The sequence below is a fragment of the Gadus chalcogrammus genome, chromosome 16 (genome assembly GCF_026213295.1).
Source record: "Gadus chalcogrammus isolate NIFS_2021 chromosome 16, NIFS_Gcha_1.0, whole genome shotgun sequence".
Classification (NCBI taxonomy): domain Eukaryota; kingdom Metazoa; phylum Chordata; class Actinopteri; order Gadiformes; family Gadidae; genus Gadus; species Gadus chalcogrammus.
In genome coordinates this window covers 28,208,954-28,353,132 of record NC_079427.1, presented here as the reverse complement: position 1 = coordinate 28,353,132, position 144,179 = coordinate 28,208,954, and the positions used below count along the sequence as shown (strand labels likewise).

At 43.5% G+C, this 144,179-nt stretch overlaps 2 protein-coding genes and 1 pseudogene across 2 annotated transcripts; all 3 read right to left on the bottom strand.

The window, feature by feature from the left end:
- Positions 1 to 22,506: 22,506 nt before the first annotated feature.
- Positions 22,507 to 26,270, bottom strand: LOC130406445 (transmembrane protein 199-like). The gene is made up of 6 exons (XM_056612029.1): positions 25,835 to 26,270; positions 25,374 to 25,447; positions 25,049 to 25,138; positions 24,471 to 24,513; positions 23,954 to 24,066; positions 22,507 to 23,552 (listed from the first exon to the last, which is right to left on the bottom strand). Exons 1-6 carry the CDS (start codon positions 26,016 to 26,018, stop codon positions 23,457 to 23,459), a joined length of 600 nt encoding a protein of 199 aa, XP_056468004.1. The 5' UTR covers positions 26,019 to 26,270; the 3' UTR covers positions 22,507 to 23,456.
- A 17,917-nt stretch (positions 26,271 to 44,187) lies between these two features.
- On the bottom strand, positions 44,188 to 100,080 carry LOC130405692 (smoothelin-like protein 2; annotated as a pseudogene).
- Positions 66,244 to 76,977, bottom strand: LOC130405504 (zinc finger MYM-type protein 1-like). Its single transcript, XM_056610619.1, has 2 exons — positions 70,515 to 76,977; positions 66,244 to 70,322 (listed from the first exon to the last, which is right to left on the bottom strand). The coding sequence occupies exon 1, from the start codon at positions 74,151 to 74,153 to the stop codon at positions 71,733 to 71,735; it is 2,421 nt and encodes an 806-aa protein (XP_056466594.1). The 5' UTR covers positions 74,154 to 76,977; the 3' UTR covers positions 66,244 to 70,322; positions 70,515 to 71,732.
- Positions 100,081 to 144,179: the final 44,099 nt, after the last annotated feature.

The following is a 144,179-nucleotide window of genomic DNA, read 5'->3' as shown; positions in this document are numbered from 1 at the left end:
ATGTTTCAAGTGATTTGTGGTGATTTCTTTCCTGAAACAATTCCATGGAAACGTTTCTGCCACCAGTCTGTGGGGTGTAATTTGTAGACGGTCCCTAAAACAGACAGCAGCCAGGACGTTGATTTAAGAGCTTTTCTCGCACAGATATCGATAGGAGCAACATGTCACTATGATTTTTGTTGATACGGTGTCCTATGCTGTCCTCAACAAACTACAGCCGTAATGAAATGCAATTGGGTTGATTAAGCTGATTGCGGGGTAAATGAAAACCGAATATCCAGCGAATATCGAACCTGCGGCTGACATTTACCCGCTCCAAAATTCCGAACTACCCCTTTAAGAAAGACCTGTGAGCCGAATTCAACATGTCGCGGTGGGCACAATTAAAAACCAAACGGCCTACCTTGACGCTGTCTTGATTGCGGGGCTTCTTGCAAGTTGCAATTATTCCACATTAATCCACACGGTTTAACATACCCGGACAGTCCTGCTAGCAAGCAATGGATTATGTTAGGTTGTAGCAGCAGGGACGTCGGGGGCACTAGCAGCAACGGTTGAAGCACTGGCCACAGCAAACAAGCGATCTATTTTAAAACATCCAGACGCCTCAGCTTGTAGAGATTTCTGCCTTTTGTCCCGAATCTTCTCCGCTCCCCCTTTCTTCTTTTTGCCAACTCTTTCCATGATTTTTAGCCCATCCACTGAAATTAAAATATAAGCGAAGCAACATCCGCAGCATCCATGGACCGTTAACGTTCGCTGTTAGATGTATAATCCCATCGTGCACCGCAACATATTTTTGAAAAATATTCGAACATAAATTCGCCAAATATAAGAAGAAAATCGTAGTTTAGTTTAAAGAAAGCATTTTAGTTTTATTTTAATTTAGTTTGTTGCAATGATTGTACAGTTTGAAGAAACAGGATTTTACAGTTTGAAGAAATAGAAAATTATACCATATACCAACCGTCACATAGATGTGCATGACAAGGAAGCGCTATATATACTGGATGCACCATTGCAACAATTTGACGTTAGGTTCTTTCTTGGGCTCTTTGAGTTATCCGTATTGTCAGGTAAGTAAGGCGGTCGTATAATCAGTATTGGGGCCGTTATGATTGAAGGAGGGCCGGCCCTCGCACGCCGAAATGTGGACCGGCCCTTCTGGCAAATGCCCGGTATCACAGATTACCAGTCCGAGCCTGCCTGATAATATGATAGGTACTTTACTTTTACATTTTTTTAAAGGTCCCATGACATGCTATTTAATGTATTCTTTAATATAGGTATTAGTGGGCAACTAACACAGTATTCAAAGTTGTTCCCGAAATTCAGCCGTGGTGCAGAGTTACAGCTACTCCGAGCCAGTCCCACATTGAGCTTACCCCAAATGCGCTGTTTTGGTGTCTGTAGCTATAATGCAAATGAGGAAGAGCGAGGCGGGTCAAGGAGGAGGGTGGGGGTGTGGCCCTGAGCAGCTTGCAGCCACGGTACCATGCGCTCTGTTTACAGTGGATGTATCGCAATGGCGAGGCGCACACAGCCTTTAGCCGTGTTATGTAAATATTCTACAACACACGGGAGTCCTGGAGCTCTATATCTAAATATTATCATATAGCCTACATAGATATCTATATCGTATAATATATATTATCACGGCCAAAAGCTGTGTGAGCCGATATTTTGAATCTCAAACGACCGCGTTGGGTTCTCCGACGTTCCTGGTTCTTCAACGTCCACATCGATGTGAAGTAGACTGAACTGCGACAAGGAGGAGAAAGGGATCATTGCCGGGCAGCGCTTAGGCACCTCCGCCTCCGGCGGTGGTCCCTCAGCGGGGCTCAAGCGGGAGACATTCACCGCCAACAATCCCTTTCTCCTCCATGTCGGGGTTCATGTTCTTGAGGGAGTCAAAGCCAAAGTTCCTTACCCCCAATTCATTCTCAACCTTGGCTGAGATAACCCCCAATACGAGTCTCGTTGTAGAAATACCAGAGACGAGAATCCGACATGTTATGCGCCATAACACCAAAAGCAGAACGGTTATCCAAATAACAATGAAGTGTACAACACTTGCGTTACAGTCCTGGAGCTCTATATCTAAATAATATCATATAATACATAGATATCTATATCATATAATACATATTATCACGGCAAAAAGCTGTGTGCGCCTCCAGACGATATTATGAATCACAAACGACTTTGTCAGGTTCTGCGACGTCTCTGGTTCTTCCACTTTCACAACCTGAAGTCGACTGAACCGCACGCTGCCTGCTGCCGGCTGCCCGCTGCCGGGCGATGGTGCCTCGCGGCAACCGGCGGCATGTCGCAGTTCATGTACTTCAGCGAGTCAAAGCCAAAGTTCCTTTCCCCCAATTCCTTCTCAACCATGGCTCAGATAACCCCCACAACAGTCTCGTTGTGGAAATACAAGACACGTCAAAGAACCGACAAGAAACACTTGCGTTACAGTGTGTGTATTCTAGGGCTGCCACTAACGACAATTTTTCTATCGATTAATCTATAGACTATTTTATCGATTAGTCGATTAATCTAAACAATTAATTTTCCTCCCAAAAAAAAAAATAATTCACCATTTCAGCTCAGTTAATTCATTTTATTTTTACATAATGCAGCACAAAACAAAATCTAAACAAAGGCTGACATATTAAAGTGCAAAACTGCAGGTTTAAACTAGGAACTCCCAACATGATAAAAAAAAATAAAAAAAGAGGACTTGTTATAAGTCAGTATTGCAACTCCAAAATAAATTTTCTTGCTATTAAACTCCTTTCTATTATTTCTATTAAACCCCTTATTAAAGTAAAAGTGCAACATGTTTAAAGTAAGTGTAAGTGTCCAGCTCAAAATCCAACTCAAATATTAATCAATATCATGTCAGTCAGACATGTGTATTGTAGTGTAAGAACGTCAACATGTCCACATGTTCTGGGCTCAGGCTAGCTCTTTTCTTGGAAGCTATGTTACCAGCTATGGAGAAAAGACGTTCTGAAGGGGTTGATGTTGCAGGTACACACAAATATGACTTTGCCAGAACAGCCAGAGAGGGAAACCTTGCCTCATTTGTTTTCCACCACTGCAGAGGATCTGAACTTTTAGGCAGAGGCTGTTCCCCAAAATACTTGAGAATCTCTTCTCTCACAGAATGACTGACGACATCTGCCTCGTCCCCACTGTCATTCTGGCTGGATGTTTCCAAAGAGTCCGACCCAAGCAATGTGTCCAGCAAAGACAAAGACCTCTTCTCTGTAACACCTGCTGATGTTTGGCCCTCTATGGTATGCTTTGGTTGCTGACTCTCCATCACCCTCCTCTTTGCTTCTAGTGCAAGGGCTTGCACTTTCAACTGCAGTTGCAGGCTTTCATCTGGGGACAGGAACTTCAGTCTGCAAAACCTGGGATCCAAGGCAGCTGCGATTACAGTGGTGTTTGTATTGATACCAGCATCTTTGTAGGCCATCTCAACCTCCCATCTTGTTGAGATTTCGTTCGCTGCAACAGCCTGAAATGCCAGCACATGGGTGTTGTCAAAGGCTGCATTCTGTGTAGACTTCAGCAGTCCTTTAATGAGTGCAGGTAGAGAGGAGAGGGTCACATATGACCCCCCATTAAGATAAACAGTTGCACACTCAAATGGCTTGAGAGCTTGTTCTAGCTCTTCCAGCAGGCTCCACTGTTCAGCTTTGAGGTCAAGGAAATGTTTTGCTCTGTGTGTAACCTCTGGGTCTGACAGAGTTGCTGTAACAGGCCACCTCTGCTCTAGCAGGCGGCTGATCATATAGTACGAGCTGTTCCATCTTACACTAACGTCTTGAATCAGCTTGTGTTCAGGTTTGCCCATTTGTTTTTGTTTCGTTTTCAGCTTGGAACTGGCCATTTCACTCTTTTTGAAATGTTCCACCAAGCATCTTGCCGCTCCAATTGCTGTTAATTTGTGGATTCTTCAGTGCTTGATTCACCACTAGTTGCAATGTGTGGCCAGCACAGCGGATTGAAGATATCCCATGCCTCTCTTCCAACAACTTGAGGGCTGCTACAACATTAGCTGCATTGTCATGCACCACAGCTTTGATCCTGCTTGTAGGAATCCCAAACCTCTCAATTGCCGTCTCAATCCAGGATGCAATATTCACTGCAGTGTGTCGCTCTTCAAGAGGCATAGTAGTCAAACTATAGCTTATGAGTTCCCAGTCATTGTTGATATAATGGCACGTTATGCCCAAGTATGCCTCCATGGCAATACTTGTCCATGCATCTGTTGTTAGACTGACCATGGAACTGGATGACGAGAGGGCAAGTTTGACTTTCAGGAATTCATCCTCATATCTCCTCTCCATCATTTTGGTGAAGCATGTTCTTTTAGGGAGACAGTAGCCTGGTTGGAAAGTGTTAACCATAGCACGGAAACCCTCATCTTCCACCATTGACAGGGGTGTCATGTCTTTGATAATCATGTTGAGAACACTGTCAGTAAGAGCAGCTGCAAATGTTGGTGAGCAATCCTTCTTTTGCAGGAATTCGTTCATGTTGCTTTGCCTTTTCCTGAGAGCAAGAGAGAAAGAGAGGAGAAAAACAAATGCATCATAATTATTTAACATGTAATAATGAAGACAGTAATATTTCCTATGTTCCTTTGACTTACACCTTTTAACTTTATTGATCACAATTATTCAAATGTTATCTATTGTATTAAAGGCATCCCCCTCACAAATGAACTTCAAATAATGTCAGAAATAAAATATTTCGATACGGTACATTCTCAACAAGCACGAACAAACACTGGCACCGTCAATCAACGTAGAATAAGCCCAGATCTAGCCTACACATTTTCTGTTATTTTAAACGTAAAAACGTATTCAATGGAAATTCTAAGGTCGCAGGTAGACAACTTTATGGCTTAAATAATGCGTGTATTTAGCAGCTACAATGACAAAAGATATTTAAACTTACGGCAATTTAATAAACATGAATAGACAATACTTACGGTGGCTTTTCTGGCGGTCCATCGTCCACAACGGCGCCTGTATGCTTTTTTTTTAGGTGTTTGTGCATAGCGGTGGTGCTGCTATGATACGCCATCGACACTTTGCAGAGTGCACAAACCACCCTTTTGTTAGGCGCTAGTTTAAAAAACTCCCATACTTTTGACGCCTTTGGTCTTGACGCCGTCTCTTTCCCCACCAAGTCGGACTCGACTGCTGCTGCCGCCATGATTTTTTAAAACTGAAGCGTTGACTGAAGGCGACTGAAGGCGACCAATGACTGGTGCCAAAAAAGACTGACGTCAGGCACGCAGCACGTAGTGATACGGAAGACGCACATTCGTTATACTGAACTGAAGCGTTTTAGAAATTGAAAAGGTAAATTTATAAAATTAAAAAAAGATGCATCGACTTAAATTATTGATGCCGACGCATTTTTACCGTCGACTTCGTCGACCACATCGACTAATCGCGGCAGCCCTATTCACACACACACATGTGGCGCTCGCACGGTCGAGTCTTATTGGCGGGCCAACGTCTCTGGGCGGGCCAGGCAGAGTAAGGGGAGGAGCATGATGACGTTTAGGACGTCATCATGCTTGATGATGTCCTAAACACAGACATTCCAAATCAGCGCACTTGAGCTTCCGTTTTTTCAAAGGCGAGCAGAACAGCTAGTGCTCGTTTAACACCAAACGCAAGTTTTAGCCACTGGGGGACCATAGGCAGGCTAGGGGAACTCATATTTATGTTAGAAAACCTCATAAAGTGAGATTTTCATGTCATGGGACCTTTAAAGGTGGTTGTCATCATTGGATGAGAGGCCGGGCCTGAATACAATGATGCTAAACATGTTGGGGCGTAAATTTGAAGAAGACCCTGACAAGCATGGCCATGTGACATTGATGCTGGATGCCATGTCCATAAAGAAGCATCTGCAGTACAATCCTCGGACTAAACGAATGTCAGGATATGTGGACCTAGGCAACGGCTGTAATGAAACGGATCCTGCCACAGAGGCTCTAGTGTTGATGGTTGTTGGCCTTAAAGGCCATTGGAAGGCACCGATAGGCTACTTCTTTACTTCAACACTCACAGCAGACACACAAAAAGAGCTTGTTGTCCAAGCTTTGGAGGCACTACATGACCGTTCCATCAAAGTAGTGAATATTACCATGGATGGACATGCCACCAACCTGGGTATGTGCAACTTGCTTGGAACTAATCTTAAGGGAAACCCGAAAGACCCCCTGAAGACCAGCTTTTCTCATCCCTCTTCAGGTGATGAGGTATTTGTCATAATGGATGCATGCCACATGCTCAAGCTTGCACGCAATATGCTTGAGGTAATACATTTCTCTTGGTATTTGTGGTGGTCTTTATATTCCCATCCTCTGTATGCACTATCATCATATATCATATACTATTATTTCGCATATCTTCATGCAGTTGCTGATGAGCGTAACCCTCTGTAGCTGCCAAAAACCACGTTTACATCGTGGTTGTACTTGTGCGACTAATGACAAATAATAATTCTGATTCAATTTCTTTAGTCATACCGGACTATCAACACTGGCAGTGGCAGGATCGAGTGGAAGCACATTGTTGAGCTCAACAATGTGCAAAAAAAGGCAGGGCTGCATGCAGCCAAAAAACTGACAGATACTCATGTCAGTTTCAACAACCAAAAAATGAAGGATTGTTTGTGTTTGTGTTTGTGTGTGTATTGGGGGGGGGGGGGGGGGGGGTTAATACACTGAGATTTGTTTGAAATGTAATATGCAATACAAATTCAAATACATTTCTTATTATTAAGGTTTCCCTGGCGGCACAGACATGAAGCAACGCGGTTGCAGTGGCCCTCCGGACACTGAAAGATCTTGGCTACGAACAATTGAATGACTGTGAAGCCACAGTGGAATTCCTTCAGGTACTGCAACACTATGAATCCCTTGAACCCAATTGTCACCCCGTGCTATACTTGCATGGCAGTATAGCATGTCAATGTTTTTTCAGTATACAAAACGTAATTAGTGTATTGACAAGCAGGCCTCTCTCACTCACTTCCTACTTTCAGCCTCTTCACCACATTTAAGCCAATATGTATTGAATTTTGACTGAAAGGCAATTAAGTTGGATATCTCTATGGATCATCTGATTTTTCCCTCTAGTTGCTAAAGCTCTAGCATCGAATAACTTGTTACAGTGATTAAGATATATGAATAAACCCAAACATTTCTGTAGATGATTGACAGGCTCTTTGACACCCTCATGCTAGAGCAGGGGTGCCCAACCAGTCGATCGCGGTCTACCAGTAGATCGCCGACAGATCCCAAGTCGATCGCGAGGGGTGAAGAAAAAAAAAAAAAAAAAAGGTTTTTTTTTTTTTTTTTTTTTTAATGAAATTAAATTTGCGCGGGACATATACGCGCGGTAGCCCATGTGCTGTTAACAGCAGTTGAAAGCCGTCAACAGTAGTTACACACTCCTAAACGTTGGCATGGCTGAGGGGAAACAAGCTAAGACCTACCATTTTCACCCTGAGTGGGAGCAGTGGCGGCGCCAGAGATTTTTTTCTGGTGGTGCTATGGGGGTGCTCGGCGTTTTACTGAGGGTGCTATGAAATTAGGGTGATAGCATACGAGTCTCATTTTTCTCTACTACAACACCTCCCCACCATATCGTCACATATGTTTACACGTTTGCTCTCTAACGGGTCTTTGGGGTACAAAAAAAGCGCCATTCAAATCGATCGTATTATTATTGTCATTAGGCTACTTCTGACGGACGCGCACAAAGCCGCGTTCATCTCCGACGGTTAAAATGGAGATGTTATAGATAACGTAATCCCAAGTACTGTGTGGATTAAAGTTTGCGCAAGATGACTACCAGGTCACCACTACCATGAGCGACAAATTAAACTAAACATACCAAGTTCAATACACTTCTAACTAAAGATGGCAGATTAGAATGTCAGACAGAATTAACTTAAACAGGCAAAGAGTCAGAAATGCTTTCAAAAAGAGTATATTATTTTAGGTCACAATCAAAACATGAATGAAACCAAACAGTAGGCACTCAAAACCACAATAATAAGAGATCAAAAAGTGTATGATTTTGTGAACGCTTGATTTAAAATTGACCGATCGCCAGGATTACTGTTACTTAGCCTACTACTCATTGAACAATCACGTTCACGCACGCAACGTGTCTGTGTCGTGCTACGTGAACAATCTGTTTATTTCAATCTGTTATTTTCTTTTGTGATTAAAATATTATTATCACACAATACATTTTATTAAGAACTCAGAATGAAATTAAATAACAATAATAAATAAACCACTATTTTCTTGGGGGTGCTATGGGGGTGCTATGTCCAATCTAGGGGGTGCTCTAGCGCCCCCTAGCCCCCCCCTGGCGCCGCCACTGAGTGGGAGGAAGATTATTGATTATCGTTGAGAAGGTGCCGTGCGCAGACGGAATGAAACCCCCACTGAAGTCCGTAGGTTCACGATACAACCCCCCCCCCCGTCAACAATTGTTCTCTACCCCCCCCCCCCCCCCCCCCCCCCTGGCTTGAAGGTAGGTTTGCTGGTAGATCTCGGGAGGTTGGCTACTTGAAAAGTAGATCTTGGGTCAAAAAAGGTTGGGCACCCCTGTGCTAGAGGATACAAAGCACCTATTGGGAACCTCCATTGGTGTTACAAGTTTGAGTTCCTGTCAAAGGCTAGGAAGTACTTGCTAGCAGTCAAAGAGGTTACTTTTTAAATACTTATTGCATGTTGTTCTGAATGGAGTTCATGATGTGTTGTTTTGCACGGAGTTCATGATATGCTGTTCTGCATCAGGTTTAAAATAAGTTCTGTATTTTTGTAGGTGGAGTTGGTAATATAATGAGCAATGTTGATAATTTAAAGTTAATGTAGTCTCCAGCATGTCTGCTATGATCAGTTCTACAAAACATTTTGGAAATTTAAGGTACCTGTCTGTCATGGGGTTCGTTATAAACATTGACACTCTGATGGGGATGATTCCTCAACTCCTGGAAGAGCAACAATATGTCCTGAACTTCCGCTTCAGCCAGGATCATTTGGAGCTTCTCTTCAATTCTATCAGAGCATCTGGTTTGATGGATAAGATAAGATAAGACAATATATTATTTTATTCATCCCAGCAGGGAAATGTAGGTGTTCCAGCAGCTAGCATACATACATACATACATACATACACACAACACAACACATACACTCGTACAGCGGTTCAATTTCTTGTTATCTCTTATAACTTATCAGCCAATCACATGGAAGCAATGCATTTAGGCATGTAGACCTGGACAGGACAACTTTTTGAAGTTAAATCCAAGCAACAGAATGGAGTTTGAAAGTGACTTTGAACATGGCATGGTTCATGGTGCCAGACGGGCTGGTCTAAGTATTTCAGAAACTGCTGATAATAATAATAATAATAATAATAATAATAATAATAATAATAATAATAATACATTTAATTTATAATGCACTTTATATTCAAGAATCTCAAAGTGCTTCAGAGAAAAAAAAAAAAAAAAAACTATTAAAAGGGGGAACCTCAAAGAAAGTTTAGCTAAATGCTCTTTTAAAGAGATGGGTTTTGAGGTTCCATTTAAAAAGAGCTGTAGTCTGTGGAGCCCTCAGGTGGTCAGGGAGGGCGTTCCATAGTCTAGGGGCAGCAGCAGAAAAGGCCCGATCACCCATGGTGCACAGATTCGTATGTCGGGTTTGGAGGGTGTGAGTGGATCCTAAACGGAGTGTACGTGAGGTTGTCGGGGGGGTGAGGAGTTCCTGAAGGTAGAGGGGGGCAAGTCTGTGAAGGCACTGGTGGGTGAGGAGGGAGACCTTGTACTCAATTCTGAGTGGGACAGGGAGCCAGTGCAGTGATTTCAGGATGGGGGTGATGTGGTCATGCTTGCGCACCCTCATCAGGACCCTGGCAGCACTGTTTTGAATGTATTGGAGCCTCTGGATGCTCTTGCCAGGGATCCCAATGAGGAGTGCATTGCAGTAGTCCAACCTGGAGGAGACAAAGGCATGAACGAGCTTCTCTGCATCAGCCAGGGTGAGTGATTGGCGGAGTTTGGCGATGTTCCTGAGGTGGTATAATGCTGTCTTACAGAGGTGTTTGATGTGGGTGTCAAAATTAAGTTGTGGGTCCATTTTAACACAGAGGTTGGTGACAGATGTGGAAAGGGGGATGTTTTGGCCAGAGAAGGTGATATTGGTGATGGTGGGGGAGCGGAGCTGATGTGGCGTGCCAACAAGGATGGCTTCCGTTTTATGGCTGTTAAGTTGTAGGAAGTTGAGCTTCATCCACGCCTCTATCTCCTCCAGGCAGGTGGTCAGTGTGGATGTTGGCAGAGGGGCAGAAGAAGTGGGGGTTGTCCTGATGTAGAGCTGTGTATCATCAGCATAGCAGTGGTAAGATAAGCCATGCCTGCTAATGACACTACCCAGGGGGAGCATGTACAGTGAGAACAGTGTGGGGCCCAACACCGAGCCCTGGGGGACACCGCAGGTGACGTTGTTGGTGTGTGATTTTGCTTTGCCCAGGGCGACGTGCTCAGTTCTGTCAGTGAGGCACGAGGTGAACCAGTTCTTTACATTTCCTGATAGTCCAATGGTGTATTGCAGGCGGTGAAGGAGAATATTGTGGTCAACCGTATCAAAAGCAGCTGTTAAGTCCAGGAGGATGAGGAGAGATGGGGAGCCGGTGTCTGCTGCCATCAGGAGGTCATTTGTGACCCTGACCAAGGCTGTTTCTGTGCTGTGGCCATAGCGGAAACCAGACTGGAATTTTTCAAACAAGTGATGTTGTATGAGGTGATCCTGGAGTTGTGCTGCAACTGTTTTTTCCAGAACTTTTGACAGAAATGGGAGATCTGAGATGGGCCTGTAGTTGGAGAGGACTTCTGGATCAAGGGTAGGTTTTTTTAATGTTGGTCTGATGACAGCAGTTTTTAATGCAGATGGGATATGGCCGGCCAGGAGGGAGTGGTTAATGATATTGGTGATGAGTGGAGAGACAGCAGAGATTTTGGCCTTCAGCAGAGCTGTAGGGAAGGGGTCTAGTGCACAGGTGGATGGCTTCATTTTCCTGATGACGCCCTCCACCTCTTCCTTTGTGATGCTGGAGAAGGAGCAGAGGGTCTGGACAGAGTCAATCGGTGGGTCAGCAGTTGGAAGGGGCAGGACAGTAGTGGTGGAGAGGTGTGAGCGGATGTTATTCACTTTTTGTTTAAAAAAGTTGATGTGCATGTTGCACCTCTCCGTGGTGACATCAGGTTGGCAGGGGCGGATCTAGAAAAATATTCATGGGGTGGCAAGAGGGGGACAGGAGATGTTGAGGGGTGGCACGCTCTGGCAGAAGTATATACAGTATGCCGATTTAATTAAAGCCATATCAATCAATATTTACTTGGAAAGCCCCCACATTTAAATATTTTGGCTCAATAACATTATATTTAATTTATTGTGGGATGAGTAAAGCCTTGCATTTAAACATAAAAGGTTTCAGACAAAATGTAATAAATTATTACTGAATAATTACAAAATCAACCTGCCTTACAACAAACACCTGCACTATTATACCAGCAGGGGCATGGGGCTAAAAATATATGCAAAGAGAGCTGCAATATGTACTTTAGTTAACAATAAGTTGGTATTGGTCCATGAGATATTCCTATCAGATGTCAATCATCAGTCCAACTTGAGTGCAAATATCACTTTATTCACCGATTCCAATAATTTACATACAATGCCACCCTCAAAGTGCGGTGACATAGAATAACTCCCAAAGTAGTGTATTACCTGCATGCTTGGAAGAGCCAAATGGGGATTCAGGGGAAGTGCTATCAAAGATTTCCCTCTTTCTTTTTTTATATCTTTAATTTCTAGTATTTAAGACCTTTTGGGTTTACCTTATTATTATTTTTGCTCTTGATGTGAAGCTTGTTTTATTATTAATTATTGATGACTTATATTGGTTTATAAAAGTTCAGACAGGTGTGCAACCAAGTAGATTAGAGATGGCCATTTGTAAATAATTTACAGAAGATGACTTGCATTTTGTTGTCCAAGTACCTGTTACTTGGTTCAATGACAATAAAGTTTAATATAATCAAATCAAATGACTGTTGATACAAAAGGAGGCACATGAAGTTAACGGTCAGGAAAACCAGCTGAGTGTAGAAGGGTTTGTGTTTGTTAGCGCGTCTTTAGCGCGGATTGCAATTCTTATTGCAGCCTGCAGGGTTATGCGAGAAACATACGGAGGGACGCGGTCGTTGAGCTCCCACATTGCATGGCACGTTAAATTCAACTAGAATCGCCACGATCAATTGGATATCAACAGAACAAAAATAGTCGGAAAGCCTACAGAAACTATAGATAGTTAATGTGACAATCACATTATTAAAAATAAACTTGGAGCAATGATTTACTGAGGAACTATTTTTTTGGGAGAATGCTTTTGCAGGGAGTTCGCCGCCCCACCTGCCCATACGGCACGCGCATTCTATGCAGCTATAAGGCATTCCAATCTTAACTTAAGTCTTTAACTATGATGTTTCTGTAATACACAGCCCTGCTCTTTTCTAATTATTATAATTTCTTCATAGATAGACGGTTGATCAGTATTACCTCAAGAATGTAGTCTCTCTGCCGCGCCGCTTGCTTTGTTCGTTTGGAGGACTCTCGCGCCTTCCTTGTATTCAAAATCAGTGCCGGCGGGAGTCTCGGGGATGGGGGGGGGGGGGGGGCAGGCGGGAGGGGGCAATATTTCCTGGTTGCATTCACTTGCAGTCGCACTTTTGAAACTCGCTTTTGTAAATGTCTTGTAAAAGCAAAAAAAAAGAAAAAAAAAAAGAGTTTTGCGCTGCCAACTGGGGTGGCAGCTGGGGTGGCAAGGCTTTTTTTAGGGTGGCAGTTGCCACCCCATGCCACCCCAGTAGATCCGCCCCTGCAGATTGGGATGGTAAAGGGGGTTTGAGAAGGTGATTGATAGTTGAAAAGAGCTGTTTGGAGTTACCAGGGCTATTGTTGATTATTGTGGAATAGAACCTGGACCGTGCATTATTCAGGGCTTCAGCATATGCCCTCCTGTGTTCCCTGTATGCCTGTTTGTAAACGGTCAGACCAGAGGCCTTGAGTCGCCGCTCAAGGACACGCCCAGCCGCCTTCATTGTACGTAGTTCACTGGTGTACCAGGGTGCGGAGCACGAGAAGGAGACTGACCTCGATGTTAAGGGGGCGTGGAGATCCAGGAGACTGCTCAGGGACTGGTTGTATAAGTCCACTGAGTCAGCAACAGAGAGGGAGTCAGTTGAGCCAGAGGAGAGATGTTGAAGGTCCAGGGCCAGGGCATCCATGTTGATATTTTTCACATTCCTGAAGTGGATCTGCCGCTTTGGTTTGGTGTGGGAGGAAGGAAAAGGGAGCTCCTGTAGGTTGCTGATGGGGGCGGAGTTTGAGATGACCAGGTCAATTGTGTGTCCTCTGGAGTGTGTGGGGGAATCAACATGTTGTTGTAGGTTGAGGGAGTCTAGCAGCTGAAGAAAATCAGCAGCGGGCTGGCATGAGGGGGTGTCAACATGAATATTTAAATCACCCAGAATGATGGTATTGGCAGAGGTAGTACAGAGTGTTGCGAGGAGATCAGACATTTCCGGGATGAAAGCAGAGTTGGGTTTTGGGGGCCTGTATATGAGTAGAACAGTCATGGGATGGGGGGGCTTGCATGTGAATGCAAGACATTCACAGGAGGAAGTTGTAGGCAGCACCATGGGGGACAACTCCAGGTCCTGTTTGTGGATGACAGCTAGGCCACCACCGCGTCCAGTTCTGCGGGCTGCCTCCAAGTAACTGTAGCCTGGGGGACAGGCTTCGTTTAGGGCAGAGTAAACCTCTGGCTGGTGCCAGGTTTCTGTTAGACACATGAAGTCAAGTCCTTTTTCCCTGATATGCTCTTCAATCAAGCTGGATTTATTATTTAAGTGTTGAAAAGTTCAAATTTGACCAGTGACTGTGGGGTTATTCTCTGTACAGGTTGCAGAGCCTTAAAATCCACTCCGCGCAGGTTGGAATCCACTCCATGAAATCTATCCAGCCGGGAGTGCGGGATGTTGTGTCTTTTGCCCTCAGCCGTCTCAGCGGACCTGATAGATGTGATGAAGCCGGCAGGCTGACCATAAATAAAGTTTCTCCCTGAGCCTCTGTGGATATATCGAGGTCTACGCAATAGTCCTAGCTGCTTAATGGTGGAAATACAGGGTGGGATGGAGCGATTGTTGTACTTCAGCAGCTGTGGGGCGAAGTACGTCAACATCGAACCAGCCAGAGTGATGTTAGCCTGTTAGCAGCTAGGTACGGACCCGAAGCATCTGGGGAAGAGCTGGGAGGCAGTGCAGAAAATCCACGAGACAGTAGAGACAGCTTAGCAGGTTGACCAGGGCATATTCCTCACAAGGATCACCGGAAAAAAAACGCCAGCAGTGACCAGGAAAATGTCACATCGGCTACTTGTTTTTAGCCGTTGCTAGGGACGCCAAAATAGCAAGTGAGCTACACGGCTCTTCACAATAACAATAACAATAACACTGCAACAACTAAAGACAGTCCATAAGCTTGCTTTTCGTCGCTGATGTAGCTTGCAGGGAACCAAGTAGAGATTATATGTCCACAAAAAAATCACTTTTTAAAATAAAATTGGCCCAAAAATTGCTTGGAGAAGCGGCGAACAAACAGCGCCAGCGTCCTCTCCGTTTGTTGCCTAGTGACTCTCTGATCTACTGGGATTTTCACTCACAGCCATCTCTAGGGTTTACAGAGAATGGTAAAATCTAAATATTGAAAAAATAAAAGGGAGCAAGACAATAGGTCATATCTCTTTGTGGCGTTTTTGTGTGTGGTTTACTATAACTATGGAATAAGTTAATTGCCTCAATGTTAAGTAGCCCTGTGTTGGGTTTGATATCCTTCCTACTCTACCACTCATGTCTCCTAAGGAAAACAGGAAAACATGTCTCTATAAGGAAAACAGGAATGGTTGAAATATCTTAAAGGGTTGTGTGTTGCTGTTTGTTTCTCTTTAAGGAGGCTGGAATAACAACCTAACTGCTGGAGAGTTCCAGGGTATCTTCCACAAGCTCATCATGTATAGATGTGGTGTCAAGCCGGTGGATTCTGGCAACGTGAGAGGACAGGATGCCACTGTCACCCTGTCAGCTGAGCACTACACCAGAGTCTCCCTTTCCGCTGCTGAGATGTCCTCTGCAGATGCCGCCACTGCTGAAGAGCTGGTTTCTCCATTCCTGAACATTTCTGCCCTTGTAGGGGACCACAGCTACCTCCCGACTCGCTTTGGTGCTCTAGTAGACAACGCACTGGTCTACATTGCTGGGTTCGTTGTCCGGTGTATTTTTCGCAGCCTGTCCTGTGTTGTGTGCTGTTCCAGCCTGGTGACAGATACTGTAGCTGTCCCATTTGACCAGAGCTACCATCTGCTGGAACTTCGTAATAACGGTGGGCTGATGATTCCTTCAAAGGGAACTGTAAAGGTCAGTAAAAACATCCATAAGCTCCTCTGTATACACAGCTAGCATGCTGCCAAACAATGACCAACAGCCCAACCCATCCTCATACAGTCACAGCTTTAACATTTTCTAAATCTCTTTTTGAAGGTGGTGAGAGCTGCGGAGAGGGCAATACGTCAACTGTCGTGGAAATATCAATCATAACTATAAATATACAATCACATACAAATTATATTAACCTTGTTTATATAATTATTACATTCTAAGGAACTGTATACATTCTCCCTGTAACTTAAGTTAATTCGTATTCAAGCTCCCACTGGAGCCAGGAAGTCTGGTTTTGTGACCAGGCCAATCGACTGACTTCTTTGTTGTGTAAACTCGTTTAGAGCCAATTCTGTAGACATGTCCAATACCCACCCATTGTATTACAAATTGACTTGTCCTAAGGTCACTCCCACTTCCTTCCCACAATGTTAATGTTCCCTATAAGAATCTTGTGAATCTATTGTCTCGTCGAATGTGTTCTTGGTAAACTTTGCTGCCGGTACTTTTCCCATGATCATGCTTTAAGATTAAATCAAATATTTCGCTGTCCGACGTGTCCGTGAGAGAACTTTCTCTTCATCACTCTTCAGGGAAAGCCCCTGATGTAGCCCACTTTGTCAGAGAGGAAATCGGGACAGAGGACGTCTTTGCACTGGGGAGCCATGTCCAAGAAAGCCAGTTTGGCATCGACAATCACCTGTCCCTCCTCCTGTCGCTGGTTGTCTCTGCCTAACGCGAATACGGCTGCATCATATCGCCAAATTAACCTCGCTTACCTGGCAGAGATGAAATTCCCGAAAAAAACTCGAAAAAACCATCCTGATTCAGGGATTTTCAAAACGACAGATATAGTTACATATATATATATATATATATATATATATAAATATAGTATTAAATGTATAATTGTAAACATACTGTACCAAACTACCTTAGGATTATAAATCAATACAAATTATATATAGTGTAAATATAGTGTAAATATAGTACAGTGTAAATATAGTACATCAAATTATAAAAACTATTATAGACATGTGTATATATATGTACATATATGGATTTTATAAATATATAAATTATAAAATATATAGTATTTTAAGTGTATGTATGGATTGTAAATATCAAATATAGTGTCATAAATAAAGAAAATTGTATATAGATAGATATATAAAAAGATGAGGAACACAGGAAGTTAATTTATTAAATATTTATTGTGCTTTTCTTTGTTTTGTATTTTTCACAGGTTTAATTTGTATTTGAATGTCTGAAATAAATTCAATCAATAGTTCCAGTTGTATCTCAGTCTGGAGGGTTACTGGTTCTAGTACAGTGTGATGTAGTGTTAGAGTGGTTTGAGAGTTCTAAGTTAAATGGATAAGATATTTACTTTTTGAGAAATAAAATGTTCATCAGAGTCCAGCAGAAACATTTCTGATAGTAGATATAATCAGTGGCAAGTTAAATGTCATGTGTTAAAAAGGTGGACGGCGACCAGTGTCCGCCTGACGACCGTATTGGGATAGGACACCGGAATGAGGGGGAGGAAGCGGCTGGCCGTCCGGTTGGGTGACCGGGAGGTGATGCATGAGTTTTGGCTCGCCAACATCCGGGACTCATGCATCATCGGACTGGACCTGCTAACCCACTGGGGTGCCAGGGTTGACATGGCTGGAGCAGCCATCATCGTGGGAACAGAGACTGTGGCGCTCCAGTCCGGACGGGGAGGGGACTCTGACGGCCGGCGGAGTAGTCGCCGGGCTATGGCCCGGAGGCCTCTGCCTCTGCCCGTTCCTTGCGTTCCCCGCAGGCCTGTGTTTGCCGCCTTTCCTTCCCCCGAGACTGCCGAAGCCGTTAATGCGCTTTGGCTGCGCAGTGGAGTTGGGCTCGACGTGCAGCAGAGTCAGCAGCTGAGGCTGTTACTCGAGGAGCATGGGGACATTTTCGCGGCTCGGGATGAGGATTGCAGGCGGACAGAGCTAGTGCAGCATGCCATCGACACCGGCTCTGCACGGCCCATCCACCTGCGGCCCCACCGATTAGCACTGGCCAAACGCCAGGCAGCAGAGGACAAGGTCCGCGAGATGGCTGCCGGGGGGGTAATGAGCCCTCGTCCAGTCCATGGGCGGCTCCGGCCGTCCTGGTGAGGAAGAAGGATGGTAGCTGGAGGTACTGCTTGGACTACCGGCGCCTCAACAGGGTTACGCGGAAGGACTCATACCCGCTGCCACGGATCGACGACGCCCTGGACTATATCGGGGGTTCTAGCTGGTTCAGCTCCCTGGACCTGCGTAGCGGTTACTGGCAAGTGGAGTTGGCGCCCGAGGCCAGACATGCGTTCACCATCGGGCAGGGGTTGTGGCAGTTTCGGGACATGCCGTCCGGGTTATGCAACGCACCGGCGACGTTCGAGCGGATGATGGAGAGGGTGCTGGCGGGCGTCCCCCGGAGCCATTGTGTCGTGTACCTGGATGACTTGTTGGTGCACGCCCGCGATTTCGGCGGTGCACTGGCGAACCTGCGGGAGGTTCTTGAGGCGATCCGCCTGGCCGGGTTGCGGCCGAACCCTGCCAAATGTTCCCTGTTGGCCAGGGAAACGTTGTTCTTGGGGCACGTGGTGAACGAACATGGTGTAGCCACTAACCCGGACAAGGCGGCAGCGGTCCGGGACAGGCCGACCCCCGCCAACACCAGCGAACTGCAGAGTTTTCTGGGCCTGGCGGGGTACTACCGCCGGTTCGTCCAGGACTTTGCCACAGTTGCCAGCCCCCTCCACCGCCTAACCGAGGCGGGCCGGCCGTATGTCTGGGACGACGCCTGCGCCACGGCCTTCGCCCGACTCAAGGTGGTCCTCACCGAGGCTCCAGTCCTGGTTTACCCCGACGCTGGTCTCCCTTTTGTCATTGACACCGATGCCAGTAATGTGGGGGTCGGTGCGGTCCTTTCCCAGGGGGTGGGGGAAGAGGAACGTGCCGGGGGCTACTTCAGCCGCACTCTCAGTCGGGCGGAGCGCAATTACTGTGTGACCCGGCGGGAGTTGTTGGCTGTGGTTCTGGCCGTTTCAAGGCATTTCAAGCCATACCTTCATGGCAAGCACTACCTGATCCGCACCGACCATGCGTCTCTCACGTGGCTCCTCAGTTTTAAGAACCCAGAGGGCCAGGTGGCTCGATGGTTGGAGGTTTTACAAGAGTATGACTTCGAGATCCAGCATCGGGCGGGGCGGCTCCACAGCAACGCCGATGCACTCTCCCGACGGCCCTGTGCAGTCCTGGTGTGCCTCTACTGCCTGAGCCAGGAGGAGCGGGCCAACGAGTCTCCGATGGTGGCGGCTCTCCAGAGCACCGAGGCTGCCCAGACCATCGGCGAGGCAGAGGGGTGGCTCCCGCTGTCGGCGCGTCAGTTGGAGCAGCAGCAGCGGGCCGACGAGACCCTGGCGCTGGTGAGGGACTGGTTGGAAGCGGGGCAGCGCCCCAATTGGCCGGAGGTGTCGGCACGAGGACCGGAGGTAAAGGCCTACCACTCCCAGTGGGGATGCTTCCAGCTCCATGATGGGGTGGTCTACAGCAGGTGGCATGACCCTAGGGGTAAGGGCGACATTCTGCAGCTGTTGGTGCCCTGTGTGCTTCGTCACCAGGTGCTGCAGCTAGTCCACGGCTCGGTTGGAGCGGGGCACTACGGGAACGCTAAGGAGCGGGGCACTACGGGAACTAAGACTAAGACCCTGCATCGCCTGCGGGGGCGGTTCTACTGGCCGGGTTGTCGACGGGACATCGAGCTGCACATCCACTGTTGTGACACCTGCACAGCGCAGAAGCGCTCCCACGCCCCGCTCCAGCAGTACCTAGTGGGAGCACCGATGGAGCGGGTGGGGGTCGACGTCCTGGGGCCATTCCCAGTCACCGACTCCGGCAACCGCTACGTCCTCGTGGCCATGGACTACTTCACCAAATGGCCTGAGGCGTATGCGGTGCCGGACCAGACTGCGCCACCACCGTAGAGAGGCTGCTGGAGGAGATGTTTGCCCATTTCGGGGTCCCTGCTGAGCTCCACAGCGACCAGGGGCGGAACTTTGAGGCCCAGGTTTTCGGGGAGGTCTGCCGGCGGCTGGGGGTGCACAAGACCAGGACGACGCCGCTCCATCCCCAGAGTGACGGTTTGGTGGAGCGGTTTAACCGCACCCTGGCCACCCAGCTCGCCATCCTCGCCATCCTCACCAGCCAGCACCAGCGGGACTGGGACCGCCACCTTCCCCTGGTCCTGTGGTCCTATCGGACTGCAGTACAGGAGTCCAGTCACTGCACGCCAGCTGCCCTCATGTTCGTGCGGGAGCTCCGGACACCGGTGGACTTGGTGTTCGGGTCTCCGCCCGAGCCTGAGATCGCTGGGGGTGCGGCTATGGACTATTCCACAGTAGGGCTGTCACTTTTTCTAAAAATGAAATTCTAACGAATTTCGAATGTCCATAATTAATTTGAATACATTCGAATACATTCGACCCCCCCCCCCCCCCCCCATAGAACACGACAACAGTCTTGATTTTTTATGTTGCTCTTTTTATTTCTTGTGGAAATCACGTATACCTACTGAATTCATAACAGCACAGGATAAAAACACATCTTTGATAACACATTTGTAAACACAACAAGAGGAAGCTCCGACACACAAGTGCGGCTGTCTTTTACACATTAACAATAACTGCTCGGAGAGCGATATGCGGAGCGCATGTCGTCCATGGCACACGCAGCCTATATAAACGAACAATCTGTGAGGCCGACCTCCAACACGGCATGCTGCTCTTTTTATTCCTTACGGAAAGAAAATTACAAGTAGTCTCGCAGCTCTCCGTTACCGTTGCAGCTGCTTCTGTCAGCCGTGCTGTATAAGTCCCCAAACAGGCTGCCCATCGTGCCCAGCGCAGCAGCGGACTTTTCTCCCTGTCGTGTGCGATCAGTGTAGGTCTCCGTTTCAATGAGCTCGTGTGAGAGGCTTTCAGTCACGAGATGTTTCTGTGCAGGGGAAAGGTGGACTAACCGGGAGAAGCGGGGATCCAGGAGGGCCGCTTTATTGAGGAGAAGCCACTCGCCGCTCTCTTCTTTGTAGAGCATTTTTACAGTTCGAATGGAGAATTACACTTCGAATTCGAACTTTTCACCCCACCTTCGAACGAATATTCGAACTTCGAATAAAAAGTGACAGCCCTATTCCACAGGCTGAGGGATCACCTGCTCGTGGTCCATGACTACACCCGGCAGGCTCAGGCTGCCTCAGGGGTGAGGCAGAAGAGGGGCTATGACACCGGGGACGAGCGTTCACACCCGGGGACAGGGTGTGGGTGTACTGCACCGTCAGAAAGAAAGGGGTCTGCCCTAAACTGGAGAGCCACTGACAGGGGCCTGGGGAAATCCTGGGTTAAATTTTCGCTTCAAAAATGAAATTCGCTTCAAAAAAAGGAATTATTATAATTCCAAAATTATAATAATTTATTTTCAGAAACGGCCAGTATTTTGCCCAGCTTTGCTCTAGAGCAGGGGTGTACAAACTTTTTTCAAAGGGGGCCATATTTGAACAATTTAAAAACATTGAGGGCCGAATGCCTCTCCCGAGATAAAGATAGACTTTATTTTCACCTATACAACAAAATTGGGAGAATTATATATATTATATATATAATTATAATATCTTTGGACCATAATAAAGTCACATGCAAATTAATTGCATTTCATAATTTTTATTTAACGATATGCAATAGTCTGCAACTTCTATATCACACCACATAAGGAATAAGCATTGAGGAATAGCTGTCTAAGTTAATTTGAGAAGACATGTATGATTTCATGACAAATTCACAAACTGTATTGCAACAAGTGCAGTCAAATAAAAATATTGTCTTTTCTTCAATTTCATTAACCCAGAACAGTAGGAAACTAACAACAATTTGACCATAAAAAATGCACATGCAAAAAATAAACATACAGGTCTCTAACAATTTCCAGATCGCACCACACAACCAAACTTGTTGTTTCAACATAAGATTTGAGTGTCCATGCTGCCTTGAAGAAATTGTATGCCAACATAACTGACAATAAGTCAACTTAAATAGATATTGCTATTTGACTCAACTCCATATTCAGTCCATATTACTTGAAACCGTTAGATGTATGTTTTAAATAGCATTATAAGTAACAGTTTTTTGTTGATGCAACTACAAAACTAGTGAGTTGTAGTGATGTTATGGTTTGCGTCGAGGCATCGGGGCGTGTGTCGAGTACCTCGGCTCCTCCCCCAGCGAAGCTCCGTATCGAGTAGGATTCACATAGGCGAAATGACGTAGCGTGTGACGTTCGAGGCTTCATCTCTGGCTGTTCCGCGATATGAATAGAATATAATTTATTGTATTGTGTATCTATTTTGCCCGGGATGACTTAAAATCTTTGTCAAATGATTTGTTCTCTACCATGAGCTCGGGAGATATTTATGAACGGCACACTCACACGTATCACTGAAATGACTTTAATTCTTAAACGTCTTGATGTTGTACGAAGCAAACATCACATCATCACAGGAAACTCTTTCTTTCATCATAATTTCATTCACCACTAGGTGTCCCTAGCGTACTCATTTGAAGCTTCGAGGTCGAACCACTTTGATGGTTCATCTGGCTGCTAGGCTTTGACGTTTCATGATCGAGGCATCATCTCGGGACCACTAGTGAGTTGTACTTACATTTATGAACTGATTGAATATAAAGCCCATTGAGGATTGCTTAAATGTATAGTTTGATGTAGCTACAGCAGCCATGATGTAGTAATACGTCCATGCGATTGCTAACCCTTATTAGCCTACCTGTGGGGGGGAGGGGTCAGGTTCATGGGGGTCGCGGATGTGGCTAGCACTAGAATGGTGCTGCCACCATGTGGTGAAAAGAGAAATTGCAACGGTGGCAGGCTGGCAGGCCATAAATAATACATTTTCGTAAGGGAGCCGGTCTTTGGACATGCCTGCTCCAGAGGAACACAGGATTCATGGCTTAAGTAGGCAACAAAATTAATTAGGCACAAAGGTTGTCTTAAGTGGTAACCTCAGAAAATACCACATGCTGCAGGTTAGATTGTAGAGATGCAAAGTGGGCAGATAAGAGCAGGTGAGTGGTGTGCTGAGGATTCATCATCCCAAGCTTGGTTTTGATTGGTCAATTTGTCCAGGGAGAGTTCTACTTTGAGAGGCTTTCCAGAATTACTTGTTGCTATGGTTGGTTGCATGGTACGTTTAGTTCTAGCATACTGGTCGTTTTTGAGTCAAGAACTGTTAACCAGACAGAACTGCCATGGGAATGATTGGAAATGATGTCCTATAATAATGATAATAGCATAATAATGTTACATTTCTGAGAAGCAGTTAACTATATCTATTTGCCTGCCAAGTTTCACATCTCTAGCATAGAAATGTGATTACAATAAAATACCTACCAACACCTGGCCCTTCGGCCCTGGAGCCCCCCATGACGGTCCAAGACAACATCCTTTGTAAGACAAGTAATACTTTTAATGACACAAGAAGTAGATACAGCATGTGGGGAAAAAGGAGATCAAGTTAATCAATAAAAAAAAGACAATTGAATAACATAACGGTTTACAAATAACTTTGCTATCAATACCAAAGCAATTGGCATCAATCAATACCCAAACATCAACGCTAAAACTCCCATTCAAATCGTTTGGTCCAAACACCAGGTCCCAGATCTAATGATCTCAATGTGAAACAGATAGATATGTTCATATTCGTGATGATCATTCAATGAGAACGTTTGCCGTCGAGGGCCCAGGGTCCTGATGTAACCTCTATGGTTCTCCTAATTCTCCTTCCATGGTTCGGACCAAGACGTAAAGCTCTGCCAAACCGACAACAGACGTGGCGATAACTGCAGCAATCACCCTCTGGAACCAAAGCAAAGGGGTTTATTTGTGTTAAAGAAGAAAACATCCAAACTGTCCACAGTAAGAGGGAACCACTGCACTTTATCCATGACTTGAATGGACATGTACATCAATGACTCCATTTTGAAAGCTGCTCAAACAATGCAGTGACAGGAACTCAAATAGTTTGTGTGTGCATAGTTCAACACACTGAGTAAAGGAGTCAGATGTAATCCAAAGCATACACTGATTGCTGACTCATATCCAAAAGGTTTGGAGAAAGACCTATTTCTAAGCATAATTAGGCATAAGTCACCATTAAATAATTATACATTCAATACATATGCACAAAAACTAAAAGTTGTCAAAGGAAGCGGACATTTTATGCAATGACACCGCTAAAATAAAGTGCTTGAATTTACCGCTGAAGTCTCAGTGAAGATATACTGGCTGCCCATGTAGGAACAGGCAAACGTTGCGGCAACCGTCACCAGGAAGTTTAACACCGTCACAACAGCAGCCTTAGCTGAGCGCACTGCGAACAGGAATGGTATGATAGAAAGTGAATACATTTATACTGCAGTTTTCAAGTGCTTTAGAATGATTGAACATTATAATTGATATAGCATATTCTTACAATACTTGTATTTTAGCTATTACTTTTCCTTCCATGACTGCCCTACAGACAGTTCATGTGCATGTTGGTTGCGTATTGCTCAAAAGACACCTTGCCAGGATGTACCCACAGGATCTCTTCTAGACGACCCACACTACATCATGAGACATTCTTGTATTCTTATAGCCCACTGGGCAACAATGCTTCTCACAGAGACAAAATTACATCGAAGATCCATATATATATAAGATTAAGTATATCTATCTATCTATCTATATATATATATATATATAGATATATATAGATATATATTAGGGACAAACCTTGCATTCCAAAATCTGCCAGTGTTCCATTCCGGTTAATTTCCTTGAAGGTTAAAAGAGAGATATATAATATTATACTTTTAGATAACTACATTTTTTTTATTCCATTAAAGTGGTCAACAGGGATGGCTGACTAAACTTAAAAAAAATTAACCCTGCCAATACCCTATATTTTTTTGAGTAGGTAATGTGCATATTCAAGCAATATCGATTTGGTTACAAAACAAAATATCTCATTACGCATGTTTTCATGTCTCATGCCTTTTAAACCACTTTTTGACGAGCCTGAAGAGTGAAGGCACAATAGTTGTACCAACCGCATGGACAGCATTAACACCACAATTCACAATATAACACAATGTGTGTAACATCGTAATAACTCAACTAACTCAAAAAATAAATAACCATTTCAACAATTCAATTCTAGAAAGTGTACCATTGTGGGGCAATCTCTACAATGATGTTGACCCCTTAATATGACCCTTGAATCTATGTAAATGCATCATACATGATAAATCATGATCATTGCCAACAAACCCATGCACCTGGCACATGGTTGTCATGTTAACAGAAGTCACCTGAGTGTTGACATTACGCGTGATCCTGTGATACTCCTCATTCGCCAGCTTGGCTTTAATCTTCTCGAGTCGGGCCACCAGCTCAGGGTTCTGGTGTGAAGAACATTAGTATCATACGATATAATTGACTGTCATTAGTACTGTATCTATATGTAGTACATATACTATCATTAGTATACGTGTTCGGTATGAGTTCAGATATAACTGCGATACATTATGTCGGAAACATTGATTTACTAAAATAACTGGAGTTCTGAAAGCAACGACACTGCAACACTTAAGGCTGAGGGTTAGGGCAAAGGGTTGTAATGGTATCAAGACTTACCCTCGGATGCTTCACTACCTCCGGCAGATACGGCAAGCTGGTCTCCAACAACTGGTACAGGTAGAAGGGATGCCCTGAAGGCAAAAGGTCAAACTTAAACTTATACGAGTTCTCAAGACACAGCAGGTGATTATACATAAACCTAGGCTGGGTAGCCCCGACAATTATGCCGGCGATTAAAGAAGCACAAGGGTCTGGAGAAGAGCAATACATTTATTTCTACTTCCGATACGTTTTTGCGGGAGCAAATCACAGAGCTGGCATTTCCCCTTGGCGCGCTATTGGCTGGTTTAACACATTGACGACAGGGAAGCGTACTAGGCCCATTGATCACGCCTCTTGTGCTGAAGAAAATGACAGCAGCTTCCCCAGACTAACGTGCAATCTATGATTGAGCTTGGTCTGGCAATAGCCAGACTAACATAAGCCATGATGAGTGAACACAACGCAGCACGACTAACCATTATCTCGAAGACAATTCTTTAGTTTTCTTAACGTCACAAATGAGATCCTGTCCTGATCTCTCTTCTCGACCAGTCCCTTCAGTTCGGCCCGCAGCTCCTCTGGACAGGAGAAGCCATTCTGTTCCAGAAGCTCCGTCAGCCTGAGTCTGACTCCGTCTCCTACCTCAAAGGAGGAAGCCATCGCTGGGGAGGTAAAGAGGTCGCTCCTGGTGACAATGTGGTTACACGTACAGCGTTAACTCTCAAACCGGACGGATGATTGTTTAGGCTCCGGTACTACCGTTCAAATAAAAATCGTTCATATGAATATTATTCCGTTGGATATATCAACTGCTCGTTAGACGCTGTCAGGACGGCTGTAAACAAGGTCGGAGGACACAATTTTCTTCTTCTTCTTCTTCTTCTTGGGGTTTTACGGCGGTTGGCATCCACAACTTGGTGCATTACCGCCCTCTTCTGATCCCGGTAATGAATCAAAACAAAAATATCCAAACACTCACTCATTCACACCTTCTTTCTACTCTATATCCTATCATATAACCCTGTTTCTCTCAAAAAGCCAAACAATACTTTTATACAATTCCTCTTCATTAATCTTAAAATATTTTCCAAAGTATACTCCTGCATACCCAATTCTCTCAATTGATTTTTCATACTTTCCCTCTCCATCCCATAACCACTACAGTACATTAAAACATGTTCCACTGTCTCCTCTACCTGGCACCCCTCACATAATCCTGTGGGGTGTTTTCCTATCAAATTCATTGTTTTATTTAGTGCACTGTGCCCCAACCTTAACCTAATCAATTTGTTCATCCTTCCTCTGACCACTATACCTTATTTTAACATTAACACTTTTTTGAATATTATATAAATATCTCCCTTTCTCCTCACTGTCCCATTTGTCTTGGCACATCTTGTTAACTTTTCCCCATATCAGGCTTTTAACTTCTGCCTTACTTAAACTGATATTCATTTCTACTTTTTCCTTCTCCAATGCCTTCTTCGCCATCTTATCGGCTTTCTCATTTCCCTTCACCCCTACATGAGCTGGAACCCATATAAAAAGTATTTGCCTCCCCTGCTGAACGATTCTCGTAATTGACTGTAGAACTTCATATAACAAACCTTGGCGAATACTTGAATAAAAAGACCTCATACTTTCCAAAACTGATGCTGAATCTGTACAGATCACAATTTTTTCAACTGTACTTGATTCCACCCATTTTAATGCGACCAGCACCCCCAACATCTCCACTGTATAAACGCTTAAATTATCTGATGTTCTTCTATTAAACTCTAATCTTTTTGATGGAACAACTACTCCAAACCCTGTCACTCCTGTCTCAGGTTGTTTGGCACCATCTGTAAAAACATGAACATACTCACTGTACTCTATAAAAAGATGAATATTAAAAACACTAGCTAGGTCTATCTGTTCTCTCTCTCTCTTCTTTATGTCCAACACAAACCAGTCCACCTCTGGCCACACCATCCTCCATGGCGGCATTAATGGATATACCACTGTTGGACTAAGCTTCAATTCACCCACACCAAACTCTTTCGCTATATCATTCCCCACCCGACCAAAATGATTCCTCTCACACTTCCCATAAACCCAGCACTCTTTCAACACTCCTTTTGTGGGGTGAGACTCACTTTGCCCTCGCAGATTAGCCCAATAGTTCCCCATCAATTGTTTCCTTCTCAACTCCAGTGGCATTTCCCCCATTTCTACCTGCAGAGCAGGCACTGGTGATGATTAAAAAGCCCCACTGCATACCCTTAATGCCTTAGCCTGAATCACGTCCAGCTTTCTCAAGAGAGACACTGCGGCTGACCCATACACTATACACGCATAATCAAACACAGATCTAATCATAGCCACATATATAGTCTTTAAAGCTGAACAGCTCGCTCCCCAATCCCTACCAGCCAAACATCTCATCACATTTATTACCTTTTTGCATTTATCCTCAATCTTCCTAATATGGTCTGCCCATGTTACCCTAGAATCAAAAATAACTCCCAAATATTTAAATGAGCCAACTCTTTCCAACTCTTTCCCATACATCCTCAATTTCATCCCATCCTCAATTCTTTTCCTAGTGAAAAATACAGTTTGAGTTTTCTCTACCGAAAATCTGCACCCCCAGTCAAATCCCCACTCTGTCACCCCATCAATTGCAGACTGGACTTTACTAATAATATGCATCACATTTCTTCCCCTTTTCCACAAAGCCCCATCGTCTGCAAACAGAGAACTTCCTATATCCTCTGGTACCTTTGAAAAAACATCATTTATCATGACTATAAACAATAAATGACTAATTACACTTCCTTGGAGAGTGCCATTCCCCACCATATACTTATTTGACAATTCAGACCCAATCCGGACTTGTATTTTTCTGTCAAACAAAAAATTCTTTATCCAGTTAAAAACCCTTCCACCTACCCCCATCTTATACAACTTAATTAACAAACCTTCCTTCCACATCATGTCATATGCTTTTTTCGATATCAAAAAACACTACCACCACTGACTCTTTGTTGGCCTGTGCTTTCCGTATCTCATTTTCAAGCCTTACCACTGCATCCATTGTATGTCTCCCTTTTCTGAAACCACTTTGACAACTTGTCAACAACCCTTTCTTCTCAAGCTCATACGTTAACCTTTCTGTCACCAATCTCTCCATTATTTTACATATGTTAGACGTTAATGCTATTGGCCTATAACCAGTGTTGGGGGTAACGCGTTAGAACTAACGCGTTAGAGTACTCTTACGTTTTTTTCAGTAACGAGTAACCTAACGCGTTTGTTTTGCGAATTCAGTAATCAGTAACTCGTTAATTTCCAAAATAACCACTCGTTACTCCGTTACCTTAAGATTTTCCCTCGATAAGGAAAGAAGGTTTTCTGCATTTAGTCAGATGCTGCTGCCCTGCTCCTGGCATCTCTCTCTCTCGCTCTCTCTCTCTGTGTGTGTGTGTGTGTGTGTGTGTGTGTGTGTGTGTGTGTGTGTGTGTGTGTGTGTGTGTGTGTGTGTGTGTGTGTGTGTGTGTGTGTGTGTGTGTGTGTGTGTGTGTGTGTGTGTGTGCGCGCGCACCTGTGTGTGTAAGCTACGTGTGTTACGGCGGCAAGATGGACGAGAAGATAGCCTTAGATTCCTGGAGGTACGCTCATTATTTTGAGTTACAGAGCGAAAAGGACAAGAAGAACATAGTGGTCGTTTTGAGCACCTTCTTCTCCTACGTTTCAACCATTACTTTGGTGATAAATAGGCTAAAGGTAGCCTACGTGATTGTTATGAATGTAGGGCTATAGGGTCACACGAACATTTTCAGTTCTTCAATGTTTTTTTAGTGCCATGCACTGTTCTTTTGTGCAACGCATACGGTTAAATTGAGTTAAATTTCCAATTCTAAAAGGTTGCGTGCCTACCTGTTAAGCACTTTGTTAGGCGCCTGCACTTGTAAAGTGGATAAGCTATGTGTGACGCACTGTTCTTTTGTTCGCAGCCAATACGGTAAGCTACATTCTGTTAAAATAACTGCCTGTTACCGGAGTATGTTATTCATGGAAGCTGTTCAAATGATCAAAGGATGAATGCCTGTTAAATAAAACGTGCAATATGATGACTGTCTTTCCTGTCATTATGCTATAGGTTCATGATTGATTCATAAACAGTCAGCACTGTTGGTGCATCTAAAGGAGGATGTGTGTTGTTGTTGCGCTAGGCGGACACGCATGCACCCCAAACGCATTTTAATTGTTGGTAACGCACGAGTACTCTAACGCGTTTCTTTTATTTATAGGTAACGTAGTAACGTAACGGATTACTTTTAATTGATAGTAACAAAGTAACCTAACGGATTACTTTCAAAAGTAACGATACCCAACACTGCCTATAACTAGAAGGTTTACCTGGATCTTTCCCTGGTTTCCTAATCGGAATCACCACCGCTTCCTTCCATACACTTGGTAACTTTCCCTCCACCCATATTATAAAGTTCTAACAATTTTTCCATTCCTCTTTCTCCTAGATTTTTTAACATTACATAGCTCACCTGATCTCCCCCTGGAGCTGAGGGCTTTGCTTTTTTAATTGCTCTCACAAGCTCTGCCATTGTAAATCCATCATCTATTTTCTCCCTAGAATCTACTCTCCTAACTAGCACATCAGGATAATTACTCAAAGTAATTTCTCTTCTCCTTCTCCCTTCCACTGTCAACTGATCAACACTGTGCACCTTAGCAAAAGATTTGGCCATCAAATCAGCCTTATCTTTATCACATATTGCAGTTTGCTCCTCTAACGTAATCACTGGGTCCCACTCTCTTCTATCTCCTCCCATCTTCCTTATCATTCCCCACACTTCTCCTACCGGTGTTGTTCTTCCTATCTTACCACAAAACTGTCTCCAGCTTACCCTCTGTGTTCTCTTTGTAACTCTCTTTACCAGTGCCTGTGCCCTCTGATACTCCACCAGACTTTGTGTATTATGCTCTCTTTTGACTTTCTTAAATGCTTTGTTTCGGGCTTTAACTGCCTTGGAACACTCCTCTGTCCACCAAGGAACTAACTTCCTATCCCTTCTACATTTACTTCTTGGAATAGATTTACTTGCTGCAGCAATAATTGCTGATGAAACACTGTTATTTACTGTATCTATATCTCCACTAGTAACAACTGAAACCATAACTTCTTCACTGACCAACTTAAATGTACCCCATTCTGCTTTACTATACACCCATTTCTGACTTCCATTTCCAACATTCACTTCTCCTCTTCCTCCTACTGAACAAAGTAACACATAGTGGTCACTACCTAAAGATTTACCTGTCAAAACCTCCCAGTTACTGATCCCTGCCAAACTTACTGACACCAACGTCAGATCCAACACTGACTCATTACTTGTTCTTATATCCATCCTTGTCCCCCTCCCATCATTCAAACAAACAAGATTATTGTCCTCCATTAACTCTTCAATCACTTTCCCATTCGTGTCTGTATGATTCCCTCCCCACATTGTGTTATGAGCATTGAAGTCTGCACACCATATTATCCTGTGTCTTTCTATACCTTTAATCCTAACTAGTTTATCATTCTCTAACCTTTGACATGGATTATAGTAATTAACAACAACAAAATCCTCTCCCCCTCCCATACCTCCACCACTATATACTCTTGTTCCGTTCCAATATCTAATACCCTGTATGATATACCTTGCTTGATAAATGTTACCCACCCTCCACCAGCCCCTTCACCTTCACTCCTGTCTCTTCTTATACCTACATCAGGGGCGGATCTAGCCATTTTGGGGCCCTAGGCAAAATATAGACATGGGGCCCTCATCTTTGAAACACGTACACAAAACAAATAACCATCCCAATACTCTTAGAATCGCAATAAACCCATAGTGCACTGCCACTCAACTCTCCACAGTAAAATCAGTTTCAGATTTCTCCAGCCTTTGCCAAAATTACATGTTTATTACTCAAACGAGAGAGAGAGAGAGAGAGAGAGAGAGAGAGAGAGAGAGAGAGAGAGAGAGAGAGAGAGAGAGAGAGAGAGAGAGAGAGAGAGAGAGATTAGAATTTCCATTCTCTGCCAGAGTTACAAAATGATCTTGCACTTAACAGAACTAAAATACAAAATGGATATGAGTCTATGAAAACCACCATTTACATTTAAACAGGACCAATGAAAATATTTTGTGTGTGGACAGGAATAACAGTGGCTGTGTGTGTGAGTGAGAGACAGGCAAAGCAGTGGTTCAGTGAGAGAGAGAGAGAGAGAGAGAGAGAGAGAGAGAGAGAGAGAGAGAGAGAGAGAGAGAGAGAGAGAGAGAGACAGAGGGGGGGGGGGGGGTGTTTAGGTGTGCAAGTGGTTAAGTTCTCCATCTTCAAATGTCCATTTTCCCTGTTGCCTTCACCATTTCATGTGAGTAAAACAGTGTGTGTGTGTGTGTGTGTGTGTGTGTGTGTGTGTGTGTGTGTGTGTGTGTGTGTGTGTGTGTGTGTGTGAGTGACTGAGTGAGTGAGTGAGTGAGTGAGTGAGTGAGTGAGTGAGAGAGAGTATGTGAGTGAGTGACTGAGTGAGTGGCAAAGCTCTGTGTGTGTGTGTGTGTGTGTGTGTGTGTGTGTGTGTGTGTGTGTGTGTGTGTGTGTGTGTGTGTGTGTGTGTGTGTGTGTGAGACAGAAAGCATTTGTAAACACAAAGTCCTACTGTTGTCGTCTTCTCAAAAGTCTTCATATCAGAGAAAAGTGGTGAGCAGCAGTATAGAACCCCAACAGCAGAGCCTGTCGCAAGTTCAGCAGCGGCTGCTGTGGCAGCAGCAGGTGTAAAAAATGAAATCAATTTCGGCAGTGTATCTGCAATTCTTTTCTTCTCAGCTTTTTGTTTTCGTTTAGCACAACCACTATCATAATTCCGCCGCTTCATTTTCACAGAGTCGCATCCCTCTGCTTTGGTTTGAAGTACGTTATTTCGCGCTGCGCGCGTTACTACGTAATCATATTCTGGACTAGTCCAATGCACAATGGAGGGGAGCATGTGTGCTGGAAAATTATTATTTAGGCATTAGTTCGGCGTTATGTTGATATTTTTGTTATTTTTTTCTACTAGAAATGTTTTTTTTTTTTTTACTTTACATAAGTAATGGCTGGGGGGGTCAGATTTGGGGGCCCCTAATAAAGACAGATTTGGTTGGGGCCCTAGGCACTTGCCTAGGTTTGCCTAATGGAAGATCCGCTTCTGACCTACATATCCATAAATAACTAAATCTAACACTGGTTTCAAAAACGTTTCTTGAATGCATATTACTTGTGGTTTTCCTCCTAGCATTCCACTATAGCATTCCACTGTAGAATTTTCACCATGGTTATGATGTTTTCTCACCGGCTCCTGACTACTCTGTGTATTTATCTCGGCTACCAAAGCCTCCCATTTTAACCCTTCCATCCCCAAATAATCCTTGGCTGCCTTAGCTATTATCTGTATGCTCGTTGTCTTTGATGTGGAGTCTCTAGTGGAGTTTATCACTGCTGCAACACAAATCACCACCTGCTTCTTATCTACCCACACTTTATTCCTATCTTGCTTCTCTCCAACCGACTCCCTTGTCACTTCACTTCCACCTCCCCAGGCTGCTACCAACCCCTGACTCTTAGCACCTTGCCTCTGTTTTACCACTTTCACTGCCTCTGCATAGGTCACTTTTTCCAACACTTTTACCTTCTGAACTGCAACTTCCTCTTTCATTATTTCACAGCCTCCAAAAGTGACGACATGTTCACCCCCACAACTACAACATTTTAACTTGGCCCCCTCACACTTCCCATACTCATGATCCTCTGAGCATTTCGCACACCTCCTCTTTTCCTTACAGATTTTAGCGATGTGCCCAAATCTTTGACACTGAAAGCACCTCATTGGCTTAGGTATGTAAGCCCTCACATAGAACACAGGAACCCTAGAAATACTCTATCTGGTAATCATTCTCCTTTAAGCTCCAACAATACAGATTCACTCATTTCCTTTTCAGGCCCCCTTGTCATCCTCTTAATACTAATCACTTCTATGCCTTTGGCCACCAAGTTCTCTTTAATCTCCTGCTCCTCAATATCCAGAGAGATTCCTGTTATCACCCCTTTGCAGCGTTTCTCTCTCTGCAATCCAACCTGCACCACCTTCACCACTTTGTTAACACCAACCATTGTTAGATTCTTTGTCAGAACTACCTGAAGCTCATCCGAGCAACCAATCAACAGATTCTTCTTCTTCTTCTTCTTCCTAATGTTTTATGGCGGTTGACAAAAAACTTTTTAGTGGATTACCGCCACCTACTGGTATGGAGTGTAGATCGGGACTTTTACACATTCCTGAATTTTATGAATAAATAAATAAAATAAAGAAATCAAAGAAAAAAACAAAAAAAATAGATTCTCTCTATTAAGCTAGTTCTCCTAAGATACTGAAACGAAAAAGGATTACATTTGTCCTCAGAACTTCTTCGTAAAAGATCCTGTAAATCATAATTCAACTTAATTTCTTTAAGATTCAATATCAGTTCCCTTCTCTCAGCATCATATTTTTGACAATAAAGCATAACATGTTCTAAAGTTTCTTCTTCATTACAATATTCACATCTTCCCGAATTGTGTTTTCCTATTTTAAATAATGTACTGTTTAATCTTGTATGACCAAAGCATAGCCTGGATATTATTGTTTCCTCTTTCCGGGTTCTCCACGTGCTTGTCATCACCCCTACTTTTCTCTGAATTCTGTGTAAGTGTAACCACCTTCCTTTTTTCTCTTCTTCCCGCTGCTTTTGCCACCTTTCTATCAATTTATACATGATAGTAGTTTTCATTTCCGTTTTACTAAAGGGAACCGTGATGGAGGACACCATTTTAAATCATATGACTCTATAAAACGTGTGTCATAGGCAGCATCCGAATACTCATACTTGCCTGCTATATAGTAGGCATTTTGTAGTAGGCCTACGTCACAAATATAGTGCGTCCAAATGCTCAGTACGCATTGTGTAGTAGGCAAAAAGTTTCAGAATGCGTGCTACCGCCACAGTATACAACGGGAAGTCACTACGCTATCCCATAATTCAGCCGGAGTCTGGTAACCGAAGAGGAAGAACGCAGCGGTGAAAAAAAATAAATATCTAGATGGCTGACCCGTTGTGGGTACCGGATTGACTCGGCTGCCAGATCGACTCGGGGTCCTGCGCTTACAGATGACGTATCGACACTTAACGTATCGACATAAGTTTGGCCGTTTCTCAATTCGCGTACTTGTGCGTGCTCGTGTGCTCGTGGACTCGTGAAACGTCATCAGTCGTTGCCCGAGCACTGTTCCAATTCGAAGCACGCATCAAGCAAGTACTGTCGTAAAACCCGGAAGTGTTCTTGATGCGTGCTCGATCTCGCCGTTTCACCGAGCATGCATCGGAGGTGGCTCGTGTGTGCTTGCAATCGCTATAAATCCCAGGATGCATTTCACACTCGCAGCAGTACGATGGCGGAGAATATGGAGAAGACGCACAACTGTAGCTAAACTTAAATATATATTTATATAATATATAATATAATAATAATAATAATAATATAAGATAATATATAAATATATATATATAAAGTCGTGCGTGTATAGCTCATACACATGACAGGACACGCATATCTTTTACATTTTTATTCATTCAGAATATTTACTGGGGCTGAGATTTTGTTTTATATCATTTGTTTATATTGTTCAGTAGTAGTATGCCTAAATGAGGCCGTAGCACAGTTAACGGACGAGCAGAGGTGGTGACGTCATCGAGTCCGCTGCTGTTCCAATTGCAGGTACGTACTCGCGTGCTCGCAAGTCTGTGCTTGAAGTACGGACTTGCCAAGTACGTGCTTGCAAGTCATCGAGTCCGTAGTACGCGTGCTAGGAATTGAGAAACGGCTCCAGAGAATGTCTAATATGAGGAGAATGGGCACTCGCTGGTTAGTTCCGGTTTTCTGGACTGGTTGCAGTGATAATCTCTGTCCACTCGGGGCGCTCGCAGGGGAGTCCAGAATGAATGGGAGCCTATGGGGTTTTATCCTCAGAATCCACTTTTCTCACAATGTCATTTTTTGTCAAGTAATTTGAAAGTTGCGTTCAAAAGGAGGGGCTAAGATAATAAACTCAGCTGAATATTGCATTTTTTAAGGTCACGTATCTGTTCTAAAAAGGTGTTAAAAAAAATGCGATGACGTCACACATTAACATACTGTCAAAGGTACTGCTTTACGGCAGTTTCTGAAGCACTTCGGCACTTCCGTATTTCCCTTTTCCCGCAACGATAACACCAGCTGTTGGTGACAACATAGGCTTTTGGTTGTGGTAGCAGCCATGGTGACAATGGCTGGCTGCCACAGGTCGCTCATTCAGCCAACCTCTGGTTGGTTGCGACCTATTTACCGCCAAAAGGGTTGCAACGCTTTTATGGTCGCGACCTAGTCGGTCAGCCTGCCAGAGCCAGCTGCCAGCCGCAGCCAGCGGCCAGTGGCCAGCAGCAGACAGCGGCCAGTGGCTAGCGGCAGACAGCGGCCAGCCGTGGCGGGCCTGACGTCGGAGCCAGCCAGCCGATACCAGCCAGGCGTTGCAGCCCGTCATTACATCGTATAATTATCATACCATCGTACTAAATCATACAAAAATGTTAAAATGAAAGAGGCCGATTGCGTCAATAAGTTTGACTAAATGAGCATAAATCTATCGGTCCGTGGAGAGAATCGAACACCGGCCTTCTTGATTACTAACCTAGCGTCACTACCTCTTTCATCACTGTGGAATCTTACTGTTGCACTTATATTTAAGTCTATCACTCTATAATGAAGAACTTTGTGCATAATATACCCAATTAGGCTCAATGACATTTAACAAAACAAATTAGGCTATATATAAGATATAAAATACATTATTTGAGTACGGCCGAAATTACAACTAATGTATTTTATTGATACTGATAGACTAACGATTTCATCATTTTAAACTGTACTTCAATATAAAAATATTAAAACAATATTAGCAATAAAGAGCTGTAGGTAGCTTTCGCCAGAGAGCATGGCTTTCTGGTACTTCAACTGTCGCAAAAAACCCGTTAATAACATGCAAATTCACTGATTAAGGACCGCCCATAGACTTTGAGCGACCGAACCAGCCAGCGACCAAACGGCAGCCAGACGAGAAAACGGCAGCCAGACGAGCGACCAACACAGCGACCAATGCGACCTACGTCGCAACCAATGCGACCTACGTCGCGACCAATGCGACCTACGTCGCGACGCACGTCGTTGGCCACTCAGAGAGCTCGGCCCTACTGGGAAACGGTGTGAAAACTGTACGATGCTCGTACGACCATCTCTGCGATCCACTTAGGCTAACGATGCTTTCGGGAAACGGGGCCCTGGTTTGATCCGGTTTCTAAGGCTTTTGTACACCGTTAAAGTTACGTCAACTATTTCTAAATGTTTAAAGGCCCACTATGCAGAATCGGCCATTTTAAAATGGTGTTTTTTTGTTACAATAAACCCATCCTTTTTTATAGTTGACGGGAGATGTTATATCCTAGATTAGAATTGTTTTATCTTTGGTTGTTGAACAGAATGATCAGTGTAAGAGTGTTGGCCAACATTATACATAACGATAGCATGAACAATTTGCGCAGCAATCGTGCGTATCTGGGCCCCGTTTCCCGAAAGCATCGTCAGCCTAAGTGGATCGCAGAGTTGGTCGTACGAGCATCGTACAGTTTTCACACCGTTTCCCGAAAGCATCGTTGGTAACGAACGTCTTGAAAACGCTCATAGCTAACGAGTGCTCCAGGGTACTCGTAGGACTCTAAGAGCATCGTTAGCCTACTATAGAGTGAACTCATTATTGCATGCGGGTGTCTTCATTCATAAAAAAATGAAAACATTCGGGAGTATGCAATAATACAAATTATTCTAAAGAGGTCAGAGACTCCGTGCACAGCCCCGCCTTCCCCAGTGAACCAAGAAACCCGTGACGAACGGGGGATTTGACCCCCTCGGTTTTACACAGGAAACTTGAGATAAGAAGGTGAAATCACCGGGCGTGCCAATAAGCTGCGACCGAACCGGCTCGGCAGTGTAGAAAGACCTATAGCCAGGGTTCGAGTTAGGTGGGAGGCAGTGGGAGCTGAGCTCCCATAAAGAGAGGTCTGGCTCCCATGAAAGCAGTAAACTCAAATATCTTTGGGGGTCTTGGAAAATACAGCCGCATAATATTGTAATTACAACTAAAGCTATTTTCCCTTCCACATGCGTGCGTAATATGAGTAATATGAGTAATATTGACGGTAAGTGGGGTAATAGAACGCCGGTAATAGAACGCCGGTCATTATGAAAATAAGCCCAGACAGGGCGAACCGGACACCGACGCGAAACGGAGGTGCTTCGACCTGAAGGGGCTTATTTTCGATTATGAGCGGCTACTTGCCAAACGAAAAAATAGCCAAACTTAACAAGTTGACTTTTTACAATTTATTTGTTCCCATACGTAGTGTTGATTAGCAGATAAATAGTTAGCCAAAGACGTTGACGTCGCTAGCAACCAAAGAAGCTGGCGTGTTATATCCCCCCCCTCCCCCGTCAAAATTCAGCGCAATGGAATCATAACTCGAACCCTGCCTATAGCGTACTTCATCCTGCCCAACGATATGGGCAGGATCTAGACCAAGCTCTCCTAATCGGGTCAGCAATAGCCGTGTTTGAATGATAGTGAATGAATGGAACGTTGCATTTTAATGTCTACAAATATTCTATACTAGAGATCAATGAACCTTAAATCGGCTCTCTTGCTGTGCAAAGTATGTTTCAGAAATCAGCACATTAAGATAAAAGTAGTTCACACAAGCTGTTTTGGATTTTTGTAATATGGAATTATTTCAGGGGGGGAAATGCCGTGAATAAATGTATGCACAGTGCGTTCAGGATTAGGACTGATATATATGTCGGCCTAGGCCTAATCAATTGTGTTTTAATATCTTTAGCATTCATATTATTGCAGTCTATTATTTTCGTCGGCTACTCTGCTGTTGGCGTTGATGGGGGGGGGGGGGGATATTTTAACCCATTTGAACACCATTTTCCTGCGACATTCCTGCGTCTCCCCCTTCTACATAGCCCGTTTCAGCACAGTGTCAGTGGACAGTTACAATCCTACGATCATCGTGAGTGCAGTGAAAGCACGTTCACGTTAAGAGGAGTTTCGGGAACGCTCCAAAGAAATGATCGATGGTTCGAAAGATCCATCGGGAGAATGATCTTACGAGCGAAGATCCATCGTTATCGGGAAACGGGGCCCAGAACGATAGTTATGTTATAACTCTAGTTCTAAGATAGTAGGTGTAGCAGTCTAGGCTTCGCCTAATGGAGAGGAGAGCAGGTAATGTATTTAACATCCGCAGCGCTCAGTGAGGCACAGACACATGTCTGTCAAAATAGTATTTCTGGACTAACAATAATATGGAACCAGGAATAACGTGGTCTAGTGATAATAACTATTATAGTGAATACAACTACATAGCGATAGATACATACAAGTTATTTCCCAATCAGATGAATACATACGTATTCATCTGATTGGGAAATAACTTTGTTTCAACACAACAAGATAAGACAGAATAAAATCATTAACTCCAATTAGACAACAGAAACCTAGTGTGCATATACATTAAGTGCGCAACTAAAATAGTTATATAAATGGGTAGATGGGTAGATATTGGGTGTAGGCAAAAAAAACAAGGTCCAGTGGCGATATGTGTAAGTAACAGACTGTGATCTGCCAATAAGAGGAGGTGGGGGATGGGGGTGGTAGTTAGGCATTGTGAAGTCGGAAAGCAGTAGACAGGACCTCTACTGACATTTTTTGGGGCACTGAGACAGAAGGAGTCTCTTGCTGAACTCCTCTGCCTCTCTAGTGTCATGGTAAGGATGAGATGTATTCATGATGGCCAGCAGCGTTGGTCGATGTTGGAATCCACAGCTTTGATGATGCTGCTGCTCCAGCCACATCTGCCCATGAAGAGGGATCGTTCGACCACATTCTGGTGAAACTATCTTTAACTGTCAAATGTATAAATCCATTGGTTTGTCATGTTTACTTATTTGCTTACTGATCTGCGTTTATCTGTTTTGTGAATTGGACGAGCTAAAGCTTCATATACCGTGCATGTCGATGCATGGGTGAATAAGGATTGCCCTCGTGGACACACATGAAACAAGCTACAGAATGAAAAACAATAACACCAAGTAGTCTGTGTCAAACAACATAATTTAATACAGCCAAATACCTGCCCCAAATGTTTTTATCCACTCAACACTGAACCCGCCCAACAGATATGGCCTCAGATATAGCTTGGATAATATTTTCATAAGAATCTAATCCTTGTCTTGTGAATAAGCACACATCTGGTTTTATCAGTTGGATTAAATTTGCATTATTACATCTGGAATACAAAAATATAAAAGTATCTACTAAAGATCTGAGATTTGACACTCAGATTAAGGATTTATTTGAAGATTATTGGTATTAAAAGTGATTATGATATGCTGAGCTCACTCTCCAACAGTAGACACCGATGCCCCAACATTGAGTTCCTCTGTCATATCTGCCTGCATATTATACATCTCATGTAATACTTGAAGAACTTAAATCCAGGCAGCAATTGCAGAGGCTGTAAGCTGATAGACCCTGAGCTGCAGATTGAATTCAGTTCTTATCATCCCACTCTTTTCCATCCAACCCCCACCCCCCAAAGGATTTAGGATGCAATTAATAGAAAAATAAAAACAATTTCTCATACAATAATAACTATTCTTTGTCATTTAATCAGTGTTTGGAAATATAATACTTTTCGAGGTCACAGCATAAATGCATGGTGGAACTGTTGTCACAGAGAGCAAAACAGACAAATCTATATCATGTGCCAGCCTGAATCCTGTGTAGGAACAAGCGTTCAACTTATTCATACTGTAAGCTTGCGTCTGTATCTACCAAAACGCATACTTAAAGATTGAAACAGACTTAACAGTATGGTCCAAACATCAAATACATTTATTCCTTAGAAATGAGTACAAAGAACAAGAACAGTCAACAAAATATCGATGGAATTAGACAACATTTTAACCACATAAGAAATGGTTGTGGGAAATTCACACAAAAGTCACTTGGATAATAATCTTACGGCATGGTTCAGCTCTTCTTCTCTTTCTGTTGCTAAAGCCATTAAGTCCAACGTAGTTATCTACATGATTTAACTATTTGGATATTAAGTTCTACTCAAAACTCCAGGAAGTTGGTGACAATAGCAGCTGTTGTAAATGAGGTCTGAGATATAGCCCATAGAAGTCTGAGGCCCCGTCTGTGGGTGGTGGTGATGGTGGTGGTGGTGGCTGAGTCCCTGGGATCCGTCCCAGTACACCTGCTGAGGGTGGGACGGTACCACTTGGTCCACTGACCTATGGCCCCTGCAGCCTCTGGTGAGTCCTCCAAAGATGGACTGATCTCCGGCCTGCCCTGGAAGCACAGGTGGGGGTTTGACGCCCGAGCCCTCAGGCCTGTTGCTCTGGGAGGTTGAGGTGTGGTGATGGTGGGGTGGCCTGCTTTGGTGCTGTGGGATGAGACCAGAGAGGGAGACGGGGAAGTTGCCCATGTGGTTCAACTTACTCTGAGGGGTCCTCCTCCCAGAAAAGCGTCCTCCAGAGAGTTTTATATGGAGACTGGGGAGGGTGGGGGTGGTCATGGGGTGGGGGTTGATGGTTTGGATGGTGATGGGGGGGGGGGGGTTGGGGGTGGGGATGGACGGCTGGTGAAGACGAGGAGCAGAAGCCAGAGTTGCTGCAGAGCTGGAGCCAGTCGGAGAACATCTGTTGACCTTCATCCAAGGACTGATTCTGCTCGGAACGAAATAGGCCAACGATGGTGTTTGCGGTGTGAAAGGTGAGGTGGAGGAGGTGGTCTGTCCAGGGGAGGGCAATTGGATTCTGTGCTGATTGGTCTCTGGATCTCCCTAGCACCCAGGATGGTTTTGGACGACTTTGGGAGCCTGACAGTCTTGATACTTCTGGCTCTTCGGTTCTGGAACCACACCTATGGAATGGAATACTGTTACACATTCTACCTTCATATACCACCTGACCCCGCCTTTAAAAAACGGTTTCAGGTTGTTTAGGAACATATCAGCCAAGGAGAAAGGTTCTACACCCAGTGGCTGTTGTGGTTTGGTTCTTATTTAGACAAACTAAGCTGTAGCCTAATAGACAATACATTGTGGGACAGTCATACGTATTGGAAGCAAGAATCAACGAAGGAGATTGGTATAGGCATTTGGCAGCCTGATTTATGTTTCAATTGAAAAGGCGGCCATCCCGCTCCTGCAACCCGCCGTTAATTGGTTCATTAATTAGTTGCCAACACCACCTGTATCTTGCTCTCAGGCAGGTGTGTGTGCTCGGCCAGGCGCTCGCGCAGGGTGATGTCTGGGTACGGAGTCACAGCGAAGCGTCCTGCTCGAGCTCGGACAGCTGCACGCGGCTGAAGATTGTCCTTTTGCGCTTCCTCTGGCCCTCATGCAGCCTGCGTATTGTGGCTCTGCAATGATCAACACAATATTGGGGAAAACCTACGTTCGGTTTGTTACGTTTCGTAATAACAAAAATAATACCGCCTATTCTGCACGCTTGGTTTGTGAAATAAAAATATAGGATTGAAAAACTAGGCCTATCGTGGATTCGGGAAAAGTATCACAATTGGAAATATTTAAGAGGAAGACTGGTGTCCATGAAATGTAATGTATTATATTAGTACTAATAGTAGTAATAATAACAATGATAACAATAATAGTAATAATTAGAATAATTACTATTATTGTTATTATTATTATTAAAATCCAAGTATGTTGCAAGGATATATTATTATTTATCAATAGGGCTAAAAAACCTGTCTGACATACCTTATTTTCTCCAAATAACCATTCAACTCCAATTCTTTGTGCTTGCAGTTGAGTAATGAGGAGTTGGATTCCATGAAGAGAGCAATCAAAGTTTAAATATCCACTGTGTGTCTCTTCTCCGGACCTGCATGCTGCAGAATGATACGAGGGCTCGACTGGAAGTGTGTCACTTATGCGGGATTGTTACTCACGCCCACCATCCCGTCCAGGGTGTTGTTGTTGGCTGGTGCGGCCCAACCCCCTATAGGCCCTCCGAGTCTCTAATCCCCTAACCCTGCATCACATTGATGAGGTTGCTTGAGTCTTGGCCCAGATAAATGAACGTGCGCAGCGGTAGAATTGCGCATCGCTGTGTTGTCCTGTGGTCTGTGTGGAGGACTACCCTCTCTCTCTCTCAGGATAAGGGTCTCTAGAAGAGGATAATGGGTATCTAGAAGAGGATAGTAGAAGAGGATACGGGGGTAAGTGGATAGTATAAGAGGAGGAGGATAAGGCCGGAAGTCAGTGCCGCGCGTCGGGAAAAGGCATCATAGGAAACATGAATCTCTGCATAGAACGCATATCCCTCTGCATAGAACGCAGATTTGATCAATGATCAGATGATCTTCCAATACGCTTATTGAGAGATATTGCCATTCCATTCCATTGTCGCCTACAGTTTATTTCTGGTACAGAATTTCCCTAATTCCCTTTCAGACGAAATAGGCATAAGTAGGCCTAAATTAAATGTATGTAAGCCTAATGAAATAATCATGAAATCAATGGTTTCACATAATTTCATTGGACCAAAAATATTGACAATGTAGCTTCAATGTGGAATTTTCTTTAGGAAAGCGGTTTGTGGGCAGTGAATTAAGGCCCTCACACCTCTTCTCTCCTGCAGTGGGATTGACTTTATATGCTGGTCGCTCTAGATTGTTATTATTGATTTTATTATTATTATTATTATTATAATAGATGTCTTCCTGAACACACGTGTTAATGACACAAATAGCGCACACAAGAAGTCCAAATCGGGTTCCAAGAAAACGCACATCATTAAATGGTTTTACACACTTATCCCTTGGATAATTGAGTTATATTGACTTCGTTCACGCATAATTTAAATTCCTTTGATGCTATTTCAAAAATGCTTTATAATAATGTGATTTTCATTGTATGCCTGTCAAAATTGACTAGGCTTATGAGACCTAAACAGTGAAGAACACAGCGAAGTGCAGATTAAAATCACAGAGGCATTTTTTAAAACAATTGACAGATTTAGTTTTATTAGACTAACACAAATATATCTTAAACTATGAGATGAGCTCGGAAAACACAGTAGGCCCTGTCCCATTAACGCGGTTGATTGCAGTGTCTCAAATAAGAAAAAGATGGCTATGCTAAACATTGGATATAAATGTATACATATTTTGGTGAAATTATCCCAATAAAATGTTTACTATCTGTAATTTAAACTAACCTTTCCTAATTTCCTGATTGTACCCTATGGGCTACACACCCACACAACTATGCTGAGTCAAGTTATTGATGGTAAATGAATACAAGGCCTATCGAAAAAAAAAAAAGTTTTAATATATCCCTGTTGCAATACAAAGGGCCAAATAAATGCTGTATACTTTCATAAAACAAATTAGCTTGAGGACCTATGTTTGTATATCAATTCATGCACGTAAACAGCAAGTCAACCTACACACTACCCCCAATGTAGTGTTCTGAGACACACGCACATCACCGCAGCCTTCGGTAATGTACTCATTTCTGCCACCAGGTGGCGCTCTCTTCTATGTAAAGCAGGGAATTGATCGTTCTTTTGTGGCCCTTCACTCAAACTTCCGCAGGTGGTTGTAGAGGACTGGACGTAGGTAAACACACACATGGGGTCTGGTTTCCGCCCCATGATCATCATGTCTTCCACTTCAATTAGACGGTCACAGCCCGCCTTTGCCCTGAGTACACACAATGATAGACCAATTATTGGTAATGAATGACCATCATATAAGATTGGTTTGGTTCTGGTTATTGATGTCTGTGTTGTAGACTGGGTTAGATAGGTCTATACCTGTGTGTGTGTGTGTGTGTGTGTGTGTGTGTGTGTGTGTGTGTGTGTGTGTGTGTGTGTGTGTGTGTGTGTGTTGTGTGTGTGTGTGTGTGCTCGGGTGTGTGTAAGAGAGAGAGTATCGTAGTGAGTGTGTAGAGCAGGGGTCCTCAAACTCGTGGCCTGCGGGCCAATTGCGGCCCGCCGGATGATATTTTGTGGCCCCCTACTTGACATAAAGTTTTGTCACTTTATTTTATTTTTTTTGCTGAGTCGCTGTGCTTGCCCGGGGTCCTCATTTATAAAGCTTGCTGCGCATAAAAACCTTGCATAAGACGGAGGTGAAATGTACATAGGCCAATGGTATGGCTTCTCCCAAGTGTGTGTGCGCTGGAGATGCGCCCTTCTCTCCTGTTTGACTCCTCTGATGTATTTCGAGCTTACTGAAGCATCTGAAACTAACCGCTTAGCAACTGAGTTCCTCAAGTTGTGGAACTTCATATACCTGAGCATGAAATGTGCTTCAGTTTTTCTCACTGCAAACGTTGGTAGGCTATTTATAGAAAATGTCTATGTTTTGACATGTTTGATTGCATTTTATAACTGCATTGGCCTGGATACGTCGGTATGTGTGTGTGTGTGTGTGTGTGTGTGTGTGTGTGTGTGTGTGTGTGTGTGTGTGTGTGTGTGTGTGTGTGTGTGTGTGTGTGTAAGGGTGAAAGGGTGTTTTGTATCAAGTTGAGGCCGACACATATTAATTGAAATTTATATATCATGAGAAAAAATCATGTTATACATTTAGGAAATTATTACATGCATCTCTTCTCAAAAAAATATTTGACCCTGGAAGTTTAAACTACTCAGTTTCTCTGCCGCAATCATCTGCGCGTCTAGGGCTTTTTTCTTTTTTTTCGTCCCCTGTTAAAATGATGAACAGATGAAGAGCAGCAGTGATCAGGAGTAGGCAAGAAAAGCCATATGTTCAGAAGGACAGTTCATGTTCTGAAGAAGGTTCATGTTTTAAAGAGCCGTTCATGTTCAAAAGAGCCATTCATGTTAAATAAAAAGCATTCATGTTGCAGAACTCTTAATAGTAAAGCTTGAGAAGACTGGATATTTGTACTTTTTTGTGGAATACTTGATGCGGCCCAGCCTTACCCAGACTACCTCCAGCGGCCCCCAGGTAAATTGAGTTTGAGACCCCTGGTGTAGAGAGACTTTATGGTAAAAGATCTCCTATAGATTCCTGAAAGGTGTCCACATGTTGAGTTATCATGTGGTCATGTGTGTCCGCATGATGCACACACAATCAGTGTTGGTTTCAGCAGGTCAGATGATTTGAATCCCCTTTGAACTTTGCATCATCGAGAGCTGAGAAGCTAAGCAAATGGAAAATACTATACCCCTGAAGGGCTATAACAGAGTCATAAGATCTAACATAGGGATATTATTGTGCTATTGTATTAACTATTTACTCATTATGGTTTTATTTTGCTAATGCTATTCATTATTATTAGCTCTTAGTAATATCAGATGTGAAATGATCTTATGCTAGAGTTCGTTAGGCTTTTCAGTCATTAACCTAAATCCTTGGTTGCTCTTACTCTGCCGTTCCGAAGGCCAGCTCAAAGTTGTGTTTTCGGGCGGGCCGGGGACAGAGAGGTGTAGTCGAACTCGGAGGGGAAGAAGGAGTGGACCAGCGCACAAAAGGCCAGGCCGTCGCTCCAACTGGACGAGAAGTTCTGCAGCTCTACACTCTGCAACAAAGGAGGGAGGAGATGATGTGACACAACACACTCACGTTGTGTGTGTGTTTGTGAGTGTGAGTGTGAGGGCACACACACACTAGGCCATCTTTACCGTGCCCAAGTCTGTTTCACACCTGTACCGTGCTCAAGTCTAGATTGTCTGAGCTGGATGACGTACAGTCCATGCGACCCTTCTTTTGCATTAAAAAATAAACATGACGGCTGGCGGTTCACGTGGGTGCGATAGTGAAGTTGAGTTTTTGATCAAAAAATAGCCCGTTCGTCACGGCGCAGGCTTTCTTGGTTCACTGGAGAAGGTGGGGCTGCGTACGGAGTCTAGACCTCTAATTTGCACACTCGCGAATGTTTTATTTTTATTTTTATGAATGACAGCCGCATGCAAGAATAAGTTCACGTCTGAGTTTAGCCTACAAACGCGACAAACTATTTACAAGTGCAAAAAACGCCAACATATTCTTTATTTTGCTGACCACTTTTTTTTATCCCGACAAAAGTCTCGTAAGGTTCCTCCTCTGCGTCTCTCTCGTAGATCGCACCATCTTTCAACGTCTTTGTTTAATACGACTGCATCACCTTCTCTCGCATGATCAGCAGCGGTGGGGGGGGGGGGCAATTGTACTTGAGCACGGTTAGGTGTGAAACGGACTTGGGCACGGTACAGATGGCCTAGTGTGAGTGCGCCTTGAGTGTGTGAGAGAGAGAGAGAGAGAGAGAACAGAGAGAGAGAGAGAGAGAGAAGAGAGAGAGAGGAGAGAGAGAGAGAGAGAGAGAGAGAGACTGAAATAGATTCAACAATATAAAAATAAATCACACCATAATCCACTGATTGTCCAATCCAACCTTTAATATTTGGTATTTGATTTAACTACAAAGTGTGTTAAGAATTGTGATGATAGCAAAGTCAGATTCCATGAGATCTATGGGTATTTCAAGCAGGAGTTTTAGTACCGCTGTATAGCAGACATTCAGTCTATAGCAAGCAGACGTATCTAAAGCTACCATAGTAGAATATTATCAGTTGATTGACCAACCACTATAATTTAGTAATTGACATAACAGTAAGATGTTAGTATTTTCAAGTGTGCCCGTCGTCAAAGAGTTGTAATTCAGACGTCTTTCCCTCTGAATGAACTGAAGTGTGCACTGTGTATTTCCATGAAGAGGAGTGGGGTGGCCAGACACAAGTAACAGACTGCCATAGCACAGGCACTGTTTGAACTTTATGACGCTATTGCTCCATTCATTTCCCATCCCGTCGCTGTAATCGATCAAGCAGATGCAATTTCCTGAATATAGCGATCTGACTTTTATTTCCAAACCCCCTTCTGTGTCACTTCTTCTCACTTGTACGAGATTCTCCACTCCCCCTAGTAACCATACGATCCCTTATTCTCTTCTCTCTCCTCCGACCTGTATAATTTCCTAGAGTCTCCCTCTTTCACTCAAATTATACAAACTCTGGTAGTGGTCTACCAGACAACTCTGCAACAAAAAAATAGCCACTACTTTGTTGCTTGACAGAAAGGGAAACTAGTCAACCCATTTCTTCTTCTCTTTTCCTGGCTCTGCCCCGTTTTTATTTAGGGCTCTTATTTGTCAGGTTACCTCTGGTTGTTTGTTTAGATGGAGCTAGCTTGCCCCCAGTTAATGGAGGGCCCTAGCCATGGAGACATGAGCTCACTGGTAGGGGCAGCTGTGAAAGGTGAACAGGGCAGAATCGGGGCCAAACATCAAAAGACCCCTTAACAAAATGATGGTAATGCTCACAGACACAAAAACAGATAAAGTCACACACACATTTACACACACACACACACACACACACACACACACACACACACACACACACACACACACACACACACACACACACACACACACACACACACACACACACACACACACACACACAGGTACAAAGCCGTTCTGCAAGGGCCACGTGTAGTTGATTAGCCCAATAGCAATGCACTACAATGAAGTGAATTAAAGCTCCAGAAAGGCCTGGGCAGACAGGACTCAGGCAGATCATTACTCCTGTGAGGGCAGCATCTGTTACTAGGGAACCACCTCCTGCTGGGATAATGGCTGAACCGTATACAGCACTGGTAAAACCTGAGGTCTATGGTGTAAACATTCTAGTGGCCATTCATCTCCACACAGACCCAGCATATGGTCACCGGTATCCCAGGGTCTTGGATCGGCACCAGTCCAGGAGGATCTGTTTGATGCTGCTGGGCGCTGGACACACCGAAGCTCTGGGAGCGCTGGAGTTTAGGTTTATTGTCGGCTGGCTTAGGGTGGCTGGAGACAGGGGGAAGGACTATTATGGGGGTGTTCTCTCACATGGTGGGAATTGAGTAGAGATAATGTTGGATAGAAGAATCCAAAAAGCAGAAGGGAATGAATTTCAGAATAAGTTAATACAAACAAAATAAAGAAACAAATGAGAGAAGAACTTTATGAACCCCTAATGGGAAATGAGTGAGGTAAAAAGTATGTCATTAATGAAGATTGAAAGCAGGTACTTATAGAGGGAGTGAAGGAAAGGCTTGGACTAACTGGCTGTAATCGGATTAAGAGCGGCATGTAAACATACTGAGAGTGGAGAATGGTGGGATGAGAGCAGAATGACTACCTATTGTCTCAGCCTCAAGTCTTTCAAAGATTGATCGACGGGCCTGAGCACCAATGTTACGTGGGCTGTTTCCTGTGACCTCACTAGCTCCCGTCTCTCTTCTCCACTACCTGTCCAACGGACGGCTCTCTGCTGCAAACAACCAGCGTAGGGTGTTAGTGAGCTTCCATAGGTACAATCGTTTCACTGTTACCAATAGATTTTTTCCCCCAATTACTACCGCTGTTGTGTTGGCTAACACGGTTAAAGGCATTATTTCAGGATTAAAATGGTCTGTAGGCATTTCAATCTTCTAGTCTAGTCTAGCCCCATTTGAGAGAACCCGCTATATTTGTTTCATCACCCTTGTGCTAAATAGTCCATATATTTTTCATGCATGAGGAAGCGATATGAATGAAGAACTGTCTACCGCTTGTCTCCAACTCACCCCTCACACGGAGCCAGGCCGGAGTACGTCACAGACCTTAGCTGGAGCTGAGTTGGTCTTGTTCGCAAAAGAAAAACAATACTTTATACCTCAGTATCTCAATATCAACAAAGAGCATATTGTTATTATTAAGATCTGTCATAAGATGACCAATATCATCTCATGTGGTCTGGGAGCCTGCCTCACCAGGAAGCCTGGGAAATCCCAAATTTCTGATTGATGCAGGGGTCCAGCTTTGGCTGTAGACACTGAGGCAAAGACAGAGCGACATGTAAAGATACCTGCTCAGTCCTCACGCTCCTCAAAACGAATAATGCATTGGGTTAGGAGCCAAAGATATGGGACAGGAGGACAACTTCAATGAGATGCCCACCTGGCTGACAGTATGACTCTGTTGACTGGCTGGCTGGAAGCAAAGCCTCTGTGACACATGAGGACTGGCAGCCATGGGGCTGCGAGGAGAGTCTGGGCCCCTCATCTCGGCCACTTTGGTCACGGCTGTCATGGGGAGTGGAGCATCCGGGAGGACACCGCAGCTGTGTGCTCGTGGGGCAGGTTGTTGGGTGGGGAGCTCTGTCCATGCACCAACATTGGGCTTTCTGATAAGTGGGTTAGATATACTGTACATCTATAATATCTCAATGGCATCAAAATGGCAAATTATTTCGCCATTTTGACATGGCAAAATAAGTGAACGAAACGGGAACATAAAATAGAAAACATAGAAAAGTGTTAGTATCTTGGAACACTGGGACCACTTGGACTCCTGGGATGCGACTCCTGACCTGCATGGGCCGTGTGTCCGTTCTCCGGCCCGGAATGTTTCAGAGCGTGGTCCACTTTGATTGGCTCCTCGTGGTCAACGCTCTGCAACCCACACATATAGACAATGGTCCTGTGGTCAACACCAGACTGCATTACCACTCATCCTTTAAAATGTTTGACACACCTTTTAAAAGTAAGCAATTCTCATGAAACTATTTATTGTGTCTTGCACAAAGCATTCTGGCCCTTTGGTGATCTGCTGGTCTTTACCACAATAAGTAATATAGACGTCTCTTTGTTGAGTCACTGTTGGCAAACTTTACATATTTGTCCTCAGATGATTCCAGCACGAACACAGAAGGCTTTTTTCGGGGGGGCTGGCTGACTTTCTGTAATATACAGAAAGTCGGGGGGGGGGATTAATTAGGACCACCAAGGATAACTTCTGTGGACTCCTGAGGTTTCTCATTTGTTGTTTAGAGTCTGCTATCCTACACACACACACACACACACACACACACACACACACACACACACACACACACACACACACACACACACACACACACACACACACACACACACACACACACACACACTTTCCAAGTAGACCTGTCGGCATATCTGCAAACACACATTTTTTGTATAAACACAAGGACATATATATGAGGGGCCGTCTGGGACATTATTCAGAATAAGCATGTGCATACACAAATGAAACCAAAGTCATTCACATACTATACTGAAAACCTTGCACACATACAAGTGAAAAGTTTTTACATACACAACTGAAACACTCTCACACAAACAACTGAAAAATGATCAGCTCACATACAAAACTGAAAAGCTTGCATAAAACCTAGTGAAACCTTTTACATGGACTACTGAAATGATTTCACACATACGAGTAAAATGTTCTCATATAGGCCTACACAGCTGAAAAATATCCTCTCACACACATATGAAACCATTCACACACTATACTGAAAACCTCACACATACACAAGTAAAAGCTTTTACATATGCGGCAGGTAGGACGGTTATGATGGGAAGTGCAGCTTGGTCCCGCCCACTGGCACTGATTATCTACATCAGGTGGCGCTTCCCTTTAAAAAGAGTTGTGAGCCGTGAACGGGAGAATAATATGGCGGTGTGGATTGAAGCGAGAGCCCCTCGATGTCTCAGCTGTGCAAACAGGAGAACGTGAGTCTTGTTGGAATGTTGTGTTTGTTGGTCTTTAGCGCAGACTCATTCTTATGGAGTAGCACCAAACACGGTCCACTGTATGTTTGTAGCCTCGGCTTGTTGTCTGTGCGTATGGTGACCAGTAAATGGTACACGCAAGCTACCGATGCTTTGCTTGCATAATCAAATCAAATCAAATCAAATTTATTGTCATTTTGTTGATCGAACAACAAAACGAGAAGGCGTTTCTCAGGGATCAAGATCACATACATTACAAACAAACGTCCCAATGATGAATAAATAAATAATAAATAAAGTCCAGTGGGAAGATATTAGGACGCTGGTGCATTGAGCATCCTGACAGCTTGAGGCAGGAAGCTGTTCGCAGCCTGGTGGTGGAGCATCTTAAGCTGCGATAGCGCTTCTTGGAGGGTAGGAGCTTAAAGAAGTTGTTAAGAGGGTGAGAGGGGTCTCTCACTATTTTCTGGGCCCTATTCCTGCAGCGGTTTAGGAATATGTCCTGGACAGAGGGAAGTGAGGCTCCAATGACCTTTTCCGCTGATCTCACCACTCTTTGCAGGGCCTTTTTGTCCGCCGCACTGCAGCTGGAGAACCAGGTAGAGATGGCGTACGTCAGCACACTCTCCACTGCCCCCCTGTAGAATGTGGTGAGGATACTGGGAGGTAGTGAGGCCTGATGGAGTTTCCTCAGGAAGTACAATCTCTGTTGGGCTCGCTTCACTAGCCCAGTGGTGTTTTTGGACCAGGAAAGGTTGTCAGAGATCTGTACTCCCAGGAACTTGATGTTCTCCACCTTTTCCACTTCACGATTACTGATGCAGAGGGTGTGTGCTTAGGTTTTGATCTACGGAAGTCCACGATCATTTCCTTGGTCTTTTCCGCATTGAGTACCAGGTTGTTATCTCTGCACCATCTCTCAAACAGATTGACCTCCTCTCTGTAATAGGATTCCTCATTCCCATGAATGAGACCCACGACTGTAGTGTCATCTGCAACTTAACAATCATGTTGTTCTTGTGCCTTGGCACACAGTCATGGGTCAGCAGCGTGTACAGCAGAGGACTGAGCACACATCCCTGGGGGGATCCTGTACTCAGTGTGATGGATTTAATAGCGAGTAGTCTACACGGGCGTGCAGCAACGTAAGTTTATCCATTCCATTTCCGTAGACAGTCTTTACAATCAGAGATCTAATCATGTCTAAATTATCACAGAGGATTCAGAAGCAGTCCAGAAGCATAATCAGCTGACTGCAGCCCTCGGAATGACTTGAGGATTGTCTTCGTCTGTTTAACCAGCCACTGTTTTTCCTGAGCTTAATTAATTGTTTATTTTTATTTACTCTGATGTATGAGTGCCTCGAATATTTGCCACAATTGTCTTTGGCTGACCAGAAGACTTGAGCGGGTCTAGGGGGAAGGTCTGCTAGTAGTAGCCTGTTTGCCTAATTGTTTTGTCTGTGTCTTTGTCTGGTTTTTTGGTTACTATATATATACAGTGGCGGACTCAGACTGTTTGAGGGGCAGGGGCGAAAAAATAAAAAGGGCACATTTCTGGACAACATGGGGCCCCCACCAGCGGACACAGTGGCTTTTCTTTTCTATGGTGTTTTGTTTCCCCCAACGGAGCCTTAAAGGCAGCGCTGCCTGGAAGGTCCTATCCCCTAACCTTAGCAAGCGCTGCCTTGAAGGTCCCATTCGAGGCACTTGTTACATCTCCATGTAGCACTTAAAAGAATAGTTGGGCTCATAATTTAAAGGGGGGATCTGGGGTCCTCCCCCATAAAAAAAATTGCTTCAAAGACACTGTTTCTCCTTATTCTAGCGACTTTATAAATACCAAAATGAGTTGTTCACATGATTGTGCACTTTCACATTTTAGCCAAAGAATGGAGGATGCCTTACTGCTTTCATCTTTACTAACATTTAAGATTAGACTGGAGAAAATTCAATGTGCCGCTACCATACAGTCTTTGACCGCTGACAGCCAGCTACGGAAACATTTAAGGAAGTTTTTCCTTCATTTTGAGGTGATAGCTGACCATTATCGTTTCTCTTGCATGAAATTACCTACACTTGAATGATCTTGAACGCTCAAAAAATTGCTTTGTTATCCAGTGGAGATTTAAGTACCACTCGATGTACCTGTTTGTCATGGCGACGTCACATGACAGCAACGCCTCGCATTCCCCGTTTGTCAGCTACCAAAGAGAGGAACGTCTGCACCTCAATAGCTAACCACAACATGTTTTTTTCGGTTTACCATATTCTTGCTCCAGAGGGCACATCATCATCATCAGGGGCAACCTAGGGCACTCATTAATTTTTGTTCACGTCTAAAGGGCAGCCAATAAGGCACTTTCTCTCATTTTCACCACCATAGAGGGCACTTTAGCACACTTTTTCAACCATGGGGGCACCAGACGGGCATAAGGGCACTATAAGGACCAGACGAGCAGAATGGCACTATCAGGGCACTATCAGGGCACTATCAGGGCACTGGAAGGGCACTGGAAGGGCACTAGAAGGACCAGACGGGCAGAAGGGCACTATCAGGGTACTAGAAGGGCACTTGAAGGACCAGACGGGCAGAAGGGGACTATCAGGGCACTAGAAGGACCAGACGGGCAGTAGGGGACTATCAGGGCACTAGAAGGGCAGAAGGGCACTCTCAGGGTACTAAAGGGGGCACTAAAAGGGCACCAGACGGGCAGAAGGGGACTATAAGGGCACTCATTAAGGCACGTCATAAAATTTTCTTGTTCTAGAGGGCACATCATCATCATTTATTGCATGAAGGAGCACCCAAGAGGGCACCTAATCATGTTTTGCACGTGAAAAGGGCAGCCAATAAGGCATTTCCTCTCGTTTTCGACACTTGAAGGGCACTTTAGCGCGCTTTTTCAACCATTGAGCCACGAGGGGGGGCGGTTGCCCCCCCCCTGAGTCCGCCACAAATATAATATATATATATATATATATATATATATATATATATTATTGTTCATACATCAGTCCCATTTCTGTTTCTTCATTGGACATAACCTGCATAGATAAGGGATTGCTGTTTGGTTTTCTAGCTTAGAGGTACAAATTGTGAGGTTCAGCACCCCCCTGGGGGTTACAGATACACAACTGAAACACCTTCACTCAAACAACTGAAAAGCTCAAATATTTTAAGCAAATAAGCTGCCCCCACATAGCTACTAGGAAGCAGGATCGAACACAAGCTGCATTACCCTTACATGGCACTAGGAAGCAGGATCGAACTCATAAGCTGCAATAACTACTCCAGCCACAGATGGCAGCACCCATAGGCGTCGATTACGGGGGGGACGGGGGGGACATGTCCCCCCCACTATTTGAAAAACGAATTTTGTCCCCACCACTTTTAAAAATGTGTAAAAAAAAATAAATAAAAATTAAAAATCCCCACATACTCAACCGAAATCGTCGAGTCTAAAATCATGCGATAGGCGCGCTCGAAGACATAATTTATTAGATAGGCCTACCTAATAAACTGTTGGAACACACAAGACCGGAACCCATGGCAACGCCGGTAAATAAACCCCGACTCCCGAGAAGCCCAATCCCTATGAGCTCCCTGCGCTGAGGCACACAGAGCTTTTGGCCGTGATATTATATATACAATTATATTATATTATATACTATTATATATAGAGCTCCGAGAGTCGCAAACGGCAACAATCACTTTCTCCTCCATGCTGCAGTACACCCCGGACTGCACTGCGCTGAGTTTGACGGTTGAACGCTGATTGGCTGTTACGTTACACATGTCACTCAGTGGCCACGCTGTTGAACGCTGATTGGCTGTCATCACGCGAAATTCGTGTCAAAGTTGAAATTTTTCGCGCCACAAATCCTCGTGAACGCGCTTGCCTGTGCACGGCGAAAGTGTGGCGCGACAAATCAAAAATATTCGCCCGATACGCGTCTATACGTTCACTTTGTATGGGATCTTGTCGTCCCGTTGCATTTTGGGGTGAACGCACTGGAGAAGTTTCAAGACAGACAGCCAAAATTGACATTTTTATTCAGAAAATAGCCGGTCCTTTTGCTTCCTATAAAAAGCATGTTTGTGACACTGGATATCGATATGGATACATCATCTAGCCTGCATGTGGAGGGCCACATAAGGTAAGAATTGGTTTACGTAACGTTGCTGCTGGTTCTGTTTGCTCGTGATGACCTGGCCAAAGGTTACCCACGGTCCTAAGCGATTGTGATCTGATTCTGGTTTGTGCTCCAGTTAGTATGCATTGTATATATAGATTGCAGCTAGTAGCAGCTACACACGGTGCGATTGCTATGCCAATGTGGTTATAGTTGGTTTTGTCTGATTGAGATATGTGACGACTTGGAGCCCGGTAGGCCTATCCTGACATAATATGTTCTCGCATAACCTGTGTGATTATCCTAAACTGAAGGGGATTTTATTTGCGGACAATTTTCTTATGATGTTGTAACGAGTGAAGTCTACATTGGTCATTCGCAAGTGTTTACTGGTGGTCAGGATTTGGCAGATGCAATTCTCCTCTGGGTGCTTGTATTTTTCTTTTTTTAATGCAGCATAACATATGCTACCAGCAGCCCTTGCGCGTCTTCAAAAGGCTGATGCTCAGTACCTCGTTTCATTTCGTACCCCCTTTACAGTCTGGCATTGTTTGTCTGGTAAACTCTGTTGATGTCAAGATGTCAAGTGTTAAATTGCCAACACTGTTCTTTGTCCTGTGTGTATTAGTATTAGGCCTACATATCCCGAGCCAATACCCTGGTGTTTCCAACGCTGTTTTGCAAAACAAGCCAAAACACAAACTGTGGTTTTCAACTTTTATTGTTCGAATAGGATCTTCATAGGGCTGGCCCGAATGCCATTTTTCAGGCTTCGAATACTCGTTGGTTGATCCGAGCGAATATTCGAATACTCGTTCCAGAAAAAAACACCATCAAATACAACATTAATAATCCTTATATACTCCCTGGAACCGATTTTGACAGTATCTGCATATTTTGTTGAAGATTTAATAGCTTTTGAACGTTAATTAGTAGGCCTAAGTAGGTTGAAGTTCCTTTGTTTTTCCCCGTGGAAGCGAACAGCTGTTGCTCCGTTCCAAATCAGCTGTTCTCTGCCATCTCAGCCCTTACGGGAGCTTTTCAATTCATCCTGGAACGTGCATCTTTTCAGGGAATTTGTACAATAAATCCATAACAAATACCGAATATTGATTGTCTTATGTGTCCATATTATATGATTACATTGACCGGGTATTCCCAAGACGCTCACGCTCTGCAGCAAGCCAGTCACAGTTGATTGGCGCAGCGCTGTACAGCGAACGTAAACAAACAACTAAGCTAAGTTTTAAGTATTACTTTTCCTCCAGAGATCCCGCTAATGTTGTGTTATAAAGCAAAGGGAAACAAGATATCTATTCTTCCTCCACCTCTCTCGCTTCTCTGCTTGGTGTCGCTGACGCTTATAGTTTGCCTCCCTCGCTCTGGTAAAGTCACCTACGTGGAAAAAATAAATAACGAAGCTCCGAATACTGATTAAGCTTCAAATACTAATTTTCCGAACTCTTATTCCCGCTCTCCTTGCTTGACAGGTCCCCCGATGTTAACGCTGAATTTCATACATTGAATTTCGCAGCTGACTTTGGCATGTGGAATTTGGGGACGTTGAAAATATTTAAGTAGAATTTTTTAAGTTTATAATTTGATTGTGAATTCTTTAAAGGGGACCTATTATGCTTTTTCGACTTTTATGACCTATAAACGTTGTTATAATGATTGATAGTCATGTTTAACCATGCTAAAGTGTCAAATAATGACGTACATGCATTTCGACGTATTCCCTGCTGACAGTCTGGGGTGGCTGTGCAGAGCGCTAAACACTCGGGACAACGTTTGCGATTCACTTGTTCACATTTCCGGGAAATCATCTACGTAGATGCACTCCTGCCACGCCCCCATATGCCTGGTCAAACTGCCCGCGCGAGCTTCAAGGAAGGTAACCAATCACAACGGAGTTGGGTTGGCAGGAGGGGGGCGAGGGGGCGGAGAAGGGCGAAACCGAGCGTTGACAGAGAATGCTGAAAGCGCCCAGATGTGAGAGTTTCCCGAAAATCAACATTGTTTTTTGTGTATGGTTAAACATGACTATCAATCATTATAACAACGTTTATAGGTCATAAAAGTCGAAAAAAGCATAATAGGTCCCCTTTAACATTGAAAAATAAAGCTGAGAATTGATATTGAAAATGTAAAGATCTAAATTTAGAGGCAAAAAAATCCAGATACGTTATTTCAATCAAAATATTCAGTGCTTAGAATTCAATGGCTTTTTATTTTCAAAATCCAATGGCACAGATTTACTTCCGTATGTATGTGAGAGAGAATTTTTCAGCTGTGTATGTGAGCACATTTTTACTAATACGTGTGAAAGCATTCCGCTGGTCTATGTAAAAGGTTTCACTAGTTTTTATGCAAGCTTTGGTTTAATATGTGTGTGAGAGGAAATTTTTCAGCTGTGTATGAGAATATTTACTGGTAGGCCTATGTGTGAAAGCATTTCAGTAGTCCATGTAAAAGGTTTCACTAGTTTTTGTGAAAGCTTTTCAGTTGTGTATGTTAGCGTATCATTTTTCAGTTGTTTGTGTGAGTGTTTCAGTTGTGTATGTCAATGCTTTTCACTTGTACGTGTGTGAGGATTTCATTGAAAACGGAAGGCGTTTCAGTGAAAACGGAGGGCGTTTCAGTAGAAACGGAAGGTGGTTGAAAAAAAAAAGCGTGCACTTCAGACAAATAATCGACAGACATGCTACAGACACAGGCGCTAAACTGATGTCTGCTCAACAACAGCCTACAGGTATAGCCTATCAGAAGCAGCTGCATTACTCAACAATATATTGGCCTCTGCGGAGACCATCAGAACCCTGTCGAATGCCACAACAATCGGGCAGCAACCGAATGTTTTAATGCCATGTGTGGACACGGACAGTCAGCTAGCATAGATGTTCTCATCTCGCCAGCGTAGCAGCTTGCCACTGGCAGGTGCAGCTCAAGCCATGAGAGAATGTGCACCACGTTATCAAGCGCAGCAGTGCTTCGGCGGATGGACATCAGGCACACGGAGAAAAAGGTAATTCGGAAGATTTTGAAATGATCTTTCATTTGTTTCTGAGTTTAACTTGGGTGCCCAGACGTCCCGGTTCTACCGGGACAGTCCCGATTTTGAGTTGCATGTCCCGAGTCCCAGCAAAAGCCTGTTTGGACACTAAAATGTCCCGGTTTTCACAATCCACTATGAAATGTCCCCTTTTGTCCGCGATTACATAGTCAACGTGGTCTTATTATAGCCCGATCATTAATTAAAAGTGCATGAGGGAGCGCACTGCCACAAGCTGTGACTGAAGATATTTGCAACATGTTGTGTTTGTTTGTATCCCTTTTCATCATTTACAAGACAGCACATTTTTCTTCTGCTACTTGAATAAAATATTTACAATTTAAATTAGCCTATTTAAAATTGAAAGAATATTTAATGTTCTGCGAAGTAAGGGCACTTGCAGCCTCTCATCAGAGGCTGCATTACCCCTACTTACAGCGTCCCTGTCAGTACACAACGCGAGTCGACGTCTTTATTTTAATTGTGTTTTGGCGACTACTGAATTTGTGATAAAACAAAGAATAAATGTAATTTTAAGGCTGTTTTCATGTAGCCTAGTTACGTTCTTATTTCAGAGCTAGGGCACAGCAGGCATAACCATTTCAACAAGGACATAATACTACTCGCCAATCCATCATGGGGAATAGTGTACAAACAAGGTGCAAGATTACGGCTACACAAACATGGCCACACCCTCAGTGCCTTTGAATTCCAGAAGGCCTGGGTCCACCAGATTGTTATAGAACTCATCAGGGATGGCTTCGGTGAGCACATTCCGGAGGATGTCAGGTAAAGGCCTATTTTTTTCTTCTTAATTTGTATGTTTAACATAATAATCTTTATTTATAGACCATTTAAAAACAATCAAGTAACACCAGCGTACAACATATTGTTAATCTAATCTAAAAGCATTTTTGTTGTAATATCCCCATCTTCTTGTAGCATCCAGTTACTAATGGCTTGTGGCAATAAACTGGTGTCCCCTAAGATCCAGGAGGGACAGGAGCTGAATGGGATGTTAATCCCTAATGTTTATGTAACCAAAGCCCTGCATGTGAGACCATAAAGGAACCTTTTAGTAAGTTAGCTTTTGTTGTTTACCACTTAATAAATTACGCAAAATATATAAATATCCTTTGAAAATGAAGTGTACAGTTTATTGCTTGCTTAATTTCAAATCTTTGCTTTTGATATTCAATATGCTGCTATTGATATTTGAATTTTTCCTTTCTTTGTTTAAGACTGACTCGGAAGAAGAAAATGAACTTTCCCACGTCATTACCTCATCAACGTCAACGTCAAGCATGCTTGCAACTGCTGAGGACAGTGATGATGATGGTCATGTAGTTGATGGTCTGCAAATCCACATAGGCATTAGGGTGACCACCTGCTAATAAGCAAAGGGGGGACAAGGGGTATGTTTCGGGGGGACAAGGGGGACACTGCCTGGTGCGGCGGTGCCCCCACTTCACGGGCAGACTCACTGATAGTGGTTTACCCATTTCTAGCACATACCACCTTACATGATTTATAAGAAATGCCCTATTCCCCTAAACATGTGTAATTACTGATGTATGCTCATGAATAGGCCAACCAATGTGTATTTTTTTCTAAATAAAGATTCAGAATACTTTGAACATTCAATGAATTGACACACAGATGCACTTCCGCTCACGATTTACTTTAGCTATTTAATTGTATTTATTTTTCACTACAATTTATTCACTTTAAATAAATTCTAATGTGAAATTATAGGATTAACAGGAATTGTAGTTGCTCAACACCACAGGAACAGTTAAAAAAAAAATGTTCAGCTGTGTATGAGAATATTTTACTGGTAGGCCTATGTGTGAAAGCATTTCAGTAGTCCATGTAAAAGGTTTCACTCGTTTTTGTGAAAGCTTTTCAGTTGTGTATGTTAGCGTATCATTTTTCAGTTGTTTGTGTGAGTGTTTCAGTTGTGTATGTCAATGCTTTTCACTTGTACGTGTGTGAGGATTTCATTGAAAACGGAAGGCGTTTCAGTGAAAACGGAGGGCGTTTCAGTAGAAACGGAAGGTGGTTGAAAAAAAAAAAGCGTGCACTTCAGACAAATAATCGACAGACATGCTATAGACACAGGCGCTAAACTGATGTCTGCTCAACAACAGCCTACAGGTAGCCTATCAGAAGCAGCTGCATTACTCAACAATATATTGGCCTCAGCGGAGACCATCAGAACCCTGTCGAATGCCACAACAATCGGGCAGCAACCGAATGTTTTAATGCCATGTGTGGACACGGACAGTCAGCTAGCATAGATGTTCTCATCTCGCCAGCGTAGCAGCTTGCCACTGGCAGGTGCAGCTCAAGCCATGAGAGAATGTGCACCACGTTATCAAGCGCAGCAGTGCTTCGGCGGATGGACATCAGGCACACGGAGAAAAAGGTAATTCGGAAGATTTTGAAATGATCTTTCATTTGTTTCCGAGTTTAACTTGGGTGCCCAGACGTCCCGGTTCTACCGGGACAGTCCCGATTTTGAGTTGCATGTCCCGAGTCCCAGCAAGTGCTGGGACTCGGGACATGCAACTCAAAAAAAGTCTTAACTCACGACTCCAGAGGTTCACGGAACGAGGAGGGGGAGGAAGGATGGTGAACTTGCATGTTAGTAAAGGCAGGCGCAGGAAAATAAAATGTTCAGTGTTCTGGGGACATCTTTAGGACTTTGGGGACACCTTTGGGACTCAAACCTCTTCACCAGCATCTGAATCAAATAAGGAAGAAAGATAAGAGACAGAATTAAAGCAACATTCATTTTTATAAGCTTCCAAATGGTTTCCAGTATAGACAGAGGAGTGCAAACCCATCACCATCACAAGGTCACAACAATACAAAATGGTGCCAAGATACAATCCTATGAAAAACAATGACATATTTTGACCTAAAAGGCTACTGTTTCCGTAAAGTGACACATTTGCACATCAATCTTCATCTTAGACAAATGGGGTCTTACATAACTAGGTTTCTACTTTCTTGAACTTGCATTTCTTGTTGGAGCGTGCAGCATTGAGGAGAACCTTCTCTTTCACTACATAAGTGTAGAAGTCCTGGCAACTGAATGTGAAGTTGCTCTTCACCTGGATTTCTGACTTGATGAGGTTTACCGAACATCTGTTTCCTTGTGTCCGTCCAGCATCCCGTCATCAGTGAAAAGACCCTCTCCACTGAAGCATTGGTGATTGGTACAATCAAGAGGAAAGAAGCTAATGCTGTCATGTTTGGTGTGTGTGTGTGTGTGTGCTTGAGTAAGGTGGCCCACTTCTCCACGACTGGAGCTCCAGACTGCACGATGGCCTGTTGGTGTGGCAGAACGACACAATACTCATCATATAGCGCATCCATGTCCAACTTCTTGTTTAGCTGCAGGACCGCTACAGCTTCACAGAGATGGGAGAAGTTGAAGGGGCTCTTCTTTAGTGCCAGGCTAGACAATTTCTTATGGTAGTTGGAGTCTGAGAAGTCATAGCGCTGCTCCAGGTAGGTGAGAGAGGACTGGTAGAAGTTGCACATGTCCTCTCTGAGCACAGCTGCCTGTAAGTCTGGAAACTGCTGGAGGAGTACATCCGTCTGGGCCCCAAAGAAACCATCACTCTGTCGTAGCTGTAGCTTGGTTTTTAGGGTGAACATCATATCGTAGCCCTCACAGACAGTCCCATCTTCTCGCTCCAGCACCAGCACAGTGTCGTGGAAATCTTCAGCGCATTGCTGAGGAAGGACAGGTAAACCTAAAAGACGTAAAGAGTCAATTATCCTGTGTGCTGGCACTGTTTGCATTATCATAATTTCATGTAATAATACTTAAATAAAAAAAACGTTGAGTGCTATTAAAGTGAATTACCTGTAGATCCAGGGGGTTGCCTTCACCATCCTGGTCATCCTTGAACAGCCGCCATAGTGACTTGGGCACCCGTCCTCTCCCAATGAGAGAAGTAGGTCTTGATAGGAGCCCAGCTGTCGTGAAGCCTCTTCACTGCAGGACACAAGCTCAGCCATCTTGTGGGCACATTTCTAAGCAGGGACTGGTACTCTATCTCCACAAAGGTGCGAATTGACTTAAGTTCCTCAGTGCGTTTGGCAGATGAGGAGAAGTGGCTAAAGGTCTTGTTAACGACATTTTCAATGTTGATATTAAGCCGATCTCCTGCGTGTTTTGCACTGTTGTGAACGATGTGGGCCACAAAGTTTGCCTTCAAAATGCAATTGTTCTCTTTCAGTTTCTGGAAGACAGAGTTGTATCTCCCGTAATTCACACTAGCATTGTCAGCGGAATACGCAGATATCATGTCTAGACCCAGTCCGTTTCCTCCAGCTTGGTGACTATCTGGTTGTGGATCGCGGCAGATGTTTCATCACTGTCATCATAAAAATCAAGGACCTTCGTCTGTACTCCCAAGTCTGGCGTCCAGTAATGCACTGACAGTGGGAAGAGCTTGGTGGTCCCATGATTGGAGGTGTCTGAAGCCACTGAGAAGGATGGCGTGTGGGCTGTGGGGACACACACACAGATGGGGTGAACTTAAAAGAGATTCTCCTAAAAACAGATTATTGTAAAAATAAAAGATACTGCTTTACTGTTTTGATCATTATTGATTTATATAAATATGATCTATAGAAATATTTAGACTTTTTCAAAAATTATAGTTTTGTTTAGTTTGGGAGATAACGAATTGTGAAATGTTGACTTTTAACATACCAGCAGAAGAAGATGATTAGCTAACAATAGCTAGCTAATGTTACACAAATAGCTAACACACAACAATGTTACATCCATGAACATAACTTTAACTTTACCTTTGGTTGTGCTCGTTGCTCATTCAGTGGTCTTCTGAGGACTTTCAAGCAATCTTCGACGGAGGCAGGGGCAAGTACATCCGTGACAATGGCTTCTGCCTTCGTCCGACCACAGGCCATCCTCTTGGCAATGTCCGAGTCTGGATAAATCGTTGGGGCTAGCTTTGTGCCACAACCTCCTGCTCGATATGATGTAGCGTGTTGGACAGTGTGATACACACTCGTCACCTCTGCAGCAGTCACTTAGTCAGCTAGAAAGTCGTTTTTAGGTCGGAGGAAAGCATCCATAGATTGGATGTCTCTTTCTGTTGGACATGTTTCTTGTGAGTCTCCGTGAGTCTGTGTCGTTTGCAGAGGTGTCAAAAGTATTTACATTAATTTCTCAAGTAGAAGTATAGATACTAGCGTTTCAAAATACTACTGTAGAAGTTGAAGTATCAACTCAAGCTCGAGTAAAAGTATAAAAGTACTTGTTTCAAAACTACTTTAAGTATTAAAGTATAATGCAAGGGGGAAAAAATGCCATTAAGGACTAAAGCTTAGGCCGTGCCACAGGGGCCTATAGAATTACAATCAGCTTTTTTGCCAAGTATGCTCACACATACAAGGAATTTGGTCTCTGCATTTATCCCATCCCTGAATTAGTGACACACACACAGCACACCTCTATAGCACACTGCCCTACTTCTCCCAAAAATACATTTTTCCAAATGCCATCTAATGACTATAATGTTAATGTTGAAAAAATTGGGATGCACCTGTTTCAGACACATTTATGCCCATTGATAATGAACGCATATTAATACAATGCAAATACATTAAAGAACCATATATGTGTACTACTGAGCCTTAACATGTGTTTCATGGAGCGGAAGATATGATGACTAGTTCCCTGTAAGTATTGGAATGGTGCAGTCAAACTTCAAAGGCATGTTATCAAAAGCCTTTATTGGGAATGTAAATGTATGTATCCAAGCTTAGCTGCAGGAATGTAAGATGTAACGAGTAAGAACTTGCCGAACTGGGACGCACCATAACAAATCAGCAGTGCCCAGCTGACGGTGCTAACCAAACCTTTGCTAGTGATTAAACACTTCCTGAAAAAAAAACAAAATATCTACACCAGCATCTACATCTGTTAAGCACAGACCATGCAACAAAAAGTTACCAATATGCTTTTTCAAATTAGATGGCGAGTTTTTGATAGCCATTAGCTCATGGTACTTGGGTGCACAGAGCTTGCAGTGCATTTGAAATGAGTTGTTTTTGCATCCAACCATTTCAAAAGATTCTTCCAGGTACGGCCCGGGATGTAGAAGGGTTGCCTGGTCTTCTTGGCTACCAACCTCCTCACTAGTACTTGGTTGGGACATTTCGCTCATCTACGTCTGCTATTTCGTAGCTGGAATGTGGCGCGATTTACGTCATGTCAGAGAATGTAGCCGGGCTCTGGTCATGCGCAGGTGCCATGGATCGCGTGTTAACCAATAGGGAGTCAGAATGGTATATGTTTCTATTCTCATCCAACCAATCAAATTCACTTTATCCGATGGCGCGAATTATCTGGATAGGTTTTTTTGTTTGTGTTTTTTGAACGCCGGCAGAATAAAAACAAGCCGAAATGAAATAGGAGTAATGAGGTGGAAGGAGTATAAAGTACAGATAAGTGCGTAAAAATGTAAGAAGTAGAAGTAAAAAGTAGGCTGAAAAATAATTACTCCAGTAAAGTATAGATACCCAAAATTTCTACTTAAGTAAGGTAAGGAAGTATTTGTACTTCGTTACTTGACACCTCTGGTCGTTTGACATCGTATTCCCCTCCATGTCCGATTGAGAAGGACGTTTTGCAAAGGTCACAAAAAGCCCTCTCGGTATCCCCCTCAACATCTTTCAGCCACAAATATTAATTTTCCCAGTCTTTCTTGTACCCACACCTTCTCACCTTTTTTATTGGAATTGGCAGTGCCTCAGTCTCTTCCGCCATTTTTCGAATTGGAAAGCGCGCGTCTAAAAGTTCCTTCCCAGCGTGTGTCTGGTATGCACGTGCGTGCGCTGTCATGACAACAACGAAAAAGTTGACAACAACCTAGTCAGCAGTTCAACTGAGAGGTGGGTGTGGCAACAGTAGTGTGCTGAACTGTCAAGTATTGTTCGTTTGGCTGCCTGGGGCTCCAGGATTAGGGTTGCCAACCGTCCCGATTGTCTGGGACGTCCTGTATTTCGGAAGATTTTGATTTGTCCCGTACGGTACAGCTCCTGTCCCGCATTTCGATCACAGCCTCGTCGGCCTTGTCAAGTTGTCAATGGCCATATAGGCTACTAAACCAAATAATATTTAAACTAGTGCTGTCAAGCGATTAAAATATTTAATCGCGATTAATCGCATTAATGCCATAGTTAACTCACGATTAATCGTGATTAATTACATTTTTTTTTAATGCTAAATATCCCTTCATTTCTTTGTCCCATTAATTTTTCTCATTTTAATGCTCTAATCAACATGGAGAAGTGCATCGGCTTGCCTTGTGCAAATGTTTTTTTATTGATAACAACATTGGCATATACTGATCAAAACAGGACGATACAAAAAAAAAGCCTATAGTGCAATTAAACGATGAACATACAAACATACTGACTTGAACATAGCAGTCAGGCTACTGCTTCTTTGTATTTGAGCCAAAGAAAAATAAATAAATAAATAAATTAAATAATAAATTGCGTTAATCGCGCGATAAAAAAAGTAACCGTTAAAGGTTGCATAGGTGATTTGCTTTTTTGGCCATTTTTGCAAAATTACTTGAAATCCTTATCATAACCCGCTTACAGCCACTGAGTTAGAAGTACTGACATGAAAATTAAACTTGTCAATCATCTGTGGAACGTGCAGGGCTCGAAAAACTCCAGCCAATCATATCCATTGCCACCGAGTTTCATTGGACAGTAAGTACGTCAATCAAACGGTCGTACTGCACTCCCCCTCCCCCCCTCCCCCGCGCGCGACCCCTTCGTGCAGTACTCGTGACCCAGAGCTCGTGACCCAGAGCAAGCTCCTGTTTGTTGTTATCCTGCGGTATCTACTGGAACTAGTTAATCCACATTTGGACCTAGCAGTAGAAGACAATTTCCATGGCAGACAAGACGCCACAATCCCCACCACCACCACCACCACCAGCAAAGAGAAGGAAAACTCTTTTTCAGAGAGTAATTGATAATAAAAACGCTGAAAGAGAAAAACTGAAATCAAGAATAATCCTAGGCGCTGCTTTTGAACGTTGGCGGCAACTGAAGGACGAGAAGGGTCTAAAAACCGATGCTTGTGTGGCGGTTGACCTAGTTTCAAAGTTTATACCGTTTATACTCGGTAATACCGGTGTTGAGACGAGTGTAGGCTATTACTCGGTGTGAAAATGTCCACACAGCGGCAACCCTAGTGAAAACCAGGACTTCCAATACAATTATATGAAACAAACATACATTTTCTAAAAATAGTATTGATTTATGTGACCGTTTAATGTTTATAACATCTGGTGCAACCATAGCCGCGAGAACGTATTCTCAGCAGGGGGTGCTGGAAAAAAAAACCCGGCCTGCACTAGACTCGCAACTCGTCACATTGATAAAAAAGATATATAGCAGCGCAGCTCAATTACACCAGTGCATGCGCGCACAGTTGAAAATCGATCGTTGTGTTCACTTCCTTCACACCATGGTTCACATCCAGCTGCTCACAGAACAAGTTTAGCGCACCACCGCTACCCTCACACTTTTTCATATAACCTTTTTTCAGCACTAGGACATATGAGCATTAAATAAATGCTGCGTCTCAACATGCCTTGGACAGCAGCGAGGATGACTCGCTTTGCCACGGGCCGAAACAGTTCGGAGCGACCACAGCCAGAGCGAACACAGCGGGGCAGAGGAGTGTCAGGAAGTCTTTGGTGTACACATCAGTACGGCCTATTTGCACTACTGTTTAGTGGCAATGCAGTGTTTTATTCTATGCCTTTTTATTTTCGTATATTATTTCAATTAATACAATTTATTTATTCATGAAATCAAGATCTGGGCTTCAAATCTTTTTTCCAAATATAGGTCGTATTACAATGGGGTTTGTGTTTATATTCGGACCAATACGGTACAGCGGATGCTCACATGACGTTAAGCATTTCCTGGTGCATAATGTGACGCTTCAGAACCTAAAATCCCGTTTCTCCCCGTTGATACGACAACACATAACCGGCGTTTTCAGAAATCTCCACTTTGGTTTTTAGAAATGATCGTTTTCTGTGATAAGACAGGGCCTCGGACAGGGGGTGTTGCAGCACCCCCAAAACCCCTACTTCCCGCGGTACTGGGTGCAATTTACAGCTGAATGTAGCGCCATGTTGTTAAACGAAAACCTACGCTAGCCTGGCTCGCTCTCGCGCATCTCTGTTCGCGCTCGTGCATGATTGCGCGTCCAGGTACTTGGAATGGGTGGAGTCAGAGTCAGCGTTGAAGGGGAGGGGGTAGGACCATTTGAGTTGTGTATTTTCAAAATCTGCTGGCGTTTCGCAAATCGCGTACCCAACCTTTAATTAGCCGTTAATAACACGTTTAACTGACGGCACTAATTTAAACCAAATAATACTGAAAACCAAATAACATTATTCTAGAGCGGAACATAGTAAACCAAATAATATTATTCTATTATTCTCCCCGCGACCTTAGGATATAATTGTACCATTAGTAGGGATCTCCGAGCGGGTCATCCAAGGCGTGCAGTCTCCCCTTTCCAACGACTGAGATTTGACTGGAGCGTCTCGCACAACGCGTTGTGGAGACTGATGCAGACTAGAGCTAGCCCCCCAGAGCTAGCTCAAGCTAATGCTGCGTTCAGGACAACCCGGAACCCGGAAACCAGAGAGCGCAATTTGACGAAAAGGCAAAGTAGCGTCACCATGAGTGATGATAAGGCGGCAAAGCTTGCCGCAGAACTAGATGAACTAAAGAACAGTCTAGCAGGTAATCGGAAGATGGATATTAACATGGAGTACGGGGATATGGATCCCAAGAACTCAAAGACATCTCTTTTTATCCTCGCAAAGGATTTCTACAAGTTCTCATTGAAGGCCTTAGATGAGCTGAAGAAGGTGTCGGCCGACTCCAGCTGTGACTCTGATGTTCCTGCACTTGTTAGGAAAGAGATAACAGACCTACTCCCTACTAGCGACCAGCCGAGCGAGACCTACAGCCTTTTCCTCAAGAGGCAAGTGGTAGGAGATGAAGAACCTAAGAAGAGATCTCACCAGGAATATGTGGACGTAGTGAAGCGAGATCTCAAGACCTCTGTACCCACGATCCCTATTCTGAAGACTCAACACCATGAAGTTAAAGGAGCTGTTAACATGACTTTCTCGACCAAGGAGCACCGGGACAGTGCAAAAGAAGCTCTGGAATCGAAGTACAAGGCTACCTCAAAGACCACAGAGAGAAAGAAGCTGGATCCTAAGCTGACAATGTTTGATCTGGAGGCTGAGTACAGCTGTGGTGAGGACCTAGAGAAGAAGATCCTAGAAAAGAATCAGGGTATTCGGCGGCTGAAAGAAGGAGAATTGTTCAAGGTTGTTTTCCTTGACAAAAAGACCAAGGATTTTGTAGTACTCCAGGTTTCACCTAGAATCAGACAGTGTTTGAGGGAGTCCGGTGACTGGATACATGTAGACCTCCGACAGCACAGAGTCAGATAGGTACCATGTGGTACAGTGCTTCGACTGCCAGGAATACGGACACATGAGTGGCTCTCCGTACTGTAAGAAGAAAAGTACACCTGTCTGCTCGTATTGCGCTGGTTCACACACTTCTAAAGACTGCCAAAGACGCAAAAGTAAGGATACTGCCGCTATCAAGTGTAGTAACTGCAGCCACAGCAACAACAAGAGAGAGAAGGATAAGTGTAGGACACACACAGCAGCTGATAGGCTCTGTCCCTTCCACGTCAAAGAGAGAGCTCAGATCATGGGGAGGACCTTCGGGAGTGATGAGGCAAAAAACGACTGTTCAGAGGTCAAGGGATCTTCAAAAAGAACTTGGGATAAACTAATACTGGCAAGTTTCAACGCACACTCCATTGTGAACAAAACAGTTGGTGTTCTTGAGCATCTTGCAGACCAGGAGATTGATATATGCTTTGTTCAGGAGACTTTCCTCCAGCATGCAGATACTGCAAAGCTACAAGAGATCAAAGACTATGGCTGGGGAATAGTTTCTGACCCACGGAAGCACCGTTCTGGAGGGGGTATTGCTGTTATCTACAACAAAAACCTCAAGCTGAAGTCCAATACTAATGTTAAGAAATACAAATCCTATCAAGTTATGGAGACTGTTATTGAGACCGAGAGTGCGATGCTACGTCTGGTAAATATCTACAGGCCACCGTACACGAAGAAGGCTCGGTATACTGAGGGTTTTTTCCTTGAGGAATTTAGTGATTACCTCTCTGACCTCTCCAATAAGCCAGGAACTCCAGTTATGGCCGGCGACTTCAAGATACACGTTGAGCGACCTGGTGACCACTACCCTGAGAAGTTTTTTACACTACTTAGCCAACATGGACTTCAACAGTGTGTGCCACTGGTGCCAACGCACAATCTTGGAGGGACACTTGACCTTATTATCACAACAGATGGGTTTAGAGACTGTGTGCACTCTATTAGTGTTGTAGACTCGGGAACATCATCGGACCATTCTTTGGTGAGAGCAGAAGTTTCAGCTAGTGTCTCACATCTTGTTGATGATGCTAGGAAAATCAGTTACAGGGACTTTAACGAGATTGTTATTGATGATTTCAGGGAGGATATCCTACAATCTGTGTCACTGGAGCAAGTGGTGCTCTGCGAGCCTTGAGGAATCTGTCTCTCTCTACAACAAAGTACTGCTGGAACTCATGGACAAGCACTGTCCGGTTATCAACAAGACTGTTGATAAAAGATCGCCCCTGAAGATCGCCCCTGGATGGATGAGGAGCTACGTGTATTGCAGAGGAAAAGAAGGGCTGCAGAGACAGCATGGAGGAAGGGAAAAGGAACACACGATGATTACGTCAGGCTCAGGAACGGTTTCTGTGGTTTAGAGAAGAAGAAGAGGATTGCCTTTACCAGAAAGTCTCTATTAGCTTCTGCAAGTGACACGAAATCCTTGTATAAGAAAGTTTACAAGCTGACTGGTAAACAATCCCAAGTCCTGCCTTCTAGTAAAGATACAAAGAAACTTGCTGGAGACTTTAAGGAGTTCTTTGCAGATAAGGTGAATACCATCAGATCCAGTATTGAAGCTGAAGCTGAAGAAGAAAACCAGAGGAAACCAGCAGATGATGATTTTAAGTACCCTGTGGGAATAAAGTGTGAAGCATTTGATCACATCAGCAAAGATTCTCTGTTGAAGTACATCTCTAAACTGTCCAGCAAGTTCTGCTGCTTAGACCCTATACCAACATTCCTCCTGAAGAAGTGCTCAAACGAGCTTGTGCCCATTCTACTGCACATTGTTAACATCTCGATGATGCAGGGTGAGTTTCCTAGTGAGTTGAAGAAGGCGGTTGTCAAACCGACCCTAAAGAAGAAGGATGCAGATCCAGACTGCTTGAAGAACTATAGACCAGTCTCAAACCTTCCTGTTGTCTCTAAGCTTCTTGAGCGGATAGTCCTAGACCAGCTGAACAGCCACCTGCAGACCAACAACCTCCACTGCCCAGTTCAGTCTGGGTCAGGGCCGGATTAACACTTTCTGAGGCCCGGGGCTAATTACCCGGGTGAGGCCCTTCATATCATGATGTTCTGACGCATGACCTCACACAAACCCACTGACACATCAGCGTACACAGTAGGCCTACCAATCTATGACCAATCTATTTAAAGTGAACTGGTAATATGATTTCAATTCAATTAAATTCATTTCAATTCAAGGGTAGCTTTATTATAATTGCAGTAGTGTTGACAAAGCTGACAGAATGAGGATGGGGAAACAAAATGTATCTGAATTGGCCTATTTGAAAATGTAGAAAAAAAGAAAGTATGAAATTGGTGATTTGGTGACTTTGGCAAATCATTACAGAAAAAGTAATAGGCCCTAAAATGCATTTGCTATCAAGTACAGCAAGTTAGGCCCAGACAACATAAATGAAATGTTTTTTGAAAGTTACTTAATTTATAGAAATGTATCCTGTTTTTGTAAACTCGTCAAAAACTATAAAACAATGTAGGCTATTAAACAAAGGTCAATGAAGGCCCTGGCTATGGCTCAAACGGTTTGGGCATTGAATGGTTAATTTACTCCGGGAGTAACGCCCTGGTACATGTCCGGTTACGCACAACAAACACCAAGCAAGAAGACAGGCAGGACCGTACGATGCAACATATTTGGGGTGAACTGTTTGAAATGTGCACACAAACAAGCTAAAACTATTTTACACATTAATGGGGCTGGGTCATATAGAGGAGGCCGCCGCGGCAAACATGACTCACCAAGGGACTTCAGAAGGCCCGTCTTCTGCTCTTCTTCCGTGCGAAATCATTAATGAGCTCCTCAAAGTCCATTTGGGCCAGCATGTCTTGCTCAATTGACATTAAAGTCAGATTGTTAAGTTTCTCCTCCAACATTGTCGTTCTCAGCCTGTTCTTGATAATTCCAAGTTTGGAAAATGACCTCTCCCCGCTGGCATTGCTGACAGGCAATGTAAGGTAGATCCGCAGTGCTATGTCGACATTTGGAAAAACTTGTTGTAGATTCCTTTCTCGAATGAATGACAGTAGGTTCATCGGCTGCCTGTTTACAGTGGAGACTTTTGCGAAATGCAAAAACTGTGCTAGTTCATCAGGGAAATCATCAGCCAGGTCTTCGTGGTATTTTGCCTGCAGGTTGACGCTTTTCTCGCGTATTTCACTGAGAGACAATGTGTCCAGTTGCGTTAGAAATCCGAAGTAGGTGGACGTTTCTTTGTACACTGCGTGTCTCTGTTGTAATGCACTGATCAGTTTGTCTATGATGACAAAGAATGTCTCCCGAAAGCGATTTTCTCCCGCATTGGACACAAGGGTTGGTTCGTCTGTGTCATCGGCCGGTGTGGTGCCGGTGCGCTTCACCTGTCGAGTCACAGTGTACTGCTGTGACAGTGATAGCGATTTGGCCTGGGATTCCAAGTGTTTGTACTGGGAGCGTAAATTGGACACAAAGTCTATGAGGGACTGGAGCAATTCCACAGCAGTAACTAGGTCCAACTCCACCGTCTGCAGGGCCCTGCTTGTGATGTCAAATCTTTGCAGCACGGTATCCCATATGATGGCGAGGAATGCTGTCTCGAATCTATTCAATTTTTTTGCTAGAGACTTCGCCTCATCTCGTGCGGCTGATTTCTGATGGTCGTCTTCTGCTATCTCGTTTAAAGTGTCGTGGATATTTTTGAAATTTAAACGGAGAGCTTTTGTAGCCCGGGCGTGTGCTGCCCATCGCGTCGATGAAAGTCCCTTCACCATCTCCATGCGTTTGTTCTCGTTAGACTCCAGTCCATCCATTAATATTTTCCAGCGGCTAGGCGAAGCTGAGAAAAAAGTGAAGATGGATTGAACTAGCCTAAAAAAAGAGCTGGCGTCACGGCAACAATCCACACTACAGACCCCAACAAGGTTCAGGGAGTGGGCCGCGCATGGAATCCAATCCGCAAGTGGGTTTATTTCCTGAATTCGGGCACGCAATCCCTTGTATGCACCTGGCATGTTAGACGCGTTGTCATAGCACTGTCCCCGGCAATTTTTAATGTCTATGTGCATGTCCTGCAGCACACCCGTGACTGAGTCAAAAAGGGACTCGCCTGTATGGCTAAAAATGGGCAGAAATTTCAAAAATCTCTCAAAGATCTTGCCCTCCTGAGACACGTAACGCACCACAAATGTTAGTTGGTCAGTGTGACTCAAATCTGGTGTAGAATCCACAATAAGTGAAAAATACTTTGCGTGTTGAAGCTGCATTATTATCTCTGATTGTACTCGCTGGCCCATGAGTGCAATAAACTCAGTGCATACAGTCGATGACAAATATGAGGGTGTTCCCCTCCCCTTGTTTCCAAAACGTTTTATCCAATCCAAAAATGGGTCAAACTTGGCCAGCAACTCTAAGATGCCCAAATAATTGCCGTTGTGCAATGAGCCCAGTGTTTCATTTTCTCCCCTGAAAGCGAGCCCACGCTCTGACAGAAATTTGATCACGGCCACAACTCTCCTCAATACCTCCTTCCAGTAATTCGCCTCATCTTTCAGTTGATCCTGCAGGCCCGCGTCGATCCCACACACCTGGGTGCGCGCAAGCCAAGTAAGCGCAGCCTTTCTGTGGGGCTGACCCGCTTCGTGCATCTCGACTCGGTCAACTGAGTGTTTCCGATCAGAGAATCCGTGCGTGAAAGCGGACGAATCGTTACTGAATAGTTTGCAAAAAAAACAAAACACATTTCCAGTAGATGGGGAGTAAGACAACCATTCTCTTGCCACCTTCTCTCCATTTCTGAGCGAGCGACAGAACAATGTTTTGCTCAGACATCGCTTCTGATTTTTATAGCTCCTTTCAGAAGCCGAAAAATCGACATCTTTATGTTGACATTGTGTGGGTGCTTCAATTCCCTTTCCGACCCAATAGCTTCGCGTCTCCTCATTAACTTCTCCCCAGCAGGCAATGTCTGTTGATATATCTGTTTTCGCCCCAGCCTCAGAATCAACAGGCTCATCTGCTACATTACCCACTGCTTCTTCTCCATCACTTGTTTCCTCAGAGATTGTAGCACTATTGCTAGCAGACTGGCTAGTTGGGCTGGTTAGTTGGCTAGCGGTGGTTGGCTGCTCTCCGTCACTGACAGTTCTATCTTTGTTGGTGGTAGCTGCTACAGCCGGCTGATTACTCCTCCACATGTTGGTTAATTTGGGTGTTTTCTGTAATAATTATTTCGCTCTTTCCTTTTTTAATTCATCTAATTTTCGTTTTTTTGCTCCGCTCTCGTGTTTCCTTTGGCCCGGCATTTTCGCGCGTTTTTTTAATTTATTTTTTTATGAATTTTTGTCATTTGACCTTCAGCGACCGGAGGCCCCCCTAGCGGCGAGGCCTGGGGCTACAGCCCGGTCAACCCATTCGTTAGACACGGCCCTGGTCTGGGTACAGACCAAATCACAGCTGTGAGACGCTGCTTGTGAAGATGACTGATGATATCTTTAGGGAAATTCATGCAGATAATATTGTTATTGTTGTCCTGCTGGATTTATCAGCGGCCTTTGATACCATCGATCATAAGAGACTTCTAAAGAAGCTGGAGAATGAGTTCGGTATAACAGGTTCTGCCCTGAACTGGTTCAAGTATCTCAAGGACAGGTCCTTTGGTGTGAAGATTGATGTATCCATCTCTAACCTGCTGTGTCTACTATTTGGAATTCCCCAAGGCTCACTTCTAGGACCCATCCTGTTCATTCTATACATAAAACAGTTACAGAAGATAGCAGAGAAATACGGTCTCAGTATACAACTCTATGCGGATGATTCCCAGTTGTATATATCATGTGATGGAAAATCTACATGTTGTATTGTTTTGGTCTATATGAATTTAAGTTTTGTTGCTATTCTGTGTAATTTTATATAGTGTCTGCCTTCTGCTCTCCTTTTGGGTCATTTAAAGTGTGAACGTTCGAGAGTCGTGTGATGCATTTTATTGCCTGCCTGTTCCTATCTTTTCGTGTGTCATCTCTCAAGCAATGCTTTGAAGTATGGGCCTGTTCTTCGACACTCTGGCTAGTGTAAACAAAGTCAGAGAGTTACATGGCACGGCCGCCGACCCCACCTTAGCCTCGGGGGGGGGAGCTTCAACTGTAAAGATAACAATCTGGTGAACAAAGACTTTTAGTATTGGGGGACCACCCCCTCCACTGCCAACCGAAGTGAATAAGAACTCATTGATTCAAACACTCAGTGGACTTGTCTGAGCGTACCTTCAGAGAATGAAGTAACACGCAAAGAGGAGCTCCCATCTGAGGCCTCAGATTATTGTAATGTATGCCTGTTATGTTGTTTGTTGATGCATGTTGTGATGTATCTTTGTTCGTATTTTTATTACAAATATATATAACCACTAATTGTCAACAGTATTGTGTGCTTTTTGCATCTAAATATCTCATCTGCTTAGACGCAATATCTGATACAGAAATTGCCACGACAATCATTCCACCCAATGAGACCTACTGAACTCTGTGATATTACAGCAAGGATCAACAACTGTCTGTCAGAGATAAAAAGCTGGATGATTGAGAACTTCATGAAACTCAATGAAAGCAAGACGCAGCTGCTCGTGATGGGTAAGACGCTTGTTCTCAAGAAATACAACCTTGAAGTAAAGATACAGTTTGGTGACACTACCATCACACCAACTATCTGTAAAGGAGACAGCTGGAAAAGCCTGGGTGTTCTCTTGGATGCATCACTGAACATGGAGAGACAAGTCAACAATGTCAAGCAGAAGTGCAGCTGGGATATGACAAACCTCAGAACCATCAGACGGTACCTTGATGAGAAGGTGAAACTCATGCTGATCAAGCAGCTAATCATCTCTAAGCTTGATTACTGTAACGCTCTGTACATGAATCTCACGAAGACAAGGCTTAGGAAACTCAAATCAGCGTTGAACACAGGTGTACGTTTCATCTATGACATCATAGATATGAACGTTGACCTCACTCCTTACTACAAAAAGGCTCACATCCTCCCAATTGAACAACGGATATTTTTCAAAGTATGTCTTCTCTGCTTTAAAGTAGTGAATGGGGTTGCCCCAGTGTATCTCCAGGAGCTTGTCACAATGAGTAGTAATGATCCGACCTTGAGGGAGTCAAGACTTCGTCCGGCTGATGTCGTTCAGATGAAGCTACCAAAGATCTCCAAGCTGAAAGCAACAAACAGGCGCTTCCGTAACTATGCACCAGAAGCCTGGAACTCACTTCCATCTAGATTGAGAAAGATTGATAATATCAGCATTTTAAAAGGGCCAATTGAAAAATGTTATTTTTGAACATCTGTAGGCATACTTTCATGTTTCCTAATTGAAACAGTTTATCTGTCTTCCATGGAGTGCTATATATTTGCTTCTACCATATGTTTTTGTTAAAGTTAGGAGTGTAGAGCCGCCCTGACATGGGCAATATTCTGTCTATTTTATAGTAAGTCTATTGTTGCATATGGGCGGGATATAAATATTTTGTTTCGTTTCGTTTCGTAGAGCGGACCTTTTCTTTAAACGCGCCAAATCTCACGCAAGTTGCTATGGTTACGGTGCGCGGTGGGTAGAGTAGCTGGCCACTGAGCTGTCAAAATGAGCAGTGAACCCCCCCCAAAAAAGAGACTGCAGCTATAAAAAAAAGGTTGTGGGTTAAACCTGTTAGCAACGACGAAAGGAATGTATTTTGCACATTATGCCGGAGAGAATTTGCCATAAGCCATGGTGGCGAGAACGATATAGTTCGCCACGAAAACTCAGACGTGCCCAAAAAGGCTGTGCTAGCCAAAGGAGCTAGCAACATTACCACATTCTTCGCCTCATCTATGGCCGAAAAATATAAAATTGCAGCAAGTGAGGTAACTTATGTATATCCAACCCGGTATCACGCGATTGCGTGCTCATGCGCACGAACATTAATCTATTGAAGCGTGTTCCAGAGTACGATAGTCCGACTTTTTGCGTGCTACACAGAACGAAATGTAAACCAATGCTTTCTGAATGGGAGTGTTGTCAGACAATGAACGTGCTCCACAAAACGCTACGAGAGAGAGAGAAAGAGAGAGAGGGAGGGACAGAGAGAGAGAGAGAGCGAGAGAGAGGCTTCAGAAAGGGTGTGCGCAGATAGTACAGTGCACCCTAGTTATGTTTATGCCAAAACCACAAATGCTATATGTATATATATATATTGCCTAATTATATATATTGCCTATATATATGTATAGGCTATATATATAATTAGGCTATAATTATATTATTTAGCGTGTAATGAGACAATCTATAGCCAAATTGTCGAAGATGCCCGAGAATCTCCGGGGATATCAGCATGGGAAATCGGCGAATCAGACCCATGAACCTATAAAGAAAGACGTTGTCTCAAGCGGGAGAGAACGTTTGCGGTGCTGGTTTGTGTCAAGGGGGTACAGTGCCGTGTTCCAATACCCGTACTGTCCGTACTTACTAGCCAAAATTTGAGTACGCAGTACGTTCCAATTCAGATCCGGCGAAAAGAAGTATACTTCAAGGACCCGGATGCCGTACTCAAAACGGGCTAATCGTGAAGTGTGGATCGAAGGACACTCCCCGTACTCAACGGCAGCCATCTTAGCTACGTAGCGAAAGAGGCGGAGCCAGGCTGAGCCAAAGTCGGCGCATTTCCCACATTAATAGAGTCATTTTGTAGTTTTTATAGCTGCTAAGCGTAAAGAGTTCACCGTTCAAAGCGGGATGTTTATTGCGGGGGAGGAGCCACGGCGGCAAACGTGATCATAATTTCCGGTTAGTGCACCACGGAGTACTCGATTTGGAACAGCACTCACATCTGAAAAATGAACGTAGTAGACAGTGCGGATAGTATACTTCCTTTAAGTATACTCATGATAGTACGGGTATGGTCTCACGAAAATACCTGACACTGTCACGTTATTTAATCTATTGAAACGTGATCAGGGACACGTAGGCCTATTTTCTAAATTTTGTATTTCAATTGGAAGTAGGCTATTTGTCGTGTCACTAAGCATGACTTCCAAACTAAGGTTCTGTCCGGTAGCGTTCTCCCTAATGTCCCTTATGGAGCGCCGTACAGATCATTCATTGTTGAAAATTGTCTGTGATAACTAACAAATGACAGCTTTTGGCCACCCGTTTCTATTTAAAATTGTCTGTGATAACTAACAATACGACAGCTTTTGGCCACCCGTTTCTACTTTCACCTTTGATACTGAGAAATTGTGACAATACACAGATATATTAAATGCAGATGCGCTGCTCAGTAGGCAAACCGCGAAGGAAAAAAGGGTAGCTGCTTCATCTGTTCTTTTTAGAATTGTATGTCTTGATGTTTATTTTATCGAGCCATATATTCTCTTGTTTTTGGCTATGTGAATGAACGTCCGCGTCGATGCCTCGATCGCAAGTCCAGTGTCGCGAGCGGACGTTGCCATGACATCTAGAAATCATACCGTATTTAATGGGTTGTAGTGAGTGTAATGTTACGTATTTTAGGAACACAAGCTGTATTTCCCTCACTTAACCAATAGGGGGTAGGACCAAACATATAAGCTGCGTTACCCTCACATAGCCACAAGGGGAGCATGACGTTATTGAAGGCTGCTCCCTCTTCACCTTTAATTAAGTGAAGAAGCCGAAGCCATAACGTCACCCCGGCCACGCCCACTAGGCCACGCCCACTGCATAGGCCACACCCACTTGACGTCCTGTACGGAGGACGTCGAGTGAACAGCCCAGAGATTTTCAGCGACACCCGCGAAGGGTCACGGGCCTCTGCCCGTGGCCCATAGTAGCCAGAGTTATTATCTCTCACACGTGTTCTACACGATTCCTAAAATTCCCTCCGTATAGCTTCACTTACCATGCCGAAACATACCGACGACTTTATAACGAATAAAGTCAGTTGGAAGCAACCCGGGATTGGACAACTTTCTTCAAGAATATGCAAAATTTGGTGACCCGCGACGTTTGGAAGAAAGTCCCGAGAATCCCGGCGGGCGCGACGCTAAAACAACTTCAACAGGCCACACACGTCTGAGGTAAGTATAACTCATTGTTTTAAAGATTAAATCTGAAATAGGATTGGTTATAAGAACATTTAGGTGTAAGTTTGTTTTAGCCACCGTCCGGTCGTGCTGCTCCAGAGGCCAAGACCTCGACTTAACAAGACATTTTACATTCAAGTCTGTTGGTATTTTGTTATTAAAGACGATGAATTATTAAGGTAAAAGACCCCCTGACCCCCTACACACGTGAAGTCCCCACCGCCCCCCCTCCAGGCCCCCTACACACGAGTACCCCCCCCCTCCCTTAGACCACGGTCTGAGGGAATACTCTGATTCTGATTGGCTGCAGTGCGTGCATTAACTCCTGCTATAGCCCTACAGACACCTGCTAAGTAGTTCCAGTCAGTGTTTAGATTCTCTGCCCGAGCCCGAGCCCGAGCCCGACGCGGGCCGATATTTCCCACCACTATACTCGGGCCGGGCCTTTGATCGAGCGTTTTTATTTTTATTTTACCATTGGTTTATTGGCCTAATCTGAGGAGAAATCTATACCATAAACAGAAATATTATAGGCCTTTATTACACGGGTCTTCTCAATGCCGTGGAACGCTCCATTCATGGGTAGTAGTCCGGTGACTTGTCTTTCCCAGCGTCTTCCGTTGCTAAGCGACGTCACCGTCTTTGCGGACAAATTATTTCTCTGCTGATCAACACTACGAATGGCCAAAAGACTTGTATCCCCCCCCCCCCCCCTTAAATAAATACTATGGCAGAATTATTATTATTATTATTATTATTATTATTATTATTATTATTCGCATTCAACTTGAACATGTGTTTTTACAGTAGAGTGGTGGAGGGATGACGTTTGTTGGCCAACCCGGAAGTGAGCGTCGCCCTGGATTCCCTCGACAAAAAGCCAACGGGTTTTGCCATTGGATTTTGGATTATTGCTGAAACATTTGCATCTTTGAAGCACCTCCTCAAAAACTGAAAATAAATAAATATATAAAAATAACCGTGCTCCAAAGAACGAAATGTAAACCAATGCATTCTGAATGGGAGTGTTTCTCAGATTTTTCCATGCTACACAGAACGAAATGTAAACCCATGCAAATAAAGACTTCATGGTCATAATAATTTAAATATCATTAATATCCTGAGTAAACTCAGGAGAAGTAATGACATCTCACAAATATGTATTTAATAAATTGTTTCAAATGACCCTGCCTCGTTAAATCAATGAGCTTGGTGTTTTGCTTTCCAAAATAGGTTATACTAGAAGTCTAAACTGCAGAAAATAAAAACATCCAAGCTGCCTTTTGAGGATACCTTGGAATATCTGCCTATTTTCTAACCATCGGACCCTAGTTTACGACAAAAACAACACAATGGACGGCAGCTCCTTTGCCGCGTGGTTTTTAGAGCCATGTAAGGATTAGAGGGGGCGGTCGATAGCAACCACCATAGCAACCATAACGGTCAAGTGACTGGATGCAGCCCCGTTGAAAGAAATTGAATACCACCTTACACACTCAGGATATTAATGATATTTAAATTATTATGACCATGAAGTCTTTATTTGCATGGGTTTACATTTCGTTCTGTGTAGCATGGAAAAAATCAGAGAAACACTCCCATTCAGAATGCATTGGTTTACATTTCGTTCTTTGGAGCACGGTTATTTTTATATATTTATTTATTTTCAGTTTTTGAGGAGGTGCTTCAAAGATGCAAATGTTTCAGCAATAATCCAAAATCCAATGGCAAAACCCGTTGGCTTTTTGTCGAGGGAATCCAGGGCGACGCTCACTTCCGGGTTGGCCAACATACGTCATCCCTCCACCACTCTACTGTAAAAACACATGTTCAAGTTGAATGAGAATAATAATAATAATAATAATAATAATAATAATAATAATAATTCTGCTCGATCAAAGGCCCGGCCCGAGTATAGTGGTGGGAAATATCGGCCCGACCCGGCCCGCGTCGGGCTCGGGCTCGGGCAGAGAATCTAAACACTGACTGGAACTACTTAGCAGGTGTCTGTAGGGCTATATCAGGAGTTAATGCACGCACTGCAGCCAATCAGAATCAGAGTATTCCCTCAGACCGTGGTCTAAAACAATATTATTCACGAGTTATAAACAACCCCTACACATCAATATTAATGACAACCCTGTGGAAATTGCCATAAGTGAGAGATACAATTTCGCACGTTGAGCACACAGTTGGGTGACTCGTTTATTTAGTAAGAGAGAAACAGGAAATCAAAACGTGCTAAAGGTAAACAAATCCCGCATGGGCTCTGACGTCATGAGACGCTCGTAATCCTTAAAAGGGATAGTGATCCCTGAACCACCAAGATAGTAAACGACATGCCTAACACAATTGAAAGAACACATAACAAAATACTTTAGGTGAATTATGTTACACTCACTACAACCCATTAAATACGGTATGATCTCTAGATGTCATGGCAACGTCCGCTCGCGACACTGGACTTGCGATCGAGGCATCGACGCGGACGTTCATTCACGTAGCCAAAAACAAGAGAATATATGGCTAGATAAAATAAACATCAAGACATACAATTATAAAAAGAACAGATGAAGCAGCTACCCTTTTTTCCTTCGCGGTTTGCCTACAGAGCAGCGCACCTGTATGGCGACACATTAGTGCCATAATTCACTAATGTGATAAAAGATGCATTCGGGCGTATTATATTATTCCACATGCATAGATATTAACTGCGAGCGCGCAAATGATCTCTGCGCGCGCGCAAATGACCTCTGTGCGCGCAAAACAGCCTCTCGCGCGCGCAAATTACCTCAGCGCGCGCAAAACAGCCTCTCGGCTCAAGGCAGGGCGGGCTTTCCTATGATTGGCCGTTTCTGAAGCGCGATATTTGATTGACAGCCCTCCTCAGCCTTCCTCTCATTCAATTCTGAATTGTACAGTAAATGGCTGAAACGATAGTTACTTATTGTAACTCTAGATTCTATGAGTATAGGCACAGCCTTTTAAGGCTATTGCTATTAGGTTATCCCTAGGCGTGAGCCGTAGCACTGAAAAATGTGTAATCCCCGACCACCAACAGCGTGGGCCTCAATTACGTCCGCGTGCGGCGTGCCTCAACGACGTCCGCATTTCGCAGATATAGTCGGGCGCCGGCGGACGTTCTGCTCCCAATAAACAGCTTTTCTTCAGCTATTTAAAGGACAATGAGGCCGACTGAAAGGCTGCGCCTATACTCATAGAATCTGGAGTTACACTACGTAACTATCATAACTATCTAACTATGAATGAGAGGAGGGCTGAGGAAGGCTGTCAATCAAATATCGCGCTTCAGAAACGGCCAATCATAGGAAAGCCCGCCCTGCCTTGGTTCCCTCCCCGATAGTGCCAAAATTAAATTCGAGCGAGCGTAAAAACATCTTTCGCGAGAGGCTGTTACGCGCGAGAGGCTGTTTTGCGCGCGCTGAGGTAATTTGCGCGCGCGAGAGGCTGTTTTGCGCGCGCAGAGGTAATTTGCGCGCGCGCAGAGATCATTTGCGCGCTAGCAGTTAATATCTACGCGTGTGGAATAATATAATACGCCCGAATGCATCTTTTATCACATTAGTGAATTATGGCACTAATGTGTCGCCATACACCTGCATTTAATATATCTGTGTATTGTCACAATTTCTCAGTATCAAAGGTGAAAGTAGAAACGGGTGGCCAAAAGCTGTCGTATTGTTAGTTATCACAGACAATTTTAAATAGAAACGGGTGGCCAAAAGCTGTCATTTGTTAGTTATCACAGACAATTTTCAGCAATGAATGATCTGTACGGCGCTCCATAAGGGACATTAGGGAGAACGCTACCGGACAGAACCTTAGTTTGGAAGTCATGCTTAGTGACACGACAAATAGCCTACTTCCAATTGAAATACAAAATTTAGAAAATAGGCCTACGTGTCCCTGATCACGTTTCAATAGATTAAATAACGTGACAGTGTCAGGTATTTTCGTGAGACCATACCCGTACTTCCATGAGTATACTTAAAAGAAGTATACTATCCGCACTGTCTACTACGTTCATTTTTCAGATGTGAGTGCTGTTCCAAATCGAGTACTCCGTGGTGCACTAACCGGAAATTACGATCACGTTTGCCGCCGTGGCTCCTCCCCCGCAATAAACATCCCGCTTTGAACGGTGAACTCTTTACGCCTAGCAGCTATAAAAAGCTATAAAAACTATAAAAACTACAAAATGACTATTAATGTGGGAAATGCGCCGACTTTGGCTCAGCCTGGCTCCGCCTCTTTCGCTACGTAGCTAAGATGGCTGCCGTTGAGCACGGGGAGTGTCCTTCGATCCACACTTCACGATTAGCCCGTTTTGAGTACGGCATCCGGGTCCTTGAAGTATACTTCTTTTCGCCGGATCTGAATTGGAACGTACTGCGTACTCAAATTTTGGCTAGTAAGTACGGACAGTACGGGTATTGGAACACGGCACTGTACTTATGTGACACAAACCAGCACCGCAAATGTTCTCTCCCGCTTGAGATGACGTCTTTCTTTATAGGTTCATGGGTCTGATTCGCCGATTTCCCATGCTGATATCCCCGGAGATTCTCGGGCATCTTCGACAATTTGGCTATAGATTGTCTCATTACACGCTAAATAATATAATTATAGCCTAATTATATATATAGCCTATACATATATATAGGCAATATATATAATTAGGCAATATATATATACATATAGCATTTGTGGTTTTGGCATAAACATAACTAGGGTGCACTGTACTATCTGCGCACACCCTTTCTGAAGCCTCTCTCTCGCTCTCTCTCTCTCTCTCTGTCCCTCCCTCTCTCTCTTTCTCTCTCTCTCGTAGCGTTTTGTGGAGCACGTTCATTGTCTGACAACACTCCCATTCAGAAAGCATTGGTTTACATTTCGTTCTGTGTAGCACGCAAAAAGTCGGACTATCGTAGTCTGGAACACGCTTCAATAGATTAACGTTTGTGCGCATGAGCACGCAATCGCGTGATATCGGGTTGGTATATCATACCATCAAACACGGCCTCAGCTATAACAGCACAGACTGTGCTGTGAAATTAAATGAGACTGTATTTCAAGACTCATTAATTGCCAAGAAGATGCACTTGGGGAGGACCAAAGCTGAGATGATCTCAGTGAACGTCTTAGGACCAAGTACTGTGGGGAAAATTGTGACTTACCTTTCTCCAGCCGAAGGTGAGCCCGTATATTTTTCAATTGCCAGCGAAGCCTCGAATAAGGGAAATAGAAAAATGTTTCCAGTATGCATGAGGTATTTCTCTGTGTCCGATGGTGTGCAATCCAAGCTTCTTGACTTTTATGAAGACAGCGATGAAACGGAAAATGGCATACACCAAGCTCTAACGACCTGCCTGGAAAAGTATGAGCTGAATATTAGAAACATCACTGCCTATTCAGCCGATAATGCGAATGTAAACTATGGGAAACATCACTCTGTTTACCAATTAATCAGCAGCGCAAACGATGGCATTCTGAAAGCGAATTGCCCAGCCCACATCGCTCATAATGCCTGCAAGCACGCCAGCGATCAGCTGCCAGTGGACATAGAGACCATTGTCTCGAAAATATATAGCCTCTTCTCAGTGTCTGCCTCTCGAAGGGAGGAATTGCGTTCATTTTTTGCATTTGTCTACATAGAGTGGCATGAAATCCTGCGTCATGTTTGCACACGATGGCTCTCTCTTCATCCAGCTGTCAATCGTCTCCTAGAAACTTGACCTGCTCTTACCTCATATTTCAGGTCCCTTGGGGAGAACTGTCCAGTGGCATTGAGGAAAACGTTTGAGGAGGAAGTTAACACAGACAAAGCTGAGATATATCTGTGCTTTTTCCACAATGTGGGATGTGTTTTCGATCTACTTGTTAAGAAGCTAGAATCGACAGATCTCTGCATCAAAGATGTGTATGAAGAAGTAAAACAATTCAAAATGAAGATGCTCCAGACAAACAAGACAGTGTTCTTGGATTCCAGACCAAGAGGCTGATGGAGAAACAGTTGCCAGCACAGAGGTCCAAGATACAACAAGACTTTGTGAAGTTTTATGACTCAGTCATTGCATACATTAGCAAGTGGTTCGACTTCTCATCAGACAATGTAATGGTGAAACTGATACCAATTGGCCTGTATGATGAGCTCTCCTTTCCTGACCTGGAGCAGATGGTGGCTGCACTAAAACTGACAGACAGAATCAACATGGATCAGCTGCATGAAGAGTTCTGTGCTAGCCGTGAGGTAATCCAGAAAGCTACAAAAGATACCACAAAATCCACCAGTGAGAAATGGGTGGCAATTTTCCAAAATGTGGGAAAAGACAACATGACCAACATGTTCAAGATTGTCTCATTTGTGCTCAGTGTGCCAGGCTCAAATGCCTTTGTTGAGAGGATCTTCTCACTGATGGCTAATAAATGGTGGAGAAAGAAAGAAACAGATGCAGCACAGAGCTGATCAAAAATGAACTTCTAGTTACTGTCAACTGTGACTTGTCCTGCAAGGAGTTCTACCTGGCTGTGTAGAAGGATAAAAAAATGCTTGAATCAGTCAGGAGTAGCAAGAAATATCCGCAGTAGCCTAGATGGTGGGTCTTATTTTGATTGGTTTGGTTGTTAATTAATTGCAATTTCCTATGTATGCAATTCCCACTTATAGCCTTACACTAGATAACTTCATAGATTAAGGGCAGTATTTCTCAAACTAATTAAATAATTTGTTTCTGTAATTTACTGCAGGGTAAGGGGAGGTCCATGAGACAGTTGAGTGGGGATAGAAACGGAGAGACAGACAACAAAGACGCAGACAACTGGATAACAACAGAGACACACACAGACAAGACAATAGTAAGAAACAACAGAAAGAGGTCAGGATAGCAACACCAAAAAAATGTATGAAAGACAAACAGTTAGGACAGATGGACAATAAGAAGAATGTTCTACACCCTTTGTAATTGTAAAAGTTACAATAAAATGTTTATATATAACCTACATAAATGTCTGTCTTTCTTCAAAATGCTATTTCCCCCCAAAGTGGTCCATTCATATGGGCCCTAGCTTTCATGACCCAGATTATAGCACTTATTTTTTGAAAAGACAGAAATTTGTTTTTTAAAGGCCAATCATTATTACTGTGAACCATCCAAGCAAGTACAGAAAGGGTTTGTCCTTTAACACTTTGAAATTAGTAGGTTTATGTTAGGCGCGCTCGCATGCACGCGCACTCCTGGAAGAAAGTGTCCTGCATATGAGGTTGAGAAAGTTGGCAACCCTATCCAGGATATAGAGAGCGACCAACTTTTTTTTGAGCAAGCATTGATTTCGCGTGACACAGTCTCAATTTGCGGGACGCAGGGTTGGGCATCAAAAGGCTGTGTGCGCACGCGCTACGCGTGACGGGTGGTCACCCTAACAGGCATGCGCAGCCATGGCACCACAAGGCCTGGTACAAGTTTCAGCAGTCATACTAACCCAACTAGCAGAGATATTGAAAACAGCTCTGGTACCAACCACGCCGCCAGCGATCCATCACCAAACTTCCTCTGACCAACCCTTTTTTCTCAGCTGGTTGATGGTTCAGCAAATCCTGCCCTAGAAGACATAGCTGACACGGAACTCTTGGAAAAAGCCAAAAGTCAGTTGGTAGTTAGATCTTAAATGTTACATTGTATTAGAATTAGGTTACATTACAATGTTCTCTTAGTATTTTGTATGTTTAGAGGGAGTATCGGTCCAGTCTAGGGTGCCCATTGTTGAATTACCTTGAAATGCCCATCCCTACTTCATTCAACATCTTAATAATAACTTAATAATAACTAAGTGACCATTAAGTATCCTCCATAACAAGCCATTCTGCTGCTCCTTTGATGCTAGGTATCTGAAAGTACAACCCTTGAGGACCTTGAGAAGTCTATGGCACCTCTGCTTGACTACTTGGCCAATGCAGGATGTCTGAGGCCTATGCAGTCAATAAGAGACAGGGATCTGCTGGTAGATGAGATTGTCATGTTTTAGGTCATCCATAGGTGCAAGGTACATTTCAAAGGCAGGCAGTGCTGATTCTTTACAGTCAGGTTAATCAGAAAAGGCTTCAGAATTGTACCTGTGTGTGTGTGTGTGTGTGTGTGTGTGTGTGTGTGTGTGTGTGTGTGTGTGTGTGTGTGTGTGTGAGCATGTGCATGCGTGCCCGCGCGGAGGGTGTAGTATTTTTGCTTGAAATGCCAATCCCTACTTCATACAACAATTTTTAAATGGCTAGTAGCACTTGAACCACAACAACATGGCATTTATATGTGAGAAGATGACATAACGTTGAATACACTGTGGTTAATACAAGGATGTGGTCAATGCATGGTTTTGCCTTAGAAAACTACATAAAATAGTGTCATGCGGTTTATATATAGTGCGGTTAATAGTCAGGAAATTACGGAAGTAACCCTGATTTAAATTCTGCTCAATGAATATAATTGTTCCATGTTCTTTGCACAGATTCTGTGAAGGCCTCAAAACAATTGGGGTTCTGGAGAAAATAAGAAGGCATCCACACAGCTTTCGTCCCCTGTTCTGCTTTCAGCCAAGCATACTTGACGGCTGACCAGGTGGAAGATCTTTTTAACATTCATCTGTCTCTTGAAGTTGAGCAACAGAACTGCTGAGGAGACAGTTGTTACCTTCTGGAGAGACAATCTCCAGGATGCAGAAGGTAATCGACAGTTTACTGTGCATCTATCTTTTCTTTCTTTTAGAAAACATAGCTACATCACAGAAACATTATAGCTTAAACGTCTTTATTCTATTATTGTATTATTGTCACGTAGCACCTTGAGATTGTTGAAAGATGAAAGGTGTGTAAGAAATTCATTAGCTATTCATTTTTTTGATGCTTTGGTTTTGAGAAGTAAAATACTCTTATTGGACAATTTATTCAGTATCAGCAGACGTTATGGTTTAGTATTTAGCTTAGATGTTGTCATATACACTTTATTTGGACCAACTACCAATTATGTTTTTCTGTTTTTATATAAGAAGAAGGGCCATCCAAACTACAAAAGACTTTGGCCTTTGCAACTGAAGCGTCTATGCATGGGCGTCAGTTTGGTTTGAAATGTGCTGGGGACAGAGACATTCGGAAGTGCATTTTCAGAAGTGCTGGGTACAATGAGGATGCACTCTTTTTTCTCTCTTTAGTGCCGGTAATGAAAGGTTCTGAAATACGGCATACCCATGTAGCTAATTTCTAAGGAATAAAATGTATCCATAATCTGTCTGGCACGTTTTATGAAGAAAACGTTTCCAAAAAGCATCGGACATTTGACCCAATATGTTCTGCTCCATGTATCCAATGTTGACAACGTGACATGACATGGCTAAGCTAACAACATAAACAAGAGGTGCTAGGAAAGTATATTAACTGCGCGTTTAAGTTCAGAAGGCCCAACGTGTGGCTACACACAGCACTAAAAAAGTCGTCAAGATTGAAAAAGAAAAAAATATTTGTTGCATAGCAGAACGCTGTATCACATCATGGGCTGGCTGTTCTCAATACACAACATGCATTCCATCCAATCTAGCCTACATCAGGCCTTCTGAGGGGTGTTCCACGAACGGAGGTTTAACAAACACTGAACTCTAGGTTGATTGACCCTGTGCCGACCAACCCAAAGTTTTCGGTTCCACAGCAGCGGTTATGCATTAGTTCAATCAACTCGGGGTTGGTTAACACAGGGTTGTGTGCGTCCACGCCAAACTTAAAAAGACGTGATGTATGGATCATGGAAACCCTGATCGATATGGCGAAACGGGCCGCTTATTTCAATGAAATGGAACTCCAGGTTCTCCTGGAGAGCTATGACGAGGAGAAGGACATTATCACAAGAAAAGGGAACGCTAAAACCTCTGGAACCCGGAGAACCAAAGCCTGGCAGCGGATCGCTGACCACGTAAATGCGTTAGTTACACGTCAAAAGCATGATCCTTAATATTTGAGCCATGAATATATAAATATCCCAGTTAAGCATTCTTAAAGATCTTACCACATAACCCCTTTCTTCTAAAACAATATGTACTCCGATTGCTTCCAAGCGGTCAGAGGATCAAGTATAAAAATGAAGTATAAAAAACATACAAACTGGTAAGCTTTTCCCACCATCGTATTGGTATAAATTTAAATAAGCCATTTTTTTAAGCCAATCGTGAAAAGGCCGACAGTCGGCAGACTGGATCTGGCCCTCAAATTGTCTTGACCCCGGTGGAGGAGCTGTTAATAAACATAAATTCAGGGCGCCCTGGCATGGAGGGGGTAGCCTACCTGGAGGTACCTACCACCTCAGGGAGTCATGGGCCATACCCCACACTGGTTGAATGTAGGTTTTTGTGTTTTGCCTTCGAAGTAACACATGCAAACCGTGTGCTTGCCACAGCGCATACTATTCCAAATGTTTCTTTTTTTGGTAACTGGGTAGAAAACCTAAAAGTGACAATTCATCAACTTCACAGATCAAGATGGATCAGTGCTTGTAATGAAGCCGCCGGCTACGATCGAACATTCTCCAGTGGATGCAAGTCCGTTAGGACTATTTTATACTTTATGTTGTAAATGCCTCTCGGCATAGTACTCAGACAATATTGCTCTTTGTATGATAGGAGGCCGATACAAATCTTGGATGGGTCATCTGAAACGACTGTGATGTGCTCAGCATCTCCAGCATTATAGCCTAGATAAAACTACCATTTGAAAAAAACGGAGGGCTACGCAAATAGTCTGGGGTGAACCGTGGCCAGGTCCTCAATTGGTAGTGTTGGCTATGTAAGGCTATTTAAATATATTAAAGATTTGCGCGAGAATCTATATCTCTCCACTCCAGCAAAAAGTCATCCAATATGCCAAGATGTCGAGCCGTGGTCTTATCAATCGCTCCCGGTGGATTGCACGTATAATTTGCGCTCTGATATCAGCAGTTCTCTCATCAAAAGGGCATGCCATTGTGAACACATGAAATCTGCGGTGAACGCCGGTTGAAATACCCAAAACCGGGTTATGTTTCAAACTTAACCTGCGCAAAACCCGGTCCGACCAGGTTTGATTCAGAGCATATGTTGCTATAACAACTAACATACCGTGATCCTTTTGGAACGGAAAACCTAGGGTTACAGAAAACCCTGGGTTAACTTACCCAGTTATGTGATAAAACCGGCTTTGTGGAACACCCCACTGACCAAAGCTCAGGCACTCCCCCCCACAATTATTCCAGAATTCAAGCAAAGCAAGAATGACCAAAAGTCACTTTGTGTCAACAAGAGACTGACTCCACCGACTATCAATTGCAAGTTGCAATTGATAGCCGACAACTTTGGTGCAAAAAAAACAAAAGACCTCGCCACAGCACCAGCAAATCTTAAGCAATAAATATTGCGTCTTACCTTTATTTATGTGGCAGTGGTCTGCAGATGCATCCCGTGGTGTAGCATACCACATCCATTTAGTTCTGATACTGATACTGTCCATGGTACTAGCAAGCTGCTCAGGTGCTTTTACCTATGTATTCAGGCTAAAATGACTTGATTGTCTGATGCCTCATCATCCCAGCCAAAGAGTATTGGTATTATTAGTAATGGCTACTTGCCAAATCGAAAAAATAACTTCACACAGTGTGTCTTTTTCCAATGTATTTGTTATCATTCGTAGCGTTGATCAGCAGAGAAATTGTTTGCCAAAGTCGTTCAGCATTCCACTGCATTGAGAAGAGCCGTTTAATAAACAAAAATAATTGACAGCTGAACGTTAGGAAGGCCCATGCAAGTGAATGGAGCAGTCTACAACATTGAGAAGAGCTGTGTAATAAGTAAGGGATAATGTATAGAACGCCGGTCATTATCGGGAAAATAAGCCCAGACTGAAGGGGCTTATTTTCGATAATGACCGGCGACGTTCTATACATTATCCCGCTTATTACACGGCTACTTGCCAAAACGAAAAAATAACTTCACATGGTGTGTCTTTTTACAATTTATTTGTTACCAGCATTCGTAGTGTTGATCAGCAGAGAAATAGTCCGCAAAAGACGTTGACGTCGCTTAGCAACCGAAGACGCTGGGGTTGAAAAGTTACCAGACTACTTGAGGAGTGATACCAAAGATGTCATTAGAGGCAAAAAGTCCTTTGTTTTCTTTGACAGCAGTCAATTATACTTAGCAACGGTGAATTATCAAATATAATTTGACGCCGGAAGTTGTGAAGAGCCCATGCAAGTAAACGGAGCGTTCCACAGCATTGAGAAGACCCGTGTAATAATCCATAATAATTCAAGTCGGTTATTTGTTTTTTTACAAGTGGTGGGTACAAAATTAATCTTGACGAAATCTGGTGGGGACGCGTCCCCAGCTTAATCAACGCCTATGTGCCTGTGGAACCACCTATTGGCTTTTCCCCAGCTCCCTCTGTCCAATTCATTCATAAAGGAGATGACAACTTCTCCTCTACACCAATGTTCCCGATGAGCAACACATGTGTTAACTGCATCAAGTTGGCCCTACTTGTGTCATACCATCTGTTTAAGGCAGGGGTTCTCAAAGTTTTGACAGCTGAGGGCCAATTTAGGAACCCAAAATTTGACTGAGGGCCGCCAAAGGAAAAAATTCTCGTGGGAAACGCCGTCAGCATCCCAGTGGTAAAAAAAAACATTGCACGTGGACCTCTGGGAGTGAGGTCAAGTGAGGTCTAAATCACGAAACTGAGGTTCATCCTTTCAAAATAATGTACAGTCGGATTAAAACTAAAAAAATTATAATTGTTTCAAATGTTTAATTGAAAGCTAGAGAGAGTCGACTTTTCTCTTTATATTTATTTATTTTTGTTTAAATTAATATTGATATAATAATCTGTATGTCATTGCGGGCCGCAAGGAATGTTTCTGCGGGCTGCCATTGGCCCGCAGGCCGCACTTTGAGAACCAATGGTTTAAGGAGAAGTTTGACTTTGCATTAGGAAACACATATGGGTTTGGCAGGGACTATATCTCAGTCAGTGTGTCTTGGAAAAAGTTAAAAAGGACAGCCTTGCCTTGCCTTCCATTTCTGAATGCACACTTTACCTTAAAATTATATTGCATTTGCATTTTTTTGAGTGAGTATTGCCTCATGATGCATTTTATATTTCCAGTTTTAAAACCAGTTAAAACAATGTTAACCTTTCATTTTTAACATGTCTCGTTATCATACTGTTTCATATCAACAAAGTTACATTGTGAAGCCAAGTTACATTGTGCAGCCAGCATTTGCTTAATAATATTAATAAAACAAAAAAAACGTTGTCTATTTTAAGGGTAAGGTCCAATTTTGAAGGTCCAACTAAGTTGTAAAAACTTAACATAACTTGCTAGTCACTGGAACAAATGTAGAAGCGAGGAAAAACATTTATCCCATGCTTCCCATCATTTTCAAGTGGATTCACTTGAGCACTCTATAAAGCCTCTCCTGACCACAATTGTTGGACTCACCACATCATCTCCATTGCCCCTCACCTCAAAAAATAACCTTTGGAATTGAAAAACAAAGAGGATCAGATGTACATACATTGTAGTTTAAGTACCTGATCTTCACACTTCAGTACACTAGTACCCGATCTTCTCATGCAGTTGCTTCGGTTAGGCTACCTGTAGGCTGTTGAGCAGACATCAGTGATTTACCAACCACCTTCCTGTTCAACTGAAACGTCTTCCTGTTCAACTGAAATGCCTTCCTGTTCAACAGAAATGCCTGTCCTCTTCAAACTTTTACTAGTATGTGTGAAAGCATTTCAGTGGTCCATGTAAAAGGTTTCACTAGTTGTTACGAGAGCTTTTCAGTTGTTTGAGTGAAGGTGTTTCAGTTGTCTATGTAAAAGCTTTTACATGTGTGAGGTTTTCAGTATAGTATGTGAATGGTTTCATACACTGGTGGATATTTATACACACACATCTCATACACAACACCCAGATATACAAACAGTCCCTTTTGCATAAACACCCCCACTTCGTGTCATGTCCACCCAGCACACCGGTGACCTGGTTCAGCAATGGCCAACAGAACGGTCTTCTAGAAGGGGGGGCGGGATTCAAGTGAGAACAGATGACAAGGTGGAATGTAGTCGTCATTTAAGACAGGGTTAGGGTTAGAAGCCCTCACAGTTAAGTAGGAAATGGACTGGTACAAATGTTTAAGATCTGTTCATCTCTCCCCCTGATAAGAACATGAGTACGAACTGTTGGGGAGAGCTTGTCTTACACGCTGCCTCCCAGACAGCGTGTTTGACCGCTGGCCGTTTAGGCCCACGATTTCCCACTGGGACCAGAGAGAGAGCTTTTGTTCCTTAAGTTAATAACCTGAGACACTACATATTTCTGGTCTAAACCATTCTCAGCAGGGGCCCGGTGGTCACACTCTGTGGAGGATTGAGTGTTATTGAGGAGGTGTGTTTTACTGCCAAAGACCTGAATCCGATTAAGGTAAGCATGTTCCAAAAGCCTAACTTGGCTCAGAATGGGACTCCAGTTTTTACCCCTGCTGGAGAGACTTTTATTCTGACAGGATAGTAGGGGTCGGGCTACCCCGTTAGAATAAAAGTCCCTCCAGCAGGGGTGAGCTCACCCTGTGAGCCCGCCTGAGTTATTAACCTGTTTCCAGGGAGATGATGACGGGAACCCGGCCTATTGTCTGGAAGTTATTAGGAGAGCCAATCAGGGGTAGCACAGGGAGTGGCTGCATACCTCCACACACACAAAAATACAGAAGCGCTCTCACATACACACAAACATACACACACACACACACACACACACACACCAACACACTGTGGCAACCCGTCTCTGGCACAGCGCCCCTGGAGGCCCAGGGGGCAGGTTGTGGAGGCGGTGTACCACAGATTTACAACAGATGGCGCCAGTAAGAGCATTGGTGCCAATCATTGAAATGCGGAGCACCTGAGGAGCAGGTGGGGAAGCATGCTTTAAAAAGCATGCTCATTCAGGGCTCTCCTGGAGGAACAAGACTGTGGATTCTTCCAAAGCTGGGTTTTGTTTGGTTTTATAGTTATCTAATTTATGTTTGATTAAAGGTGCCATTTTGGCTTAAATTAAACTCCAGTTCGTGTGCTGATTGGAAGGAGGCGGCCCACTCACCAAGCCGGGTTACCACAACACACACACACACACACACACACACACACGCATGTGCACATGACCGCAATCACAAACACGTACATACACATGCAACAACACACATGCACGCATGTGTGCGCTAATCCACATAGATTAATGCAAAAAGGTCATGACATCTCCTAACTTTACTGGTTTCTTCTAGACACACACACACATGTACACACAAACACACACACACACAAACACACACACTCCATCGCCCTGTTTTCTATTTTACTATTTTTTTTTAATGGGACTGCATCTTCCCATTATCTCCCCTTTTTCTCATGGCTGTTATGGGAGTCAGTGTGTGTGTGTGTGTGTGTGTGTGTATTTATGAAGGCGACCAGGGTGTACAGACTGCTGCAGTTTCTTCATTGTGTAAGCAAGAGAGAGAGATGGAGGGAGAGTTTTTTGTTGTCTCTCTCTCCCTCACTCTTTCTCTCTATCAATCTGTATAAAATGCACACAATATCTTTGAGGCTTACTAGGGCCCAACAGGGCCAGATGTTGCACACTTTTCCCTTCATTTTTTTTCTCCTCAAAACATGTCAAAGGTGAATGACCTCAGTAGAACGAGTCATGGAAACAGTGAGTTAACTGTCAGAGACAGAGCTCCCAGAGTTATATGGAGGATGACTGCAGACTCCCCTGTTCTCTTCCTTTTTGCAGAGCAGCTAATGATGCATCATGACAACATAGACATGACTGTTTTTTGTTCTGTTAGATTCAACTCTAGCTATGGAGTCAACATATAACATGTTATATTCTGGTCAGCAAGGTCAAATCTATAGCATACAGGAAATCACACCGAAGACATATTGAAAGGGCAAACAGAGATTATGTTATCCAGTACTGGCCTGTATAAGGTATAATATGGAATGAAAGACACACATTGTGGTCATGAGAGCAAAGGGCTATGGTTTCACCTTTTGTAGTCCTTCTTGACCTTCTTGACGCAAAAGACTATGAAACTGAATATGAATGAGTGAAGTCTATGTGTGTAAATCTGCAGGATAGATACAATATCTAGTCATCATAATGTAACGCCGTGTTGCAAATACCCAACAAGAGAGATATCACAAAATATCACAACAATGCACCACTATCAATATCTATCACTATTGTAGATCGACAACTCAAATACTTTAATGAATTCAACAGGAATCATGCTATATTTTCTCTGAGAATCGATTCTTGCCTCAACAAATCCTTGGAGTAATAACCCTATGAACCAATAAGTCAACATGTATGGAGCGAGCATTGACATTGAGATGTTTTGATCAACTATGACACGGTAGAGTATTGGTTTGAAGAGGGTAAGAGAGAAAGAAGGACAGAATGATTTCCTCAAGGCAAAAATAATCTTGAGTGATGCAACTGGTGAAGCTTGCGCTGCATGAGAGGATAAATCAACCCACTACTCTGTCTCCATCTAACACAGTGTTGAGGGATTAACGGTTCCAGGGCTACAACTAAACGGGAACAAAACCCCAGCAGGAATTGCTTGATTGAGAGCCTTGCATTGGAGCAAAATCCGTGGCCATTTCACGGAAATTGGCGTGTTTCCGTGAGGATTCCACAGATTTTGAGTTAAGCATCCGTGGTCATTTCACGGATTCCTGAGAGACCAGGTTGGGTGTTTCAGTGTGTGTATGTGTGCTTCCAGTGTTCATGAATAATGAGGTTAATCAATAAGAAGAGGGGGCATTGTTTAAGGACTTTTTTGATGTTGTTCAACTCCTAATCTTATTTAACTCTCTTTGCTGATAGGTTGCTCAGCGGTAACACAGCTGGCTCTCTTACATGCAGACTAGTCATACAGAAGCACGCAAATCTACATGTCCACCCACACACATAAGCATGTACATAAACAGACCCCCCCTCCCCCCCACACACATACACTCGCACCAAGACACACACACACACACACACACACACACACACACACACACACACACACTATAAACAATTACGGCCAGCTCAATGTCATCTTCTTCTCCTGCTTTGAAAGGCGTCGATGGACATTTGCTGCTGCACACAAACAGACAGTGGGGACGATGGGGACGGCAGGATGAGGCATCAAGTAAAAACATGTGAGTCTGAGGACGACAAAGCCTTGAGGTGCAACAATTACACATCAGAAAGAAAGAAGGAATCTGCCATGTTTATAGCTTCTCCTATCTACTCAGCTTAGCTGATGCCAGTCAAACCACTGTCTCTTCTCTCCTTTCATCAGGAGCAGAAGCTGGAGTTGGTTTAAGGATAGACTATGGCTGTATGCACACAAACACACACATACACACACAAACGCACATACAACGACACATACACACACACACACACAAAAATACACACACACGCTAACATGCACAGGCACACACACACACACACACACACACACACACACACACACACACACACACACACACACACACACACACACACACACACACACACACACACACACACAGAGACTTAGCCCTGTTCACACAGCTAAGATCTTTGTGTAAAAACGCAGAAGTCTTGCAGGTTTGAGAGAAATAGACTGAGGGCAACAGGGTCAGAGCACGACCAGATGGACACTGAAAACTTCGTTTTAGATTCATGAGAACCCAAAATACAGAAACGGTGACGTCATCGCCCCACCCACCAGGTGGGCAACGTTAGATTTCCGTCAAATTTGTGTTTGTTTGATTCTATTTGTATTATTTTTTGTAGCTTTAAATACAGCCCCATGGTAATTATAATTACTAACTGTACATTAAAAAGTATTTTCTGCAATGTTTAACAACTGTTGTTGTTGTTGTTCTTCGGTTTCTTCTTCTTCGACCGTATCTTTGCATACAGCACGCAGGCTTGATGCCCATGCTCTGCCTCCTCTTCTTTTCTTTTTGGTGGAGTTCTGTTACAGAAACAGCGCCACATATAAGCCTAGAATATGTACTAGTGTTTCTACAGCTAGCTGCGTCTTTGCAATGACTCCATCATTAAGGAGAAATTCCTGCCACGCTGCCAAGGAAAATGGGGGGAAAAGATTGTCTTTTATTCAGATTGTGCTCAGCTGCTTCCAATTATCTTCAACGTGTAAATATTTAACATTGTACTTAAAAAAAAAAAACTTCATCAAAAAGATGAGGAATTTCAGCTTTTGACATCATAGACGAGATGGTCAGGAAAGCTGTAGATGTAGATCATCAACATCATCGGGTCCCTCTAGCCTTGGCTGTGTGTTTATGTGCGATGTTACGTTTTTTTAAAGAATAAGAGTGGACTGAAGATCTTGTGCTTTCCTCACCATGGCCTGAACACACGAGGATAAAGAGTCTCCTGAGCCTTACAGGCAACACAATCTCCTGGACTGCTACACATGTATGGCTGCTACCTATATGCTACCTGAAATAAGGAATATACCAGAAAACAACGCCCAACCACTTATCTAAACAGACACCAGGAACACAAAGCTGTTCTATTTCATGTGTGTGACAAAGAAGTGTTCCAAAAGGCTGACTTGGGCTTTTTAACCACACATTCCACCCCACACCACAACAAAACACAACCGAGCACATCACAACACAACACCCGGCCACACCAAAAATAAAAAAAGCACTATCATGCTCCATTTTGCCTCCCCCGTGGAACCTGTCTGTGTGCATTATATAAATATATATTATGTAACACTTCATGTATTTTTTATGAATTGACAAACAGATGTGATCAAAATGCGATTACTCTAGTTCCGTGAACGGTTTCTGCTCCGATACATACACAGTTCTAGTGCACAGGCACAGGCTCAAACCTGTCAACAGATGATGGACAACACTTACATTGGCCTTGCTGTACAGGGCGAAGGTGGCCCTGCTGGAGAAGCGAGCGGTACCAGGGCAGTCGCTGATGCCCGGAGCACTGGTCATCATGGAGGTCACTCTGGGGCCCGGTGGGGGGCAGACGGGCTCCGGGTATGACGAGGAGCCAGGTGGCAGGGAGCTGGTCGGACCCCTGGGACACATGCTGCCCTGGAAGGGGAACTGGACCTGGCCCTTCCCGTGGACCGCCTCTGTTACCTCCTGGTGGGGGTCCAGCCCAATGTCGTCGTGATGACGGTTGTGGTGGTTTAGGCTGGGGTTACCAGTGTCGTTGCTGTGATGGCTGTTGTTGGTGTAGATGTCGGACCAGGTGGAGACACCTTGATGCTCATACGTCATCCCCGACAGCAGCTCCACCTGCTGTGCGAGGGCGTCCAGCTGGGCCCGCAGCTGCTGGTTCTCCTGCTGGAGCTGGGCCACCGCCCGGCCTATCGGGGCGTCCGCCGCCTCCTCAAGACGCCGCTCTACGTCAAGCTTGAAGGCGCTCACGTCCCCGTGGATCTCACGGATGGTGCCCCGCAGGGTGTCCTCGTAGCGGGCCAGAGCGGCGCACACCGTCTCCCCGCCCTCCGGGGCAGGAGAAGGAGGAGGCGTGGAGAGGTGGAGGGCTGTTCTCCCGTCCTCCATGGCTGATGGTGGCACAGCAACGACAGAGACCAGGACCCTGGGCATGGGCCCTCCTGGGGCTCCTTGTACAGGTGGTGAGAGGTCCGGGGCCCTTGTGGTAGAGGAGCAGCGTTGGGATTGGGTCGGGGGCGCGGGGGGGACAGAGGTTTCTCTCGTTCTCCTTTCCTTTTAAGCCAGCTATCGGCTCCGCAATGATTCAGAGAGACAGGAAAGAGGCAAGTCTTTGCTTTCTAGGCAGAGCTCTCTCTCTCACTCTCTCTATCTCCCTCTTTCTCTAGCTCTCCCTCTCAGGTGGAAGTATGTGGCTTGTGGCTTGCAAATGCCAATCAGTCTTGACGTATCTCAACACATAATCCAAGTAGAGTCCTCGGTAGAGTCCTGTTACCAAGGATAAAAAAAACAAAAAACGATCAGGAAATCAAATCAGTTAGAAAATACTTGATTGGTTTGTGCTGTTCTCCAAATAGCAGGATCTAAAACAAACATCCTGATAATCGTTCAGAAATGGATTCAACAAACCGCTAAAAACTGCATTTACAAAACACACAAGCAGATTGAAGGCATCGAAGCTGAGCAACATTTAGCAACAGCATTGCTGAGGGAAGTGAATCCAAGGAGCGAGTGGGAGAGAGGAAAGACATAATATGTGTTTGAGGCCAGCTTGGCTTTGAGGTGCCATAAAACAAATGGGAGGTGAGGTCATCTGAACTGCGTCACACAGCTGCCAAATGCACACTCCCATGCCTCACTGTCTATGAATGTATGGCCCAAATTTGTGATGATACATATGCGTGTTTGTGTGTCTGTGTGTGTGTGCTTGTCTGAGTGTTTGTCGATGTGGGTTTGTGTGTGTGTGTGTTTGTCTGTGTTAGTTTGTGTGTGTGTGTGCCTCTGTTTGTCCAAGCATGCCTGTGTTTGTCTAAATATGTGTGAAGAGTGAAGAGTGAATTTGTTTGTTTAAGTGTATGTGTTTATGTGAGCATGCATGCGTGAATGGATGCCTGTGTGCGTGTGTGTGTGTGTGTGTGTGTGTGTGTGTGTGTGTGTGTGTGTGTGTGTGTGTGTGTGTGTGTTTTTACACACGCACCCATGCAATAATTCCTACCCGGCTCTGTAGAACTCCCCAGGTTTCCTTCTCGCAATCCTGCTCTATGTAGGTGTGTGTGTGTGTGTGTGTGTGTGTGTGTGTGTGTGTGTGTGTGTGTGTGTGTGTGTGTGTGTGTGTGTGTGTGTGTGTGTGTGTGTGTGTGTGTGTGTGTGTGTGTGTGTGTGTGTGTGTGTGTGTGTGTGTGTATTAGCTCTGCTCTATTCTGTTCAGCAGGCTGTCTGGTTTGAACTTTTCCTTCCACTCTGAAGTCAATATCTCCTCCTCCTCTTTCTGGACAGGCGGAGAGAGGGAGAGGGGGAGGAGACAGATGAGGAGGGGGAGGAGCACAATGAGGAGGAGGAGGAGAGAGATAGGGAGATGAAGAGGTACGTTGGAGCAGAGGCCTGGAGCTAGAGGGGGTGGGGGCTCTCCAAAGTGTTGTAAAGAGGAGTTGTTTATGCAGCCATTCTCTTCACCTCCCCCAGCTGTTCTCCCTCTTTTACTACGACTAAACTGTAGGCATGTCAGTCAGCCACACCCACCCCAAGCTCTGTTACAGCAGGGTGCCTCTCGCTCTTGCTTGCTCTCTCTCTCTCTCTCTGAGTCATTCTCGCTTACTTTCAATTCATCAGACCAATGAATTTCCCAGATTATCAATAATATATCAGGACAAAATGTTTTTTGCCCACTCTGTTTTATCTGTAACCTTTACATCTATTTGTCTTTCCTCACTCAGTTAATTTTTTTTGCAATGTACAGACAGACAGATGGACACACCAATCTGTACTATAGCTGGCCACTCAGTAACTGAGACTCTTGTCTCTCTCTCTCTCGTCTTTGTTTTTTCAGCCATGTTGTCTCAGCACACGAAAACATTCACTTTCCCCCTTTCCTTTCCTTCAATCCGCCCCCAACACTGCTATCTCTCTCTCTCGCTCTCTCTCCCTCCCTCTCCCCCTCCCTCTCTCTCTTTTCATTCTCCACAGCTTAGGCTCCATCTTATTGTGGTTGAGAGAGCGTGAGGCCCCGGTGATATCTTGACACACTGGGGCCTATCTTGCACCGAGCGCAATTGACTTTCTACACCAAGGTCCAGTTACTAAAAATTCCTTCCAAGAAAGGTCCGAACCTACCACGTCCTAATAGCCTTCTTTTGTCAAATACAATCAACACGGCATATTACCTTATAATTTCAGATGTATTTATTTTCAATTTCCAAATAGCTTACTTTTAACCATGAAAAACTAGTAATACAAAGTAACGCATATTAACATTTCAAGTAAACAAAAAGGTACATTAGGCCTGCAATTCAAGCGAACATAAAAAGTGCATAAGGCCTACATGTGAAGTAAGCAGAACAGGAACACTAGGCCTACACTTCAAATAAACACAAAGTGCATTAGGCCTAAATTTCAAGTAAGCAAAACAGTGTCTCAAGTGGTGTTAGACCCAACAGGTCCTCACAGATCTCTTTCTTGTCTTGATGAAACAATCGCACATAAACCAAAAGCTGGGCATTATCCGTTACATCTGAAGACGAGTCAATGGCTAAGGATGGGTCACTCTGAACAGCCGCATGAAGCTGTGACAGTGCGTCATCTGATAACATTTCAGATTTTCTGGTTGTCGTTGCAGCTCACATTGGGATTTGCTTTATTTTTTCACACAATTCATCCCTTTGTTTACCTTCAAGTAACGTCTCGGCAGCGGCGTTCAAGCACTCCTTCACAACAGTCGTGTCACTGAAAGTTTTTTTATGTTGCCCCAAAATCCATGTAATCTTAAGTGAGCATTCATTTGCACGTTGCTGGCCGGTAAATGAGTGTGTGAAGACACACGTAGACCTCTCATACTGAGCTCTCAGCTCGGTATTTTCCACGCTCTTACTTCTGACTTCTGGGGATACTTTTCCTCGAAGGATCTGTGTTTGGATTCGTAATGCCGCTTAATATTCCCGCTTTTTATCAGCGCCACGGTTCCAACACATAAAAGACACAACAATGAAGTATTGGTCAGTCCATTCATCTTTAAAAAGTCTCATTTCGGGGTCAACTTTCCTTTTTCCGAGCAAGCCATTTTCTCATTCCAAATCGCTCTTCCGGTAAACAAAAAATTTGATTGGCTATTTTTTGAGAGACGCTATTACGCACATGCCGTGACAGACGGAGGGAGGGGGGGGGAGTTCGGTGAGTGCATGATCTTCGCTCGGTGAAGATCATTGCTTTTTGCTGTTTTTATGCTGTACAACAGACTATTCTGCCTTTCAATTTGTGTTTCAGTGAGAAATGATTTTACTAACATAATCATGCTTTGTATAGTGAAATAATAAAAAAACGAATAATATTAAAAAAAAAAGACTTTTTTTTTTTTTTTTTATTATTTTAAATTGGTCATGGGTCCGGATAGGACCGTCACTTGGTCCGGACCCGGACCGCGGTCCGCCGTTTGGAGATGCCTGTTCTACACCAACGTATGCATTGTTGCTAGTTTGCACCGATACAAACCCGCACACAACGATTTGCCGGATTGAAATATTATGATGATGATGTGGATTGTGTACAAACAATAATAAACTTGAGCAAAGAAGGCTATATCCCAGCCTTCCAAAACCAAATCTTGTTTTAGGATAAATTATAACGTTGGTTAAATTATTTGGGAAAGAACAGCTGATACAGCGGTAATAAGTTGTACTTTTAAATCAATGCATCTGCAAACACCGTAAAGCGAAAACATATTTTCTTGACACAGATGTAGCCAGTGGAATTAGATGCCACACAGGACACAATGACTTTCGGGGTTTCTTGTAGCATCAATTTATTTTAGAACACAATGATTTTTTGTGTCAGAGTGTTATATATTATTTTTAACAGATCATTTATACTGTGCTCAAATGTTGCACTTCAATTTACATCAGCTCGATTAATAAAGAAAGGAATAAAACAAATACAATAAAATTCCTAGGCCTAATAGAAAAATACAGTTAAATAACAGCTTAGAAAATAGTGCAGAAAATACGGCAGTGGCATGACTTTAAACAGGAAATGCAAAATAACACTGGTTCCATACACATTTCACCACTATAAACATTAACAGGCCAATCAACAATGCAAACATTAAATGATTCACTTCACACATAACGTACGCAGTACGTTCCAATTCAGATCCGGCGAAAAGAAGTATACTTCGAGGACCCGGATGCCGTACTCAAAACGGGCTAATCGTGAAGTGTGGATCGAAGGACACTCCCCGTACTCAACGGCAGCCATCTTAGCTACGTAGCGGAAGAGGCGGAGCCAGGCTGAGCCAAAGTCGGCGCATTTTCCACATAGCCTGCATTAATAGAGTCATTTTGTAGTTTTTATAGCCTTTTATAGCTGCTAGGAGTAAAGAGTTCACCGTTCAAAGCGTGTTCGATTTGGAACAACACTGACATCTGAAAATTAGCGCACTTAGTGAGAGCGGATAGTGTACTTTGTTTAAGTGTACTGATGGAAGTATGGATATTGGAACACGGCACAGGATGCACCGGCCGCAGCATTATATAGTCTGACTCAATACTGCCACCCAGGGACGTCCTTAGGGGGAGGTAAATTAGGATGATTCTAGGGGTGCAGCACTGACGGGGGTGCCCCAGAGGACACTGGTATTATTAAAACTATATGCAAAAAAACAACATTAAATCATCAAATTAAGGTGGTTTGTTTCGTTTTTTTGTTGTGGTTTGTTTCTCCATTTTTACAAAATCATTAGAAAGTCTTCACCCAATTATCACCCCTCTCATTTGTCATTATTTGGTACAGCCCAAGTCTTACACTACTGCAGAGCAAAGTAGCAGCCAGGCAGATCGTGGCAGTGTTGCCAACTTAGCGATTTTGTCGCTATATTTAGCTACTTTTCAGACCCCTTTGGCGACTTTTTTTCAAAACAGCGACAAGAGACAAATGTAGCTCCTTTTTCAGCTGTTATTGGTGACTTTTGGCGACTTTTTGAGGTGAAAGCACTATCGCTATTACCTCTTCACAACGAGCACCGGGTGCCTCCCCCGTCTCAAAGCACTTACAGGCAGCCCAGTCCTCGTGCAGCAGTCCCTCCCAGCTGCTCTGTTAGCAGGAGCTAACAGGAGACGTTCACGCCTCGGCATCCGGGCTGCAAATGAATCCGCGTCCCGGCCAGCAAGCCGCCGCCGACTGATCCCGGACCCTGACGTACAGTCAGGGCGGGAAAATGTAATATTTTCTTTGTCTAAATAAAATAATAAATCGCTGTGTTACATTGACTCACACTGCCTCAGGCTCAGTCACTTCACCTCACCTCGTCCACTGTGTGTGTGTGTTTACCATGTCGCAGTCAAAACTTTACCAACAAAAATATAGGAAAGAGTGGGAAGCAAACACTGCTTTTAAGGGCTGGTTAAAGCCGTTTATTGGAGACGATAAACGAGCATACTGTAGCTATTGCAAGGTCGATTTCTGTGCCAAACTCAGTGATGTGAAGAAACACAGTTCAACCCAAAAGCATATTCAAGAGGCAAAGCCTTAAAGTTCAGCTCAAACAACGCTGCCATTTATGGTAAGCAAAATTGGGACTAAGCAAAAAAAGAAAATGTAGTTTGTTTTTTTATACTTCCAGTTATGCAAATTAGGCGATGACGTCATCTAGCGACTTCTAGCGACTTTTAGGAGAGCCAATAGCTACTTTCCTTCCTGAAGAGTTGGCAAAACTGGATCGTGGTGAAGCAAGTGCAGACTGCTAGTGTCTGACACCGGGATTCCACCGGACGCGTTACGGCAACGTTAAAGGCCTCCACACACCGGCGCCGCAGCGTCGCGTCAAAAAGTCTGCCCCCATTATTCTGGGTGTACTAGCACACACCGGCGCCGACTAGCCGCGCGGCAGCGTTCCGCGCCGCGCCGCCCAACTACTCTTCGAGACAATGTTCTATTCCCGAGCGTCGCCGCCCCTGAAAAAGCGCTTTGTAAAAGCTGGTTTGTACATCCCGGGTCCCGTAGGCACCTCCATATCTACCCCTCACCACTGGATGTCGCCCTCTTTCGTTTGTGAGAAACAATTACGAGAATGGACGATGAGAGACTGGTCGTCGAGGTGGAAAAATATGTCGAATTGTATGACCAAAGTTCCCGTCATTACAAAGACAACTCCAAAAAGGTCATTGCCTGGCGAGCCATAGCTCTGGAGATTGGATCTTCAGGTGAGAAATCAACAATGGTGGACTAAGTACCCAAACCATTAACCATAATGGGAAATAGACGAAATCAAGTCACATATAATCACACCATGTAGGAAGAAACCAGATTACTTGTAATATATATTTTTTTATTTAAGGCAAGGCAACTTCATTCATATAGCACTTTTAATACATGAAGCAGACTCAAAGTGCTTCACATAGAAACATTCTCATACAATAAAATAGATAAGTAAAAGGAAACACAGGCAAAGCTCAAAAATGCATTGTCATGTATTAACTGTCTCTCTGGTATCAGATCATGTATTAATTGTCTCTCTGGATTTAGGGAAAAATAACATTAAGTGTCTCGAGCACTCAAATAAAATACACTGGCTACTGAATCCAGCACAGCAATAACATCACTGTATTTATCCCGAGGGATAAAAAAAAAGTATATATATGCAAAAGAGTATACCAGAGAGGGATAATAACTAGATTATAGGTCATCATATAGGCTGCACCATATGGTTCTGCCATTGCACACTTAGTAGCGAATTGAAATATTGGCGTGCCTCTCAGGATCTGCACGGAGCTCCTGGACCAGATTGTGGCATACCCCCTGTTCTTGTCTCCGTTCATTGATGGGGTGCACCCAAACCCTTCGTCTTCTCCTTGCTCCTTGCAGGAGAAGAAGGGCAGCCCCCCTCTGTCTGGCAACAGTTATTTGTTCTGTTGAAATAAAAAAACCTCAATAAAATGTAAAAGAGCTTGCTCAATTAAAATGGCTAACTACTGGCTGCATACATGTAAATGTGTGGCTATGTTAAGAATAGATAGATACTGTATTGGTCCCAATGGGGATCAATAAAGCCATCCAGGAGCTCAATACAATAAATACACACAATAACAATTGGCCTTAATAGGTGACTGCACTATATACTAAAAAGCCTTAATAGAAGGTCCTGCAGTTATTGAGATTGTTGATGCAGTAGATGAATAATTGCAAAATATAAAATAAATAAGAAATGACAGTAAATAAAACGATAAAGTGCCCTACAAACTAAGTTGATCTGATGCTTGAAAACATACTTTCACTGCGCAGATTAGCATACATTTTTCCAATTATTCAGCCAAAAAGATGGAAAATAAATAAACTAGGCTACAATAGGCTACTCACCCATTGCGTTTCGTGTCTTTGCTGCGGTTGATTGACAGGTGACTTCCTGATTTTATACTGCAGCGCGGCCGTCGCGCCCTGGTCGCGCCGCCTCCTGTTGGTGCTAGGGGCGTGCTTTTGACGCGCGTAAAATACGCGACGCTGCGCTGCGGCGCCGGTGTGTGGAGGCCTTTACGGCTGCGGCACGTCTTGGCCGCGACTTTGCCCTGCTTGCATTTCCACCGGGCGCGTTACGGCAGCGCAACGCTGCCTTGCGAACCAGCCGTATTCCCGCGAGATCACGAGATCCCGCGATAATCCTAAACCTAATGTACTCACCTTCCACTCCCAAAACTACTGCAATTAAATGCCAGGCTTTGTCCTTTCTGACATTGTTCTTATAAAAAGGATGATTTGAGACCCTTTGATTGATTGACTGCTGACCTGGTGCCACCGGTCATGATGTAATAATGTTGGTGTTTTATTTATTGTGTTTTATTTTGAAAATTGAGCAGAATGCTCTATGGCTTTTACTTTTTCACTTCCTGCCCTGATCGATCTGCTCTGTTGAAATTGACGCGGTTCAGCAGCGGTTCGCGGCAAAAATAGGAATGCTACGGAATGATAGCGCTGCGGCGCGGCACGCCGCTCCTGGGACGCTGCTGAGACGTTCCGCAGCCGCGCCCGGTGGAAATGGTCTCATTGATTAGAGTGGAATCTATCTGCTGCGGTGACCGCGGCCAAGACGTGCCGCTGCCGTAACGTTGCCGTAACGCGTCCGGTGGAATCAGGCCGTTACCCGGGGATTCCACCGGACGCGTTACGGCAACGTTAAAGGCCTCCACACACCGGCGCCGCAGCGTCGCGTCAAAAAGTCTGCCCCCATTATTCCGGGTGTACTAGCACACACCGGCGCCGACTAGCCGCGCGGTAGCGTTCCGCGCCGCGCCGCCCAACTACTCTTCGAGACAATGTTCTATTCCCGAGCGTCGCCGCCCCTGAAAAAGCGCTTTGTAAAAGCTGGTTTGTACATCCCGGGTCCCGTAGGCACCTCCATATCTACCCCTCACCACTGGATGTCGCCCTCTTTCGTTTGTGATAAACAATTACGAGAATGGACGATGAGAGACTGGTCGTCGAGGTGGAAAAATATGTCGAATTGTATGACCAAAGTTCCCGTCATTACAAAGACAACTCCAAAAAGGTCATTGCCTGGCGAGCCATAGCTCTGGAGATTGGATCTTCAGGTGAGAAATCAACAATGGTGGACTAAGTACCCAAACCATTAACCATAATGGGAAATAGACGAAATCAAGTCACATATAATCACACCATGTAGGTAGAAACCAGATTACTTGTAATATATATTTTTTTATTTAAGGCAAGGCAACTTCATTCATATAGCACTTTTAATACATGAAGCAGACTCAAAGTGCTTCACATAGAAACATTCTCATACAATAAAATAGATAAGTAAAAGGAAACACAGGCAAAGCTCAAAAATGCATTGTCATGTATTAACTGTCTCTCTGGTATCAGATCATGTATTAAATGTCTCTCTGGATTTAGGGAAAAATAACATTAAGTGTCTCGAGCACTCAAATAAAATACACTGGCTACTGAATCCAGCACAGCAATAACATCACTGTATTTATCCCGAGGGATAAAAAAAAAAGTATATATATGCAAAAGAGTATACCAGAGAGGGATAATAACTAGATTATAGGTCATCATATAGGCTGCACCATATGGTTCTGCCATTGCACACTTAGTAGCGAATTGAAATAATGGCGTGCCTCTCAGGATCTGCACGGAGCTCCTGGACCAGATTGTGGCATACCCCCTGTTCTTGTCTCCGTTCATTGATGGGGTGCACCCAAACCCTTCGTCTTCTCCTTGCTCCTTGCAGGAGAAGAAGGGCAGCCCCCCTCTGTCTGGCAACAGTTATTTGTTCTGTTGAAATAAAAAAAACTCAATAAAATGTAAAAGAGCTTGCTCAATTAAAATGGATTACTACTGGCTGCATACATGTAAATGTGTGGCTATGTTAAGGATAGATAGATGGATAGATAGATAGATACTGTATTGGTCCCAATGGGGATCAATAAAGCCATCCAGGAGCTCAATACAATAAATACACACAATAACAATTGGCCTTAAAAGGTGACTGCACTATATACTAAAAAGGCTTAATAGAAGGTCCTGCAGTTATTGAGATTGTTGATGCAGTAGATGAATAATTGCAAAATATAAAATAAATAAGAAATGACAGTAAATAAAACGATAAAGTGCCCTACAAACTAAGTTGATCTGATGCTTGAAAACATACTTTCACTGCGCAGATTAGCCTACATTTTTCCAATTATTCAGCCAAAAAGATGGAAAATAAATAAACTAGGCTACAATAGGCTACTCACCCATTGCGTTTCGTGTCTTTGCTGCGGTTGATTGACAGGTGACTTCCTGATTTTATACTGCAGCGCGGCCGTCGCGCCGCCTCCTGTTGGTGCTAGGGGCGTGCTTTTGACGCGCGTAAAATACGCGACGCTGCGCTGCGGCGCGTCAAAAAGTCTGCCCCCATTATTCCGGGTGTACTAGCACACACCGGCGCCGACTAGCCGCGCGGCAGCGTTCCGCGCCGCGCCGCCCAACTACTCTTCGAGACAATGTTCTATTCCCGAGCGTCGCCGCCCCTGAAAAAGCGCTTTGTAAAAGCTGGTTTGTACATCCCGGGTCCCGTAGGCACCTCCATATCTACCCCTCACCACTGGATGTCGCCCTCTTTCGTTTGTGATAAACAATTACGAGAATGGACGATGAGAGACTGGTCGTCGAGGTGGAAAAATATGTCGAATTGTATGACCAAAGTTCCCGTCATTACAAAGACAACTCCAAAAAGGACATTGCCTGGCGAGCCATAGCTCTGGAGATTGGATCTTCAGGTGAGAAATCAACAATGGTGGACTAAGTACCCAAACCATTAACCATAATGGGAAATAGACGAAATCAAGTCACACATAATCACACCATGTAGGTAGAAACCAGATTACTTGTAATATATATTTTTTTATTTAAGGCAAGGCAACTTCTTTCATATAGCACTTTTAATACATGAAGCAGACTCAAAGTGCTTCACATAGAAACATTCTCATACAATAAAATAGATAAGTAAAAGGAAACACAGGCAAAACTCAAAAATGCATTGTCATGTATTAACTGTCTCTCTGTTATCAGAACATGTATTAACTGTCCCTCTGGATTTAGGGAAAAATAACATTAAGTGTCTTGAGCACTCAAATAAAATACACTGGCTACTGAATCCAGCACAGCAATAACATCACTGTATTTATCCCGAGGGATAAAAAAAAAGTATATATATGCAAAAGAGTATACCAGAGAGGGATAATAACTAGATTATAGGTCATCATATAGGCTGCACCATATGGTTCTGCCATTGCACACTTAGTAGCGAATTGAAATATTGGCGTGCCTCTCAGGATCTGCACGGAGCTCCTGGACCAGATTGTGGCATACCCCCTGTTCTTGTCTCCGTTCATTGATGGGGTGCACCCAAACCCTTCGTCTTCTCCTTGCTCCTTGCAGGAGAAGAAGGGCAGCCCCCCTCTGTCTGGCAACAGTTATTTGTTCTGTTGAAATAAAAAAAACTCAATAAAATGTAAAAGAGCTTGCTCAATTAAAATGGCTAACTACTGGCTGCATACATGTAAATGTGTGGCTATGTTAAGGATAGATAGATGGATAGATAGATAGATACTGTATTGGTCCCAATGGGGATCAATAAAGCCATCCAGGAGCTCAATACAATAAATACACACAATAACAATTGGCCTTAAAAGGTGACTGCACTATATACTAAAAAGGCTTAATAGAAGGTCCTGCAGATATTGAGATTGTTGATGCAGTAGATGAATAATTGCAAAATATAAAATAAATAAGAAATGACAGTCAATAAAACGATAAAGTGCCCTACAAACTAAGTTGATCTGATGCTTGAAAACATACTTTCACTGCGCAGATTAGCCTACATTTTTCCAACTATTCAGCCAAAAAGATGGAAAATAAATAAACTAGGCTACAATAGGCTACTCACCCATTGCGTTTCGTGTCTTTGCTGCGGTTGATTGACAGGTGACTTCCTGATTTTATACTGCAGCGCGGCCGTCGCGCCGCCTCCTGTTGGTGCTAGGGGCGTGCTTTTGACGCGCGTAAAATACGCGACGCTGCGCTGCGGCGCCGGTGTGTGGAGGCCTTTACGGCAGCGGCACGTCTTGGCCGCGGTCACCGCAGCAGATAGGTTCCACTCTAATCAATGAGACCATTTCCACCGGGCGCGGCTGCGGAACGTCTCAGCAGCGTCCCAGGAGCGGCGTGCTGCGCCGCAGCGCTATCATTCCGTAGCATTCCTATTTTTGCCGCGAGCCGCTGCTGAACCGCGTCAATTTCAACAGAGCAGATCGATCAGGGCAGGAAGTGAAAAAGTAAAAGCCATAGAGCATTCCGCTCAATTTTCAAAATACAAAACACAATAAATAAAACACCAACTTTATTACGTCATGACCGGTGGCACCAGGTCAGCAGTCAATCAATCAAAGGGTCTCAAATCATCCTTTTTATAAGAACAATGTCAGAAAGGACAAAGCCTGGCATTTAATTGCAGTAGTTTTGGGAGTGGAAGGTGAGTACATTAGGTTTAGGATTATCGCGGGATCTCGTGATCTCGCGTGAATACGGCTGGCTCGCAAGGCAGCGTTGCGCTGCCGTAACGCGCCCGGTGGAAATGCAAGCAGGGCAAAGTCGCGGCCAAGACGTGCCGCAGCCGTGACGTTGCCGTAACGCGTCCGGTGGAATCCCGGTGTTACACTAGCAGTCTAAAGTCAGTTTGTGTGTATCCCGGTCGGTGAAATGAAGAAGTCCGGTGGTCAGGGGAGGAAAGAGAGGAAAGAAAGAAGAAAGAGCTCAAAGCGGTCGACAGTTCGTCACCCAGTTTTTTACCAAGAAAGGTATATTCCTTCCCTCTACACTTTCCCAACAACCTGATAACAAGCCTAGCCTAGCAGTTAGCGCTACTGTAGCTAAAATAATTACAGCCTGCACTGGATGATAAAACTGAAAATATCGTTTGCATTACCATTCACATGATATCCAATAGCCTACCTATCTACAAATAGCCTACATTATTTTTACAAGTCGAGCGGACTGTTTAATAACTCCTGTATGCAGGCATTGCCAAGCAACGTGGCCATAGCGTCTTCATAGGGTCAACGTCTTTCCTAGGGGTAAATTAACACTTTTTAACCTACACCCTCCAGCCAATCAGAATCTAGTATTCACCCAGACCATGGTATAAATGGAGATAATGCAATGATTAACATTCCATACTGCTTGCCAGCATGACAGCTGTTGACATTAGCTAATGAAAACTGCCCTCATGCACAGATGCAGCCCCAGGATTACCCCCCTCAGTTGAAAGGCAAGAAGGTGAGCCTATGTGCAATCCATGAACAAAAGTCTTTGGGGTTAACATTTATGTAAACAGATTTTGAATATTTTGATTGGCTGCATTACAATATTAGCAGACATTAAACTAAGGATACTGACATTTTAGCTGACTTTTAAGTTTTAAATCAGCTAAAACTAAAAGTACTCTACCGTTAGATTAATAGATGCTATTTTTTGTAGGCTAATGCAGCAAATCAAAACATACAATTACATATTTAGTCATGCCCAGCTCAATCCAATCAAATAGACTGTTGACAACATTGTTTAATATGTTCAGATAATTGAGACATATTCTGAATTATATGATGTATCTTAGAGTCAGGGCCCTCTTCAAGCCATGATGAACCCACAGAAGAAACCAGTGAGGTTGAAATAGAAGAAGGGGAGAAGGAGGACAGTCCAAGTAGAAGCAGCACTGATGAGGAAGTGGAGGAACCAAGTGAGGCTGAAATGAGGGACACGTCAGACAGATGTGAGCCACAGGCTGATGAGCCACATGTACTGGTCTCAGACCCAGATCAGCTGCTTTCTGTTGACCCAGGTTTGTGGCCAGCAAGATTGACTGATAATGACAGGGCAAGTATTGTCAGAAAGATTGCTGTTAGGGAAGATGAGGAGATGCCCAACAATGGAGAGGGAAAGCCTTTCCCTGATTACCTTAAATATTTCAAGACACCAAATGGCAGGGAAAAGGTAAAGAGGTACTGGTTAGTCCATAGCAAGAGTTTGAATGCACTTTTCTGCATTCCCTGCATCCTCTTTTCACATTCATTAAAAAAGCCCTCCCATAGTTCCCTGAATAGTATTGAGGGATACAAAATGAGCAGGGTGAAGTGGCGACGAATGTATGACAAATTTCAGGACCCACAGAGAGTGTTACGTAAAGTGGAAAAATCTGCAGTGCTCTGTTATGGCTGCAAGTGGCATTGACTGTCACCTACAAAAACAGATGCAGTCTGAAATTGAAAGGAACAGAGCTCTCTTAGAGAGATTACTTCAGGTGACTCTCAGCTTGGCCTCAAGGAATTTGCCTTTCAGGGGTAGAAACACAGAACTAGGGAATATTCACAATGGTAATTTCTTGGGAACCCTTGAGCTTTTAGCTCGTTTTGATCCTATTTTGAAGGAACACTTAGAGCAAATGAGAACTTCAACAAATAGCAGACTGACTCACTACACACTGTAAAAAATGAAAGGTTGAGAAAACTCAAAATTGCAAGGCAACTTACTGCAATAAATGTTTGAGTTTTGAGCCCAACAAAATGTCATTTTTCTTCTTTAGACAAACTAGAAAGTTAGAGTTATACCAACTAAGATTTTATATTTTACAAAATTCAAAAAAGTAAGTCAGGGTTGTTAACTTAATATTTCAAATTAAGGTTAATATTATAAAAAAAAAAAAAAACTCAAAGAATGGAAAACTAGTTTTAAGTTCACTTTATTAAAATTAATAATTGGAAACTTCCAATTTGCATTATTGAATGTCAGACAGCAATAGAACAAGCAACATGTAGCTATTTCAGCAGCAGAGAATCGCTGTCTAAATGCAGCAAACCAAAGTGCAGAACAAGTTCGACATTATGGTCAAACTTGTTCTGTACGATATGGGAGCCCAGGTTAAACGGTGACGCAACTCTCGTGCCTCATACACCGCACGATCCCGAGAGCTGCCTTTATTTAACACACACCCACAACACACAGCGCACCGCACACCTAACCAACGGACATGCAAGTCTCGGTAACGGTGGCGGCAACACTACGCACAATAAACAACACAAACAATAAAGACCCCAAACCCGTTAAGCCCACTTAACCTAACAGAAACAAATTGACAAAAGGCAATAAACCCCTTTTTCCCAACCGGCATCACGAATACCCAGACTCCCCGGGGGGTAGGAGTCGCCACAATATTTACCATCTGAAAATTCCGTTAGGAAACCCCGTATTTTCCAAAGTGTCGAAATGCGCATGTGCACCGTAGTTGGCCCAGCCTCAGACAGAGTCTGACTTAAACCCGTGTTTCTTGCTAACAAAGATACTACACTGAGCCCAACTCTTGACCCAAAACTCAACATTGTTGGTTGGACTAAATTGCATTGCACAGTTGACATGAATACTTAATGTTTTATATTCATTTTACTCAGAAATCATAATGAGACCAACAATTTTAAGTTTTCGTTTTTACAGTGCACGAGTCCAAGAATTCAGAATGAATTCATAGAATTGTGTGGGCTAAGAGTCCTGAAAAAAATCCTAAATGAAAGGTTGGAGGCCATCTATTATGGCATTATTTGTGATGCAACCCCAGACATTTCTCACACAGAGCAAAATGTTTTGCTATTGAGATATGTTTCAACATATATTACCGGTGAGAATGAATGGGCAATAACGCAGAGGTTCATCAAATTCTGAAATTTCAATAAAAAAACAGGAAAAGAGATAGCCGACATGATGGAAAATGTGCTTTTGGACTTACATAGACATTGGAGATTGCAGGGGACAAGGATATGATAACGGTGCAAATATGTCAGGCAAAATAAAGGGTGTTCAAGCACAAATTTTGAAAAAAAATCCCTTGGCAACCTCCCCTTGTGCCTAACGCACATTAAATCTTGTTGGTGTACATGCTGCACAGACTAGTACAGAGGTTAAAACCTTCTTTGGCAAGATTGAAGCTCTGTACACATTTGTGAGTCCAAGTCCGGAGAGATGGGCCATTTTCAAAAGAATCACAGGATGCTCACTTCATCAATTGTCAGACACCCGCTGGATTGCACGAATTGATGCAGTGAGACCTGTGGCAAAACACTTGCCCGGAGTGATTGAGGCTCTTGCCTCCATTCTAAGCACATGCAGCCTTGCGAATAAAGCTTGAGCTGATGGTGTCGGTCTGAAGAATTATTTTGTCATTTGAGGCCATTGTACTTCTCAGCATTTGGGTTAAACTATTGCAGTGTATTGATAACAGAAATGTGATTCTGCAATCAGAGACAGTGCAGGTGCAACATTCCGAAACACTGTGTTTTTCACCGCCATTGACCACATAATTAGTGACTTAGGCTGCATCCGAATACCTAGTACATACTATTTCTGTCTAGTGTCTACTACTTGACCATACTACACTTGACTGTGTAGTACGGTCTACAGACATGCGTAGAACGCCTCCGCACGCCGCCGAAACTCCACCGGATGTTTGGAGATGACGTATCTCCCCCCAGATGGCGGCAAAATGTACCTGTTTTCCGTCTTGTTATCGTTGCTATTAAATAAAAAAATGTCTCTTTCTACGCGAATGGCTCTTGAAATGGATATCTCTGCTAGAAGGCGTCGTCGTCGGTCATCTCGTAGAGCGACTTACCGGCAGGTTATGTTGTATATATGTGGACATTTGGTAAGTCATTTTTTTGGAATAATAATAATACATTTACAGTTATTTGTTACTCTGTGAAAAAGACGATTGAAGTTAATTTTTCCTTTTTTATTGAACACACACACACACACACACACACACACACACACACACACACACACACACACACACACACACACACACACAAATAAAAAGCCGCTGTTGGTGGTGTCGGGTCAGCCATCTCTTCTTCGTTTGTTACCAGACTCCGGTTGCATTGTGGGATAGCGTAGTGTGGTCTGTGGTTCACTTTGGCGGTAGTATGCATTCGGAAACGACTTCCGTACTACAGAATGCATACTAGAGTATTCGGACGCGCTAGATTTTTCGCATACTACAAAATGCATACTATATAGTATGCAAGTACGAGTATTCGGATGCAGCCTTAGATTCTCGCTTTCAGACCATAGCAAATATTGTTGAAGAATTTGCCGCCATACTTAAAGTGGGCCAGTTAAGTGACAGTGGTATTGCTTCTTTGAGTCAGCCACTGATGGCTAAATACAGAAATGATCTCACACCTCAATTTGAGAGGGAAATCATACATCTTAATTCAATATTTAATGCCACGTTCCCCTCAGTTTGCAGCTGCCTTGGACTCTTGAATGCAATTTATAAAATGCAACTCCACAGCATTTTTGGAGAGGTCTGCATTGCTCTTAGGATTTTTTGCCCTCTCCCAGTTACTGTTGCTGGTGGAAAAAGGGTAGCCTGGTTCTACCAGACTCTCGTACTTCACTTCATTTCATTTGTACAGAGTCTGGACCTAATCAATTGACAAACGTTAACTCACTTGAAGGCGGGTGTCTGTTGAAGTTTAAAATGATTGAATCTGCCCAGTGCCACTCTGGATCTGCCATAACCAATCGCTAACGTTTGGTTGTGACGTATGTCATGCACCAGGAATCACGCGCAGGTTGTACACAAACCAAACACCTTGCGCGTCTGCACGAAAATGTCCGTCAACGACAGCTGCAGGTTTTGTTCGTCTAATTTAATTTATCAGGGAAAAATTGCACATTGTAAATCAACTACCGACCTACAACAACTCAAACTGGCGCACGACTTTATCGTCATTGTTCTCAGACATGCCCTCTGTTCGCTGATTGGGCGCCGCTGTGGTGGCGCCAGAAAACCAAATTACATACAGCAGGTCCAGACCTAGTACTGAAGGGAAATTCAAATTGAGCGGAAGTACTTAGGCGGGCGGAGCCAGGCTAGAGAAAGGGCATTTAGTAAACTGAATCTTATCAAGAATTATATGAGATCAACTATGTCTCAGGAGAGGTTGAACGCCTTGCAATACTCTCAATCGAACATGAGCTGGCTCTGTCACCTGACTTTAAGGATTTGATCAATGATTTTGCTACCCGGAAGTCTCGGAAGTTGGATTTTGGCATCTAAATTATTAGTGCAACAGGCGGGAAAAAGCTATGAAGTTTTTTATACGTCTTTTTTTCATGACGTTCATATATTCATATAGTTTAGAAATATCTGTACAATATTGCTATTGTTTTGTTTGTATTATTTTGATATATCCTGTTTGTTTTCTTACTGGATTGTTGATTACTGTATTTACTGTGTCTTCTATCAGTCTATAAGTTTGACTGAATATGTTAGCACCCAAGGGGTTGAATGCGGAAGACTGTTTACTGAGAAGTTTGGCACAGCCAGTCTATTAGCTTATTTCTGTCTATAGTTGCTACAACCCAGGTAAATGTGTAGCTAAATACTAACATCTAGTGTACAAAGTAGCCTAGGTAAGTAGGTAGGTTTATCATGTTGTTATTCAGTTGTTATTCATTTTCTTCTGATGATAATGACCCAATATTACCCAATATTTAATGATTATAAAATATGAATGAATATCTAACATTAAAGATGTAGGCTGTTTTTTTTGGGGGTTGGGGAGGGGGGGGGGGGGCTCCATAACTGAATTCTGTCAGGGGGCCCAGAATTCCTAGGGACGTCCCTGCTGCCACCCTGCGACCAGACGGCTACACTTCCCGTTGCAAACCACCCGCAATCTCATTCCCAAATACTACATCCTATATGACTGTACCACCCGGTTACACAGACATCGGGTACAAGCCCATAACTTTTAGGTTTGATGAGTATTTGATCGTGTGAAAACATTGTGGTAACCCTTCCTTTTACAGTCCCCTAATTACTAGGTATTTACCCGGTACATACATGGTAAATCATAGTGTATTACTGGGTAATTACCACTGGTAATAAGAAGGTAAATACAGAGGTAGTTACCCGGTAAATACATGGTAAATCATAGTGTATTACCACTGGTAATAAGAAGGTAAATACAGAGGAATTATCCGGTAGATTATAGTGTATTCCTGTGTAATTACCACTGGTAATAAGAAGGTAAATACAGAGGAATTACAGCTGAAGTACTAAGTAAAACCTCCACTATTACCCATCAACTCAACTAAGTACCGTGTAGTTGTAGTTGTGGTAATAACTCCGATATTGTGTACTTCCTAGGAAATTAGGCAACCAATTATTAGAAACACCTATAAAATCAAGTTATAATTGTAGTTGTTAAGTGTTAATATATGTGTCAAGTGTTAATATATGATTACGCCCTTACTTTGAAAGGACAACGTGATGACGTCACTACGTTTTTGTGAAGCAACCCTTGGGTCAACTGTCCCCGTTGTTCTGTTGTTGTTGTTGGAACTGACTGGACAGTAGTCAGTCATGTATTCTAGAGAATAAATACGCCAAAGGCTAAAGAGAACCTATCGATCTGCTTATTCTTCACCACACAAGAGAAGAGGAGTCACCGCTCCATCTAAACTTAACAGGTTATGGGCCCAGGAAACGCTTGGACACATAAGCTAAAAGGGACAATATTGAATGAGCCTGCCGGAGCCAACACAGAACAGCTAGCCCTAGATGGCGCGAAGAATGCTGATTGTTATGCTGAACTGGTAAGACTGATAGACGATAAGAGCCTATCGCTGATCAGGCACGATGCAGCCGATAGCCCTGGAAAGCCCTGGGAATATTCGGGAAAAAGCAAGCCTAGAATAATCAACTTGTACACGCCTTTGACCAAGTTAAGCATGACAGAGAACGAGAGTGCTACTGACTATATGATAAGAGCGGAGAACGTCATTACTGCTTTGAGAGATGCAGGGGAGACCATGAGTGATGGACTGACCATAGCCATGGTATTAAACAGACTACCAGACTCCTTCAATCCACTCGCCGTCCATGTAACAGAGAATGAAGATAATGTTACATTCACAGACTTCAAGAGAAGGCTACGGATTTATGAAGAGTTAGAGAAAATAAACACAGTAGAATCTGCAGACAACGTGATGAAGACGAGTGTGAGGCGAAGCTGAGGCCCCACCAAAATGCACGCCAGCAGCAGCAGAAAAGGTGAAGACACCGACGTAATATGCTACAGGTGTGGACTAAAAGGACAAGTCAAGAGCTGTTCAGCACCCAGGCTCTGGAACTCCCTCCCCCCACACATAAAACAGTCAGACACCATTACAACCTTCGAGTCACAACTCAAAACTCACCTGTTCAAACTCGCACACAACGTCTAACTGATCACTGTTTTGATTGTTTGTTTGTTTTGTTTTGTCTTGTTTTTTTTAATTGTTTTTTTATTTATTATGTTTATTTTTTCCACAATGTCTTGTTTTTTTTAAACGATTTATGATGACTATATGCTCTGTAAGGTGACCTTGGGTGTCTTGAAAGGCGCCTCTAAATTAAATGTATTATTATTATTATTTATGATCCATAAAAGTGTGGTGCGGTTACTACAAGACCAACACACACCAAGAATCTATATGCAGAAAAAAGAGGGCTCAAGATGGAGCCAGAAGAGTCGCAGAGGAACCAAATAGCAACCAGGATCAACTCTTCAAGGTCAACCACACCAAAAGAAAGAAACCACCGGACAATGTGAACATGAAGGACATCATGGTGGACGGGGGGGCGACATCCCACATTGTCAATGACATCGGAAAGTTCAAGAGCTTCGATGACTCATTCCGGCCCGAGTCCCATTCAGTGGAGTTGGCTGACGGAACCAAGTGCAGCGGAATAGCACCACGGAGAGGAACAGCGATGATCTACCTACTAGACAACGCCGGACGCCAGCACAGAGCGCTCCTTTGAGACGCACTGTACATACCTTCATACCCACACGACATCTTTTCGGTTGCAAGAGCAGTAAACGGAGGAGCGACGATCACCTTTCAGAAAGAGGACAGTCGCATGGTTACCAACGATGGCAGCAGGTTTGATATCTATGAAAGTCAAAATTTGTTTTACTTGCCAAATGTAGAAATTAATGTTGATCAATGTAAACAATGTGTGTGTCATGATGTAATGCAACCCGGTATCACGCGATTTCGTGCTCATGCGCACGAACGTTAATCTATTGAATCGTGTTCCAGAGCAGGATAGTCCGACTTTTTTCGTGCTACACAGAACGAAATGTAAACCAATGCATTCTGAATGGGAGTGTTCTCAGACAATTAACGTGCTCCACAAAACGCTACGAGAGAGAGAGAAAGAGAGAGAGGGAGGGACAGAGAGAGAGAGCGAGAGAGAGGCTTAATCAGAAAGGGTGTGCGCAGATAGTACAGTGCACCCTAGTTATGTTTATGCCAAAACCACAAATGCTATATATATATATATATATATATATATATAGCCTAATTATATATATTGCCTATATATATATATATATATATATATATATATATATATATATATATATAGGCTATATATATAATTAGGCTATAATTATATTATTTAGCTATAGCCAAATTGTCGAAGATGCCTGAGAATCTCCGGAAATATCAGCATGGGAAATCTGCGCATGAGACCCATGAACCTATAAAGAAAGACGTAATCTCAAGCGGGAGAGAATGTTTGCAGTGCTGGTTTGTGTCACGTGAGTACCGGGCTCTCAAGTCTCATGCATTCGGCGTGAGACACACGCAATTCAACCCATGCACACGCTCGAACCTGGTCTCACGAAAATACTAGACATTGTCACGTTATATGATCTATTAAAACATGATCATGGTCACGTATTTTCTAAATTTTGTATTTCAATTGGAAGTATTTGTCGTGTTACTAAGCACGACTTCCACAGTAAGGCCGTTTCTCAATTCCAAGTACGCAAACTACGGACTCGTGGACTTCGAAGTTCGTACTTGGCGAGTCCGGACTTCAAGTACACACTTCCGAGGACGGGAGTACGCACCTGCAATTGGAACAGCAGCAGACTCGATGACGTCACCAGCTCAGCTCGTCTGTTAACTGTGCTACGGCCTCATGTAGGCATAATTACTGAACAATATAAACAAATTATATAAAACTAAACACCAGCCTCTTTAGTTTTAAAATAGTATGTTAGTATTTTGAATGAATATAAACGAAAAGTTACGCGTATTCACACGGCAAGCCAGCTGTACCCTACATATAAACAGTAGGGCTGTCACTTTTTCCAAAAATGAAATTCGAACGAATTTCGAATGTCCATAATTAATTTGAATACATTCGACCCCCCCCCCCCCATAGAACACGACAACAGTCTTGATTTTTTATGTTGCTCTTTTTATTTCTTGTGGAAATCACGTATACCTACTGAATTCATAACAGCACAGGATAAAAACACATCTTTGATAACACATTTGTAAACACAACAAGAGGAAGCTCCGACACACAAGTGCGGCTGTATTTTATACATTAACAATAACTCGCGCGGCTGTACACTCTGTGCTGCTCCGCTCGGCAGTTGTTCCTCTGCTGCTACATTTCGGTGGTAAGCTAGCAGATGAGTGCGCAAATTTGATGTTGTCGATAAGTACGACAGCTCTCTTTTACAAAGACGACAAACGGCCTTGTCTTTGTTTGTGACTTTTCCACCCACGGTGTAAAAGCCAAAATGCTTCCATACGCTGCTTTTTAAATGTGATGGTGTCGTTATGGTCCGCTCAGCATTGTACTCCTCGCAATTCTCCATTTTTAATCGCAGTTTTTTAATAGCCGTATCTCAGTTCGCGTTCTCTTCAGTTACGTTTTGTTTCAAAGCCCTCTTGGCCTATCTGTATCGAATGTTGATTCAACATTCGATACAGATAGCCAGGCCAAGAGGGTCGGCAACAGGTCAAACTGATATAAAATGTTAGCGCGCCCTCTGCTGGATCGAAAGCAGACTACTTAAAATGGTCTGAAGTTCTTATGAGACGGCAGCACACACACTTCGAATTCGAACTTTTCACCCCACCTTCGAACGAATATTCGAACTTCGAATAAAAAGTGACAGCCCTAATAAACAGTGGCTTGAAAAAGATTGTATGAGATTGCCGTTTCTCAATTTTCCTATATAGCCTATTATTATATTATTGGAGAGTAGGCTATTGATATAAGAATTACGAACGAGCGAGAATAGAATAGAAACACACACACACACACACACACACACGATCAGATGGATCCGACCGGGATTTGCGTTGCGATGGGTTTCCTCCATCAGCGACTGTCGTGGAAATATCAATCATAACTATAAATATACAATCATATACAAATTATATTAACCTTGTTTACATAATTATTATGCACATTAGAAGGAACTGTATACATTCTCCCTGTGTCTTAAAATATATACGTTCCTCTCTCCAACTGAGAGAGGTTGTGTAAACTTGTTTACAGCCATGTCTTACAGACATGCAGACATGTCCAATTTCCACCTATTGTATTACAAATTGACTTGGCCTTAGGTCACTCCCACTCCCTACCCACAATGAAAACGTTTTCCTATAAGAATCTTGTTCATCTATTGTCTCGCTGAATGTATCCTTGGTAACTTTGCTGCCAGTACTTTTCCCATTTATTTATTTTATTTTATTGGTTTAGTTCAGGGATATTGCACACTAATCGACATTCAAAATGTAAGTGAGCCAGAGTTAGCCTGAGAGGCTAGTTTTCATTTGTTGTCCCCTGCCAGATATTCAAAAGGCAACCTAAAATTACAGAAATAAAATGCATATAAACAAAGATTAAAAAACAACATAGTCGTAAGAATGAATTGACAGACAATGGCAAACAAACAATAAAATAAGCAGACAATAAAACAATAAAACACAGTGTACATTAAACATTTTAGGAAAGTGCACAAAACAGTAGATTAGGGCTGTTTCCCAAAGTGAAGGCTGCAGCCTTGCTAGGACGCGTCCTTGCTAGTCGCGTCCTATGGAGATGAGAATAGAGTGCTAGCTCGAGTGCTTCCTAGCGTTTGTAACGTTCAGACATTGGAACGACTTGGTAGTGTGGAAGCGCTTCCGCTTTTTAATACTGCGTGTCCGCTTGTAGACACATGTGCGCTTATGAATAAACATGGCAGCAATCAAGCTGATCGATATTTATTTGACTTTTGTCTGTTATGAATGCGGTCATGTCTCCTTCGCATGGAACCTCTTTGGGGAAGTCACAAAAGCTTTGTTGCGGTTGATCGAATCGTCTTTATTAAAAGGAAAATCCATTAAATTTTTATAAAACTAAGTGAAATTGTCTGAGAACTTAATTCCTGACCTGAACTTACTTCATGCATCACATTTACAGTACGGTTGATTACTATTATGCAGGGGGGAAAAGACAAAGAAAGAGATGATAAACATGTATTTATTTGGATATATTATTTAACTGATCTGATTCATTCATTCATATATGCCTACAATCTATCAGTGCTTTGAACACATAAGTATATCATATAAAATACAATTATATACGTTCATTCAAAATTACAAACATTGCAAATGATCGGTTGTGCATTAATTTTACAACATTGGATAGTGGCACTATCCCTTCCACCGGTAAACAAATGTTTGTGCGCCACCCTAAGGCGCACAAAAGCCTCCGTTTGCTGGGCTGACCCTAAAAAAAACGATTCAACACAAACAGGTATACATAAATAATGTAATCTTGTGAGCAAGTAAATTGACATTGGTGGCAGTGGTGTTTAACACCAGCTATGTCCATGCAAAATATAGCAACGTATCATTAAGTTGCAAAAACGTTTGAAAAGTGGCACAGGTCTTTAGCCTTGATTATTTGCATTAACATGATGAATCTATAAAAAGCAAAACGGCACAAAATATTTCTGAAAGCTAATATAACCTCACTTCATTTGAACGTGTACTGCTCTGCCATTTTCAAGAACCCGCCCAGTGAACGCAGAGGATTGTGGGTAGTTTTGGCTCGTCTAGGATGCAGCGATGCATCCTTGAAAAATCTCGGAATTCTCAAAAACAAAGGACGCAAAAATGGCGCGGCTTTCGAGTGTCCTCAACATTGGAACAGTGCTTGTCGGCGTTCTATGACGTAGCGTCCTTAAAAGGGCGGCCGTTGAGCATGCTTCCTTGACATTGGGAAACAGCCTAGAGCTGGACAAATGCACCTACAATAAAAACACATTCAGCAGCATAGAACACAAACATGCAGAACAAACATATATAGCAGCATAAAGGACAAACATGCAGCACAGACATACAGCAGCCTAAAGCATAAACATGCAGCACAAACATATACAGCAGCATAAAAACACAAACATGCAGCACAATTAACTTAGACACTAACATGACCTGCACCGGACAGGAGCACACAAGAGACAAGCAAGCAGGACATAGCATTTACCAAGAAGTCGGCAGAAGAAGCAATTGCAGTCCTAGTGTGTACATAATTGATGACCAATAAGCCATATTTTCAGCTGTCCTGAAAAGGGACGGTAAGAACTAATTTCTCTAATATGAGCTGGTAGTGAATTCCATTCCTGTGACGCTGTAACTGAGAATGCTGAGTGGCTAAAGGCACTTTTTCTAAGGGGTACTACACAGTCTCCCCGGGACGAGCCTCTGGTTGAAGATTATGCAAGTGGCTAAAGGCACTTTTTCTAAGGGGTACTACACAGTCTCCCCGGGACGAGCCTCTGGTTGTCCGGTTTGTATTTGACCTCGGAGTGATACACTGTTGAAGTGGTGGGGGGGCTTTGTAGTGCAAAATTTTAAAAATAAGGCAAAGATTTGCATACTTTATTAGGTTGTCCCAGCTCAGAAGTTTATACTTTCTTAAAATTAGACAATGGTGGTAGGTATTTGACTTCCGGTCCAAGACTTTCAGGGTTCGTTTATACAGTGTTTCAAGTGGTTTAAGTGCTGTCTTATTGGCTTGTGCGAAGCTGGTCAAACAGTATGTGAAATGTGACATTATCATAGCATGCATATAAATCTTTGCTGCATCAGTTGTCATTGAATTTCTAATAAAGCGAAAATTCGATAAGTTAAACTTAACCCTGTGACCTACTTTTTTTACATGAGATTCGATTAGGAGGCCAAGGTACTTGAACTCAGAGACAACTTGTAATTTTACTCCTGACAGCATTATGGCTGGGTCTGGAGTGCTACATTGCTTTTTGGAAAAAAACATGCAGACTGTTTTTGATCATGATCATGCTTTAAGATTAAATCAAATATTTCGCTGTCCGACGTGTCCGCGAGAGAAGTTTCTCTTCATCAAATGGCTTTGTCGGCAGGATCCCAATATGAGATCATCAGACTGGTATGTTATGTTTTGTTAAATGACTATCTTGTAGGGCTGTAACGATACACAAATTCACGATTCGGTTTGTATCACGATTTTTGACCCACGGTTCGATACATCCCACGATTCTTTTAAATTTAAAAAGCATTTTATTTAAACAACACTTAAATACCAATTATCTTAATGTAACATTTAATAACAAATAATTTGGAACACTGAACAGATTTGAACCGAAAGAATACTATTAAAGTATAGCTAAATTAATAAAGAAATAACCAAAGATTGCAGTTGGAGGATGCTTTTTGCTGGTAGGCATAATAGGGCTCCTTTAACTGTTTGGTTGATTTATTCAAATATCCTTATTAGCGCTTCTTATTAGGCTATGTAGCTTAAATAATGACATAATCAGGCCGTATAGAATGCAACATGTTTAATAGCCTAACTTTCAATAGATGAGGAAAAACATGAACGTCGCAATAACGAGGCAGAATGTTACGAGTAGCATATGTGTGTGCGCGAGAATGGCAGTGTGCGTATGCGTGTGTGAGTGACGTCAGCGAGCGAGTGGACGAGCGAGGAGAGCGAGCGGTAGCGCGTGTGTCTAGTGAAGAAGCGAACGAGTCCGGTAGAATAAAGTACCCATCCTGTCAATAATCGGTGGCCGCTTCATTCCGACCTATAAGCAGACAAACTGCCAGTCAAATCACACAAAACAATAGAGACAGGATCACACAGGCAATTTTTTTCGCGCTTGGCCCACTCTGGATAAATGTTGTTCATATCGCATATGAGGACTTCGACGGCTGTGGAGAAATGCAATCCTCCGTAGCCACGGAGAGCTGTGATCACAGAGAGGGCATCTCGTCACATATTTACGGCATCGATAGGAGGGGGCGCTGTCAGCAGACTATTATTTAGACAAATTATTAGCAAATTTCAATCTGACAATTTGACCGAAGAGTTAGAAAGGGCATATCGCGCTTCTGCCTTCTCACACGTCACACCGCGAGACAGGTTCGTGGCTTTGAGTATCGCGATTTTCGGTTTGATACGCGTATCGTTACAGCCCTACTATCTTGCCATTCTGACCCTCTGATGGGATCCGGAATTTGGAAAATAGATGAACACATGCGAATAGTATCTGACCCGGACCTTTGGAGGCGATTAGCACTAAAACAAATATTCAGCTCACTTCTTAATGTGACGTATGCAGGGGTGTTGGCGGAGGTTTATAACGACCTTGGACTGCAACGTTTTGAGATTCCTATGAGCAGATGTACAATACTGTTGGTAATTCCTTTGTATTGACTCTACTCGCTAAAATACGACTCTTATTAAGGGTAATAATCCCTCCAGAGAACTTCGTACATTAACAAGAAAGAGGGGATAAGTGGACATCATTGCCCTGCCTCTGGTATGATGAATGTATACAAGTGGTTTATTTTATATAAGAGTGAATATGACGCCCTCGGGAAGAGCGATCTAAAAGCATGAGTTTTCATTTAAATTCTTGTTTAGGCGGAGGCTCTGTCTGATATTTTTTGCTAAAATATCCAAGAATTAGGTATCCTTACGAATTGATGATCCGTACTACGTAGGCATCAAGGATTGGCCGGTAGTACACTGTTTGTTCCTACGAATGGTGAGCTTGTGCCTTGTGGATCATTAGCAAGATTCCGCACTGCAGACTCTCTCTTGTTATGTGACGTATGTAGGAGTGTTGGTGGAGGTTTATCACGACTTGGACTGCAACGTTTTGAGTTTCCTATCCGAGTGGAAGTCCTGTACCATTGGAGATTCCTTTGTATTGGCTCTACTCGCTAAAATACAACCCTCATTAAGGGTAAAAACCCTCCAGAGAACTAGGTACATTGATAGAGTTAGGTTGGTAAGAATTCCAAGAAAATTCCATTCAGTAAGTAGTAATAAACCAGTTTGGGATCCACACACGGCCAACCAGTTTTGGACCTCAGATGAATGGGTAGTGTATGTCCCTCGGAAGATAAGCAATTCTGACCCGGACCTTTGAAAACCGCTTTTGCACTGCTCGCGGCCCTTTCACTGGTATGATGAATATAGACAAGAGGTCTATTTCAAATAGGGGTGATGATTGCACCCACGGGAAGACCAAGTAGGATGAATAGAGTGGCCTCATGTTGTTTGAGCCTGAATTAATCAATGTACACAAAATAGAGGAGCCTCCCAACCTAAAGACGGCGGAAAATTTGATTTAACCACTGTTCAACTTTTCTTGTCATGTTACTAAACGTATCTTATTTCAGAAAAGCGGACGAGTCGTAAAACTAAATATAATAGAGAGATAACGTCCGGCCTTTACGGACGAAAACAGTGCCAGCAGGTAAGTATGGCACTGAAACACATGAGGGTATAGGCCCCCCTCGGTTGTGAAAAGAAAAAATATATAAAGAACATCGTTGTGTCTCATCCCAATAGTTATGTTATGTATTTTTCGCGCCGTGTTTCTATCCTTTCATTCCATGCTTTGCTTTCATGTTGTCTACAACCTCTTGTAGACCCTTCTTCTCTCCACAGCGCTGGAGAAGCAGTTTTACGCCGTCCCGAAATTCTAAATGTATTCGAATGCGATTGTAATAGATTTACTGCTGAGTTGTATTAATCAACCCAGTCTCACCAATATGCGTACAGATCGCACGGTTTGACACTTTCAAAATGCTTGAAGGTTGAAGCGTATGCGTCCTTTGAGACACCCTTTGATATATAAGAGACCCCAAGGTACAGCTTACTTACATTTTCTCGACTCAGTCACCTATTGCATCACTTCCTTTAGGGCTTCGGCCTCCTAATTGATCATTGTAGTATAATTGAATGCCCTCTTTCATATATATGATACCTCCACCACTGGGACGTGGCAACAATTCTCCAAATCCATATGGGGAGGGGGGGGGATGCTTGTGGACAGTAGGGGTGTACACTAGACATAAATAGGAAGCAAACTCAGGAGAAGGAATGACCTCACAAATATTTATTTAATAAATTGTTTCAAATAACCCTGCCTCGTTAAATCAATGAGCTTGGTGTTTTGCTTTCAAAAATAGGTTATAGAAGAAGTCTAAACTGCAGAAAATAAAAACATCCAAGCTGGAATTGGACCTTGGAATATCTGTCTATTTTTTAACCATCGGACCCTAGTTTACGACAAAAACAACACAATTGACGGCAGCTCCTTTGCCGCGTGGTTTTTAGAGCCATGTAAGGATTAGAGGGGGTGGTTGATAGCAACCACCAAACCGCTTTTTGTCAAGGGAACCCAGGGCGACGCTCACTTCCGGGTTGGCCAACATACGTCATCCCTCCACCACTCTATACTGTAATAACACATGTTGAAGTTGAACGATAATGAATGAATTTATTCTTTATTCTGCCTTAGTATTCATTAATTTATTTAGCAGTGAAATGCAATGTGTGTGTGTGTATGTGTGTGTGTGTATAACACGCTATTTTATGTTGAAATGCGACGTAATCCAGTGTTCACGAAAACGTACACTGTCAACGTATGCTTTTGGCGACTGGGTTGGCTCTCAGATATACGTGTTTCGAACAAGATGATATCATTAAAAGTTACATAAAGTAACGGTTTAATAACACAAACGCAGGAAACACGTGAGCTGCTAGTTTAGCGAAAGCAGCGTCCCTAACAACCTGACGTTGTTGAAACATGCGAGCGAGCCGATAGAATCTTCTTAATAACTATAAAACTAAAGATTAGACACAATCACTGACTGAAGATTATGCAAGTAAAAAGTATATTTCTCGCTAGAAATGTTATTAGAAACACGTTTAACGGTGAATCGGTCCTAAAATATTGCATTTCCCATTCAGATAATAAAGATTAATAAAGATCATACACATTCACTGACTGAAGATTAATCAAGGAAAAAGTAAATTTCTCGCTAGAAATGTCATTAGAAACACGTTTAATGGTGAATCTGTCCTAAAATATTGCATTTCCCATTCAGTTAATGCTGGGTTTTGCGCATCATATGCATGCGAAATGGACGCATCCGCCCTCCACAGTAGTTAATGCTGGGTTTTGCGTATCATATGCACGCAAAATGGTCATTTGGCGTATGTACTGCACGCATTTTGAAAGTGTCAAACCGTGCGATCTGTACGCATATTGGTGAGACTGGGTTGGTATTAATATGATCTGAGAGATCGTATAGATTTTTTTCAGATAAATAGCAATGTCCAAGGAACGCATGCCCGAAAAACGTAGCAGTTCAGGACACTGATCCAGAGGCAGAGGACCATTCAACTCTACAGAAGTTTTTTCTTCAAACAGGTTTGATTGACAAACCACGAGTGAGTACCCTGAAACTAACATAGAAATAAATAAATCAGGCTCCTTTGAGGCATTGACTTTACTCTGATTTACAAATTTTGTACAAAATATATTAATATCATTCAGTTAGGTAACATTTCTTTGTTTCTTTATCAAACAGATCTGTGATATCCATTTACATTGAGTTCCACATGTTTTAAAATTATTAAATAACATTAACATACTTTTAGCATTAAAGAATTCATGAAGTAAAACTATAACCCAAGTGATTGTGTTTTGTTTCGTATATCCCTATCTGTTGTATCAGCTGTGTGTGTATTCCTTTATTTGTATTAATTTGTTTGTGTTCTCTTTCCAAGAGAACGTCTGACTCCCACATAAGGAAGAGTAAAATGGGCGCCCATTCATCAAAACGGGATGCTAAGGTGACAATAACGGTATCTAAGCGAATTAAAAAAAGATCGGACCTGGTAAGAACCTGCTATGGTAAGAAAAAAAACGATCCTATAGTGCCACCAAGATCCCCCGCAGATACAGTTTTGAGAGAAGAAGGCATATACTCGGTCTTTCCATTTACTTATGATGTGTACGAATGGACAGATGGCAGTTGGCCAATGGGTGGTTCTTTTGATTCTTGCAAACTACAAGAATTAAAATAAACAATAACATCTTGACCAGATCCGAAATGGGATTTTCATTACACACAGAATTGTTTTGATGCATGGATTCGCACGGAAAAAAAAGACACCCAATACCGAAACCAGCTAAACAAGACTTAACTCAAGAAATCGCATCTAACATTTTCAAAAAAACTATGCAAATCAACCCAGATTGGCCAGAATTGTATAGAACAGCTCTGTTGAACATAACAGCAACTAGTAATGCAGAACATGTTGATAAATTAATGACTGAAATAGAGTTAACAGCCGCAGAATTCGACGCTATTAAAACAGCCCAAAACAACATAAAAGACAAAACCGTCCTCGCTACACTTTGTGTATGGAGCCAACGTCAACTCGTTGTAGACCTAAACAGATTGCAGAAACTAGCGCGTAAAGTAGGACTTTCCGTTAACCAAGACTGTACAGGATTGTTTCCAAACTGCCCACAGATAACGGACTAGACGACACCGAACTCACCACAATAGCAATCGCAACCCGAAAATCCAAAGAATCGAATCAACTCGGTGCTTCAGGTACAGCGTCTAGCGCTGTACCAACAATACCAATTACAACCACCTCACAGTCGTGTCAAATTGAGCAATGCCCGAAAATAACAATAGGCGACACCGCGATATTGAAACCTTGATCACCAAGTGAACCCATGCGACGAAAAACCGTATAAGTCCAAAAAATTTAAAAAACAAGATAACCATATAACATGAATGTATGTGTGACACGTTGTATACAGAAGCAGTTTGGGGGTGGTGGTCGCGCGATAAATACTAGTATTTTAAACTTTAAAATAGTCTCACGCGGAAAAAACGTTTATGTCCACTGATGAAAATGGAGACGCCGGCAACGTGGGCCTGACACTGAAGTTCCAAAGAGGAGGTACACCTTTAAGTACCATGTCCAACAAGGAGGCAAAAGACTGAGCGTTTGTAAGCTCACATTTATGTCAGTCTTTCAACTGACCAACAGTCGCCTACAGGCAAGTTTTATATAGCCTTATGTTTTCCATTTAACTTTTCATTACATGCATGCTTTTAATGAGATACATTTTCCATAACATATTTACTTAAAGTTACTTATATTTGAAAAGGTTATTCAAGAAAAGTTAGGCAGTCAGACTGAGGGAACAGAGCAGGTAGCTGAAGTCAGATCTCCATTAGAGGACTTAAGAGGAAAGCACAAGAACAGGTAAGTTATTATCCAAGCCTAGTCTAAGTGTTCGTGAAAAAATCGTGAAAGACTTCATGCTGTCAGGAAACATATTTTTGCGCTTTGAGATCGATATCAGAAGTGAAGTGCTATGCAATTATAAAGTATGATTATTCTTTGTATCGTTTCAACATGTGGATCTTAATGATTGTATGTTAAAACAAAATCCTATGTTAGAATTACACATATGGTCACAGAAACAATCAATTGTGCAAAACAGACCAGCATAGTTTATTATATTTCCCTTGTTCATGAGTTGTGTTTTTTTTTAGGCCTCATAGCATTCATCCTGCAGTGAGAGAGGAGATAAGAGAGCATATCCTGAGTTTCCCACGCCAACCGAACCACTACTCACGGGTGAAGGGAGATGTGGAGAGGGAGTACCTGAGCCCTGATTAAAACCTGCTCCGCATGTACCGCCTGTACAAGGAAAACAATCCAACATCCACTGCAAAGTTCTGGCTCTATAGGGACATCTTCAAGCAGCAGAACCTCTGTTTTGGGCAGCCAAGAAGTGATACTTGTGTGAAATGTGACGCCCTGTTCTCCAAATTAACAGCGGCTACAACCGACGGAGAAAGATCAAAGATTGCAGCTGAGAGTGAGCTTCACCATCGCAAGGCTGAAAAAGCATACTCCCAGTTGCAGGCTGACACAGAGTGGGCCAAAGCCAATAACGACTGCCATGTAATTTGTATTGACATGCAGGGGGTAGTGTACACGCCAAACCTGACACACTCCAACGTGTACTACCAACGACAGCTGGCGAACTATAACTTCTGCATCCAGGAGATGGGCACCGGCAGTCCTCCTACAATGTGCCTCTGGCATGAGGGCATTGCGCGCAGAGGTTCAATAGAGGTGGCAAGCTGCCTTTTGAAGTGGGCAGAAGCATCTTTTGCTCCCCTTGTCCAGGCGAAGGAAAGGAAACTTATCATCTATAGTGACCGATGCTGTGGGCAGAACAATAACCGGAGAGTACTTAACCTCATGGCCCTGCTCGTATCTAGAGGGTACTTCAGCCAGATAGAGCAGAAGTTCATGGTATCTGGTCACTCCTTCCTTCCCTGTGACCGCTCCTTTGCCACGCTGGAGAAGAGGCGTAAGGTCTCCACGCTCTACACCCCCAGCGATGTCACCGAGATGATCTGGGGAGCCAGGCAGCAGCCATTCAGCGTGATAGAAATGCAGTGTGCAGACTTCAGACAGCTCCCTGATGCTACTCTAAAGTGTCCACCTGGCTTCCTAATCACATCCATGATGTGGTTGAAAGTGACAGGTAAAAACTGATGAGTTGGGTTTCTGAGATTATCAGTGTTGGGGATATGTTGGGTAATCTTAATTGAATTTCTTGTTGAATCATGATTTCAGCTGCTGATCCATGGTGTGTCCACACAAAAGGCAGCCACAGCCACTATGAGGGATGGAAGACTTGGCTGATCACCAAGCAGAGGAAGAAACAACCACCTCAAGCTCCCTTGTTTTCCACCACATACGCTCGCGCATACGAGGACCCTCTCCCTGTCAAAAAGGAGAAGCACCATGACCTCATGACAATGCTAGCCTACATGCCAGCGGAGGCCCAATCATTTTATGAAAAATTAGAACGTGAAGAGTAGAAAGCATCCCCAGAATCGCGATCTGATATATAATAATAATAATTATTATAATAATAATATTTATAATTATAATAATAATAATAATAATATAGGTATTTATGTATGGATGTATGTATTTATTTATTAAATGAATGAATGGTGTGAGTATTTATGCGCTCTCTAAGTGAGGTTGGTGTTAAATAAAAAAAAATTAAAGAATGAAGTGGTTATTTTCTTGAAGGCTCTGTTACTGTATTAAAACTAAGATAAAGGAATTAGATCTCCAGTGGTTTGAATTGATATGATGAATTGGACTTATACTGTTATTCCACATTAACTGGACATATTGTTGTATCTAGGCAACAAACGGAGAGGACGCTGGCGCTGTCTGTTCGCCGCTTTTCCAAGCAATTTTACTTAAAAAGTGATTTTTTTGTTGACATATTATCTCTACTTGGTTCCCAAGCTACATCAGCGACGAAAAGCAAGCTTATGGACTGTCTTTAGTTGTTCCAGTGTTATTGTGTTATTGTGAAGAGCCGTGTAGCTCACTTGTTATTTTGGTTTCCCTAGTAACGGCTAAAAACAACGGCTAAAAACTAGTAGCTGATGTGACATTTTCCTGGTCACTGCTGGCGTTTTTTTTTCGGCGATCCTGGTGAGGAATATGCCCTGGTCAACCTGCTAAGCTGTCTCTACTGTCTCGTGGATTTTCTGCACTGCCTCCCAGCTCTTCCCCAGATGCGTCGGGTCCGTACCTAGCTGCTACAGGCAAACATCACTCAACATCAGGTTCGATGTTGACGTACTTCGCCCCACAGCTGCTGAAGTACAACAATCGCTCCATCCCACCCTGTATTTCCACCATTAAGCAGCTAGGACTATTGCGTAGACCTCGATATATCCACAGAGGCTCAGGGAGAAACTTTATTTATGGTCAGCCTGCCGGCTTCATCACATCCATTAGGTCCGCTGAGACGGCTGAGGGCAAAAGACGTAACATCGCGAGATCCCCGCACTCCCGGCTGGATAGATTTCATGGAGTGGATTCCAACCTGCGCGGAGTGGATTTTAAGGCTCTGCGACCTGTACAGAGAATAACTCCACAGTCACTGGTTAAATTTGAACTTTTCAACACTCAATCCTTGAATAATAAATCCAGCTTGATTGAAGAGCATATCAGGGAAAAAGGACTTGACTTCATGTGTCTAACAGAAACCTGGCACCAGCCAGAGGTTTACTCTGCCCTAAACGAAGCCTGTCCCCCAGGCTACAGTTACTTGGAGGCAGCCCGCAGAACTGGACGCGGTGGTGGCCTAGCTGTCATCCACAAACAGGACCTGGAGTTGTCCCCCATGGTGCTGCCTACAACTTCCTCCTTTGAATGTCTTGCATTCACATGCAAGCCCCCCTATCCCATGACTGTTCTACTCATATACAGGCCCCCTAAACCCAACTCTGCTTTCATCCCGGAAATGTCTGATCTCCTCACAACACTCTGTACTACCTCTGCCAATACCATCATTCTGGGTGATTTAAATATTCATGTTGACACCCCCTCATGCCAGCCCGCTGCTGATTTTCTTCAGCTGCTAGACTCCCTCAACCTACAACAACATGTTGATGCCCCCACACACTCCAGAGGACACACAATTGACCTGGTCATCTCAAACTCCGCCCCCATCAGCAACCTACAGGTCTATGATCTTGGCGTCTCGGATCACAGAGTTGTGTCAATGGAGCTCCCTTTTCCTTCCTCCCACACCAAACCAAAGCGGCAGATCCACTTCAGGAATGTGAAAAATATCAACATGGATGCCCTGGCCCTGGACCTTCAACATCTCTCCTCTGGCTCAACTGACTCCCTCTCTCTTGCTGACTCAGTGGACTTATACAACCAGTCCCTGAGCAGTCTCCTGGATCTCCACGCCCCCTTAACATCGAGGTCAGTCTCCTTCTCGCGCTCCGCACCCTGGTACACCAGTGAACTACGTACAATGAAGGCTGCTGGGCGTGTCCTTGAGCGGCGACTCAAGGCCTCTGGTCTGACCGTTCACAAACAGGCATACAGGGAACACGGGAGGGCATATGCTGAAGCCCTGAATAATGCACGGTCCAGGTTCTATTCCGCAATAATCAACAATAGCCCTGGTAACTCCAAACAGCTCTTTTCAACTGTTCATCACCTTCTCAAACCCCCTTTACCATCCCAATCTGATGTCACCACGGAGAGGTGCAACATGCACATCAACTTTTTTAAACAAAAAGTGAACAACATCCGCTCACACCTCTCCATCACTACTGCCCTGCCCCTTCAAACTGCTGACCCACCGATTGACTCTGTCCAGACCCTCTGCTCCTTCTCCAGCATCACAAAGGAAGAGGTGGAGGACGTCATCAGGAAAATGAAGCCATCCACCTGTGCACTAGACCCCTTCCCTACAGCTCTGCTGAAGGCCAACATCTCTGCTGTCTCTCCACTCATCACCAATATCATTAACCACTCCCTCCTGGCCGGCCATATCCCATCTGCATTAAAAACTGCTGTCATCAGACCAACATTAAAAAAACCTACCCTTGATCCAGAAGTCCTCTCCAACTACAGGCCCATCTCAAATCTCCCATTTCTGTCAAAAGTTCTGGAAAAAACAGTTGCAGCACAACTCCAGGATCACCTCATACAACATCACTTGTTTGAAAAATTCCAGTCTGGTTTCCGCTATGGCCACAGTACAGAAACAGCCTTGGTCAGGGTCACAAATGACCTCCTGATGGCAGCAGACACCGGCTCCCCATCTCTCCTCATCCTCCTGGACTTAACAGCTGCTTTTGATACGGTTGACCACAATATTCTCCTTCACCGCCTGCAATACACCATTGGACTATCAGGAAATGTAAAGAACTGGTTCACCTCGTACCTCACTGACAGAACTGAGCACGTTGCCCTGGGCAAAGCAAAATCACACACCAACAACGTCACCTGCGGTGTCCCCCAGGGCTCGGTGTTGGGCCCCACACTGTTCTCACTGTACATGCTCCCCCTGGGTAGTGTCATTAGCAGGCATGGCTTGTCTTACCACTGTTATGCTGATGATACACAGCTCTACATCAGGACAACCCCCACTTCTTCTGCCCCTCTGCCAACATCCACACTGACCACCTGCCTGGAGGAGATAGAGGCGTGGATGAAGCTCAACTTCCTACAACTTAACAGCCATAAAACGGAAGCCATCCTTATTGGCACGCCACATCAGCTCCGCTCCCCCACCATCACCAATATCACCTTAGTAGTTAATACTTACCACCACTTGGGCAGGTTTTTGAAAACATCAACTTCCGGTTGGGGGGAGGGGGGTGGTGTTAATGACGGCACTTCCGGTTGGTGTTGTTATGTCAAGGGACTTATTGTTATTATGTGTGATTTAATATAGGGCCTACGTTCTCCTCTCCTTATGGGGTCAGTTAGAGTGCAAGCCTGCTAGGTGTCGTGTGATGCGTTTTATGGCCATGTCTCTTCCTCTCTTTGCGTGTGTTGTCTTAAGGCCCTTAAGGCACAGCTTTCAATGCATTGTTTTGGTGTTTGGTGTTGTTCCTCGTCCCTCTGGTTAACGTCTCCAATAGCCAGAGAGTTACATGTTTACCATCGGGTAGGCCACCACATCCTCCATAAGCCATCCTAAGTATATTTGTGTGTGTGTGTGTGTGTGTGTGTGTGTGTGTGTGTGTGTGTGTGTGTGTGTGTGTGTGTGTGTGTGTGTGTGTGTGTGTGTGAGGTGTTCACCATAAGAGGGTCCGTTTGTGGATCACTTAGACAACATATTAGGAGTTACGACTCCTAATGGGGTATGGTGTTGTTCCTCGTCCCTCTGGTTAACGTCGCCAATAGCCAGAGGACTACATGTTTACCAAATGGTAAACAAACACATCCTCCATAAGCCATCCTAAGTGAATGGGTGTGTGTGTGTGTGTGTGTGTGTGTGTGTGTGTGTGTGTGTGTGTGTGTGTGTGTGTGTGTGTGTGTGTGTGTGTGTGTGTGTGTGTGTGTGTGCGTGTGTGTGTGTTTTGATATAATAAAGCGTTGAATATTATTATATGTAACCTCTTAATACACATATATATATATATATATATATATATATATATATATATAGTGGGCGTCGTATTATAGGGATGAGAATACGGTAAACAAGCCCATAATCTCCTGTATAGTAATATTCTATATAGATAGATAAATAAAGCATATCAGGGTTAAAAAGTGGTGTTCACCATAGGAGGGTCCGATGTTGGATCACTTAGAAAACATATAAGGAGTTATCATGATACTATTATCTGATGTTCTAATAATTTCATTTATTATAAGGGGGGTCTACGTTCTCCTCCCCTTATGGAGTCAACTAGAGTGCAAGCCTGCTAGGGTCGTGTGACGCGTTTTAATGGGATGCCTCTTCCTCTCTATGCATGTGTTGTCTTAAGGCACTTAAGGCACTTAAGGCACTTAAGGCACAGCTTTCAAGCAATGCTATGGTGTTTGGTGTTGTTCTATGCCCCCTCTGGTTAACGTCGCCAATAGCCGGAGGGTTACATGTTTACCATCGGGTAGACAACCACATCCTCCATAAGCCAGCCTAGGTGAAAGTGTGTGTGTGTGTGTGTGTGTGTGTGTGTGTGTGTGTGTGTGTGTGTGTGTGTGTGTGTGTGTGTGTGTGGGGGTGTGGGTGTGGGTGTGGGTGTGGGTGTGGGTGTGGGTGTGTGTATGTGTGTTTTGATATAATAAAGTGTTGAATATTATTATATGTAACCTCTTAATACATAGCTATATATATTCTATTATATGCGTTTATTATAAGATATATGTATTAACCTACGTATGATTAGTAGATAGTCTATTGTGTGAATGAGTAGGCGTAGGCCAATGGTATCTAGGCATGCGCACTAACGGCGTATCTATTGGTCGGGAGGTCATAACACTGGGGGTAGGTGTGTCGGGTATTCTGTGGATCACCTTTAGGGGATATATATCGAACCAGTGCAGAATGAAGATAACCCTGATCCTCCAAACATCCTGATCCTCCAAACACCCTGATCCTCCAAAAGTCTGATCGCTAAGCTATGCTAGTAGACTCGTCATAGCGGCTGCAGAATAAAGGAGAAGAAAGAAAAACAGCTACTACAACCTGTGCAACTATGCCTACTGACTGTAAGTATTCATATGAGTGTAATATGTTATTATTATTATTATTATATCATGACTATGACCATGTGTATATGTGGCCCATATCTGATTGATGCATAGTTTTTCCGTAGTGATTTCTGACGTCGGCTATGAGAGCTTGAAAAGGCCTCAGGGTCCACGCGCACGTAAGATGATTTCATAGCAACGTATAATATATAGATCCCTCTCACTCTCTATCATTATTATTATTATCGGCTATAATATATGCACATAGAATAACCGCTAAATCGTATGTTTCTGTCGTGTAGCAGGTGCTGATATTCGGTTGAATAATCGAAGCAAGATACTCGGTGATCGGACCAATGTGGGGGCCAGCAGTAGTTATGGTGAGTTATTAGTACACACACTATTATCATACATGTATTACATCTATTTTATTGTGCATTTAATAATGAATAAAAAAAAATAATAATAAAGACCAGCCAACCCTAACCCCTGTATACTTTTGTTTTTTCTGTTTTTTTTTATTTTTATTTATTGGTTTACGTATAGTACCTATCGTGGATGGTGTGAAACAGTGGACCCCTGGATCAAACCGTCTAACCAAGAAAAATCTCATACATTGCGGGTGGTCCATGTACCAACTGTTGTAAGGATTGTGTCGGTAAATTAACCTTGGTAACTACAGCAGTTGATGTAAACTCCTCAACCATTGGTCGTCAGTGTAAACTGGGTGCATTGTCTGTGAAACGTATTGACAGCAGATTTCAGACTATCGAAGCGCAAACGGCGCAGTCACTCGAGATCATCGGGGAAATCAAGGACGAGCTAGTGCGTTACGGTCTGGCTATAAAATCAATACAGCAGCAGATTTTGGTTGTCGAGGCAGCAGTGCGTGTTAACACTCTGGCCTTGGATAGGGGGCTTCTGATATCTAATATGGCGCGGAAAATTTGGCTAATTGAAACTACGGCGCAGGATAACATCAGGGCCTACAAGGCCATGTCTGCCCGGATGACTATCATGAATGATGCTCTGGATATGCTTACGATGAATCGTTAGTATTTGATTTGTGGTTTTGGGGTGTTCTTTTTATTATTTTTTTTTTTTGTTTGTTATCTTTTTCGTTTATTCTGTGGAGAGGATATTTTTGTTTTAAACTGAACGTAATAAAAACTTTTTTCTTTTAATATCTGACTAAATAACTTTTTTTTTTTTTTTATCTATTGGCATAAAAACTATAGCTAAACACAATGCATAAAGCTATTAGCCCCAGAAAAAGGAAATTCAAATCTGTAGACGGTAATCCCAAGAGACGGCGTAGATCTGATAGCGGGGGTAGCATTATGGATGTAGATCTTGAAGAGATGGCTATGAGGTATGATACACCCGGCGATACGTCTGTAGACCGTGTGGGGGGTGGGGGCATGAGTGCTGAAGGTGGTTTAGACATGCGGGAAATACGTGCTGACATAGCTAGAACTAGACGTGTGTTAATTGATGCTGATGTAGGGGGTAATAGAATGACGGAGGCCCTAGACAGGGCTGCTATGATAAATGTTTCGAACGATCCATGTGCAGATGGCGGGAAGATGTGTGTGGGGTTAGATGTCCCCGACACAAGGGATGTGTTGTATGCGGCGGCATACACCAGAGATGTACTTAACACTGTCGATGGGTGGCTGGCTAGTGTACAAGAGAGGCTAGACATAGCCAAGCAGATAGACATAACATCACCGATAGATGTATTGCATGTGTCGCAACGTGACGAAGGGGATGGTGAGGGTTTTCAGGAACCCCTGGAGGCTGCAGGGGGTAGGACTGGTGACTCTATAGAGTCGAATATACAGGACGGTGGCGGGGGTGGTGGTGGTGGTGGCGGTGTTGTTGACGTTGATGGTGACGATGGCGGTGCTGATGTTGTTGGCTGTGGTGATGATGATGATGGTGGTGATGATGGTACACCTGTGCCTATGGCGGCGGGTGATGATGATGACGAGTTGCATACTAGATTATTTCCCCGCTTTAACGGTTTTGAGGTTAGACAGACCATTGATCTGAGAAGTATATCCCTTGAAAATGTACAAGAGGTCCCTGATTTGATCAGGGAGAGGCTGTCGGGGGTTATAACAAACTGTTCACAAAGTACAGCCGACGGTAGTGTCTTAAACGTTGTTTTGAGAGGGCCTTCATTGGCTGCTGATGTGCAGGCTGTGCTCGTGGCGGGTGATGATTACAATGCGGATTTGTTTATGGATCATATTAGCCAAGTCATACAGAGTAACGACACAGGTCTGACGGATGATGTGTTAGAGCTGGTGGTCACAGGGGTCCATAACAAACGGGGTGGTGGGCGTTTGAAGTTAAAATCAATTCCCTATGATGAGATCATAAACAAGAAGAAATTAAATCTCTACACACCTAGTAACACACATAACAATTTGTGTTTCTCACTATGCATGATACATTTTCTGCAGGAGGGGGTAGCTGGAGGCAGTACAGTGCCCGACGAGACTAATTTGGAGGCGGCTCGCAAATTACACAGGGAGCTGGGGTACGGTCCAGATCACTCTGTGGGTTTCTCGGATGTTTTCAAATTTGAGAGACATCTAGATGTTAAAATCTTGATATTTCATCATAATGATGCATTCAAGAAGCTGGAGATGTTCCAGACGCATATGGGCCAACATCCTAAAACAATATGGTTGTACCTGCATGATAACCATTATCATTGTATAGTGAACCGCACGGCTTTCTTTGGTACGCGATATGTGTGTGAATATTGCTACAAGGCCCACGAGACAATTCTATTCCACAAATGCCCGATCCATTGCAATGTGTGTCTGACAGTGTGCGATAGCCAGGGAGGTCGTACTATAAAGTGCACGGACTGTAGTCGTATATGCCGCTCGCAGGTCTGCTATGCCATACATAAGCAACATTCGGCCGTACATAAAATGATACCGTGTGAAAAGATCAAATACTGTAATCAGTGTTGTAGACAGTATATCATACCGAAGAAGAAAAAGAAGAGGGGGGAGGAGGAGGAGGAGGAGGAGGAGGAGGAGGAGGGGGAGGAGGGGGAGGAGGGGAAGGAGGAGGAGGAGGCCTATAAAGGGCATGTATGCAGCGTGTCAAAGTGTCATCACTGCGGTGAACCGATACTCAGCGACACTGTGCATGAATGTTTTATTCAGCCGTACGACCGCCTTAAGAAACGCAAGCGCAAGGGTCGACGCAAAGGTCGGGGGAACCGTTATACGACGGCTGCACCTGTAGATGATGATGATGATGCTGATAATAGCCGTTTATCTGATGATTACATATTTTATGATTTCGAAACGCGCGTGCATGAGGGTCGACACGAAGCAAACTTTGTGGCTGCTAAGACTTCTGAAGGCGAGGAATGGTATGCTAGCGGTACAGATTGCGTGGGAAAGTTTGTGAGACGCTACAGAACAGGGGCTTATAGGTTGTTTACATTCATTGCGCACAACGCATCAGGCTTCGACAGCTATCTCGTTCTGGAATACATGACCAAGCAGGGTATTGTACCCTTTATAGTCATGAAGGGTAGCAGAGTCGTTATGATGCGCGATGATGCCTACAGCCAGAGATGGGTCGACTCATTCAGCTTTTTCCCCATGCGGTTGGCTAAAGCACCGGAGGCGTTGGATTTTGAAGATATGGCGAAAGGTCATTTTCCTCATAAATTTAACACGCGGGCCAACGAGTCTTATGTCGGTGCATACCCTGAGATCTCATATTATGGTTATGATTCCATGACTAGCGATCAAAAGACAGATTTCGCTTTATGGTACAGATCTGTAAGGCACAAAAAATTTGACATTCAGAAACAGCTGCGCCGCTACTGTGTCAACGATGTGAGGATCCTGCACACGGCGTGCGGGATCTACAGGGAAAATTTCATAGAGTGTGCAACTATAGACCCCTTTGCATATGCCACTCTGGCTTCGGCGTGCATGGCCACCTTCAAAAAGTCGTTCTTGAAAAAATACGTCTTGGCGTTGACCTACGAGGGGGTCTATCGGAAAAAGCAAAAGTCGTTCTCATGTGCATCCATCCAGTGGCTTGAATATCTATCCCACTCCAATAACCTGGAGATTCAGCACGCTCTCAAGCATGGGGAGGCTGAATATGGTCCATTCTTCCTAGATGGATATGCCCCGGCTATAAACACAGCCTATGAATTTGCAGGATGCTTTTATCACGGGTGTGAACGGTGCTACAACGCTGGTCATAAGAATCCTGTCGTCAATAAGACCTATGGTGAATTATGGTTGCAGTTTCACCTCAAAATCACGGCCCTCAAAAGAGATCATGGCTTAAGAGTTGTGGTCATGTGGGAGTGTGAGTGGCACAGACTGAAAAAGACAGATGCTACAGTGCAGGCCTTCTTGGCTACTCTGAAGATACAACCCAGGATTGATCCTCGCGACTCTCTCTATGGGGGTCGCACCAATGCCATCAAAATGTACCACAAGGTCGAGCCCGGTGAGAAAATACGCTACTATGACTTTACCTCTCTCTACCCCACAGTACAGGCCCGCTGTCCATATCCTATAGGACACCCCAAGATCATTTTCAGGAATTTTGGTCCTTTGGACGGGTATTTCGGCATCGTCAAATGCACTGTGTTGCCCCCCAGAGGTCTTTACCATCCTGTGCTCCCTTACAGGTGTCATGGAAAGCTGATGTTTCCCCTCTGTGGTACATGTGCCACAGAGCTCAATCAGACAGACGCATGTCATCACGGCGACGATGAAAGGGCTCTGACAGGTACATGGGTGACTTTAGAGGTAGAAAAGGCCGTGGAAAAGGGGTACGTGATAATACAGATGCATGAAGTATGGCACTACCCCAAGCAGTCAAAGTCTCTGTTTAAAGGGTATGTCAAAACGTTTCTCAAGCGTAAACAGGAGGCTTCAGGATACCCCAGCACAGTGGATACTGCGGAGAAACAGCAGGCATATGTGCAAAACTATCTGGTTAAGGAAGGCATACAGCTGGATCACGACAACATGAGCGTCAACAAAGCCATGCGTAATTGCAACAAGTTGATTCTCAACAGCCTGTGGGGTCGCTTTTCGCTACGCCCAGACCTACCCACTTGTGAGCTAATTGCAGCACCTGAAAGGTTCACCCAGCTCATGTTCAGCGACAGCTATCACATTAGCCACTTTTGTTTTGTTTCTGATGAGGTGGCCCTTGTACAATGGAAACACAAAGATGCCCGTCTCGAAAGGGCTCGGGATGTTAACGTGATTGTGGGGGCTGTGACTACGGCCCATGCCAGGCTCATGCTCTATGACCTTCTAGACAAATTACAGGAGCGTATCCTCTATTGTGACACAGACAGCATCATTTTTGTTTCTAAGGAGGGTGATTGGGTACCCCCTTTAGGTCCTTATCTGGGCGACTTGACCGACGAGATAAATGATGGCGATCGGTACGGTACCGAGCAGGAGGATTACATTAGCGAATATGTCTCAACAGGTCCTAAAAGCTATGCCTACCACACACGTCAGCACAAGTCTGTAGTCAAATGCAAAGGGGTGACTTTAAATGCAGCAAATGCTATAGTGGTCACCCAGCAGACACTGAAATGTCTAATCGATGATTTTGTCAACAATCGACCACAAACCCGCGACATCACCACCACGGTAGATACCATTCAAAGGAATAAGAATAAGCTTCTGCTTAAAACGCTACTGTGGTTAAACGACTTAGGGTGGTTTACAACAAACGCAGGGTTTTTCCCGACTACACCACGCTTCCTTATGGCTATTAACCATTTTGTTTTATAGCGTCCAAATGATCCCTGTTTTTCTTCTTCTTCTTCTTCCACATAGTTTTTTATGTCTTTTTATATTATTCATTTTGTATTTTGAGGTGGTATGCATATTGTGTTATGTTGTGTTGTGTTATGTTATTAACTATTTGGTTTTGATTTATTGTTTTCAAATTGATCCATGTGTTTTCTCCTTTTAATCTTTTTTATTTGAATCATACATTTAACAATCATGTTAAATGTATATGTATCATGATGTATATGTATATACTTTTATACTCGTCATGCATTAATGATGAATGTGTTAATAATCATGCATGTGTTAATAAAGAATGTTAACTTTCACATGTTTCACTGTTCTATGGTCACAAGGCAGCCGGCCGTCAGAGGGGATGCACACAGACCGCAGAGATGGCTGTTGCACACGCTACGTTTGATCCTAGGCTACAGCACCCGTTCAGCATGGTAGTATCGGGACCGTCAAACAGCGGCAAAACCTACTTTGTCAAAACAGTCATTGAAAATATGGATCGGTTATTCTCAGAAAAGATTGAAAATATAGTATATATTTATTCATGCTGGCAGCCCATATACGATGATCTGCTTAAAATAAGGAACATTCACTTTATAGAAGGGATCCCCAAATCTCTATGCGATGATACAGTCTTACCAGTCCATACTAGAAATCTGCTCATTAT

Excerpts from the sequence above, each read along its gene's own strand:
- LOC130405504 (XM_056610619.1), bottom strand. The coding sequence starts at position 74,153 with ATGTGGAGGAGTAATCAGCCGGCTGTAGCAGCTACCACCAACAAAGAT.
- LOC130406445 (XM_056612029.1), bottom strand. The coding sequence starts at position 26,018 with ATGGCTTCCTCCTTTGAGGTAGGAGACGGAGTCAGACTCAGGCTGACG. Across the intron at positions 25,139-25,373 it reads AGGTAGTGAAGCATCCGAGG|AACCCTGAGCTGGTGGCCCG; the intron begins GTAAGTCTTGAT and ends TCTTCACACCAG. Across the intron at positions 24,067-24,470 it reads GGCAGATTTTGGAATGCAAG|TGCGCTCAGCTAAGGCTGCT; the intron begins GTTTGTCCCTAA and ends TCCTGTTCGCAG.